Genomic DNA, 144,179 nt, shown 5'->3' with positions numbered 1-144,179 from the left:
TCGTGGATACCAAATTGGATAGCAGTGCCTGAAAGACATTGCTGACTTTCTCTTTAGAGATGTTGAAGTTCTCCATTGGACCTAGGGCTATAAATTTGTTGTTTATTACAGTTAATGAATTTAAGTAGGACACGAACTACATTAGCATATAGATACTGCTTTGAATTTCAGAGTTTTGAATAAGTTTCAGACAAGAGGGAAAGATACAATATAGTTCTGATATCTAAAACACCATTCTCTCTGAGATGTGGGTGGATATTCTGTGGTGGGAATCTTAGTTATCACAGCACAAAAATGCTGTGGGCCTGAAAGGGTATGTTAATATTAGACACATCATTCAAACCCTCAGGTGGAGTTGGCTTTGGAAGAGTTAGAAGAGTTGTAAAATAATAATTCCTACCATCTTTATTTCTCATGTACTTCTTACTACACACTTCTTAGGTATGAACTGTAAGTGCCTGTCCCAGAGAAAATCAAACTAAAGACCAGTGCAGATGACCCACAGGCTTTCTCTAAGAGGCTACCAAATTGATTTCATTTTTGTGTGTTTCACCATCAAACAACCAGTAGCATCACAGCAAAAAACTTTGTTGCCAAAAGATTTGGTTGGGTGTGGGAAAGATCACTTTCACCAATGTCATTACAGTCGTCAATCTCCAGCAACACCTGGAGACTTCATCTAAAAATTGTTGTCCTTGTGCTTGATGTGGAAATCACGAAAAGTTAGTTAATTGCTTGGACTGGTTTAGTCAGCCTCTACACTTGCTTGAAAATTAACTATGTTGAGGACTAGAGTCCTTCCAACAAATCTGGTTTTACCATCAGATCAAGATGCATAGAAAGGAGAAAGATTGTGGTAACAGTAGATGTGGATAGTGAACTCTTGCCTACCTGTGCTCCCTCACAAATGACAATACCAGGACAGGAGAGCCATCAGAATTTCTTTCTTAGAAATTCTCAGTGTAAACAAGAGCTGACTGTGGATTTAGAATGCTAAACCTATTATTTGACAACTTAGATCCCAACAGGATTATTTTTGTTACTACTAAGCTGGAATCTGATGTAGAATGAGGGTTGGATATTTTTTTCCCTTGGTATTTTTAACTGCTCTTGAAAACATTTTGTTGAATAGTAGGAGTGGTTGGTACATTTCCAATTTGGAACTGCTTAGCTCATGAGTTCATAAAATAGCTGCTACAACTGAAAAGTACTGCAGCAGCACAGAAAAAAAAAGATAGAGAAAACTCTGCAGACTTATAAACACATTATTTTTTCTTCTCAATTGAGGTCCAGATGTTGAAAAGAAAACTTGTGGATATAAAAGAAATTTGGTTACTTTTAAACAAAACTAAACTATTTTAGTTCTTTTACTCGAAGGGTGTTATAGAATTTCTAATTGCTTTTACAGTTGTGTTATGTGGTGCACACTATGAGTTAGTGCTGTGTTACAAAATCACTAGTACGAAATAAGATGCATTTAGTTTCATCATCTCAACTATTTTCCCATAAGAATAAAATCTTTGTGGTAAGGGAAGAATTTGTGTACTGTGTATTCAGTGCTCTGCTTCCTTATGATAATCAACTCAAAACAGAGATGCCTAATCTTTCAGGTAGTGCTAGACACAGTCTGGGATGGGACCATGTCAATGTCTCATGCTGTAACTTCTCCCCAGCAATTTGTCATACCCTTGCCTCATGATCTGGTGTACACATGTGCATTACAGAAACATCATGAGTAGATACACAACACCTTCCCTCTCATTGTATTTTCCAAATCTATAAATGCTTGAATTATTGCATGACCAGCTGTGTGTATACTCACCACTCCCAGTGTCATTACCAGATGTTTGAGCTTATTGCAGAGGAGAACTCTGAAAACCACGTACAACAGCAACAAGCACCAGCTTATCCAAAAAAGCTGGGCTGCTCCTACTTCAAGATGTCTATTTCTATCCTAAGAAACCTGTTCAGTGCACAAATATTTTGGGATGGCATCATGTTCTGGCTGTCACATCAGTTTAAGCAGATGTATTAGTTTCCATTTATAGAACAAATGGACTTTGCTGATAAAAGATACAGCTACTTGATTTCAAAATCAATTCTTTTGTGTGATGAACAGGTGAATATTGGTCCACTCATTCATTAACTACTGCATGGGAATGAGATGGTTTGTCCAGCAGAGATATCAAACTGTGGTGAAGAAGTTGCTGCAGTTTTAGTGATGAACTTAATTGGCATCCAGTGACAATAAAATAGCAGAGGGCACTGCGGGGTCAAACTTCCACTCTATCAGCAGAGCCCAGTGGGGAATCTTCCAGAGTACCTGCTGCACTATTGTTCTCTCTATTCAGTACTGTCAGCACCTCCCTTTCTGATGAACACTAGGTATTTTCTTTTAAACCAAAAGGCTCACAAGTGGTTCTATGTGCCAGGATGGTGTAATAAATTATTTGCATAAGAAAGAGTGATTAGTCTCAAAATACCTCCTTGAAAAGCAAGGAGTTGAATTTTCATCTTTAATGATAAAGAAAAGTCTCATGTTACACTCTGTATCTCATTCTGAGTCTCCTATAAAATCATTTGATTAGAAAAGCAGAGGATAATTGGCATGACAAAAACAAGGACACAAGAAGTGAGGTATTATGTGCTGTTTCCACAAATATTGCTGCTAATTGTGTCAATTAAATTATCTAATCAGTCTACAGTAAATCACTTGAACGCACACTAGCACAAATTCAAAGCATATGTTTCTGTAGAGAAACTAATAGCCCCTAAAGGGTCAGAGTTTAAGAAAAGCAATCACACATGGCATAAGCAAAGCATATCTCTGATTTTAATTTTGGTAATAATCAAACATACCTAAGTATTTTACAGGTGATTCTGCTGCCTGGGAAGTGATTTGAAAATAAGCTTTACACATGGAATGACAAAAATTGTCCTGGACATATCCTGAACATTCTAGGAAACAACCCAAAGCCATGGCTGTACCATGGCAGGCCTGGGCTCACATTACAAAGCTTTTGTGAAAGGCAGGCCATATGTGCTGGGATGTGCTCCCCAAGTTTGGAGCAGGGCATGCTGACCTGTAACTACTGCATAGGCAGAGGAGTAGAAGTGAAACCTGAACTAGTCCATCAAATGTTCCCAGGACCACCATCTCATCCACAGGGACCAGCTGTTGGGGAACAGCCCATGCCCAAACCATTGAAACCTCTTGCAGCTCCCAAGTCAGATGACTGCTGGGAACAGTTGCTGGCCCATGCTCACTCCCAAATATGCCCAGGAGTAGTTTAGGTGAGTGGTAGTCCACACAGGCCAAAACTACCCAGGGCTGTTCTATTGCTTGGACTGGTGAGGCAGTCCTCAGGTCCTCCAGCACTTTTACTTTCCCTGTGCACAAGCAGTCAATGGCATCTATTTTACTCTATGCATGATGCACTCTCAGACGGTCACCATCATTTAATAGAGGGGTCATAAGTAGATTGCAGACCTTGGAATCAGAAGTTTGACTAAGGAACGAGTCCTTCTGCAGTCTGAATCCTTTATCTGTATAAGATCTTTATCTGTAGCTATAAAAAGGAGCCTTTAGCTGTGGCCCCTCTCCTGCTGCCCTACACACGTGTTGCCCAAACTGGTAGGCCAATAATCACTTTCATTATCAAGATGTCACCTTAATCTTTGGCAACATCCCAAGTAGGGTGTGTTGCCATGTGTGGAGAATGAGAATCACTTTAGAAGACTAAGGACAATGAAAAACTTGCATTCTGTTTTTTGATACATCCTGGAGGCTGTTGTTTCCAATCATAAGTACAACATATCATACACTCTCCATAAACAAGGAATGTTCAAAGACTAGTTAGATACAGATTTTCTTGGGAAATCAGTTTGGAGAAAGCTTCTGGAGGAGGCTGTCATTTTTCATTTGTCACCATTTGTTGTTATTGCTCATTGATGTTTTGTTTGTCACATTTCATATGTTTAATAAGAAATTAAATTCTTATTTAGTTGTGGTGTGAAAAAACTGCCTGAAAAACACAAGCGCACATATATTTTGAAGCTGACCAAATTAACCCTTTTATCTGTCAAGGTGTCTGGGTATGATATGCTCTACTGTTTTTAAATATAGCTAATTTTAAATATAAGCATGTCTTACGACAAACTTGGAAGCTGAATCTCTATAGAACATTATTTCAATTGTATCAAATGATAATTGAGATGAATTTTTAAATGAAAAAGTTGAATATGAGCACCAAAATAATTTAGTTTCATTAATTATAAATTAAATTTTTAATCAAATTTTGGAGTTGCAGAAATGCCCTCAGTAGTTTTAAGACCAAGTGTGAAAGGAAACTGTTAAAACTGGTGAATTCTTAGAGCCTTTTTCAGCACTGAAAAGAGTTTTGTATAAGAACTTTTGTCCTCCCTTCAATAACTGAACACTCCCCACCAAAAATGGTTACATACCCACAAGTCAGAGAATTTTTTACTTTCTTTATAACTAAAACTATTTCCTCATTTATTGTCTGCAGTGGAGGTCCTAAAGTTTTTGAATCAAATTTAATCACTAGATAGGGATATTTACCGTACTTAGAGATCTGTAGCAATTTTGTGAATTGTATAATTTTTCCAGAAAGCTGTAATATCTGTGTGTGCCTCTGCTCCTAAGTGCAGGAAGCTACTTCACAAAAATATCAGGGTCTAAACTAAGTGCTTGTCTAACTCCTTGTTATATAAATATCATACATTTATATAAACTTGAGAGTGTTCATGTTTTAGCTCATGTTACTTTTTTTTTTAACTGAAGATATTTCATAATGGCACAGTTGTTCAGGAACAAAGGTTTATTGAAACAGTATTTGTAGATGTGCTTCCAAGGATTGGGTGGGTCTTGTAGAGAGAAAGAACAAATCTTGAGTATCTGTATTACCAGGGAAACACCCTACACCTTCAGCACGGTGTGTTCTCTCTGAATAGTAACAGTGATGCTTTGTTTCTTTCTGTTATGGCATTATTGTAAAGCTTAATTTTTCATTTGTTATTTTTTACAGAATTGTTTTCAGAATCTGTACTTGAAGCAAAGCAAAAGTGAAGTGTTTGATTGTCCAGAAAAATTATGGAAGTAGATGTTTAAGTGTGAAAGCATCAGTTTTAGAAAGTGAGCCAAAATTTTATTAACTTAATAATCTTATCTGCCTGCTGACCTGTCAGAAATAGGGATAGCCTTGGTACAGTGCTTGTAACCACAGCCTGGCAAATATTTGTTTTCTATTACATCCCCCTCTACTTAGCACAGTTAAACTGTATCTGGAAGACTGGTCAAGTTTTTGGTACCCTGGTAAAGGAAAGACATTGGTAAACTAAAGCAAGGTTTACCAAGATGGTCAAGGATGGACCATCCAGCTGTCGAGGAGGGGCTGAGGCACCAGAGGTGGTTCAGTCTGGGGCAGAGACAGTTTAAGAAGGACCTTACAGCAACCTTCAGCTACTGGGAGGGGCTTGGGAGAGAGGTTCGGCAAGAAGGCAGTATTGAGCACTTTACAGTGGGGCTTGGTTGGAAGGTAAGAGACAACAGACGGGAGTTGAAAAAGCAGGCTTGGCTGGATGTCAGAAAACTCTTTTTTCACCATGACAGCAGTCTAGCAGTGGAACAGATTTTGTATTCCCCACCATCAGGGGTGTTCAAAATCTAACTGGATGAAATCCTGAGCTACCTGAGCAGCTGACCCTGTTTTGAGTGGGAGAAAGAAATAGACATTGCTCAAAGTCACTTCCAGCTTGAATGTTTCTGTGATCTTGGGATTCTATAACTTCAAATAAAAGAGATTTACAAATACTTATCCACAAAAAATTGAGCTGGAGAGCACTTTAATTTCAAAACTATCAGCTGGCTCTTCATTCCTAACAGCTTAGCAGTTTTGCCCAATATTGGGTCATAGAATCATTTAGATTAGAAACGACCTCTAAGATCATGGAGCTCAACTCTTAGCACTGCCAAGTCCACCACTAAACCATATCCCTAATGTATTCCAGTATGGACTACTGTTCATAATAACTACCTCTTGAAAAACGTCCCAAAAGACAACACTGAACAATACTAAGGCAATGTAATCACAAACAAAAGTCTATACATATTATACTGTGATATCTTGGAAGAACATATGTTACAAGTGAAACCAAGATACTTTATGCCTTGATGTAGTTGACTAACTTTGATGCTACAATTAATTTGGGCAGGGACAGTTGCCTTAGAATTAAAAATAAGTTTTTTCTTTGCCAGACCTCAGATTTTACATTTTTGGAAACATTCTTCTTGTGCCAGTATATGTAAGTAGTGTTTTAGGTTAACTTTCCACTGAATGTTAGGAAGACATTTCCTTCTCTACTTGTTCCCCAAATGCATAGATTAATTTGATTTCACTGTGCACTGACCTATTTCAACAAGGATTGTATTTGTCCTGCACTGTGAGAAATTGGTGTCATGCTTCCAAAGCAGGGTGATCCAAGCAAAAGAGTAAATGAGGCCATACCTGGGGTTTGGGACTACTCTACCTGTCTCCGCTCAATAGCGCTCCCTCCCTTCTCACAAGCAGCAGCTGCCAAACACACTGGTTTCTGCACCCCCAACAGGAAACTCTGGTGGGTAGAAGGTAGTATTTTGTTGCTCCTGCAATATCTGATGGTCCAAAGGTTGTTCTCTTTTCCTACTTAAATGAAAAGAAATGTGCTGTATTAATCTGGCAGATGATTGGATCACACTACTTTCCACTTGTGAAAAAATCCTCTTGTACAAAAGAAGAACAAGTATTTGGACAAAAATTAAACAGGCTCATATTGCCTTCTTCTTTCCATCTCAATTCTTCTTCCTCATACTAACTTGGTTTAGAGACTCTTGTTTTGAGGACAAAGTAGAATTATTGAAAACAAATAAACCTCAGTATCACAAGCAAGTGCATGGGTGTCTTCTAGAGACAGAAAAATGGCATCTACAAATCTTGCATAGTCATAATGCTGTGCAGAAACCTCCTTGAACACAGCAAACTACATGTAACATAACAAAAAATAACATCAAGGTGAGTAAAAACAGAGAAAGGAAGCCATGGTATAGAAGAAGAAACATCTTGATTTTTCTTCTGAGACTGACTTTCTTCTCTTATTCTATGGTTTTAAAATATTGAACGTTGCTAACACATGACCTTTATCCAGTCCATCATGAATTCATTTTGCCTTTCTATTTTATTTAAAGATAGATGTCATTGATTTTATTGACTACTCTTCTTCACAGACAGTGCAGGTGTTCTAATGAAACTTAGCACAAGTGTTACAGCCTCTTAAAATCTGATTTCTTTTCTAACTTCTGGCCTGCATAATCCAGAAAGAATTAGGCATTCACGTAAAGAAATTTCACAAAACAAGTTCAAATATAGTCATAAATATACATACAGGAATTTTTTCCCTTTTGAAAGGAAACATAGTCTTACAGTGACTGATTTAATTTATTCTTAGCAATTATCAGAAATTGGAATATGATGACAAAATTTTCCAAATGCAACATGTTGCAAGGATTGTACTATTTTTAAAATGAAATTGAAATATTTTTAAACAAAATAGTGTTTTAATAGCAAATAAGAACTGCTTGCTAAAAAAAATACTGCTTTTGATGAAGACCAGGAAAGGACATTTGTACACTATAAGCCTCAGAAATGTGTCCATTTTCTGAGATGAAAAGGCTTTGTTTGTTGAGAACACTTGTTCAATATGGATCAAGGGATTATGTTGTCTTTACTTGCTGATTAGCATAATGGTTGCAAATTCGTATGAATGGCTAATGTTTCACTCTTTCATGTGCTGAAATTTCTCCTTTATAGGTAGAAGATACCCTGATGATGAAGAAAACAAATATTTCAGAAATTGTCTGAAAAGATATTAGAAAAGTTTGGAACTCTATACCGCACAAAATTATTCTGGACAAAAGTTGTCCTCCTAAACAACATGTATTACTGGATTTCCTTAGGGAAGATCCATCTAAAGGGCCTCTTTCTAGAGCAATGGTAAGAATCCATTGGTCAAAAGAGGTGAAAAAGCAGCTGGTTGCATCTACATGTGTTTTCTTATGGGTGTATGTGTGCTGCATTTCATAGTTTGCTTTGCCATCATTCAGGGCTATCCCCATCTTTCACCAGATTCTGCAGAAGTGTTGGAAGGTCCTGGCAGTTTCTTCCTAGATGCATGCTCTAATTAAGCTATGCCTTTATGTGAATGTCTTTTAGTGCTTCTGACCTCAGAAACCAATGGTTTGGAAGATGACTGGAATGGTTGTAGTAAGACAAGAACTATTTGACATTACTTATTACTTACAGCATACATGTGCTAGATGTAGCTGAAAGGAATAAAAATAGAATTTCTTCCTCAAAGAGCCCGTAGTCAAAGTATAGGAGAAAAATAAGAAAAGAGGTAAGAATGAAAAAAAAAGGAAGATGATTACTCTTAGATGGAACTCATATTGTGGGGCTTTATGTTCACTTTCTTCCTTAGTAATAGCTAAACATTTAATAGATAAGCAAGAAGTAGAGTACCACTATTGCCTACTCAAGTCTAGGAGAAAAAAGAAGTTGCTAAGATCTTTTCAATTCTGTATTCAATAAAGCTTTCTTTCTAAAGATGGATTATTATAAGGTTGTGTGACACATGAAGAAATGAGAGGGAAAACATTTAAGTAACAAGTACAGAGAATGATGAAATTATTAAGAGGAAAAAGAGATTTGTGGGATAGGTAGGGGGAGAACACATGTATAAATGGGTGGGAATGAACCACCTTTTGTGCCTGGAGTTCACTGAACTATGTCCCCCTTCAATCCTATTAGCTAAGAATTATTTCTGGAGCAGGATTTACAATGTTATCTAGTATGTGAGAATTCCAGCTCTTAAACCTTGTATCTTCCTGTATCAGAGAGCTTGCAATAATGTAATGGCTACATCAGGATCTCTGTGACAAAATAATATATTGAACACCTATAATAATTACACCAATACTGAATACAATGAGGATATGTCATTTCTCCTGACCATATTGCAGGTTTGTGTGCACGCTTGTTTTCAAGGCCTATTGCATTCTACTCAGGTAACTTCTACCTACAGCACATTTAGCCCACAGTGAAAAGCTGCATGTTGGAAAGCAAATACAATGCGTGTCATTGTTGGTAGAAGACACAGCTGTAGCTTCCCACTTATTAGGCTGGAAATGTATCCTGTACTGTATTGCTTTGGGCTTTGTCAGCACACACAGTGTGCATTTTTGATACAACACAGGCTGATCTAACCAGACACAATGTGACTCATGTAACAAATGGCACAGGAAAGAGATTTGCTTCTTTAATGGACAAAAACAGGCAACTCCTTAACAACAACATTTGCAGCTGCCCTTTCATATTTGAGATAACTATGGTTATTAATAAGTACTTGACTCTGCATCCATATTGAATTTCTGCTTGTTTGTTCATTCAGAAACCAGGCACATCACCAACATGATGTTTCAGAAACATTTGCAAGCTTCATAGAGCACCACATGCAGATCATACTCTGCCTTCTGGGACCCACTGAAACATCAGGGCATCTTTCAGACACGCGGTTCTGTCTTATCCATTCTGTTCTCAGTAGCAGCAGCATACTGTAGACATGCACAACCATTAAATCAGGTTGCTTCCTGCATACTGGAAATAATGTTTTTGTAGCTCTTTTCATACAAAGGGAAAGAATGTCCTGACCTAGTCAATACATTTCTCTGGCATGAACTGTTCTAGTTACAGACCTGGCATTACAGAATGGAGTGCTGAACTGTGCTTATTGGACGACTGCTGCCAATCCAACCACTGACAGAGTCAGCGTTTCTCCTTTCTGCAGAGTAAGTATCATCACGCTACTGGAAATGAGAAAGATTTACTCTCCTAGATATTCCCAATTTAACTAGTTGGGAAAATATTCTGCAGCAGTTCAGAAATGAATGAATATATTTGACAAAACCTCATATAAAGAAAGTTACTTTTAGATTTGCTTAGTTACATACAAAACTCTCAGTGCCTGCAAGAGTCAACAGAAACAGGGGGCTAAAGTCTCCATGAGCCATCTGTGAGCCATGCAGCCATTGCTGTCAGGCAGAGCCAAGAGCTTAAGGAATGCTTATTATGCATAGAAGTACAGTAGGAGACAGCAAGATTAAAAAAGGAGAAAAAAAAATGACAGTTGACTTATGCACTGTTCCAGCCCCCAGGAGTTTGCTGTTGGCACAATGCACCCAGCTGAAGGTACACCAAGTACAGCTTGCACTTTGCAGTTAGCATCCTGCCCCACTTCCCTGGGAGACAGATGTTTGCTTGCTTAGCCTACAGGCTGCATTTCACAGATATTGTCCAGAGCCTTAAATCAAGGACTGTTTTCTAACCTGATAGATTACACTGGACACAGAAGATAGAAACAACTAACTTTTGTTCTTTTCCAGGAGAAACTGTTGTATGTTTGCTTTTGGCCTTCTGTCTTGCAAATTAGGGAAAATTCTGAATTTATCAGGATCTTTGATGTCAGATTCTGAAAGATTGCCATACTATATGGAAAATTTCAAAAGATTGCCCTGCTGTGTGAAAAATTTCAAAAATTGAGAATCAAGTACAGTCATGGGTGACTTATATTTTCATTTTGTGGAAAATTATCATCCATATAAAAGGGCTGAATAAGTAAACACAGTCCTTACACAAAGGGTTTGTAGTTAAACACACATTTCCAAAATCCACACCAGCCAAGCAGGCAGTGAAGTACAAACAACATTTCCCTGTGAGTTTCAGTGCTTCTTTCTGCATTTCTTACTGTGTTAGCTCTGTGCGAAGCCATAAGCATTCTTCCAGTTACTCAAATACTACAGACGTAACCATTTATTGATACATTCACTGTTATAATTAGTCTTATTATTTGTAATTGTTTCTTACTGATATTAGAACAAGAAAGATTATCCATTGTAGTGGAAGTACAAAGTGGTGATGTACCTATAAACAACTGTTAAGATGAAAATGCTCTGTTTGAGGAGAATAAAGCCTCAGATTTGTGTATTGAGTCCTGTATGACTGTAAAGCTTCTTGAAACAGTCATAGTACCTTTAGTTACTGAGCCACAGTTTGAAATCTTTCCAGTTAAAGGAGGAAAGAACCATTGTTTTGGATAGCACATGGGCTGCTTCCGTACACTTTGTCCCTGAGGACGAAGTCATGCATTAACTGTATTATGAAACTCCAAAAGAACATTGAAAGGTCATATTTAATGGACTGAAAAATCCTCAAGGAATGTAAATGACCAGGACTAGAGAGAAAGGATTAAAAGCTGCAGACGCCTGTAAATAGCCTTGTGGAGCTGTGCAGGCATGAGGAAGAACTGCATGTTGAGACTTGGGTAATGTTTAGCCCTTCTGAACTTGGCCAGCATCACAGGAATTGAGTAAGTGATGGAGAACATATAAGCAAAGGAAACATTCATGCAGAGAAAATAGCTGTGTTTCCAAATGTTTTCTATAGCTTATGTTTTTCAACCCTCAGTACTTGCCATGAACCAGAACATTTCTTATCACAGAACATTTCTTATCACAGAACTTCTAATTGAGAAGTGCTCCGAGGCAACAACATTTTGTTGCCCAGTAGCAAACCACATTACCGAGTCCACAAAGTTCAGAGTTGGGAAGTCACTTAGTTATGATCATTTATCTGTTTCCTACTGTCTGGTAACAGAACTTTTGAGGCCTTTAAAATCTTTTTGTTGTGTTTCCAGTTAAAAAGCTTCCACTCTAGTTTATGCTTCCCAGTTTTATGTGTTTCTTCATTAAAATAATGAGTTTGGTTGCATTCTCACCAAAGAGAATGTATATAAACCTGCATTTGGGGCAAAGTGAAAGTCAAAAAGTGTACCTATTTGGTAGCACAGGCCACAGTATGTTCCTGTTTCCTTAAAATACTCTGTATGAACCAATGTTCTGTAACAGATCCATCTATTCAAAATGTGCAGCCACAGGTTATGCTTCTGGTTTGAAGATGCATGTGCACAAATTATACAGCTATTTCAGACACAACAAAATCATTGAGCACAATAAACTACAGAAGAGTTGCAATAACAGGAGAATGCAGTTACTTCACTGAAGTTTAGCATATGCTTTTAGCCAACATTTGTGTTTACATTACACTTTCTTGATGAGGTTAAAGAATATAGCTGTTGTCTACTTACCCAGCTTTTTAGAGAAAATTCATTTGGTATTAGACCAGAAAAGACTGAACTGTGAAATGATGTAAATGTAACACGGATCAGGATTTAAAAAGAAAAATTAAAACATGTGAGAAACCACCCTGACTTTAGACATTCATGCTTTTGCACACACGCTTCTACAGAAGAATGAGTGTAGTGCTCAGGCTAGTTTTCCCTCTCTCAGATGTTTGTATCACAGCAATCACAGTATCTAGGTGCCAGTTTTGACAAAATTTCACTTGGAAAGAAACAGTTATTATAGGTTTCATTGTGAAATAACTGGTTATGTGTCAGCAGCTGCTGTACAGAACTGCAAATACATCAGTGACTGTACAGAACGAGTGTTAGAGAGATTTAGATACACATCACTGAGTCCTGGAGAGACAGCAGACACTGTAGAAGACTGTATTACATTCCTATTCTCCAAAAGGCTTTCCCAAGGAAACACCTATAGAGACCAAAAGGGCAAAGTTCAATCTAAAGAAAGCAGATTCCTAAAAACCAGAATCCCAGTAAACATTTATGTTCTTTAGAATACATGTCAATTAAATATACCTCTTTCAATTACTTTTGATGGATCTTAAGGGTATTATAATTGACCCTCTAATTCTAAGAAAGACTGAAATAGAGATGCTAATATTGTATTGGCAGAGGCAACTAGTGCTAGTAATAGCCTGATGAAGCAATTAGCATTTTAATAGATTTGTATACAACACTAGTGGCATTATACTGCAGCTACCATTAGTGAAATATTGGATACTTGTAGTCATTTGCTAAAGTAGGTAGTTATCTGATACTTGTTTTGGGTCTTATGAAAATGGATCATTAAATCAATTTCCAGGAAGTAATACCACAATACTTTCAAGTACAATCTATCTATACCAGTGTGTTTATTTTCAGTCAGACCTTTGTATTTTAATTCATCCCTGACAATTCAGGCTTCTACAATTTCACTACTTATAAATATATTAGGAAAGTAAGATCTATGTTTCTCCTCCTTGTGATATACAGAGAATATTATCCACTGTCATTCCAAATTATGCAGCTATGTGTGTCTTTCATATCCAGGCCTCTTTCTAATGATTGACTCATTTAAAAATGGTTTGCTTTTCCATATATTCTTAAAAATTAGGATTTAACTCTTCTATTAAAACATACATATGTGTTGACATGAAGTGTTTACAAAAGAAGGGAAATGTTTGTATTATTTGAGTCATCACCTGCATAGGCAAAATGCCATTGTCTCTGTGGCCATTATCCTCAAAGGTGTTTTAAGTCACTATTTTCTGTTATGGACTGGTTTTCTGAGTGAAAAAAAAATCATAACCCAATAAAGTTTGAAGCAAAACTTTCTCAGAGAATTTGAAAAATCTGAGGAACAGCAGCAAAGATGTCCACAGTCTAGATTGTCCCAGCATCCAGAGCATGTATCAAGATGTTGGTAATCAAGAAGTCTGACTGCTGAAGCCTTGGCTGTATTCAACTATTACTGGGAAAACTATTTGACTATTACTTATGAGCACTTTGGTGCTGCTTATCAACTCTTATGTGTAGCTCTTCGTCCTCTTGATTATTTAGAGCTCTTAAACAGAAATGGCTGGATTACAATAAGGAGTGTCTTTGGGATTTTGTCTTTGTATGTATTAAGTGTGATTTTGAATGAAATGTTTTATTCAAGAACAGAAAACATTCTTTATCTACAATTAATCTTTCTATGGTTTTGTATACTTATACTTTCCATAATCATACTCATAGAAGCAGATTTAGAAAAGTTTGGGCTTTCCAGTTCATAAATACCAAAGGGGAAAAAAAGGAAAGAAGAAAGGAAAGAAAGAGAAAAAAGTATAAAAACAGCGTAGAGGAAAAGTTAACTTTAGCTATAATTTTTCTCTTCTAGTCTCTTCATATGTAGTTTCATTTGAAGTTTTGGGCACATGTTGGGGTCATTTCTTCCTTTATCAAAACAGTTTTCCCATCTTAATTAAAATCAGTGGACTATGCAATTCTGTTAGATTGGAGGAAAAAAGAGTTTTTTAATTTACATTTAAATAAAACTGATTTTCTGAACTTCTGATATAGTTGCATTTTTTAATATCTTGTGCTTCTTATAAGTGGTACCACTGGAATTATAGGGAGTCTTGGCTCACATTTCTTACTGCTATCCTTCAGTAGTAACAGTGTGGTTGTAGCTGTGGTAGTCTAAGAGCAGGCACATAAAAAGTGGAGGTAATTTTCTATTATTTATTAAATCTACTGGTATAACTAGAAGAAGAGGCAATTTGAAGAAGTTTTCTCAAAACATTGTACATTTTTTCCATTCCTTTTAGTTTAATTAAAAGCACTATTCATTATGGCTGAGAATACAATAATTTTGTTGTGGTATCTTGAGTGGTAACTTTGCTGCTTTGGTATTTAATGATCAGTGTTTGAAGCTTAACTTTCTAGTGACTGAGGGATTCCAAAGCTTTCAAAAACTAAAGAGACCAGGGTGCTTTTTTTCCAAATTTTTTTTAGTCTTTCTTTTGCCTTTTCCCTCCTCCTTATCTTTTCTTTTTCTTTCCTACTTGTTTCTAGTCTTACCTCTAGACTTCTAGTTTTCATTGAAGTCTTCAATGCTTCCTCTCAAATAGACAGGGAGTTCAAATGGATGTAGTCAGAGACTCTAGAGTACAAATGAAGCACTAAAGTACTTCAATTAACACTTGAACTGAGTGTAATTAACAGGAATTCTCTGCAGCGCAAGAAGATGTAAGATTTACTTCCCACACTGGTACACTATGCATGAAGTATGTAGAGATGTACAAGAAAATGTTCTTTTAGTATTCAAGTAGGAATGGCTGGGGGAAGAAACTTCCTTAATGATTTTCTATTTAATGATTCTTTTTACATGGAAACCTGAAGAGGGTTTCTCAATTTCATTTTTCTCTGTGATATGTCAAAAAAATCGTCATCCTTATTGTCCTCTTGGACTTGGCACAGTTTCATATTGTATTGTAGTTAGATTGCAGCTAATAATGTATATTTATGCTTTTACCATTTACAGGGACTGGAAATGCTGATCTGAAAGTAATGTAGTATTTTTCTGAGAATGCTTTTAGTTTCTATTCAGTGGCTGTCACTGAAAATAGAATTGCAAGGACACAACTTTTCACCCAGCAAAAGGAGAAGGGAATTGGAACATTTTCTAACTGAGGTGTAACAGAAAGTAAAAAAGATTTTTTTGGTTAGAATTTAAATAATTCTGAAACATTTTATTTCCTACCATGTTTTATGAATGTTTATACCACAGTTTTCATGCAAAAATTGTTTCAAAAAATGGAAAATCATAATTCCTTTTTAAAACTGTCAAATGAAACTTTCTGACAATTTTAAAAATATGTGAATAATAGGAATTAATGCAAAATGACTTCTCTTTAGGTCTATCAGCCACTTTACCTGATGTCCTGGGATATTTAACCAACAAGAAAGAATGTAAGCATTTTTTGGTTCTCAAAGAAATCCAAGTCAACTGTAAATTTCAGTAATTTTGTTACAGAAGGAGCCTACCGAACTTGCTGTTGAATTTCTTGAGACTAATTCTCTGGATGGATACATGGGAATTTTTGCTTTCACAGTGAAAAAGTCTTCATTTTGTCAAATTACTATTTCCAATTTGTGCCAACCTGTATTAGGTTTGTTGATGCTCCTGGAAGTGCCTTTACTTTCCATTCACATCCTCTGAAGAAATTAATCAATCTAGGGGAGTTGGTTACTTGATTTTTTTCATTGTTTGCAGTCAGTGTGATTCTGAAGTCAGGTAGTAAAAAAAGAGACAATGAGTGCTTCATTTCACGCTATCAACATCAATTATACATGAGCTCCATTTACCTAGGAAAGCTGAATGCTCAGACTTGATCTTAAACTCTGGTCCCAGGAGAGCAGGCAGTTATCCTGCTGGGGATAATGATGCTCTAAATAAAGCAACAAAGTTTTATCTGTATTTTCTAGTGCTATATTGTACAAATTTAAATATCACTCAGGTTCAGGGAGGTTTTTCCACCATATGGAAACACTTGAAGCTGTGCTTAGATACATAGAGTCTCAATATTGTGCCTTAGATTTAATTGGCAATTCCCACTAGCTTAGTGGCAGTTCTGCATCTAAATCTTGCTGTATCATGACCAAGAAATGTCTCATGAAAGATTATATGTATTTAAAAAGAAAAGAAAAACAAAGAACCAAAAAAAAAGTGAAGGGGAAAAAAGCCTTACATTTGAACTCTCTCTACAATTAAAAAAAATTAAACCTATTTATTTTGATGCAAAAATAGGAATGGCTCTGTTCTAAATATTTAAAGAGAGACATCTAGACCTTAGGGTCTTTTTTGAAGGTAGTTAACCATTACAGATGCAGCCATCCATACCTAAGATAAACTTGGTGATAGCTTTTTAGGCTATGAGTTGTGTCCTTGAGAAAAGTTTTCTCTTTTTCTCCAAATAGCTTGTAGTCAATTTACATTTTCTCAGCTTGAAACTTACCAGAACATTGTGTCATGCCCATATACTTATTGATTTAATTATGCTCTGCAACAGAACTTGCCAATAAAACAAGGTGTGAGGTACTGTTACTGCAATAAACTCAGGAAATTCACAGAGAAATACAAGGTACTTTAAGTTCCTAGTGCCCACACACTCGTTGCCTATTAATATTGGATGTAATTCTAAGCAAATGTATTGTTTTGAGGAGTTTATTTCCATAGGAGTAATATTGGGCAGTGTCTGATACAAAGTTAATCTATCAATGCACACAATACAAAGATTTTTGCTCCTTTAAATAGGATACTTGCAAATATTGTAAATTTTTTTTCAGCTAGACTTTTTTCACCTTTCTTCATGAAATGTTGAGTATTTTGGAGCTTAACTAAATATTTTCAATTTCTCACTCTGTAAGGGAATAAATTTTGGGCAGGGTTAGTAAATTCTGAGTGTTCCTGAGCTTATATTTCAAACCTCAGTACAGAGCATGGTAGGGCAGCAACAGTAGGAGCAGAAAAAGGTGAAGCAAAACAAAGAGAAACATTTGAAGTTTATTTATCATTGTAAATGGGAAATAAATGAAGAAGGTTGAAAATAGATAAATTATCTTCCAAGCTGCACAGCAAAGTATTGACAGTGCAGTATAGATGCTTTATGTCAAGTATACTTCATTTTCCTCTGTCAGATCTAATCAATCATTTGTCAGTGTCTCTGATGCTGCATGTCAGAAATTCACATTGAATATAGATAAATTTACTTTACACAAGAATACCACATATCAAAAATGCACCTACCTAACAAGTTTAGCAACATCATTGAAGAAGTGTCCTTCAACTGGAATGAAAGTGACAAATATTAAAAATGCACGAAGAGAGAAATAAAAATACCTGAACTTGAACTAACAAAACATTATCAAAAAAATGTCCTGTGTCATCAGGAGAACAATTTCACTCATTTAATGAAGGTGTGAGTCCTGATCTTGCAGAGCCCTGAGTACATCCTCAGAGAAGTCCCACTGGGTGGTCAGGTAGGACTGACTGTAGTTGAATAAATATTTTTATTAGAAATAAATGAATAAATATTATTTATTAAAAATAAACATTTTAATAAACATTTATTTACTAGAAACTAATAAACAATAAATAAATAAAGTGTTATAAGAACACTTTATCCATCACTGGTTTTTGACATAGCTAGTCTGTACAACTGTGGTCTGCTCAAGGATAAAGGTATCCAACTTGAGAGAGGACCCAAGACCCTGGTGAAGAATTATATAACTCCTTTAAAAAAGTACAAGAGAAATTATATACCTAAAATCTGGAATAAGAAGATCAGGTTGCTGAGCAGGGGCAAGTTTGAGCTTTCCTAGATGAAACAGCTCTAAGAAAAAATGTCTGAACTTTCATCCTTCAGTTCCTGGACCAACAGTTCCTTTCTAAGATTAGCCCAGTTCTTTGGGTTAAAGCTTATCAGAAACATAAGGGAAAATGGAAGTTTTCCACTTCAGGATGAAAAGCCAAGTCAGGGTTTTTTCTGTTACATAAATTAAGTGAAAAACAGCAGATATGCCAGACAGGGCAGGTTTCCCTTCCCATTGACTCCTGCTGGTGCTGGCATTTGGCAGATTAAAGCAGCCTGGGGTGATTCCCAAGACACCAGAGGCTGACCCTTCATAGGGCAGTCTCTCTCTGTCGTGTGCCAGACCTTCTCTTCTACAGGGGCAGTCACTTTCCCACCCCCCCCAGTCCCTCTGAGAGGCAGAAGAATGACCCAGCCTACTTTTAGAGTTTGGTGGAAGGCAAAGCAAGAGAGATACTGTGATCATTTTGTTGCTGTAACAGTTGGTAATTAATTAAACAATGGCTTTTTACTGTATTGCTAGGACCCATGCAAAAAATACATATCAGACTAGGTATTTCTGTCTGTGATGGAAAAGAAAATTTTTAATATTGCTTCAAGTGTTCTACTACTGGGTAACAGAAAAGTTATTTGATGGTAAAAAAGCCGCCGCCTTTCACTACAGACTTGACAAACAATTAAAAAATGAAGGGATTTTTTTTGGCTTTAATGTTCTGACCAAATAAGAAATTTCAGGACATCTGTAGATATTTTGGTTACTTCTTGTTAGTAAATTTAGCAATGAAAATAATTATGTTGATATGATGTGTTTTCTCTTCTTTCTTTTCTTTCTTACTACCTTTTTCCCCCCAAACTTAGGTGATTATTAAATTTACTTTCAATTACATTATCACAAGATGTGCTCCTTTTATAAAGATGAGAGAACATAGCAGAATTTTAAATGGTAAAGTTAAAATCAACACACTTTCTTTTTTACAAGTGGTCCTTGTCACTGTTTCGAAAAAATGCACTGAGTTTTCTGAAATGTTTTTTAAATTCTTTGTAGTAGAAAATACTCATGACTGCCTACTGGCTCAGGAAAATAATTTAAAATACATAATAATTGAAATTTTAAATTTCAAAAATTTGGTGTAAATATACTGTCAAAAATGGATAAAATTAATAATTGAAAAACACTTTTTTTTTTCTCCAAAAGAAAGAAGTGCATTGGAAGGGCATTGTAAGAGAAATATTTGCATTAAATTGTAATACTTATTTGTTGAAAGAAACAGAAAAATACCAAATATTCATGGTTACCTATCATATTGAGAACAAAGATTTTCTTCTCAACTAGCACTTTTTATTTTCCAAATAAATGTTTTTATTTATTAAATCTTAAATTTATAAACAGAAAAATGCTCAGGAAAATTCTTCCACACCAGGAAATGCATAATTCCATTTTTTAATGTCATTTGAATGTAAGAGATACACCATAATTCAAAATCTTACATGTTTTTCTTGTATCTCCTATGTTTTCTTCTTGAAATTGAATTTGTAGCAATTTATCACAAATACTGCAATAACATGGCATTTTTTAAAATTGCAAGTTTAATTAATTCTTACAGGAAAAATTATCAACTGAAAGTCTGGAACAGTAGTGTAAGTTGTTTTCCTGTTTTATTTTTTTTTCAGAAGCATATTTTAAGCTGATTTACATAAATTCAGGGAAGATGCACTGTTCTAAACATAGGTCTGCATTTCAGTATTGTAACACATGATGTTTTGCTTTGGATTTCATGATGACTGTTATAATGCCCATCAGCTCTGTTTCAGCTAAAGTATGATTTTTATTCCCAGTAAAGAAAACAGGAAGGTTAAAATAGGTAAATAGATCAAGATGAATAGATTGTATAACAAAGTGCCAAGAGAAAGGAAGGGATTACAGTTCTTTGTGCTTTTGAAACTTACTAGATTATAGGGACTGGCAAACAGAATGATTGTTTGCATAGGTATCTGCCTTATGATTATGCCTCAGATGATTTATGTAAGGCCTTGACAGGCTACAGTGATGAGCATGCTAGAAATACGATAGGTGGATGAATGGAAGGTACTCAGTGAGGGGAATGTGAATTGGAAAGTCAATATCAATTTGAAAATCAATCAGCAAGAATGAGACTGCTCAGTTTGTGTGCACAAAATATTCGGCTAAGGGCTGTCTGCAAAAGCTAGCTGGAATTTGTGAATCCTACAGAAAATATTTCTCCAGAAATATTCAAATGTCTGCACTAAAACATGTGAGATTCAATTGTTTATAGCTCAGAAAATCAAATCTTTTTTATGCCAGAACCTTCTCTTCCACTGCCAGGAGCCTGCCCTGTCTATCTAGGATTTAGAGGAGACTCATTTCCCTTTCAGCAACATGATCAGGGCAGAGCGGCTGTAACACCCTGACCTCTGGCTGAGAACCCCACTGTAAGCCAATCCTTTAGAAAGCTGTTTTTCTGGAGACACTTGGCTGCCCTTAACTCTATGCCACTTTGAAAGCCTTAGCACATGGAAAAAGAAAAAAAACCAAAACATTGTTCTTATTAAAAAACCCTAAAAATGTAAAGCACTCTCAAAAAACTGCACCTATTTATACAGAAAATATCTTAAGGACAGTCATTGTCTCAGTGTTTTTGTGCAGCCTGGTAGGACTACAGTAGGACTACACTGACTAAAGCATTTAGGATTACTTTTGCTAGAATGCATCCAAAAATACGTTAGAGAAGACAGGGGTTAAAAGCCAAGAAGTCTAAACTTAGGAAATGTCAGAATTAATGCTGATAATAATGCAGGGCATATATCATTTGTTCATTAAACACTGTACTATTTCTGACTGTCTCAGAATTTTTATTGCTTGGGAAAGCTCATGCTTTGGGAAACAGCATATGAGAAACAGCTCAGGGTCTCATTCCCCTCCCTTTGTTCAGGGCTCAGCGCCAGGCTTTATTTACTGCACATGATTTAATTGAGTCTCTGAATACAGAATTATTAATATTCTGATGAGTTTTTCGGTGACACTGCTACAGTGTTTGAATGTATCAAAGGAATAATTTATTAATCTTCTTGGTATTTTTGCGACATGAAATATAGTTATTCACTTTTCATAGACAAGGAGGTAAGATCCATGTATTTTTTTTTTAAAGATTGTTGTTATTTTGAATTCCCTAACTGAAGATGGCCTGATTTGTTTCACAACCTATTGCATCACAGCATTATTTACCCAAAGCCAAATTGTGTGCAATTGAATAACAGATGTAGGGACATGGTGTTTCTGAAAAACAGATATGAATTTTTTGTGGAGACTAAAAATAATACAATCATTTGCAAGCTCTAGCTGACTTATCTAACACTATATTAGGACATTCTCATGTAGATGGGGATAAATTAATTTCCTGTAGGCAGTTTTAGGTGTCTAAAGCATAAATCATACTTTCTTTTCCTAGAATTCTTGTTTTCTGTTTACACAATAAGTAGTGTAAAGGGAAGAATTACTATGTCAAAGTCTTGCTCATAGCAATTCTGTAATATCAGAGGGAACAGAGTTAGAACAGTTAGGCTGAGGAGAATATGAGAACAATTGAAAAGTACAAATATTCGGAGTTCAAGAGGAGCTTCATGAACTCCAGAATGCAGAAAATAGAAAAGTAAAAAGGGAAATTATAAGCTTAGAAGGTCCATTATGTGTGTTGTCATAAAATGATAAGTAGCCAGAACTGGATTGAGAAACATGCAGAAAGAAGCTGCCTTCACAGACACTCATAAAAGCAGAACCTTCTTTCCCTTACTGCAAAAAAAAATGAGGAATGCATTCTTCACATTTTTGGTATGGAAAACCTGCCTCTTACCTCTCTGTATCTCCTGAACATCCATCTAGTAGTGTTTTTATATGAAAATGGAATCTCCTTCCCAGGAACTTTTTAGTATTAAACAACTTTATTGCTACAAGTATCATTATGTTGCTGACATTCTTTGCATGTTAAAGAGCAGATACACACAGGTCTGTAGCAACTATTGATTGCAGTGTTGAAAATGTACAAAGAGAAACTAGGTGCTCTGTGGATCACAACCTTATTTTCCTTCTATTCAGAAAGCCAGATACAGCCCCAATCTGAGCAAGAAAAAGTAAGCAGCTGACCACGCAGCTCAATTTATATCATTGACCATGAAGCTAACATGGTATCAACAGGGAGGTACTGTTCAGGGTTCCTTACCTCCTTGGTAGGGAAAAAATCTCATCTGGTGTCTCAATTTTAAGATGCATTTTCCATCTTTAATTCATCTTCTGTTTGTATTTCAGATTTTTTCTTACATCAAAATATTCCCAAAGCATAAAGGTTTCCAAATGGAAATACCATACGTCTCTAAATGTCATCTTATTTTCATTTATCCTCCCAGATGCCAAGAGTATGATTTTACTTATATCAGTATTATACAATTTGGAATGCATGTCTATAACTGTTTCACTAAAGACAGTGCAATTTCTCCTGAGGCAATACATTGAATGAGGTCACCAAAGTCACCTATGTCTTAAATAATTTTAGATCAAGTTGCCAAGGTTTACAGTTTCCCAAGCTTAAATTTTTTGACTGTAGGTGCTAAAAATACAAAAGTGATCTCTTAAAGGCTGTAAAGAGTCTTGATGCAGTTGGGCTGTGCTAAACCTGTAAGCACAGGTAACCAGTTCATATGCCAAAAGAGGATCTTGCCTGTCTTAGTGTGTCTCACTTTCTCTTAAAAGTTCTAAAAGACATAACACTACTACAATGCTGGACATTCTTCAAAGGTGCCTGTGGGGCGCCAAACTTTATGGAAGTTGGGTTACAGAATCCTTGGATATATCTGGAAAACCCAAACCATGTTTTTTACCTCTATAGTGTTCAAACATTTATTATTGAAGTAAGGCATTAAGGTCCTGCTCTCCTGAATTTGTAAAGCATCTAACTCAAGCAGTCATTCTCACTAGCTGAAAGTACTAAAATTCCCATGTGAAATAATAGATAAAACCCAGAATGTGGTCCAAATATCAGCTTCCTGCCTCTAGTTTATATTTCCCAGACCATCAAAAGGCAGTCTTTAAAATGCAGCCCCTGAAAGACATTTTAACAGCTATAATGAAAAAGCTGCTTTCTTTAACTAATACCAATGCATAATCTCAAAAAATGGCTTAGTTGTTGCTTTCATTAGTCTAATTTTTTCTGGTCATAGTGAACACTGCCTATGTGATTTCCCAATTAAAATTACAATTCTGTGACTGTAATTGAAGCTTTATCTACTGATCTATCAATTCAGTACGGAAAATTATCTGAATGTAACAACTTGATTACATTTTCCTAAATAGCCATAAAGGTTATACACTCTATTCTAAATATATTTGCACAAACCGATGTAAAATGGATTTCTTTATTACTTAAAGAAAACGTAAACAAATTACTCAACAGCACAATACTTCTCAAAAGCTAAACTCATTTCCATCGTTGAAATCAGCCTCTCAAAGAGAGGACATTCCATGTAAATATTTTTCTCAGGTGGCAATACATTGATAAAAAGGATAAAACTGCTTAGTTTTCCAAACCCATATATTTTAATATTAAATCCAGCTAGTGCCACTTTTTACTATTTTCCATGTTATTTACCTTCTCCAATTTGCTAAAACTTGGAAGAATTCAAGAATTTAGGTTTTTTTGCAAAACTGGAGTTGTTGACCCCTTGCACTTATGCCTTTATCATTTGATGCACTATGTAACAGAGAAGCCAGAGTGCAAATACTTCATCAGAGCCTACCTGGTGTCATAAAGCAGAAATAGTCTTTGGATTGTGGTTCCCAGTCCAAAATAACTATTTATTTGTTTGTTTATTTATTTATTATTTTACACACAAATGTACAAAACCAGGAAAGCATCTTTCCCTCAAACTAGGTTTTGGGGGTTTCCATCAGAAATAACACTTGAAGTGCTCTTGGGAACTGCACTCCAGAGGAAAGAAGATAGTTTGTATTATTAGTAGTACTAGTGTTTTGATATGATCACCTTTCAGCAGTCAAGATCTTCTGTCAGACACTATAAATAGATTTTTTTAAAAAGACTATGAGAAGTATGATAGGAATTGTCTGTGAGGAAGCAAAGGTGATAGACTGAGAGAAATATGGATTAATATAGGGAGTTTTTGAAAAGGATGAGTTAGCACACAAAAAAGTATGGTTCCATAATCATGAAGAACAATGTTTTGTAAAAGATCATTAGCAAAACAAGGCAAGACAGGAGACAGAAATAGAATATATCTGTATCTATCTATCTATCTATATAATATTTCACAGACCTAAGATAGTAGATAGTACATAAATATGATTTTATCTATACATATATTTATTATACAGATGAGAAACATAGACGAGAACAGAAAATAGCCAGCAAAATAATAATTAGAAAGGATGAAATTTTGAAAACTACTAAGGAAATGTAAGGATCCCAGAATAATTCTTTGACTGAGATAACCATCTTAAAGCAATATTCATTGCAAGCTAGGTATGACAAAATCCTTACTAGGAGTTGTTCAATAAATGAAAAAGAGAGCGTATTTGTTATAAGTATTCCTGCTTAGTATAGCAACCAAGAAAATGAAACACAAAAAATGAAGGATAAACTAGCTCTGCAGTGATAGCAAAATGTGAGGGACTGTCTATTATCAATTCACAAAGAGCTTAGTGAGGAAAGGGGTGAGGTTATGGTTCCAAACTCAGGAAAATGGTAATACTGAACAAGATACTGCTAAAAACCTGAGACTTCTTGTTGTTTCCAGAGATCCTTTCACAGTAACTTAAAACTGCTGTCCTAGTCCAGTCAAGTTAAATTCTCATCTTTGTGGCAGCAACAGAGCCTGGTTCCTGCTGTGAGGACCTGATGCCTTTATGTTGTCTCCCTGTGAGGTAGTGACTTCATTTCTCAGAAAAAAAAATGAGAGCATATTTTACATTTTAGGATATAAAAGTGATGGAAAATCACAGCACTTCATGCTGCTAAACTTCAAGCATCATCTACCATGAATAAATATATTCAATTAAGATAATATTCAAGAGTCCTTAAAAATTGGCTGAGGAAATGTCTGCTTCTCTGATGTTCATTTTAATAAATCTCCAAACAAGAAAATTCCAGCAGCTTGAAGAATTGTTAATCTGCCATAGTCAGTAGCTGGTAAGCCTTATATCAGTCCTAAGCAATAGTGGAAATGCTGGTATAAAATTCACTGATAAGAAATTCAGTGATAGGAATACAGTTAATGCTAGCCAAAATAATTTTATATAACTTAGATCTAGTCAAATAAACCTGATTCTAGTGTTTGATGAATAAAAAAAATTGTCTAGGAAAAGTAAAAGTGCAGATATTTTATATTTTGGCCATGATAGGCACAGGATAGAGTGTGACCCAGAACTCTGATTAACACTACACAGTATCAACAGATCACATTGGAAAATCCAATGGATGGATCTCAAAAGAGTATGTGTCAATGGGGAGTAGACACTACATTTTCCAGTGGAGCTCCACAAATATTAGGTTATTTAACATCCAACCCTTATGCAGCATACCTAGAAATGGTTCAGAAAAAAAACCAGAAATCATGGATAAAACTGATGGATGTTGAACAGATTGGAGCAATTAGTAATAAAGATGAAGATGCAGAAATAGAGCCGATGAATGATTTCTGAGTAAAAAGGGACCATTTACGCACAGCCAGATTCAACAGAATCAAATAAGAAGTCAAATGTCTTGTAGTAAGTGATGCAGGAAATTTATACAGAAGACAGAGCTGTCTAGTAAAAGTCAAGATTCCAGAGAGGAAATAAGAGCCACAGTGGACAAACGACTTAATGTCTCTTGTCAGTGAGATGCTGTGGCAAAAAGACTAATGGGAAGAGCAGAAGCAAGACACTGAAATTTTTCTTGTAAGATTTAGAGAGGTTTTAATATTGGAATGCCATTCACAATTCCTGTGTTCCCACTTCTTGAAATAATGCTGCAATACGGAACCATTGCAAAGAACTCAGCAAAGTGCCACAAAAACCCCCCTGTGAATGGTGATATTCTTCATGCTTTTGCAAAGTGGGCTTCAGTGCTTGTAATAAGAAGATGGAGATGTCAGCTGATTACAGTGTAGTTGTATTTCAGTGGGAAAAACCATTGGTGATTATCAGGTTCCTTAACAGGTGAAGGCATTTGCTTTTCTTATATCCAGAGTCAGTACCTAGAAGCTGAAACCAGCCATTCAAATAAGAAACAAACAAAATATTTAATAGCTATTGTTGGAATCATAGTTATTCTAAATAGGAATTGTCTTGCTATGGTAACTTGGCTCAGTTCCATCTATTTTCTCTGTCATTAATATCTCTGGGGAGATATTGAGGTTGTTCCTTATTTAAGTAATAGAAACCAAAGTTAACTAAAAAGCCAAATATAAATAATCTTTAAGATAAACTTCTGTTACTCATGTAAATGCTGGAGTTGATGGTGACAAACTTAAAATTAACAAGCACTTTTAAACATATTTGAAGACTTCAACATGTGAATTCTCAACAGAATTATTTGAGCAGATGAATACTTGCTGGAGGTTATGGTATAGTAAGTAGGTGAAAATATCAGTTTTTTATTCATTTCTGTTGAAAAGGTAGGAAAAAACTGCATTTCTATACTACTATGAATTGCTTTAAACTCCTTGAGGAAATTCCCAAAATTTCCTTTTTAAGAAATAGCAATTGCACAGATGGATCATTCTCATATCCTGTGAATATTTAATTTCAGGATACAAATCCATACTGAAATATTGACTGTGACTTCATACAATAGCTCAATAGAAATGACTTCTCAAAAAGCAGCATCGTATGCCTTAGCACAGCAATTTTTGTCAATCAGATAGGCAGTCCTTATTCATGTGTTTGCTAGTAAAAATACAGAAATCTGTCCCAGTTTTGGAGACATTATCATAGAGTTTTCTGAGTTGAAAGGGACCCATTAGGATCATTGAGTCCAACTCCTGGCCCTGCACAGGACATCCAACAGTCACACCACGTGCCCAAGACATTGTCCAAACACTCCTTGAACTCTTACAGGCTTGGAACCTGATCACTTCCCTGGGGAGCCTGTTCCAGGGCCCAACCACCCTCTCCATGAAGAACCTTTTCCTAATATCCAACCTAAACCTCCTCTGACTCAGCTTCATGCTGTTGCCTTGAGTCCTATCACTGGTCACAAGAGTGAAGAGATCAATGTCTGCCCCACCTTTTTTCCTCAGAAGGAAGCTGTAGACTGCCACGAGGTTTCCCCTAAGTCTCCTCAAATCAAGTGACCTCAGCTACTCCTCATATGGCTTCCTCTCAGGGCCATTCACCATCTCCTGGGCCCTCCTTCGGACACTCTTTAATAGTTTAATGTCTTTTTTTAATATTGTGGTGCCCAAAATTGCCCCTAGCACTCGAGGTGAGCCCGCCCCAGCTCGGAGCAGTGGGACAATCACCTCCCTTGCCCAACTGGCTATGCTGTGCCTGATGACCCCCAGGACACACTTAGCCCTCCTGGCTGCCAGGGCATGACGATCCAGATTCAACACAATATGCCCACACCGAATCTTTGTATCAGTCTTCCAGTTTCAGTCTTTAGTGGGAGACATTATCTTACATACCATATATTATTTCTGCTCATATTGAGTCTCTCATCTCAAAAATTTTGTGTGAGAGGAATTAGAGTTTTGGGAAACTGAAGATGTAGAACTCAGATTCTCATTTAATTTATGAATAGAAGCTGCTGTCGCTCGCTAAGAAGCCCGGGCGGCGCTCCACAGAGCACGAGACAGCTGAATGGTCGCGAGCGGCCGCAGTCTGTCCTAGCCAGGAAGCAGCAAGCTGCTGATGGCAGAGCTGCTCCCCAGCCACCTGGAGCCCCTTGGCGATATAGCTCAAGGAGGCGCTCCAGTAGAGCAGGGTGCGGATGCTTGGCAGCGGCAAGGCGAGATGAGTGGAGTCGTTAAAGAAAGGCGAGAATCAGCCAGTTGTCCGTGGGAGGAACAAGGGTTTATTGAGGGCAGGAACGATACAGAAGGGATGGGAGCCACGAACAACTGACCAATGATCCTCCCCCTGGTCAGGCCTTATAAAGCCGACCCCAGGGGGAGGGTAAAACAAACATAACCAATCAATAGACATTACATAAGTACAGGAGACAAATCAACAAAGAACAGAGGAGTGGCCTTCCCCCCTAGCCCAATCACCACCCGAACCCCGAAGAACTTTCTGGACTTTGGGAGTGGGGCGGGGGTGATGGACAGGGGGGTTGCCCGGACAACAAAGGGGGGGGAACATTGATGGACAGGGGAATTAACATAAAATAAGGAGGACCCGGCTGATTGACAGATAACCGACACCTTGGGAGGGGGAGGGAGCCCTGGAAATCCCCTTGCTCAAGTCGCCATCTTTAACTAATAAAACTTAATGGGAATAAAATATAAAACTTACAGAACTCAACTTTAGAACCTTAAAACAGCGAAAACAACACGCACCCCAACAAGAAGCCACTTGTGTTTCTTTCCTATGTATTATTAAACAATAGAAACTATTCTCTGTTCCAGTATGCCTTATCTGTGTGGCTTTGGTTTGGGCTTTTTTTATGACTGTAACATGTATGATTTTGGAGAACTTCAGAATAGGACTCACCTTGAAACCATCAGAATTAACATATCTTCCTGTGTTATTTTCATTAAAAATTTCATTTGAAAACCATTGTCAAAATTTGCAGAACAAAAAATTATCACTATAAGCCTATAACAAATTATTTGTCTGCAAGGATGGTGTTTTATGCCTTTTCTTTTTTCACTGTGCATGCTGCTGAATCCATTCTTCCTAGAAAATATATGCTGGCTCTTTCCCATTTGGTGTCTTATCCTTCATTTTTTGGCCTGTGTTTGACATGACAAGCAGCAATTGAATGAGGCATAATTATAAAGGATTCTATGCCTGTTGTTTAAAATTGAATTATTTGCATGACAATATATCCTGGAGAAGTAGAAACCAAGAACTAGGGCAAGCCTGAGTTAAACAGGCTGATGCTTGGTGTCTGCTTTAGGATGACCTGAATCACTCTTTATGTTCTGACACACCTAAAGATCAGAAGCACCATTCAATTGACAACAACATTTGACGTGGGGACGAGGGTAATAACACAGGATTTAAGAAAGTTTCATAGCTCTCTGGCTGTGGGATTTGGATGCTTATTGGGAAAACAGGGACTGCTTCTATTGCACTAGATGACAATGCCTAAGCAACTGAGCTGAGCCCTAGATTGCTGTTAATTCTATTAACTGAAGGTCAACCACTTACTGCACATACGTATCCTCACTAAAAGATGCCTACATTTAGGATTCTTAATTTGGAAATTAATACCAATTCAAATCACTATTGCCCTACCAGTCTGTTTTAAATGTGTAAAGGTGAAATGTTTTTGATACATAATAATTTCTTCATTGAGTCCCAAAATATTTTCTATATGCAGTCAGATTTTGGGAAGTAAACAGAAGATTGACTGGCTGAACTTTATCTGTAGGTAAAGTCTTATCCAGGTCTTGCAGCTCTGAGACTGAGCTCCTGATGAAAAAGGAGTAAGGCTGTCTACTTGTGTCAAGCCCTAGTGAGCATTCACATGTGAATATTTTGGAAAGAAAATCCCTCTCTCTTTGGAGAGAGTCAGACCTCATGCAGAATGCTTGGTTATAGCATTCCAGCATTCCCCCCAGACAAATAGTAAGTCTTTGCTTCTCTATTTGTACCAGAATATTTTAGTGAAATTCTTGCACAAAAGAAACCAAAACAAAACCAAAAACCCAGAAGCCCCCAACCCACCCCAAAAAAACCCAAAAATCATTCACTCCGATTTGTTCTGAGAAATAACATTCCTTTTTTTAAATCTGGAAGAAATCAATGCAATCCAAGTTTACGGGAAAACTTCTTGTGGTCCAAAATTAATACTTTTAGTTTGGCAAAACAGCAAGCAAAAACAGTTTTACAGTGACAGGCTTTACAGAGAAATGACTCTATAGTTCTCAGCACAATATATGTACTTCACAAAAAGAGTGAAATAAATCAAAAGCTATTGGGAAATTGGATGGAAAAGGGAATTTTATTTTTATAAATCTGTTTCAGTTGAAAGGTACTATAGAAAGAGAAACAGAATCAATTGTGCCTCACAATCCTTTATTTCATGTTTCTTCCTGAAATATCAACTCCTGGAGTTGTGAATTTCTGAAAATTGCTACTAACTTTAACTCACCATCACACCCATTACAGAAACAGAAGAGTGGTCAGAGCTGCCCACTAACTAAGCTGTTATTATTGAAGAGAATGTTTTGGAAAGCCTTCTAGTAGTAATGCTGCAATTGCTAAAAAATAAGACTATAAAATATACTGTGATTGCTCAAGACTCAGACCTAAAATGGCAGACACATGAGGCACCCAGATATTGCAGAAATTGTGCTTGAGACTTGAAATATTGTGCTTTTAATAGTGTTTTCTGTAGACATAATAATTCTAAATTAATTAAGTAGGTGTATAACAGAGCAATTAGCAGAAATCTAGTTGAAAATCATGGATATCCTTTATAGCACTACACTGGGAAATGTACACACACATTTAAAAGTAATTTTTTAATATATTCCAGTTACTTTTTTAACGCAAATTTCAGAATAATTAGACATTGTTAATGGACATTTTTTGTGAATACTTTATGTATTAAACACTTCAGAGTGTTTAAAACCTCCTTTTTTGAAATTTGTCCTTCTAGAAGACAGCCAAGTCTCAGAGTATGAAACAGATTTTAAAGTGAGATACAAGAATGTGACACAATAAGTTTAAATAGTAGTGAAGACAGCATAACAATTTAGATAACTCTGCTCTGCTCAATATTCATTGGAAATAAATGTAAACTTTGCATTATTTGTCTCTTTTTTTAGCAAGGTCATAATGAACACAATCAAACATTTTACAGCATTAAAAATAGAAAAGGCAGAAGAAGCTTTGAGCTTTATGTTCAGAGTAGAGAGAAGAAAAGGATGCAACATATTAATTTTTCAGAAAACATATTTCTGCTGTAACTACCTAGCACAATATGCACACAAAATGACTTGGGATGTCAGATCTGTGAAAATAGCACTTCTGAGGAATCATTAGTCAGGACAGCTGTATTTTTATTAAAATATTAACTTGAATGTATCTGTGAAAACCATAAAATAAAGTTAATGTTCTGGAAGCTCTGAAAAACCCCTCACCTAATGTCTAGTTTCTAGTAAATTAAGAATACCAGCATAAGAAACAGATGGCAAAATAACTCAATATCCTTTGGAAAATCTTCTGTTACCATTAAAAGTTACACCTGCTGAAATGTGTGATCTTACTTTAAATGTAGAAAAACATTAATAGGAATGTACAGCAGTGTGGTTATATCTCTTAATTGGTATACCCTAGTGGAAACAAACATGCTAATTAAGTGATCATCCTGATTATAAGGGTCTTATAGGAATACACAGTGCTGGGAGATACTAATTTCTATTTCAGCAATGGCTTTAAAAATAATCATAGTTAAATGATTGAAATATTTATATTATGTAAGTGTAAGTGACTCACTATAGGACTCAGAATGAGCATGAAGGAAAAAGGATTGAGGTAGAGATTGTGATTGCGACACAGAACAAAGTTACAACTTCAATCCCGTGTATAGAATATTGTGGACAATACCTAATAGTCACTTTGATTTGACTAGATTTGTAATTTTTCTACTCATTAGAAATTGAAATTCATTGCATTCAATAATTGCATTCTGAACTCATTTCATTTAAGGCTTTAGTTTAATCCATGTGCCAATCTAGAAACAGATTTTAAAGGTCTTGTTCAAAGCTCCTACTGCAACATTAATCTGGAATGCTTGATTCAAATTCTTCTACTTCTCCTTTAGAGGTTTGCAATAGCATTCAATTAAATTTGCCTCCATACTCAAATAGACTCCAGTTCCACCTTCACTTTTAGCTGACTGATCCCAGTCTCAAAGCAGCTGCTGGACACAGCCCAGTGAGAGAGGCATCAGAGCTTCCAGAGCCCTGGTCATCAAGCACAGCAGATTCAGGTAACAAAATAGATGTTTGAATCCTTGGAACTTTCTGGTTTATTTTTGACTCCAAAGAAAGAGAGGTAAAAAGAAATAAAATTCAGTTGGAAGTAGGCAATAGGGATAGAAACCAAAATGTTGTCTTCTGAAAGAAAGCATTTTTTTGTGGAAATGCATGCTATTTCCTCAAATCCAACAAGGACTAAAAAGAACAAATCTTTCCCTTGACTGAAATGCATGCTTTTATTTGAACCATATGGTTCAGAAGAAACAAGATCAGCATTTATTTGATCCTTACAATGGCATGTACTAAATAGATGACAAAAGACTACAAGAAATTACAAATGTTGTCAAAGTATATCTTATGGAATAAGGACTGCAATACAGCGTTACTTCACATGTTGGGTTAGGAACTGCATTTGGAAGCATGTTTTTTCCTAGAAGAAGAAGGAAAAAGAGTCAAACAAAGCATAAAATTACAGTTAAGTTCTAAATCCAATCTATTAAATCCAGTATTTTGTAGGAAGTTGAACATATTCACTCTTAAATTTACATAGAACCTAGAGAAAGAGTAAGATTCTGCAATTTTATTAACAATAGTAATCATCCATTATATAAAAAAATTCCAGCATCTAGCACAATATAAAATTTCTGATAACAGTTTTATTTCTTATTTTATGTAGAAGAAAATAACATAGCTACTTAGCCTTTCTTCTGTTATGGGTCAACAAATAATACACTAATTGTATTTATATCCAAAATTTCACAAAACACTTAGCATTGTGGTCATGAGCAATATAACTGCTCATTAGCTGGCAAAAAATATATTTGCTCCTTTCTTTTCAAATAGAATTAATAGAATAAAGCTCAAGGAATCCTACCACTTTTCTTTGGCAGGTCCTTTCTCATCTCACTCCAGCTGATTCCTGGGCTTTAAAACTATGTGCCTGAGCCCTCACCCCAATGCATTCCTGAGCTGTAGGAAATCTGCTCAGTGCAGCCTGAGCTTTTGAAGATCTGCTGGAATCTGCTTCTTCAAGATTTCAAGAATAGTCTACTGTAAAATGAGATCTGAGTCTTTATATTTCTATCTAATTCATCAGGTATCTCTGTATAAGTTAAGAGTTGTGGAAACAGGTCAAAATAAAATAATTTTACTGTTTGCATATTAGGATTGGCACAAAATAGTTGCTGAATTGCCAGAATTAAAGAGACACAAGGAAGAAAAATGCAGAACCAAACAACCCTCCTTACTACCCTTTTTTCATAATTGTATATAATACCTGAAGAAGTCCATAGTAGCTCTAAGGTTCTTCTGAACTTCAGCTGTGGCCCTCCCTGTCAATTTTTTGCATGTTTTACTTAAAAAGTATTCAGAGCACCAAGTGATCAGATTCCCTTAGTCCTTCTTAATGTGATTTGTGAATCCTTGACCTGAGAGCATATATGGATATTAATGTGCGCATGCATTTGACTCTCTCTGAAGTATACATATACTTTATATACACGTGTGTATGTGTGTATATATTCATATGAATATCTAGTAAGTTGAAGTTCTCAGAATTTAATGAATCACACATACAATTTAGGAATACTGAACCAGACAGTGCAGGAAAGAAAAAGTCCTGCAAGTGCATCTGTGCTAATGGCTTGTGCATTTCATTGCAGTCTGTTGCAGTGTAAAATGTCTGACTCATTCAGCACAGCTAAAAGGCAGCACCACAATGAGAGCACCCCAGACTTTTGATACGTGTGTGGGTAGCAGGCCAACAGGACACTTGCTGAAATAAGGAAACCAATTGAAGGGACTCCTTGTAAAACTGAGTACAGCACTGGAATTTTCAGTGTTCAGAAGTAATTAGAAAACAGCTGTGAGGGAAAATCGATTGCTCCTGGTCATCAGTGGCTTGTTTTCCAGAACTAGAATAAAGAATGCCATATGATATCTTTGAAAAGAGAAAGCAAATGTTTCTTCTTTGTTTACTGTTTTAACATTTCTCTGCTTATTTGTGCAACTACCTTTTAGTTGCTTCAGGACCATTTTAAAATATTTTTGATTCTCCTGATTATATTGCAATACTATCGAGCTGTAAAAAAAATATTTTAGAATTCTTTAGGGTGATGACTTGTGATTTATGAGGAGTTGAAAAAATGCTTATAAATTACTCTTTGATGGTTTCATAACAGAAGACTTCCTAAATGAAAAAAGCTGAAGCCCATCAATGAAATTGAAGACTTATTAATATTAATAAATATTTGACCTATGAGAGGCCTGAAGTCTTCAGACTCTTTGTCCTGATCTTTGAAGTGCTTTTGAGATACACCTGTATTCTAATATAATAATTTTCTTTTTGTTGATATTACCATGAAAAGAGTAGGAGTTGAAGAGTATTGTGTCTGACACATAGCGCAACTAACAGACTCTGGGAAGAACCTTTGTAATCCAAGTCGTGAGATCAAATTTTAATTCTGGCAGGAAAATATGAGTTTTAAGCTATTATCATTTGTATTGTGCCAGCATTGTTAATATTGATTTAGTCTTACACAGTGACAGAAATTGAAATGCCAGGAGTGGTAGCTGTGCTGAACTGCTTTGAGCATGTAAAATGGTGCAGTATTTGATTAAATCACCCTTGATTCATTTGTTTATCTTGTGCTGCACTGTAAATTTAATCTCTCATTACACGATTTGGATCCTAATTTACACAGGATTTGAAGCAGGAAAGCAAAGCACACATATTTGCAGCAATATTTCCTGTGACCTCTTGTTAGTGTGAGGGAATGTTCCCTCAGAGTGAGAAATGCTCGTGTGAGTGTGTGTTGCAGGAACCTATACAGCCATTCAGGGGAAAAAACAGCCCTGCTCTCATTGTGTGCTTGCACAGCGCTTAGCCCAGAGAGATCCTGATCAATAATTTGAATGCTGAGGAATTACTGCCATGCAGCTGACTATTGAGACAACCATGCTAACAGCTCTTGGGTGCTGTTCAGGAGCAATTCTGTGCCTGCTGCATGGTGCCACTGCTGGAGAGGCTCCTGCTCTGGCAGGGCTGGCAGCTGCTGGTGCCCAAGCACCGGCTTCGGATGCTGACGTCCAGCTGCACGCTGTAAAATTGTGCACGCCTCTGGAGGGTAAGCCAAGGCACAGACTCCTGCAGCAAGTGGGTATTAATCACACCCTTAACCTTTCCTCCTCAGTCCTCGGGGCTGGTGTGCCTTCAGCCCCCAAGTCAGATGCCAGGGGTGCAGACCTGGGCCTACATTTTGCTGCCATTCTTAAATAAGCTTGTTCATTAAATGGTTGTAAAGAAAATTCTGCTAAACACAGACACTGTGAAGAAGATACTTAACTGCAAAGGTGTTAAAAACACCTTGCAGAATAATAATAATGAGCTTCAGCTCCCATATTTCTTCTTCAAAAAGGCAGACTTCACAACTTCCAAATGAGTCTGCCAGAAAATTTCCTATTCACAGCCTTGGGCTTGATATAGGAAATAATATGGCAACAGCATTCATTTAACTGGAGTATATTCCTTCAGAATTTTGGGATAACAAAATCTAGAGTTTAGGATCCAGACAAACCATAAAATATTTTCAGAGTATTAGTGAGGACAAATATACTGCCATTGGTAAGTTTCTACCTGGGAGCTTCAAGAGACTATCTTTCCTTGGCAGGATTCACAGAAATCAATGAAATAAATCTGGAGCACTATCTGTTAATTTACTCAGTATAGTGGTACCAACTTTAGAGAGCACATTAAACAGTGGAGTTACTTTTTGGATAAAAGTCTAAGTGTCAACTCTTCTACTTACAGCAATTTTACATTGCTGGCCATTCTGTTACTGTGATGAGGTTCCTCCTAATTTACACCAACATAGATGAAATGAAAATAAAGGTCAAATGCTTTCACAGATTGAGCAACTTATTTCCCTGTCGCAGCTTCTTTGTCTGGCCAAGAAGAGAGAGACCAAAGGTTGCATCATCTGGCAGATCAGCAACATCTCTGTAAGGTATTTCTCCCCCTGTTTCTGTTTCCTGAAAATAAGCAAGCAAATAAACAAGAATAAATAAAGTAGTGGTATCCCAACTGGCAGTCTTCATGAGGAAGTCTCTATAAAGAGGTGTAACAGTAAGGCTGAGGGCTGAAGAAACACACAGAAAAAGCTATTTTACCTTCTAGTCAGCTTCTGAAGTTGAGTATTGCTTTTAAGACAGCAGTGTAGCAGGGAAGGTGATGGAGCTGCCCACAGTTCTGCCATTATGACCAACAAAATTTTATAAACATTGAATTTGCAAGGAATTATTTTCAAACTAGTAACTGAGCAGAAAAAAAAATATAAATTATTGAAAAGAGCTATTTGAAATGCTTATATGATATTAATGAATTGTTTCGCTGATTGGAAAACTATGGACTAGTGTGAAGTTTAAAAACCCAGAAACAGCATAGTTTGTGAGGATGGTGGCTTTGGAAGTGTGAACAGGTGATGAGCAGTTACAAAAAGAGTATGTCATCTGCAGAATTTGAAAGAGAATTTATTAAGACAGTGTTTTGCAAAGAAAAGAAATCCTGTAGAATAAATTTACAAGAGAAGCTAAGAAAGACTAAACACTGCCCTAGTGGCTTGTAGTGAGAGGTGCGAAGAAGGGAAAGAGATTGAGCAGGTATGATGTGGGATGAAGCATTTAGAATTGCAAGAGCAGAAGAGGATCTAGGAAACAACAGAAAAAAATGGCTTGGATACGTTGAAGTTTGGATGGGTTAAATAAGAGGAAGGCTATTGAGCCAAACAAAGATTTTAAATGAAATACAGGATTTTTCTTGATGCATACATTCCACAGCGCTGCTTTATTTTTAACACTAGCACAGACAATGTACCTACCTAAAAAGACATGCTGCTGGTTTTTTGTCACACAATTGGTACTGCAGGGAGAGGGATGCTAATGGCTGAGCAACAAAGTTTGAAAAATAATGACATTCCAGGACAGAGATCCAGCCCCAGACTTCTCCAGATTCACCCATGCTAACTTTTCCTTCTTGCTGTGTGTTTTTGACCTCTGAGGCTTTTGCAGGTGACAGCATTAAGAATTCCAGAAGGCACAGGGGGGGCATTGAAATTCCCTGCAAGCGTTGACTCTCTCTCCATTGATCGGTGTGTCAGTCCATGATGCAGTCATGCACAGATGTTACACAACAGCAGCAGCAGGTTGCAGAGCTTTAAAAATACTTGGATTTAATTAAAAAAAATATACAAAAAGGTAAATGTTTTAAGCCCTCTATTTAATGCCCTAACTTCCTCTCTGGCATAAAACAGTGGCAGTTGCAGCTGGAAGGTGGCTTATTCTTTTTGGAGACTATGATTGATTCACACAGAATTTGAGAGGGCAAAAAAAAAGGAACAGAAAACATGGCATCTGAAAAATAGTGTAGACAGAAGAAGAAAGGGGAAAGCAGACACTTGAGAAATTTTTCAAGCATGATTCTTTGTCTTCTTGAACTCTGATTTAAAGGTTGCTTAGCAACAGTGGCAGTAACAGCTGGGACACCCTTGATCTTGTTGTGTAAACTATTAAAAATAGGTGATGGAAAGTAGCACCATGGAAACAATGACAATTCTGAAGCAGGTGTCTGCAGTGCTGCTTTTCAGCTGAATGTCAGAGGTGTAAATTACAAAATTTATTTCTCCTTTTAATCTGAATTTTTAGAAAGCAAGAAATCTTTATATTCCTAAAATTAAGCAAGACTGAAGATAACATTATCCCATTCTGTGGCACTGACACCCAATTATTACTTTGTATGTTTTCTTGCCAGAACCTTTAGAGGATCTTCATTTCCAGAGACTGAGGTAATTTCACTCCAGCGAATTACTGAAGCTGTCCTTCAGCAAGGGTCATAACTGGTATTTACAGTATTAACCTCAGCTATGAAAGGATCATAACCCTGATTTCAGTTGGACAGTTTAGCTAAAGCCTCACCCAGAATTACTGTTATTAAAATCATAATCTGAAAATGCTTACCTTATATGGGGCTAATAATCATAGCAAGGATTAATAAACGTAGACATTGGAATCAGCAACCCTCATTCTGAAAACATTTAGAGACCCAGGGTCAAGTTTTTCTTAATATGACTAGTAAATCTGTGGCATGCAAAAGAGGACCAATTCTCAGAAAGACTAATTGTTCGCCCTTTGAAACAGCCTCCTTTTAGGGCTCTTTAATTCAATATCCATGTTGAAGCAGACAAACATCCTTTAAAAACATGGGGCAATATATTTTATTAGGCTAAGGATATTGAGTGTGAATAAAACACTCTGCATTATTAGTGAGATTTTTATGCACTGTTAAGCTAAAATATTCCTAACCCATGGGATAGTTGTATTTTACATTTTCTTTATTTTTTATGCATTTGGAATGAGAGCTAAATAGAGCCTAATACTCAAAAAGGCTTAGGGGTCTACGTCATTTTGACATCTTTGTCCTTCTTCCGTTATGGGTGTTCCTGCACTCTGATTTACTAATAATCACCAATTGCACAATCAAAACAAAGAACTACATGGAAAAAAAAGCATAAAGAATGGTTCAATAAAACCAGCTATGAATCTAAATAACAACTGCTTAGGGTTATTCTGGCTGACCAAATCATCTCCATCTCATTGCTGCAATATCTTAAAAGAATTCAGCTTAATTTTTTAATGCCTCTTATGAAATCAAAAATTATTCTTTCCTTTGAGCATCTTTCCTGCTGCTGATATTGCTACTTGGCAAAAGCAGCATTTTCTACCAGTCTGCTTTTGCTCATCTTGGAAGAGAGAAGTGTACTAGAATGCATAATTTTGATATTATGCTTTAGTGCACTGTGCTATTTTTAGAAGCTATCCTACACTGAGGCGGGACAGAGCTGGCATGCAATGTCATTGCTTCCTGAGGAATTAACTTCTTTTGCAACCTGGATGTAAAGGAAATAGTGAGTAAAAACCTTAAACTTTTTGGTTTACAACAAATTTCACAGAAACCTTTACTGCTATCTTGCTTTCACAGAAACCTTTACTGCTATCTTGCTTGGATTGGCATTTCTACAGTACCAGAGAATGCATTGGTTTGGAGGGAAATTTAAAGATCATTCAGTTCCAATTCTCCTGTCATGGGCAGGGACGCCACACAACTGGATCAGGTTGCTCAGGGTATAGGGTAGCATGAAAGTTACAGACTGTTTCTTCTAATCTACTTTAGTCTTACATACTTTCATACATTGCTAGGCAGAACAATTACAGACACAGGCACATTCAAATAGTCCAACTGACACTGGGCTGTATTTGAAAGAACATAAGAGTATTAAACCTTTGTGCTCAGCACCCATTTCTTCAAAGACTCTTCTGTAGTGCACAAGAATGATGTACTATCCAAGCAGATAGACTTGTCTTCCTGACCTCCATGAATTAAACTAAGTGCCAGAACTGACTTCATGGAAGTCTGTTCTTCCCAATAGTTTCATAGGAGCTATTCTAGAATAATCTAGTAATATTGAATTATTTCTTTTGCTCAAATTATTTCATGAAATAATGTATTTGATTTCATTTGTCCTGCCCTGTATGAGAAACAGCCTGTCCTCCTCTGCAATTTAGATGAATGGGGAGTTGTACAAAAATGTAGGATTTATTTTCAGTGTTCTGTCATGTAGATCTAATTGGTAGCAGCCAATTCACAAATATACTTTAAAAAGTTTGATTGAAGAATTTAAGTAATGGGACTTATTTTAATTTGTGGCATATCCAAAGGTCGGGATGACATTCACAGTATGGAGGAGTAAAAAAATAGAATTTTAATTTTTAACCAGAGTTTTACTCTAGTCTATAAAATCATCTGAAGTCAGTGGAATCACCTAAGGAATAAAATAGCATAATTTTCTATAATACTGTTACAGATTAGGAAAACTTTTCCAGACCTTTATCTGGTACTGGGAAAGTGTAATGGAAATTGTTAAATATTCCTTTAAGTATTTTGCGGAGTATAAAACTTATGACACGTGAGTAATCTGTGTCTTCAAGCATCTATTACACCAAATTATAACTTAAATGATGCCAAAATATATGCCAGTTTAAAGGCTTTAGAGTATCAGGGTGTTACAAGTTGCCTTTACTACTTGCTAATGTCTTAAGTTTTTTGAGGTTCCTGAATTTCTATGTGCACAGAAACATTTTTTTCTAACAACAGCCAGAGCCATTAGGGTAGGATATCACAGGCAATGAACTCCATTTTACAGGATGATTATTAGTTAGTAAAATATTTCAGTACTTCACCACTAGCATACCAAGCACTAGGAATTTCGAAATATGAAGGAATAAGTCTCCAGGTTATCTGTTTTACTAAAGGAAAGTTTTCAACTGAAATTTTCTCACAAATATGTCCTCTTCTTTGGAGGAATTTGAGGGACAAATCCTATGGAGAGATAATCTTAGCTAAATGTCTCTTTAGATTCTTTTGCACTGTTTACAAATGTTGTGTTTTTCTGGGAATTCGCACTTTAGACAGATGATTTTCCATAGTTTTTTAAATGCCTCTAAAAATCTGGTTTCTTCCTTTTTCCTGGTTTGCCACTTGCATAAAAAGCCCATGTGTTTAGGAGTTAAAAATTTTCTGGTTTCAGTACAAGATTACTAATGAAACCTTCTGGGAATTTAGAGCCATCATGGATTCACTGCAGTCTCTACCAATCCCTTCTAAGCACGAGGTATACCTGACCTCTAGAAATAGATTAAAAAGTCCTACCACAACAACATACTTCATTGAACAAGGTTTTCTTTATTTGAAGAAGCTCAGGAGAACAACTAAAGCTACAGAGGTCCATCATGTTGCTCAATGTACTGCTGCAATGGTCTATGACATTCAGTATGGGAAAAATAAGAGCCGTGAAATCCAAGACTACCTGTTGGGGCTGAAACAGCCTCTAATTGATCACTTTGTCTGGCAGAAGAGCTGCCTGGAGGCTTTTCATGTGGATTCTGAGACTAGAAACTTTCGTTCAGCTATTCTTTTCTGTGTTTGTATAACACGAAGGATTATGTCTTTGATTCAACAAGGGGAACCCCCTAAAGCTGCCCTCTGAAAATGAAATAAAACCAAAATAGTCACAACATACCTGGTATCAAAAATCTTCCCATACTATTCCTCCACTTTGGCAGTGCTCATCATCTTTTTGCCTCTCTTGTACTGCTGAAATTGATCACTGAGGTGGAACTGAATGGGAATGAGGAGTCTTAGAAAGGACACCAGTCATCTTGTCATCCAGGAAATCCCACATCTTCACCTTATCCCACTGAGCAGTGTGGGAAGCAGTGGGGTAGAGGCTGCTCTGGATGCTGGAGCATTAGAGAAGGCTGCAGGGCTGATTTGTCTTTCACCTGTTGCCGCAGGTTTCTGTAGGTTTTGGAGGTCAGCCCACAATTGTGGGGCAGCCTGAGGGCCAAACCCCAGCCAGGGCTGAAGTGCCACAAGGAGAGGGTAGCTTAAGCGATCTCAGGTAGGGCTGGTCTTATACCAGGGCTCGTACCCATATCCCTGTGGGTGCACTCTAGGTCCTGATGTCTTTCTCCTGTCAGGTGAGAAATTTCCCATCTGCATTTCAGTCCCCATCCTCCACTCCCTCTCTTCCAGCCTCTCTGTCTATATTTGCTGGATTCAGCATTTTCAGGATCTTTGTGTGAGACTGTTTTCTGTACATGCTAGCAAATAAACATATGGAGCAACCCAACAAGCCCAAGCTCTTGCTGATTTCACTGCCTGCTGGGCAGTATAATGAACTACCAAATAAACTCTTTGCCAGCAATATTTTGAGATTAGTGCTTAAAAAAATTAAGTTTAAGAACAGTAATGAAAGAGTTGAAAACTGGATTAACCATATTCCATACTTCTCAGACAAGATGTATTTTATTCCTGCTATGTCTTGACAAGTATCTTCCCACCAGGACTGCAGTTTGCAAAGTAGAAATTAATCAGATGTTCAAGATAATTAAAAACACATTTCTAAGTGCTGTTGGGAAAGAGAGATGTGGAATGAAGGGACAAGTTCTTAAATGGACTTACAGACAATGATTTTACAGTTCAGTTCCCCTGAGAATCCCCATTAAAATGAATCTTAAAGTTACTTCCAGTCTCTTTGCAGATTTGCTGTATCAGCAAAACAATTATGGACACTTTTCTCAAATGGAATGCACATTAAAGGACTGGGGATCTGGGGTTTTTTTCTTTATTTCTTTTATTTTTTTCTTCCCTCAACATTTAAGACAGGGGTGAGAGAAAAAAATACTCACAAGGAAAAGAAAAGCATAGAGGAAAAGATTTTCATGAGGATGCATTGAACATCTAGAGGCAAACATGCACAGTGGAAAGTAATTTTCAAGAGGGATATTGGGACTACTAACCTAACAGTAAACCTAAGTCAAAAGGTCTCCAGAAATACACCGGTGATCTGAAGCCTGTGAGTCTGTGAAGAGTCCATCTCTACCTTTGATGAGATAGAGATGGCTACCCCTTCACATTTGCACAGGTTATGGAGATGGTGAATCTACTGTAGGATCTGCCTGAGAACATCACCCCATCCTCCCAAAAGGTAAGCGGCATTTCCGTTGCTCTCTCCCTCTCGTATGTGTTTCCCAGTGGAATGAGCTGCTGGAAATGTTAGGATTTGTTTCCAAAAACCTTCCAAAGATTTATGTGACTATTTTAGGAAAATATTCATCCCTTGGTATTTTTTCACTGAGAAGATTATGCCTTTTTAGCGCTCTGAAATCAAAATATATGCCTTTGTGTTTAGCCCAAGAAAAGAAAAAGAAGTGTGATCTTTCAAACCCAGAGAAGAAAATTATGTTTTTAGTAACGTTATACAATTTTTGCCACATGTTACATAATTATTAAAAAGATTACTTGTTTGCCTGCTTGGGTATTATTTTTATTTATTTTTTATTATTTTTATTATTATTTTTATTTTTAGAATGTCTTGCTCTTTTCAAGGCTCATTGTCCCTTCTGGCACTGTAACAACATAACACTGAATATGTGTGACACCACATCAATTTCCATATTGGAGGATTAGGCTATTACAAACATGGGATTAGGCCCACTTGAAGGATCAAAGCAAAAAGAGAAGTGAAATGTGAAGAATTTTTTTCTTTTTTTGCCAAGCAAACAAATATCCAGGATAATAGAGCAAAAAATAAAGCAACTGCCCGTTGCTGAATTTTTATAATTTAACTTGAACTCCTGATCCTGAACTAATAATATTGGATTTTATCTGATATATTTTTTACCAGTAGAAGAACTCAGAGTTGTTTGTTTTCTTTTGTTTTCCACTGCAGCAGTGTTATTCATACAGAAACCAATACAGAATCTGAAACAATATCCTGAGGCCATTTTCATACAATTTAGCATCTTGTATTCATGTGCATCATCGAACAGCTACACTTCCCATTCACGTTGCTAAGTTATTGCAGTACATTTGTGGTTGATTTTTCTATTGATGCTAGAGCAGTGTATACTTAGCAGTGAATAACTTATTCCATGAATTCAACCTCATTTTCCTGTTTCTGAAATGTTCACAAATAGATAAAAACATACCCCCTATTGCATTTCACTGTGGAATAAAGAAAAGCTTTCTGTTTTAAAATCTACACTGTATTGTGCTGCAATTATTCCATAATTTGATTTGGATATTAAACAAGTGTTTGATAATATGATTTTTTCACCTAATTTCCATAATTTTTAAATAATTTATTTCAAAAAGTGTTACAATTTCAGAACGGAAGATTAATGTGATATAAAAGTAGTATAAATTTTTTGACCATAGAACTGCTTTTGGGGGGCTGAAAAAAAGGAAACTGAAGCAACATGATATGTGTAGAGACATTCTGGACAATGCAGAAAACTATATAAGGCATAACATGCTCTGAGCCTAAAAAAACCCCTACATTATTTCTCTAAAGGAAAACGTTTATATTTACCCCTCATTTTCCTTACAAGAGGTTATGTTTTCCTTCTTAAAGGAAATGCTAGTTCAGTAATCTTTGGCTCTTGACTAAGCCAAAGAGCTCTAACTGATTCATAAAAGATGGGAAGAGAAATATGATTTTCACATTTCTTTTTCACATTACTTTCCTTTGTTAAGCTGCACCAAATACTGTCTTCTTTGTTGTCCAAGCAATCATCCATTTTGTTCCACATTTGCACATGATAAGTTAATCTACATGCAACAATGTCTTATTTCATAGAAAATTTCCATAGCAGGTCTGAAAATGTATGTATTTAAATTTAAATATATTCTTTATAATCTACCTCCATACATAAGTACTGCATCCCTTGAAGATTTTTTAAAAATGCCTGTCACACACTCAGAAAAGCAAACATAATGATTAATCCCTCTTAACTTTTTTTTAATTTTTTGTCCATCTGGAGGTGTTACCAAGAATACTTACGTACTCTGTTTAGCTGGTGGATATTAGGATGAGGGAGGCTTCTCTCATGCACAGTAGGGTGAACAACAGAAGTGTATATCCAGACTTGTATGTATGTGTCATTCTGTGATCCCGTGATTCTGCTTGCATCAGTTCCTTATATCTGACCATGCACGTGTGGGAAATTATATTTGAAAATAGTGATGATGTGATATGCAACAGGCAGCATCCATTTTAGAGTTTAGAGCACATCTTACAGTCAACAATTAGCTCAGATAAAAACAAAGTGAATGAACAGCAAATGCAATTTGCTATTTGCCTTGATTGAGCCCCACTCCCTAAAATGACCACAATATTTCTCCATTTACCCGAAAATTTGGTAAATAAAAGTTGCCTTTGAATTAACTTTGCAAATCAGACTTCCATACCGTGAGTAAATTAAAGTATATGGTGCCAATGCATGACTGACAGAACCACCAGCAAATCTAATTGCATATGGAACCTGAAGATCTCACTAGAGAGTCCTTCATTGAAAATAATTATGTGCACTTTAGTCTGTGCACTCTAGGCAGCAGGGTCTAGAGAGCTTAAAAGTTAAAAAAAAAATAAAAGAAGAAATGAAAACAAGAAAGAGTGAGAGCATTTTCTTGCCAGGCATATTTATCCAAGCTCACAGCTCAAGATTAATCCACAGGGGCATAGAGGCAGAAGATTAACGAACTAAAGACAGTCTTCATTCCTTGCTGAATTTTATTTTTGCTTTGAAGCTATTTGAAGGAATACATCCATAATATTGCATTCTGTCAAGCACAAGACATTGTTCATGAAACAGATGTCCAATACATTTGTATCATCTGTGTAGTAGCACACACATTCAACTGCACAACGGAAGTTACATTCTCAAAGAAGCTGCAGAGGAATTTATCATATGTGAGTAAGACATAAAAAAAAAATCCCATTTGCCTTGTTTTCAAGCAGCACTAGAATTAAGGCTATATTTACACTGAAGAGGGTATGGAAATTTTTATGGAACATAGCATTCACACGGGGTTATGAAGCAGCAGGATAAATTCCTCACTTAAATTTGAAAGATTCAGGAATTATACAAATAATGGGCACTCTAAGTATGCACTACAGAGTAAGAACAGAATATTTAAAATGCAGCAATTATTAAAGTTTGGTCTTAAAATATAGAATCACAGAATAGTGTTAGTTGAAGGGACCCATGAGGATCATTCAATGAAAGGCCAATACAGGAATTGAACTCAAAATCTGGAGTATTTAGCTTCAGGCTCTAACCAGCTGAGCTAATCTTTAAGAGGCACTCAGTCAGGTAGTAAGAATGTTCTCCAAAGACACCCATGCAGCCTTACACTGCATATCAAAAATTGTCTATATGTGTACACCTTAAATATAGGTGTACACATATAGACAATTAAAGGGCTCAAAGTAGAACACAATGCATCAAAAATTTTCTACAAACCAAAAATTATTTTCTTAATTCTAATAATGCACTAGTGGTTTCTCAGTTCCCTTTGGTTTTGTGTTACTGTTCTATGGCTAAAAGCACAAAAAAAAACCAAACCAAAAAGCCCACCCATATTTATTTGAAATAAAAGTAAAATTATAGCATACAGAAAACATCTCATGTGCATTACCAAAAAAAGTATGAAATAGGCACTGAAATGAACTGAGTCTTAAGAAAAGTGATGGGAGAGGAAAATTGCCATAAATAATGCAATAACTTCGACTTGCCGGAGAAAGAATAATTTTCTACTCATTCATGAAATCAAAAATACCAAAAGGAAAGCATTGATTCTGGTAATGGAAAATGCATGAGAAAGATAAGACCCAGATGACTTAAAGGACTGTATAGATTAAGGTAACTTGGACATGTTTGATCACAGAAAAAGATTTCTGGAAAATGAACATGTACAGGAACATCAGAATGTAGGTCTTCAGTCCATGCTGGACCAGACCTCTCCTCTGCACTGCTGTTCAAAATTCATCACAGCAAGACTACTGCTGTGTGCAATGTATTATTCTTCTCTTCACACAGTTATTCTGGGGCAGTTTATATTTAGTTCAACAACATCCTAGAAAATCAAGACATTTTGGAAGTGTAACAGCTTAGTACAGACCTTCTCAACATGACATATAAGTGGTCTCTTCCTTGAGTACTTTCTCATTTAAATTATGTCATGCAAAAGCAAGGAGAATTTGTGGTTTTAATCAAGAAAGGAGATTCAGGGATGACTGAAACATCTAGATATTGTGTATGCAAGCTTCCTCAATGAAACTGCAAAATTTAGCCCAGGTGCAAGACACATAGGTGAAGTTTGGATCTACTCCAAGAAGTGATAAAAGTTTTTGCTAAGTCAGTGGAAAAAGAATTTCACACTATACAGTGCCAGTCCCTCTCTGACAGAACAGTGATAAGCAGTTGCTTATGAGCACCAAATATCCAAGTATTAACTGTTGTGTAAGTAAACTGCACATAATAAATACATATATTGGATATTAGAAGAACAGCAGCATTTTTTTTAAAATACTTATGGATAATCTTTTGAGAAACACAGTACTGTATTCAAGACGTTTATTGCTTTTGAAGGAGTAAACATACGAGAAGGTTATGTTTTCTTTCTGCCTCAGATGTTGTAGAAGAGAACTAAGGAAGTCTTTGTGCTGGTTGGGCTGGGATAGAGTTAATTTTCTTCAGAGTGGCTGGTATGGAGCTCCGTTTTGGAATTGTGCTGAAAACTGTTGATATTTCAGGGATGTTTTCATTACTGCTGAGCAGAGCTTGCGCAATGCCAAGGCCTTTTCTGCTACTCACACCACTCCACCAGCAGGGTGCTGCAGGTGCACAACAAATTGAGAAGAGACACAGTCAGGATAGCCGATCTCATACTGCATGATGTCATGCTCAGCATATAAAGCTAGAGGAAGAAGAAGGAAGGGGCGATGGTGTTTTGTCCCCCCAAGCAATTTACTTGCTTCATTTTTCTCTTTGCTTTCATGCATGGCTTTTGCTTTCCCTATCTCAATTCATGACTTTTCTCACTTTTACTCTTCTGGTTCTCTCCATCCCACCAAAGGAGAGTGAGGAATGGATGTGCAGGGCTGAGTGGCAGTTAAGGTTAAACCACAACAGCACCTTAGAAAACAGCATTTATTACTATTGTCTGGAACAAAACCCATGAAAACTGTGACCTAATGCCCAATCTAAGCACTGCAAACCCTTCTAATTCAGTGGAAAATAGAAGCCAAATGATAGTGATGTATTTGGACAGATAAGTGTTGGTTTCAACATCAAATATTCTTCCCAGTCCTTGGAAGCGCACTGTCAGAACATGTTCTATATGTGACTGTCCCTGAATCAGAAGCAGGAGGACAAAAAATGATTGCCTTGGCCCTGAGGAGAATTTTAGTGTCTAAAGTAAAAATGAGAGCAGAAAATTATTTCATTGTCTCACATGAACTGGGTATGTAATACTATAAAATTACCAGTATTTTTGTTTTGTCAATATCTTTTCTTTGAACCATATACACACATAAATGACCTTTGCCATACAGAAGATTGGTATTTAGGACTTGGAATGTCTCCACAAATACATCTGGCTTCTACAGGACCATTCCATTTCATCTTCTTTACAACTTCAGCATACCATGCAATGTTTCTTAATAGCTGTAATAAAGTGACCCCATGCAGGAAAGTGACAAAAGCGCATTCTGCCAGGAAACAGAAAGAGACCTTTGCTTGTGTTGTTCTTGACATACTCTGTAGACCGACCACTTGATAATTTTCTTGGCTATAGGCTTTACAGTCTTGTGACAATTCCTGATTTTCCTGTCAGACCAGAGCAAAAAAACTACTGTAGTGGCTTAGACCTAGCATAGGAAGTACTGTAGCAAGAAAATGTTCTGAAGAACAAAGAAAGTACAAACAAAACATGGTTTTGTGAGTTAAGACATGACAGACAGATTCAATAGAAGTCAAAATTGTTCCTTACCTAAACATGTAAGATGTAAGTTCTGCATTAAGCAGTAGATATTTTTGTCTCTAATTTCAGGCTTTGCATAACCTTTAATACGTGATACGATTTTCTTTTTTTTTGTTATTTCATTTTTCTTTTAATGTCTTCTTTTTTTAAGAGTAAATGCGTGCACTGGCATTTAGCTCTAAGGTTGTGCAAATTCTACCCAGTTAACTAGAAGTAAATACTTTGGTATTTTTATAGAAGCGTGAATTATATGCAAATCCCTTGGGCACTGCAAAGACAGGAAAGGTTCTAACCCACTTCTTAAAAAATTCTGCATATATGATGGGCACAAACACAAACTGGGCAAACTTTGACGTCAAACTCCTGTAGACAACATTGCCTGCAGATCTCATACACCTGTTCTCCAAGTTACTTCCTCAATTAGAGAGTTTAGAGTTTTTTAGAAGGTTGCTCTACATGGCCCAAATCTTAGACACGTTTCAGGTATCATCACCCAGGCAAGATGTTATGTTTGTGAATTCAGTTCAAGAGCGTCTTCAAAATATTCTTCTAACCTGCTCTGTGTATCATTCTTAGGTTTCTTAAATAACTTTTAGCCTCTTCCTGCCACTCTGTCAATTCATTCACAATTTTTTAGAAGACTGCTAAACAAACTCATCCGTCAGTAATCATATTTTCACTTAACAACAACAGCAACAAATCAAGTGGGAGAGAAATAGTTCACTGTCAGACAAAAAGTATCATGGTCATAGCCAGCAGCTGCCCATGTTACCTTACAGAGAAGAAAAACTTGTGCATAACAGAAGGTTTCCTACTGATTCCGGCAGCTAGAAACTCAAACTTTTCCCCGCAAGTTAAAGCTACAAAAAGAAAATAAATTCCAGGTTTTTTTTTAGAGTGGCTATGGCAACAAAACCACTGACGTTAGGCAAATGAATTCTTAATGAAATTACAGAGGGAAACAGAGACAGGTTTCCTAGAAATTGGATTAATTCTGGGACTTCAGGACAAAATTTTAAAATTTGTCCATTTCTCCTTTGTGTTGGGGCCTTCCTAGATGTCTGATCATCTCTATGCCCAAAGGGAAATTGAACTTCACTGCCTGTACATATGCTGATTGATATGTTTTCTCTTTTGAGGTAGTGACTCTTTTGAGATTTCCCAACTTGCATTCTGTCTGGAAGCAAATGACCTTAGTTCGGAAACTGGGTAGCCACGTGGTCTTTAACGTTACAAGGTTTTAAGAGGACAAGGTTGCATTTATCTCAGGGATGCTAGCCAGGATGTGGGAAAAGTCTTGAAGGAAGCTGAACATTGTCTTACTGTCCACCAGTGATAAAATTAGTGTATTCTTACTATCTTCTTGGTATTGCACACAGACAACCTAAAGATATCTGAGGAGTTCCAGAGAAGCAAAAATACTCTTCCTGTCAGACCCCCCAAACCTAACTATAGGCTCTAATTCAGCTCAAGCTCTTGATTCCTGTCATTTCTTGAGTTGAAAGATCACATTGGGGATCCACAAAGAGAAACCTAAAGAAAGTAAATCTGAAAAGATACAAATATATTTGGTTAGTGTATGATACAACATCAATAACATAGTCGGTGTAGACCAAGATCAATAACACTGCCAAATGTGTTTCATCTCCTCAAGAACTTCACAAACAGACCATTGTAACCCCTCCAAACTGTGTGGGTCATTAGAGTGATGATTTTGACTGGCTACCTATAACAGAGGCAAGACAGAGAATAGAGTATTTATTAAAGGCCTTTAACAAATACACCTTGGGTAGTGCAGGAGCCTCACACAGGCTATACCCAAGATGGATGACCGTCATGAGTTTTTTGGGCAGATACAAGTGTAGTCTATTTGCATATCAGGGGTTAATTTTCCAATTACAGCTTCAGGTAATGAAGTCACATTCCCCCAGTTTGCTCGCCCCAATTCACTTTTGTTTATACTTTTTGGGCCTGAGGCTGTGGTGATCACCTTGGTTCTCAAGCCTGGAAGGATTGTTTTGTCTTGCCAAACTATAATGAGAGCTTACTAACACTCTATATGGAGTTCAGAGTTATACACTAATGCAGTACAGGATAGAAAAAAATGTAAAAGTTAAACTCAAGAGGATATCTGGAAAAAATAGGAGATGCTTTTCACTGCAGCAGCAGTCATGAAAAACTTCCCAATATGAATTACTGTGTCAAGTTTTCTAGACCTCTGGCTTGTCAAAGACCAATATTCTGGTTGGCATGTCCAGGTATTGAGTCCTACAGAAAAAGTGTGGATGAAGAGTGAGCTTCCCACTCTGATAACCCATTAGGCTCTTGATAAATTCCGATAAAATGGGCAATTCAACATAAAGGAAGCATACAGAAAGCATATGGAGAGAGAATTTTAAGACCCAGTAAATTTTTGCTGCAGAGCAAGGTATCAGAGGTGGTATTGAGTCAAATGATTACCCTAGATCAGCCTTTATCTTTCTAAAAAAGGAAAAGTATTAGAGACACAAAGGCTTTATCACTTATGTAAGAGTAAGATTTCTCTTTCAATGGTAGTGATAAATGGCAGTGTTGTTCTGCCCAAAACACATGTGAATTAGATGCAGGATGACAGGAAAAAACAGCAGTAAAATTAATTAAACAAACAAAAAGATAATGTACCCAGTGATGGAAAGAGGAAATTGAAAAACCAAAAGAAAACCCCAAAGAACAACTCTGCTTAGTAAAAAACGTGGACAAAAAGTACTTTATTTCCTAATTCTGTCTTGCATACAGTATTGGTTCAGAAGAAAAACTTTCCAAAGCAAGGTACTAGAAAAAAGTAGTGCATTACAGAATTTAGCAATATTTTTTTCAGGGTATTTCCTTGTGTATGTGATGACACCGTGTACATTACAAAATAGTGACAGATTTAAATTATTGCAGATACTATGTCTTGAAATCTTACTAAGGTTTTCACTAAGGTTGAATTTCAGGAAAATAAGCAATTTATAATTGCATTTTCAAACATAATTGTCATATTGTCATTACAGAAAATGATTGTCAACACACAATTATAAAAAAATCTTTGGAAATGAGAGTATCATGTATTTTTTAAAATAAAAGGTAGGTATCAGAGTCTCAGAGGGGTTTATGGATTTAATACAGCTAAAAAAATGTTTTGTAAAGAAATTTTCAAGAAGAGTCAAATAAGAGACATTATTAGTTAGAGAAAGTTGTGTTTAAAACATAAGACAATTCAGAGAACACATACATGAAAGCTAATGTCAACTAAGCCTATCATTCTTTTAAAAGCTACAGAACCCACGTAATACTGTAATTATTAAACAAAATATTTAACCTGAAAAATTAACCAGATGAATCAGCACTGATGCTTTGGAAACTCATCTGTTGAATCTTCTGCAAGTACCAGAGAATTAATTGATGATATTGAGTGCATTGTCACCAGAAGTAGGAGGTATCCCTTAATTTGAAGCGATGAAACTTCACTAACCTCATGCCTGAGCTCCCTATTCAATGAATTTGCTCTTTATTATTAACAAGTGTTTTTAATTAGGACTTTCACTTTATAAATTAGGTGACAATTCAGGGTTCTTAGAATCAGTAGTGTTCAGAATCTTCTGAACACTACCCTGAATTTTTAATGCAACTGAAGAAAAACATCAACTTTCAGTATCTCTTTCAAAACTAAAAATTCATTTTAAGCATTTAGATTTCTGTACTCATGGTCAGAAACTGGTGTACATAGTTTATACACTGTGCTTGTGCTCACTCAGCTTAGAGGAAAGCTACAGCTGAGTGGCTTGATTTCCTTCATTTAACAATAACTACTAAAGACAACTAGAGCGTAGCATACTGCAATTTCAACTTGCACCTACCTGAATAGGCACAGCATTTTCATTCACTCTCAGTGCTGTATCTGGCAACCTTTCGTATGTTCAATGTACATTCCAGTCCAGGCAATACAATAAAATCTGACAAGTGAGCAATTTTTTTTCAAGGAAAAAATATCTTCAGACAAAAATTGTGTTCAAAAAATTATCACGAGGACTTGCAGTTGCAAGTGTCTTCTCCATAAACAGTAAGAGAAGCACCCTGAATAACTGTGAATTTTTTAATAGTTGCAGTTATGTATTAGGTGTTTGAACTCTTTATAGCACTATATAGAAAAGGACTAATTGCATCTGTCAGTCTCAAAGAGTACCAAAAAAGTATGCAGTATTTCTTCCTCAAATTCTTTTAAACTGTTTTTGTATTGCAAACACTTTTAAGGATTTTCTAAGCACTACAAGAGAAAAAAACACATGTGACTGCTACTATGACAGTTTCATGACTCTAAATACAAAAATACATTAAGTACCTATCGAAAGATAGAAACATAAAAAAATCCAACCTGAAATTGATCTGTAGAGACTATTATTTTAAATTTTTAAATTTGAAATTACTATGGTAAAACTTTTTTCATAAGGCATAAACATCTTTATGTATCACTTATGTTATATTGAATACAGCAATTATTATCAATGTTTAACTAATATATTTTCTTTTATTGGCATAAGTCTTCAATATTAATCTATATAAGTAATATTGACTAGAAACTTTTCAGGAAAGTAATGAAAACTATGGAGCATAAGCAATGGAAAGCAGATATTTTTTCCCAGGAAGAAAGTAGTAATCACTGGCTATTGATCATAGGTATAGGAAAGTTGATTATCACCTAGTAATTAATGAATTCTTTTTTATAAAAGTGCACTAATAGAGAAAGAAAGCTTCTATAACAAGACAGTTGCAGAATTTAAAAAGACAATAAGAATATATAATTTTGGGAACAATCAATACAGCAGAACAATGATTTTTGGGTAATATTAAACTTCTCAATTAATTCCTTAAAATGAATTATGATGGATTAGGGATTAGAAGAAGAAGAAGATTCATAATCAATTTGAAATTAATCCATGCACAGAGAATAAGTGACATCTCTGATACCAGCAATTTTTGATAGTGCTCTGCTCAAGGATATCATTTGATCTACTAACTTGAAACACGCATTCTATGGCCAAGATACTGAGAATTAGTCCTTTAAAAGATTAAATATTTGAACTAAATTTGAAACGAGTTTAAAGCTAAATGAAAAATTGTTTCAGGTCTTTGATGCATATTCTATAGATTCAAATTTTAAAAAATTCTGTCATCTGGAGAGATGCATTCTACCAAGGCCTGTAGTAACATGACAAGGGACAATTGTTTAAAGCATAGAGGGTAGATTTAGATTAGACATAAGGGAGACATTTTTTATGGTAAGTATGGCAAGGGATTAGAGCAAATTGCCCAGAGAAATTCTGGATGCCTCATTCCAGGAAGTGTTCAAGGTCATGTTGGATGAGGCTTTGAGTAATCTGGTCCAGTAAAAGATCTTCCTGCCCAAGACAGGGTATTTGGAATAGGTGATCTTTAAATGTTCTTTTGGACCCAAACTCTTATGTAGTTCTATGACTCTACAAACTCTTTTGCTCTCACTTGTTATTTCTGTGATTTCTTCTCTAATGTGCTCCTGAAAATCTTGATAACAGCATTTAACTAAGATACACATTGTAGATCTGAACACATTAAAGGTCATGAAGAACTTTACTTTGAGGAGAGTGGGGCCATATCTGTACATTATGCATTATTTCTATTGAAACAACACTTTCTGTAAACTTTTATAGAAAGAGATCAAAGGATGCAAGCTATGTAAACAGAATTAAATTTTCTGCTTTTATGATGGTTTTAGCAGGACTATGGTACAGCCTGACCCTCTATTTGAAAAGGGCTTGGAATAAATTTGATTTAAATTAAAAACAAACAAACAAAACCAAACCAGAAAGGATGAAAGTTCAAGAGCAAGGCACAGCTATGTTTCTATCTAGAATGATTTAATAATCACTACCAGGCTTGCTGCAATAGATAGACTTTTCCAACTTTAGTCTAGGGCTTTCAACACTTGCCCATCTCCTACATTCAATTGCTTTCTATGAGATGAGGGAGGATGTCTCTGACAGCATTTCTTGATTTAATTTTGTACTGTTGGGCAACAACAGATCAGCCATAGTGCACCCCTGATGGATTTCTATGAGCTGGGGGATACAGCAATATCCTATTGGATTTTTTGCTATCATAGGCAGCATGCCAGACACAACAGGGAGGATTAATTATTAACAGCACTGCTATCTTTCCAACTTAGCTTCAAGGCACTATTTTGTTTGCTCTCACTGATGGTGATCATTTCTCAGCTGTTCCATGTATAATGAACTGCATGTGCCTCTCAGATTTCAGGCCTTAATCTAGCAGGTTATCTGCTGCAGCCACAAATCCTGTCATTCCTGCAGTATCCAGGCATTGGAGTCTGTGATTTAAACTACAGACCTCTCCAGTGTGACAGTAATCTGCACAGGATTTCAGTAAAGAGCACGTTCAGGCAGATCCATGGGACACTGGACAAATATGTGAAGGATGCCCACTGGGAGACTTTATGTTCATATATTCCAAAACGACCAGCTAAATTCTGTGCAATAACTAATGGAGAAAAGTATTAATGCATTGCATGGAGCCATTTGCAGGTGACAGCTGCCATTGCTTCAAGGTGACAATTCTCTTTCAGGCCTAAAAAGTGCCTCAAAACTTAAACTATTTTGAAGTCCAAGGTCATATCAGAATGACTTTTTTTTTTAATCTGAAAATTTCCATTTCCAGTTCCATTCCATTTCCATTTCCAGTGGAGCAGCATCTGCTTACTATAACATATAAACAATTAAAAACTCACAAATATGTATGACAGTCTTTGCGTGTTAAGGAATGCATAACAGTATCAATATTGCCCTCCTAAATCATACTACAAGTAGGCTGAAGAAAATTAATTGTGAAAATGAAGAAAAAGATAAGAAACATAATTTACAAAATGATCATAAAATCAGCAAACAAGGGTATATTTTACTAAAGAAAAAAAACCCTCAACCAATGAAAAGTGAGGTTAAAGCTATTTGTTACCTTGTGCTTATATAACATCAAAATTATTAATGTGACCAAATTGGTAAAAAAGCAGCAAGCAATTTTTAAGTGTCCAAGGTAGGGTTTTCACTGTTTCTGTTATGAGGAGTTTCTAGTTTAAGCATATGTTCAAGAACAAACTGAAAGCCGTGTAAGTAACTTCTTCTCAGGAGCAATTAAAATTTCAAAACATGAACATTTCAAAAGATGTTACCTTATAAAAAAGTTACATTAGAAAATACATTTTCATTTTAGAAATATATTCACTTTAGGAAAAATATTGTCTAGTATAAAATAACTTTTTGTTTGAGAATTTAAATAAGCTAAGTTTTCATTTTACTCTTTAAATTATTGGTTTATTTGTTTTATCTATATTTTAAATATATTTATTCAAATAATACAAAAATTTTTAAAACAAAACAATGCTAACACATGAGTTAGAACACTGTGAAACAAAATTCAACCAAAATTTGATGGAAAATCTCCCACAGATAATGACACAATGTGGCATCAATCAATTGGTATTTTTTACGGGGAAATCATTTTATGTCAAAAATGCTTCTCATCTTCTCTTGAGACTCTTATGAGACTGTCTCAAAGATGAACCTATTTCATTAGATTAATAGTAACATTCAAATGTTTTCAAAGGAAGTCTGGGGGCACATTTTCACAGGAGAAACACAAAGAGGATTTTTTTTCATGTGCCATTTCTCAATCCTTTCTTGTGTATAATAGGGTAATCAGATACATATTTGGATTCTAGATTCAAAACCTGTATTTGAAATGTGCTCTTATGGACTCTGTATTCTTATTTAAAGTTAATAGCAGAGAAGTTCAAATGTGGCACATAGTATGAACTACATTAAATTTTTAGTAATATTAAATTAAATTCTTGCCCTTGTTTATCAGGAATTTTAGTCACCATTTTTGCTTACTTATTTAGAATGCAACCAAAAATGATTCTGGACTGTTATTTATAAATTAGTACTTAAAATTAAGCTTTTATGCATTTTGGTATATAGAATGAGTGAAGTCCATAACCAAATTAGGGATTTAAAGCCACTTTGAAACATGTTATGAATTTAATGCGGTGCCACGATGGACTATATAGCCTTTTGTAATCAGAAGATAAGGTGTAAGGCTCTGGCTATTTTCAACAAACGATAACACCTAAGTTAAAATATTAAAAGAAAGAACAAGAGAAAAGTTACAACAGAGATATTTGGTTGTTAAATCACTATGCTCCTTTCATTCAAGGTATGATTTGAATTCTTGGTACCTTGTCCTTTGCATAGTTCCTGCTTCATAAAACAGAATGCTGTGGCTTGGGAAAATGTAACTTCAGCTCTCAAAAATTCAGGCTGAATGCATTGCATATATTCATCAGACAATTAAGAATGCAGCTCACACCTGAGATGAGGAAAACAAAAAGTCTAAAATTTATTTAGCTTAGGAGACTTTTCACAAGTTTTTAGCTACTCTTTTGGAGGTTGCTTTATATAAACAGCACATGAAATCATTCTTATATCTTCAGGAGGATGGAGATTCTTTCAAATTGTTTTAAATATTTTCATTCTGCCAATAGCAATATTGAAGCAATCCATGCAATGTTAGCTTGAATGTTGGTAAAATGAAGTGTAGATTTCAACTCTAGCTTGATGGCAAAATAGTCCCAGCCTCATAAAAAGTTTGACAAAAATGAACTATCCAGAGAAATGAATTATCCAGAACACCTAAATTGAAATTCTGGAAAGGATTCCAAATGTCTATTGCAATATCCGTTTTTCACCAAATGCAAGGCATAATGTATATGACATCTATGTAAATTAATTTTTCATCACGTAATTCCTTCCTTTCATCCTTGCTTTGTAACCTACTTTGAATTGCTGAGGACAAATGTTGCTATTCAGCAACATACAAACTTCTGGGAGATGTCAGATTAATTTTTTTAAATATAATTGGCATTTCTGCAAAAATGTTCTCTTTTCTCAAACAGGAACAATACATACCAAAGATATTTTGCAGCAGTACTCCAAAGACTGATGGTATTTTTAGAGCACAGTGGAGCTTTTTAAGAAAAGTGCTATCAAAAGCCCTGGTGTTTGCTGAGTAAAAGCAATGGAGTGTCTTATTTTCACTTACATGTTTGTTGAACAAGCTTTGAGCATTATCATGTGGTTTTATACTTGACTCATTTGTCTATTCATTTCTTTTCATGGAACAAGCCCCAGAGAGCAATAGAGAAAAAAAGATAAATGCATGAGCAATACTATCTGTTCTCAAATGTCCATAGAAAAAGAAATGGAAATCATAATTATTCATTGTTTTAAATAATATCCTTTTAATGTTTAACATTTATTTTCAATGTTAGAACCCAATTACATGTAATAATAAAGTCCTTCACAGTACAATATCTTTCAGCACAGGGGGCTTATGTAGCTAGTTTCCATCCATTATTTGTACATTTCAAATCTGTTTTGTACTAGAGTATAATTATGGAGAAATATACGAGAATACCAAACAGTTCGGTTTTGTCAAAAATATGTAAAAATACAGCATGATACAGGAAAGCAAAAAAGACAGTATTGAAAAAGAAAGGCCAAAGAATTTAACCAAAAAACCCAAACCTTTATCTGCAAGAGAATGCAATTGAAACAGGAGTAAAACAGCTGAGTAACTAAGTTATTTATGACCTTGTTAAAGATGATCAGAATGAGCACCTGAAATGAACATCAATATGATCCAAAATACCCCCAAGGGATGCCAGGACTAAAACAAGTGACAAGCTAGCATGTGTCTGTCCTACAAAAACTGATGTTGCAGTAGCTACTGCTAGAGATAATATCATCCAGGACACACAAGCCCTTCTCAAGAAATAAACAAACATGTGCTTTCACAGAAAAAAAGAGTGTAATCCCATTGCTTTTTAAGCTTTAAAATGGGAAAACAATCATACATGTAAGGTCACAGACAAAAGAACAAACTTATTTTATTCCTATCAGAAGGAAGGAAGGCCAAACAGGTAAAGAAGTTAGAGACTGACTGAAACACGAATCTCCATTCTATAACTGAGGGTACAAAGCAAGAACAATTACATATGGTATGGATCCAAGTAGATAGAAAGTTCTGAAAGCTGTAAGAAAATAGATTAATAATTATGAGCAAGAAGAAACTTCATTAGCTACAGACCAAGCAACAAAGAATTACAGACTTATCTCCATTTTACCCTCTATGTGCCAAATTATAAAGCATTTTGGTTATTAAAAGAAATACTGTTAGCTTTCTGACTTTCTTTTATGTGTTCCAAAAATAATACAGTTTTGTGGTTGAGTATTGCAGTGATATCTCTAACCCAAACAGGAAAAATAGTATTATCAACCCACAGAATAATATCTGATCAGTATCTTAGTTTATTATGACCAACTATCCAATAAAGTATTTCAGCCCTTATATATCTTTAGATCTACACTTCAGAACCACTACTAAACTGTCTATATTATGTGATTACAGAATATAAAATCCTCTGTTTTCAAACTTAGATTATTTTGACAAAATCCTTTCGCTCGTAAAATGTCACCTGGGAAAAAGGCTTAAATCAAACACTGCTAACCAATTAAGGTCAACCCACACTGAGAAAAGGGTTCAAAATTTTTCATTGTGTAAAATACACACACACACACACACACATATAGATGTATATATATATGTGACCCATGCCATACATATATATGTATGTGTATATATATACACACACCTATATAAATACAATATTATCTATCATTATTATCAGGATTGATGTTTGGAAGCTCAAAATATGATAAATTAATGTTTAGATGCTTGTTACCTGCAACTTAGATTTTCTGATGTTCTAGTGTTTGTGTGTAGCCCCAAAATATCAGAAAGTGAGGTCTTTTGAGATGAAGTAGTATAAAATCAGTAGAATCCTATGAATCCCTAGAGGTCTTACTGGTACTGCAATTTGCTTTGTACAGGTTTACGAACTACAAAATAATTTTGAGTTGAAACGCAAATGCTAATACTTTTTCTCTTTACTACTCTCCTGCTTTTTGATTTATTGATTAGCTTTACCAACAAGTACAATACCTGCAAATCTCTGAAGGGAAATCCATTCATCTTTAATGTTCTCCCTTTGAAAAAAAAAATTCACACAGTTTGTTGTGATTGTAAAGACAGCAAACTAGGCACGCTGCTTTTTTATTTTCCCAACACAACATGCTCAAGTGAGTGATATGTGATACAAAACGTTCTATGTTCTCCCAGACCCCTTGTGCTTGAAGTAGCTAAGTATGTTCTAAGGAATAGAAGTTTAAGAAGGTAATAGATTATTAAATAGCAGCTTAGTAATAAATATCTTTTGAATATTTCTTCTCATAATCTACTTGCCACTAATGCTCTGTTAGCAGAGGGCTTCTAAAGAAGAAAATTATTAATTTTAGTGAATTTATAGCCCTACACTCACCCACTGTTCCCCACCATCACTTTATCATCTTATCTCTTTATACCAATTACCAATGTTCTCCTGACAACAATCAAACAAAAATATTAATACAGAAAAAATAGAAAACATGAAAGATATGGTGATCTTTGTCCATACAACTTTGAGTCTACAAATCTGCACAATTACACCTGCAAGGTTTTCTCCCAGCTTGACTTATCATGGTGGTTGCTTGCTTTCTAGGCCCACTTCAGTCCCAGGAAGAATTTCTTAATTGTTTAATGGATATTTCCACATGTTGCTTCCCTTCTCTGAACTCTTGCAGAAATTCTGATGGAGGCAAGAAATTATTTATATTTAAATTATATAAAATATTTCATCTGCAAACGATTGAGAAGCCTCAAACATAGCCCTTTAAACGTTCAGTACTTGTAAGAACAATTTTGCCTTATATTCTGCTTTGTATTTACAAGTCATAAAAAAGTTGAGTTAATACATGATGCAGCAAGCAGAGGACTACATGGATATCTTAAAAAAATAATTAAAGGAGTAAGAGTACACAATCTCAGTCTAGTCCTAACATGTCACAGGTTAAGAAAAGTAGACTTTAACTTCCCTGGATAGTGAAAGCAGTTTGAGCCAGATAACGTATGATACATACATGGTCCTGCTTATACTGGACTTGAAAGCATTGAGAAGAACTTTCACCCAAGATCATGTGTTCAATGTTTATTTTCAGTACTCAATATATTTAATAAATACCACTACAAAACGGTAAATGTAAATTTTTTTGTACCCTTTAATTTGAAATATTATTCCAGCATTCAGGGGGAGGGTGCAAGGATATATAGACATACAGCATGCATATTCTTAATAACTGTTTCCATTTATTCACAAGATACATTTTGCTGATTTATACATTGTCAAACTTGGGCAAAACAGTTTTGAATAAAGGAAGAAATAAGTACAACTTTTTTTGGAAGCTTATCTGAATAACAACATTGAAATAATTTTTCCTTTCATGTGTCTCAACCCTTTCTAGATGTAAAGGAATTGCAGACTGAAATAAAGACTATACTAGTAAGTGCTAAGGAGGGCACAATTATTTACAGTATTCATTTTTATCCTGTATGACTTCCATACCTTCTCCCTTTCACCCCTGGATTTTGAATTAAGCTTGCTTAAATCTCTAAGGAACATTTTGAGCCCTTCAGGAAACCTATCATAGTTCTCCTTGAATTCTCCAAATTATACTCTTTTAACATACAATGATCTAAAGTATACAAATGAAATAATGGAAGCATTCCTCCTCACAGTCTACAGAGTCTTGCAAAGGTTGCAAACCATTCTGCACTTGTTGATGCTTTTCAATATTCAGCTCTCGTAATTGCAGTCTAAAGAACACCTCCAAAATGTTTAGATGAAAATGTGACTCTTGAAGACCTTGTCCAGAACAGCAAATCTCCGAATCCAGCCAGACTGAAAGGCAATCTTAATTCAATGGCATAGTATGTTAGTGACAGATTTTATTTTTTTTTCTCTGTGCAGTTCCAAGTTTTTGCCATCAGTTAGGTCGGTGCTCTCATTGCAAAAAAATTCATTACAAAAGTGATTTTAATAGTGACTATATATCCCTACCCTTGGTAACAAGCCCAAGAAACTGATTTTTCATAGAAATTGTAATACAGTTGCTTTGAGGACAGAGACAAAGGTAGGCAATTTTAGGATAGCAGAAAAAATCAGAATTGGATTTAGAATCAGAGCCTGTTTTCAGACTACAAACACTTGGAAGTACAAGTTTAGAGTTGTCTCAAGCATTCCAGCTACAATTTCTATTTTATTTGAAAACAAAAATGATCTTTTCTTGTTTATAATGTACACACATACATTTCTGTGCTACAAATATTTGAATCAAATAGCATGTGAGTTACAGGAATATGAGCTATTTAACACACAGGATAATTCTGGAGTTTAGGGTCAATTATTTGGGAAGACAAAATAGCACTGTAAAGCCAGCAGTCAGTAGATTATTCTGAAGTACACATCATCATATTGATATTTTAAGATAAATAATAAACACATACATGGGGAGATATATTAAATAGTTCTGGAAATGGTAGATACATGTAAACTAGCAGGCCTATGCTGATAGAGACAAAGATTCCACTAAAGAAAAATACCTTCAATGAAACACTGTGCAAGCTGTTGAATTTAAAAGCAGCATGGGAACAGAAATTTCTATTCTAGTCTAGTGTAGTAGTCTATTCTAAATATGTGTTACACAAAAAACTTAGAGGTTTAATAAACCCTGCACAGTAAAAGGCTTTAAAGAGTAAGCAGATTCTTTTTTTCCTCTGATTAAATGTGGAAGGAGACACCACAATTATAACACCTCCTATTTGAGAGATAAAGTCTTTCTAAACATAGGCATTTCCCAGCTTGCACAGGATATAAGTAACAGGTGTTTTGAGTCAAGAAAATTACTGTGGCTCAATTTACTATGGTATCTTGACAAAGAATAATGGGACTTCATTCAATTCACTAAGTATTATTTACTGTAGGAGGAACTACAGCTGAAAAGAAGGAATCAAAGACTTTAAGACAGTGATCATCTTAATCTTTCTTTAGTGAAAAGAGAACACTAATCTTATGTGAATGTGTGGGGGAAATATGCATTAAGAAGTCACTATGTAGAGAGGTTAAAGCAATTGCAAAATATCAGTTCCAGGAATTGCTCAGAATATTGTGCAAGAAATCCTCTACTCTATGCTGGTAAATCCAGTGGTGGGAGGATGACAGCTTGGGGATTATTTTTTTTTTATGGAAAGTAGGTTTTTTTGCTAGAAACTGATCTAACCACAAAGAAAAATATTCACTGTGAAAATATGAACTTGGTTCTGTTGTGTGACTAGTTTCATGACACAGACAGTTTCTCTTAAAACCCTGGCTGCTGAAATAAAGAGATTAGAGAAACACCTTGGCTTTCATTTTAAAAATGAGTATATATTGAGCTTTCCTACCAACACGGAAGCCAGAATAATATTCAAGTTCAAAAATAAGTATGGAGGCTTACCATTTACTCTTTAAAAACTCATTAATTTAAAAATCAAACTCCTGGCTTCAAGTGGTCCAAACTCAGGGTTGGGCAGTGTTAGGAACTGGTATGGAAGCTGTATGTTTACACTCATGATAAACCCATAGGCAGTCAGGAAAATGTTTCAGCATGTTAAAATGTAGGTCAGATTAGAACAGTGATACAGGGACACCTTAACTGGGAAAGGAAATATTGCTATCAACAGTGAAGAAGCTGGTAATTTCTCTCACACACACAATCTAGGAAATTACTTCTGTGTCCTATCTAATAATTCTCTTTCAAAGGGGAAGGAGCATCAGATTTCAAACACCAGGCAAGGGAAGAAATGGACAATTAAACATCATGGCAGAATTATGAAGTCAGGGTTTTATTACATCAAGAAATCCTAGAAGGAACTACCTTAGGACATGTCAACATAAACATGCAGACACAAACTCATTGCAAAGCGGCTTATTGACACAGGTGAAGTGGAGCACAAATTTATACAGCCTTCAGCTCTGATCTACGTCTGATACAGTAGTTTGAAGCAGTGTTATGTTAAACAACAAAAGTTCCTTCTGTGTGCTAAAGGGAACAGTTGATATGTGGAGAAAGAATAGCATTCTCTATCTTGGCCTTACTACAGCCTGCTTTTTAATAGAGAATGCAAGTGTGGTTGATGAACCATGTTTCATCAAAGAGAAGTTAGAATCATTAGCAAAATGTGGAGGTGTGTTGAATGTGATTCAGCAGAGGTCTTGCCTTAGTCTTGACCTATGCAATGTTCCATGAATAATCTATATGATAGAACACATGCTTCTTTATATTAAGTCAGCATGAAAATTGAAGGGATTTGATTACATACATGTATACATGTATTCATGGCAAATAAGACAAACATCTTGGAAAAGCAAAAGAAAGAAAAAAGAACAGAAATAAAAACCAGAAAAATGGGGACAAGTGCAAAGCATTTGAGAATAAAAGAAAGAAAGGTTGTTTAAGCATAGAACAAGAACATCTAGTCTGATAATAAGAGAAGAGTCAATAAATGTGCCAATTTTATAAACGTATTTGTGGCAGGAATTAAGCCTGTATGACATGTGACATAGTTTATTGTTTTCTGCAGCACTGACAGTACCCCAGCCATACACCCCAAGTAAATTGCAAACAGATTAGAACATCACACCACTGGAGAAAGTAAGATCCCTTGAAGAGCTTCCAGAGGAGAGCAGGGAGAATGATTTGAGGTCTCTAATAACTTTGTTCTAGAATGAGAGAAGACTCTGAACAGCGTAGTCTGAACAATGGAACAGAGGAGAGGAAGACACAAAACCAGGTTTTAAAAAGTAAAAGACTGATACAACAACTGATACAACAAGACTGATACAACCCACCCATGTGATTTGCGTGTCTCCACCTGAATGACATTGAGATAATTGGTCCTGCCACTGTTTATATAGCCCAAACCACTGGAGTTATGTTTCTTCAAGACAATTTTTTTCTATCTTCCAAGGTACACTCCTAGTATTGAGTTGATCTGAGGGGAAAGTGATTAAATTGGCAAGCATGCATTCAGATGGAATTTTGAAAAAAAGGAAATGAGAAAACTTTTAACATGCTAAAGACTAAAACCATAAAACTCTTCTCAATGTTTGTTGAGAATGATTAATAACTTTGATGTCCCAAAAACTCAGCTTTATGATTTTTCCCCTAAAAACTGCCTTACTAATGTTTTATAGTATATGATTCAATAGTGACTGATATAGACAATCTAATATATAATGAATAAAAATCTATGTATAGATCTTTACACAATTTTACCCCATGCCTTCTGTATCCTAAAGTGAAATAGTGGTAAGATGATTCATTTCTATCCTACTTCTCTATGTCTGAGTAATTTGAAGGAGAAATGGCATAGCAGTCATAGATATCTAAAAGTCCAGATACTTACAATCAAGTATTTTTCATCATTATATGATAAATCACTTATCAGACTATTCTGTGAGGTAGTTTTTAAATGTTCAGATACTCTAAAATGTGAATCGTATGCATTTATATAATTAAAGTAATTCATTCTTATCCAATAAAAAAATGCAGAAAATATTTTTCTTTCTACTTTATCCCCCTAGCAAATATGAAAAGTGGTCTTTGGCTCATGGTTTCTTTTTGTATTGATTTTAATTAAGGGCATTTAATGATTGAAAGCTAGAAGGAGATTAAAAACTTATCAGAAACACATTTCATTTGTTCTGCCACTGTTGTGGTTTAGGAGAGGCTAATGCTCTCACCAAAAACTTGCTGGTACCCTTCCCTTCCCTTCCCAGCCACTTTTGCCTTGGGGTGGATGGTGAGGAGAGTTGGAGGCACAAAAGGCAAAGATCATGGGTTGAGATAAGAACAATTTAATGGAACCAGTAATGAGATAAGAAAATGAAAAGTTACAGCGACAATACTAATGACAAAAATTGTTCAAAGAGAGGGTGATTTTCATGCAAAATGCTCACCAAGCCCAGGATAATAAAACAATGATGGTGGATGAATCTTCCACCCGCCATGCTTTCCCACCACTGGAAAAGAATGTCCTTGTAAGCAAGAGTGAGTCTCTTTCCCCCATTACTGGCAATGACATAAGATGGCATCAAGTAACATTAGGATTTTGAATGACTTAAAGCTCCACCCCCTCATGGCTACTGAAAAAATTAACCCCGTCCTTGGCCAAAACCAGGACAAGCATACGATATTATACCAGCCCTAATCACTTTGTCATATTCTCCAAAATAATTCAAGGAATAATTTATAAATCTAGAGACATGGCAAAAGGGAAAAAATGCTTAGTGGAGAAGAAATTATTGAGTTATGCCAAATACCGAGAGTTTCCCTTTTTTTTCCACCCTAAATGCTAAGTATACTTCATAAAAGCTTTAGTGGGCTTTTTGAATGAGCTAGACAGAGATTAGGAACTTTATGAATCCCACTGGATTTTTAGTATGTACTGTCATGCTGGCAAGTGATATCAAAAACTAGACAGTGATGGAAGAGAAATGCAGGGACTTCCTTATCCATTTCTGGCTCATAGTTACTCAGGTGGCTGAGAATTCCAAGTGCTCTGGCGGGCAAGGACAGAGTCCTCCAAATACTGCAGTGTAACCCTCTGACTCTGACCAGTGAATCTAACATAGCTGCCACAACAAGAATGTGGCAAGGATCCCATGACTGAACATGGAAAAGCAACTGGGTTTCTCTAAGCCAGCTTAAATATTTTATTGAACCTCCTTGCTTGAGTTTAAAGCTTAAGTGCCGGGGAAGGGAGTCAAATGGCCAATGCCAAGATTTTGTCATTTCTTGTATAATCAACTTGCCAGCTCAAGGTAGCTGAGATGCTTAGCTGACTCTCACAGAATGGTATAATTTCAACGCCAGGGCAAGACTTCTCAATTAATAAAATAAATCTCTGCCTTTGAAATTTGAAGGAAGTTGTCTATTTTCAGCCAGAGATATGACAGAGACTGTAATTTTAGCATATTATCATTTCAGTAATTCATATCAATTTATGGTCAGTATATGGTGCAAATATGTGAAAAATAAGGTAGTGATATTACAAGTTAGGAGACCATGGTTGGTGACTTATTTAATAAATGTAATTGGTTGTTTTGAATTTTTGTTGGGGTTTTGTGGGGGTTTTTTGGGGGTTTTTTTTGTGTTTTTTTGTTGTTGTTTTTGTTGTTTGATTTGTGTTTGTTTTTGTGGGGCTTTGTTGTTGTTATTGTTTGTTTGTTTTGTTTTTTCTGTATTTAAACACCTGTCCATTAGCACAATTAAAAAGCAGCAAATGCAGCTACTACTATCTTCATGTGTGCATTGGCAACTTGGCTAAATATACACTCAGATTAAATTTCTTTACCTTGTATTCATACTGGGATATGTCTGTGGTCTTCTTAATAGCTACAGCTGAAAATCTGTCCTCTCATTTGCAGGTTTTATTTTATGCAGTTTATTTATTCAACAGCATATTTAAAATTCATACTACTCATCTAAGATTGATTCTTAAGATTTTAATTATTGTATGTTAGTGCAATTAGGGTAATTGATTCATTGAATGTTCAGATAAGCAAAATGCCTTAACAAAAGAGGATCCATTTTAAAGGAAACAGAGTTTGAGATAGTGAATATAAAATAATATAACTCTACTATCAGGATGCTATGAAATGTATATTTTTATATGATTACATTTTGGACCTCAATAAAGAATTTTTGAAATCTATTTCCTCTTAATGAACTATCCATTAAACACTGTTTGCATTTGTCTCTCTTATACATGTGAATATATACAAAAGAATGCATAGAAATAAGAAAAACATATATATACCAAAATATTATAAGGGAAACAAGTTCTCCCTCACAGGAACTCCAGACAGCCACTGTGGTGCTTCTTGACAGAGTAAAGCAGCAGGAGACAGCTAATGAGGCAAGTCATCCGTTATCATTGCAGTGCTTAGCCTGATTTAGTTATCTGAATCAAAATGACAGATTCAGGAGGAAGGCTCCTGGGAACCTGACTGAAAATGTTGTGTTGATGTTACCATGCATTGATCAATCTAGTGGAGTGCCTCTTCGTCTCCATGCCAACAATGAATAGAAACAAAAAGCAGGGGTTAAGGGGCATGCTTTTGGAAAACTGATATTGGGGGAGATGTTTTCTTTATAAACAAGTTTTGTTAAACACTGAAATAAGCTTCATGCCTGGGACAAGTCATGGCTTTTCAAAATATGGGAGGCTTTATAATGTAATTTCAGCTTGTCAGGAGCAATTTTCCTCCTTCCTTTTAAGATTACTTAGAAGTTTAGCTTTAGAAGATACACACTATGTCAGTGGTTGCTTATTAACTTTAACATTTAAAGAAAGAAAGAGACTTTAAGCATTTCAATACCAGCAAAATGCCAGTCATTTGTTTTTTTTAAAGGGTGATCATACTTCTATAGAATATTAATTTTATTACACGGGGAAAGTTAATCTTCATAGCATTAAATATTTTTAGAAAATATGCAATTTAGAGGACAATCAGGAATTAGTATTTGTAAAATGAAGAAGAAAGTGGTGACTAATTTTGATGAGCAGTTAAAGGTAGAGCTAGAGTTTTTTGAATGAGAGCTCTGGACTAGGCTTTTTTTGCAAAATGAGTAAAAGATATTTTAAAAAGAAAACAAAGGAAAAACAGCCTTTGAAAAGAAAATCAAGTCCATAGAATCAGAGAATCATAGGATATACTGACTTGGAAGGGGTTCATCAGGACCACCATTACTGCTGGTACATACTCGTTTTCAGCTTTCTTCTTCAGCAGATCCTGGCCTAATTACCTGGCAGGGCTCTGGGTCCACCTGCTCCTCAGCTGCAGCTAATGCTTGAAATTACTGAGGGTCTTGAGACTGTAGCATCTCTGAAAACAGCCAGTCTTGCTAATTCCCCCAAATACTGCATAGCCTATTCCCTTCCTCCTGTGGTTCCCTAACCCTGGAGACACAGGTCTTCAGCCACAGGACACTTTCCGTAAAAGAACTGTTTGTTTGCACCAGCCTCATAGAGAGGCATGAGGCGATCCTGGCAACCTGTGTCCTGGAGCATTGCTGAGTGGGAAGCTGAAGTTTTAATTTGGTGGGGCAAAGGTATAGTCTTTTGTAGACTCAAAGGTATTTCTGGTCTCCAGAGGAATCCTCATTTCCTTTTTACAGCCATTCAACAGGTAGATTGTGCTGAAATCAGAACCTAGAAATTCCAGTATCACAAACAATAAGACATAACAAACCTGCCACAATGTGGCAATTTTCCTATTTTTATTTGAAATTAGAATTTTTAATAATGCCAACAATGACTATGAAACTCAAGCAACTACAGCCGAAAGGAACAGACTGTGGACTTTAAGAGACAGTAATTAATACAGTGTTGAACACTTCTAAATAAAGATACAGAGAGAAAGGAGTTTGGAGATGATAAGATGCTTGACCCAAATTTAGAATCATAAAATTGTTCACATGGAAAAGACTTTCAAAATCATCAAGTTCAACCATTGACCGAGCACTGACAAATCTAGCATGAAACCATGTCCCTAAGTGCTACAACTACCCATCTTTTAAATAACTCCAAGGTTGGTGACTCAAACACTTCCCACTGCATGAAAACTCTTCTGGTGAAGACGTTTTTACTAATAATGAATCTAAACCTCTCCTAGCCCAGCTTGAAGTCTTTTCCTGTCACTGTTTCCCTGGAAGACCCCCACCTGGCTACCGCCTCCTTTCAGGCAGTTGAAGAGCGCAACGAGGTCTCTCCTGAAGCTCCTTTTCCTCCAGACTAAACACCCCCAGCTCCCTCAGCTGCTCCCCACAGGACTTGTGCTCCAGACCCTTCCTCAGCTCTGTTGCCCTTCTCTGGACTCACCCCAGCACCTCAATGTCTTTCTTGTAGTGAGTGGCCCAGCACTGGACACAGGACCCAAGGTGTGGCCTCATCAGCGCTAAATTCAAGGGGGACAATCCCTGCCCTGGTCCTGCTGGCCACAACATTTGTGATGCAGAATGCTATAGATATGTGTAAGTTTTTTGTGTCTCCCTTCATCATCTCCTTCATAGTAGTTCTATTTGTCATACTGTCTTTGAAATCTAGACTTTAAGCTGCCTCAGCTTTTCATAGCCATCTAACATGATCAAGCTATCTAAAATACTTAATATATCTCATAGTAGAGACATGCACTGCTTTGCATGGAAGCTCATAACTATTCCCATGGGACAGCAAACTAATATAGATTAATCTTGCACCTGTATTAAAAAAAAAGAAAAAAAAAACAGCTGAAAAATATGGAAATATGTGCAGAAAGAGAAAAAGAGGTTATGCTTTCCTGCTATGTCATACTCAGTTTTTTGTTCTGTTCATAACCAACTGCAGATCCAGTGCAGAACTTTAATCAAGCTAACCTTGGTGCATTTTGAGATATTTCTTAACATTTTTTAAGATCCTGCTTCTTTTATTGTGAAAGGTTGTAAGGATATTATGATGCTTGAAAAATACAGGACTTTTACAAAAAATGTAGCAATTAGACAATATACATTTTTTTAGAAAGCTACATTTTTTAAATATTCACTATATATCCTCATCTTTCCTAGGGGCACAATGTGTATTTCCATCAGGTTTGCCGTTTGAGTGCTCTGTCACAAATATGGAGAAGCACTCTTTACTGGAGCACCTGTATGACAGAGAAAGAGCTGGATCTCTGTGAATCTGCATGCTCCTGCCAGAATGCATTATCCATAGTGCTCCAAGGGAGCTCCTTGTATAAGTAGTGTTTGCATAAACGGAAAAAACAAAGGCTAAAACTTAAGAGAAATACAAGAATTTGGATTTTAATGTTGTAACCATGTTACAAAGGTTCGAACTTGTAATCAAGGCTTATAGATTGGAAGATACTTCTTTTAATGTATGAAGGATTTTATCTTACTTGCTTGAATCCACTTGTACCCAGGAGATGAGGGTGCTGGGTTGTTTTGGGGTGCTCTTAGGCAAAATCCCTTATTGGATAAAATGAATGCATAATAGAGGGGTGCTATTTCTGGAGTGGATTTCTCTGCTTTTCTAGCACTACTTGGGTTATTGCTGGCATTAGTAATGCAGTATGCAGACACTGACACAGCTCAGTCTTGTGTGACCTGAATAAAACTAGTGTTTTAATAGTCTAACCACTGTAAATGTCATGGATGGGATGGAGACCTGTCAAATGAGCAATTTATTACCAGAAGGAATATGAGTGAAAATATATTCCATGATCTTATAGGGCTGTAGAAATTGTTATATTTTAGTTTTTTGAATTGAACAGCAAATGACTTACAGAAAGCAAATTATTTTTGTCTGTCACCATTAGACCACCATAAACTGGGCAGAGTGAATGTGAAAATGCAGCTTTACTTCCCGTCTTAAAATATTTCACAATATTTTCTACCAGTGCTGTAGTAGGTGGGAGGAACAATTGACTGGCTCAAAGCAACCAGGTAGAAAGTGTGTGTAGGGGGGCATGGAGAGATTTCTATTGAGGTGGGACAGTGTTAAACAAATACTGATGATGTCTATTCCTTATATAATGTGATGGAACAGCACCTATAACTGTGACTACGGGATTCTAAAAATATCATTGAATAAGCTCAGTAATAATGAGAGTTTTACATTAAAGAGGCTGAGTACATAAAAAGCAGAGTAGACGCATATTGCATAAAGAAAGCAAAGTTGATGTTACAGAAATTTTGATAAAATGCAAGATTCAGGATTGCTCATGTCAAAAATATGTGTGGCCTAGTTTTTATACACCTTTTTTTTTTCATTAGTTTTCTTGCCATACTAATATTTTTTCATCTGAGGCATCACTTAAATTGCTCAAGTGGAGTGACCTAAAGTTTTTCATCTGAAACTTAACTGAATCTAAAATTAATTGAATCAGAACCAACGCTTTGTTTTATAAATTCTGAAAATACATAACCACTTAGTTCTTATCTCCTTATTTGTGAAAACTAAGTTAACTCTATCCCTTCCTCATTTAAAGGTATTTCCAGATTGTCTGCTTAATTGTTATTGCATTCAACCTATTTTTGTTGCTGAATCAGGAGTTTATTGACTATTCCAGCCACCTGCCATGCAGAGTTGGATTCATGTTCCATATTCTGTTGACTTTCTTATCTCTGAGAGAAGACTGAAAATATTTCAGCTGACTTCAGCTGGCTTCAGTATATACTAGTCAAATTTGGCTTAGGAAATGTTGTTTTCATATTTGTCAGCACTGTATAATAAAAATGGCCTGAAATCAATTGGATGCTTTCCTTCCAGGAATTTCCATGTAATATGGATTGAATTTAAATATCTATACAGAGGAGCACACTGAATTAACAACAGATGAAAGGTGGAAGGTATTTCTTCTTCTAAGAGACATGCAAGTTTTGTAGGATGGGAAATTGCAGGCAGTGTTGTGTATGCATCCCACACTCTCCTTGAAACTCGTGAGGAGCCCACAGGCTCCAGAAACACTCTGTAGTGACCTTACAAATCACAAGAACATTTCTTCTCTGTGTTTCTTTGTGATTTGTTATAATTTAGGTAAGTCTATGGCAGTGGAAGGGAGGACAGACTTTCAGCTTGCACTTAATGTTGACTAGTACAAAACAGGACGGAGAGTCAGAGTCCAGAAGTAAAAAGCTTTCAGGGCCTTGTGCTAAACATTGTTAACAGCAAAAGTGTCAGACCATCGTACTTTTAACTTTGGTAGCATTTTCATTCTTATCTCCAAATAGTGCATCCAACTTCCTCTAGTGCAATTTGATTCTTTGGGACTATATGAATTGTTTTCCTTCCTGGTTTTCCTCAGAATCTTACATTCCATTTACAGAATTCACTCATTCCCTTAATGAACGATATGCGAAATCCTGGAAACAGAATGCTACATCAGGCCTTGGAATGGTCAAGCAGAAGCAGTTTAGAGAATTAGTTTTTCATTATAGAGCTCTCAAAAGGGAAGCGTCCCATATACAAGAATCACAAATTTACTTCAAGATATGTCAGGTGAAAGCTAGCTGTGTTTTTGAATGCACAGATTATTATTTATATAACTCTTTATAAATTTTTTTGAGTTCAGCCTCTTGGTGTTGCTTTAGTATGGATCCAAGTCTTTGGTTAAAGGCAGAGTTGGATATCTGACAAGCGGATAGTGGAGAAAATTTGGAGAGTCTTTGGATTATTTTATTTATTTCATTTCTATTTTAAAAAATCTGCAATGAGTTTAGTAATACTGAAGTGTATCTCTGAATGCAATGCAACTTTAGCCAGAGGTTTAACAAAGAAAGTTTTAAAATGTTATAATTTGATGCTGTGTACTTTCCATGCAACTAATTTTTTTCCTTTCTTACTCAAAACTGTCAGCATTTATTCTGTGAGAATTCTATGCCCTAAAATTATAATTTTTTATTTTAAAATGAATATAAAAATCAAAACAATGAAGAGTTTTTCTTCTAAGGATAATTTATTTTTAGATTAATGCAATTTATGTTTTTTCAAGGTTTTTTTTTTTCCGGCTCCATCAGCAAGCTGAGAAATCCATCCACTGTTTGCACAGTTAAGGCTTCATGTTCACCTGTTATCCTTGAAACCAGGTTGTTTCTTTTGTCTAGGTTAATACAGTGACAAAGATTCAACAGTGCAAAAATATTAACTGACTGCAATTTGTGTGACCTCCTAGTTTTCAAATTAAGTTGTCATTTATGCACATCTATAATTGAGAGCAATGTTTGTCCTGCAAATATTTATTACCATAATGTGAGAAAAGGCAAAAATGTGACTTGTCTCAGAATGCAGTCCACACAAGCATAAACAGCAATTAAAAAAATAAAACTTTTTGTTTGTAAACTAAAAAATTAAAGGCTGAAATAATGAGAACTTAAACCATTTTAAAGTCATTTTACACACTGTCTTTGCTATACATCTTCACTTCTTCTATTTAGCCAAAGGCAAAGAAGGGAAAGGGAATGAGTAAACAGCCTGAATCTGTTTTGTAAGAGATCATGTCAGTTGTTATTAACTGTTATATTATGTTTCATTGGGCTGGTTGAAGGCAAACAGAAGGTCAAAATATTTGTTTTTCTTATTTGGCTTTGTTATCTTGGAAAGAAGATTCACTTAAAATATTTCAGCTGACTTCAGTATTTTTTAATGTATTTTATTAGAATCACCATTTTCAGCAATAGTTTTAGAAAGTGGAAAGCTTTTGAGAGAAACATATGGATGCAATACCTTTGGGGGGGATGGGGGGAAGTGCTTATGTGGTGGTATAAAAATGTCATGCCTATGAGGACTAATATGAAGAACATGAGTTCATTCTAACTTAACCCTGTAAATAAAGGAAAATGGCTATGAATTGTATCAATAAACATTAGGAATATTCCCCATTCCTAAATGGGGGCTATTGTAAATTAGTGGACCTAAAGAACCAAGCGCTTTTTTTTTTCTCCTTTTGTTCTGCTTTTTTTTTTCAAAATGAATGGAACACAAGTTATCCAAGGTGAAGTGTAGATAATGTCAAAGCCAGTAAAAAAACCTGATTTGCCTGAAAACCAGCTGTTTCCATCAGGCAATGTCTTAAGTTTTTCTGCAATTTTATTTCAACCATACTGACAAATGCAGCTTATCCTCTGGAATATTTTTCACTTGCAATCACAGTCTTGCACACTTTTTTTCCCATGCTGAAGACCAATCTGAGATTTATATATGTTACTGCACACAATAATTCTGTAAACTGTTTCCAGTAGTTCCAGGAGTTCAGTGTATTCAACCCTCTACTAGCAAGTTCCTCGCACAGATGGACATTTTGCCCCACAGAATTTCTGCACCCAACAATGCTAATGCATTAAGTAAATGCTTCTCTTTGTCCACTCAGTGATGTATGATATTATAGGCTCTGGCAACAGACATGATTTCCTACAGCATTGATGGCACAGCCACAAAAGCTCAGCACTACATAGATTTGAAGCAGCCTTCAAGCCCTTCCCCACTGTCAAATGGCAAGATGCATGATAGCAGCTTGATGCTGTAGAATATTCAATAAAGTAGAAGCTTTCACAGCTTGGCATGATAGACAAGCAAAAGCTCCTGATAGAAGTACGGGCTCTGAAATTGCATGTTCCAACAAAAATATTTAATTTGCCAACATACGGGTGAGACCCTTTGATCCCAGCTTGCTTTGAGGAAGGAAATATCAGTGTTCTACTCATACCCATGTATGTGAAGGCTCTTCACTGCGGATTTAGTGAAGTGGTTGACTGGATGAATTCATTATTTGAAGTAATTTTTTAAAGAACCCAGAATTTGTTTGTGGACACTTTTCTCAATTTCAGTAAAAACAAAAATCATAGCAATATTTTTAACAGTATTCCTGTCAAATAAATAAAATGAAATAAATACATCCAATAAATGAAATATTACATCCAGAAAGCCATGCTCACTTGAAAGATACTATGCAGAGGTTTCCAAATCATCACTCTCCAAGTGCTCCCAATATTTAAACTGTGAAAAGAAACTTCTCAGGTAACTGCTTTCAGAAAATCATCAATTGCTTGCAGTTTCCCACACAGCATAATTTCAGATTATTATTGTGATAGATGAATAAAGTGGGGCAGTCCATTATTAAATAGTGCATGAGTCATATTTTATATACAGTAGATCATGTACTGAGAAATGAGTTATTTTTAAAAGCTATTTAACATAGGAAAATCTGTGCCATGTTTATACACATTGTAGAACTCCCCCTGGGATTCCAAGTTTCTTTCTGGAGTTTTAAAAACAGATCTTTAAGATGTCATTAATTAATCTCACAGATCTGGGAACAAAGGAACAGAAGGCCTCTAATTTTTTAAGTCCCTCTATATTTTTCAGGTATTACCTGCCATAACTGTGTGCTAGATATTTTCATCCAGTACAAACAGTCATTGGAAGCAGAAGAGGATACACAACTTAATAAATTACTTACAATTATGTAAGTTTTTCTTGAATTATCTGTAAAATTCTTATATGAATGGCCCTTCAAACAGTTGGGAGCTGAAGAGATTTCCAGCGAGTTGAAGTGAAAGCAAAGAGGTACAACACACTAGTAGTGACAACCAGATAGCAGAGACTCTAGAAAACACCATTTGAGTTGTAAGACATTTTTAATATGGTGGTAATGACACAAATCAAAGGAAAAAATATATATGAACAGATTCTCAGGAAGATAAAGAGCATAACGTGCAAAATACAAAAGCTGGTTGTGAGTATTGATTCTCTGACCATGCGGGGCCTGTTCAGTGAAGCATGGTTTGGGTCAGGAGGAATATGGAAGCTTTTATTCTGCAGGGATTTTTAAAATATTCAGATCTGTTTTCTTCCAGCTTAGAGAAAGAGACAGACATTTTAACTGAAGATAACATGCAAAAATTGTTATTTGGAATCGTGGAAGTGTGTGCATATTTGTGTGTGTTTAAGATACTTTGCACTGGATGCAAAATTTATTCATCATGCATGATGGATCGGATTGTAAAAGAGAAAGGCTTTTTTAGTATTTATTTGCTGTGGAAGATGATATTGGGATGAAGGATCAGTCAAGAAAAGGAAAAAGAAAAAGGGATGGCTCCATTTTTAAGCTGCATATCACCCTACAAAATTATCCTTATCTGATAAAGAATTTCTGCATGAATTTAAGGATCCCCTTGCGAGTCGTTAGTAACTGTGCATTTATCATATTCTGGGCTTGACCTGAGATCATGGGGTCTGGTCTGCAAAAGTGTTCAACTTTCATGGATCTCACACAAAAGTGCTTTGAACCTTTAAAATGCTCTGTAATGCATGCTGGAAAATCAGATTCTATGCCCTCAACTTGGACTCTAAAAATCCATGAGTGCACTTGACCTCTTTGTCTCCTTCTAGTACCTATAAAACAGGGAATTACACCATCTCTTCATATCACTAGAGTGCTATGAAGATTAAATAATTTTTGTGAAGCACTCTGATATTGCTATTTGGACATCATAGAGAAACCCATGAGAAAATTAATCATCCTGTCTTGACTATGCACTACATAAATCCTAAAGCTACACATTTGACAGTGAGAATAAAATTTACTGAAGAGCTAATTTTCTAGCTTCTTTGTTCTTGTTCTTTCTTCAGTCTTTCTGCTTCTTTTTTTCCCACAACCCCAAAGTTTTTCTCCTACACTTGCCAGAGATTCCTGATGATAACAGCCTTTCTCCAGCCCTCCAAAATTTACCCCTCTATTCCCTCCTTGATATGCTGTTGGATTCTCATCTTCCCTTACTGCTTGCCTAAGGCACATTCTAAAGTAAATTAAAAAAACCTCCTGAATATTTATTTATTGATATCTTATTATGCCTTCTGTGGAGAAGAAATAATAATTTTTAATGTGTGTGTAACCTGGTACAATAAGTTCTGATCCTGATCACAGCATTTTCATGATGCTATAAAATTAAAATAAAATACTATTACTGTCATGGCTGTCTCATAATTTAGTATAGAAATCTTGCACCACATGCAGCTTGGTTTGAGTGTGACCTCATCAATTTCCTGGCATATGAGAATTAAGAGAGACAAAAAAGAGTGATAACTGAGAATATTGTTGTACATTTTCCTGTTTTCCAGTAAATTTAATAAATTCAATTTTTAGCAAAAGTCTAGAAGACCAATCTGTATATTCATTTTTTAATTTACTTTTTTTTTTTAATATATAGCACAAAAAATATTTCAGGAATCATTTGCCTGTACTGTTCTTCTTTATAAATTCTCTACAACTACTTTCCTTGTCATTTTATTGAGAAACAGTTCTTCAGCCCAAAATGCATCCTGAAATATCAATCTGACACACTAGCTTTGGTTAATGACTTCTCTTAGATAGAAAACATTAGATATGTCACACTAAAATGGATTTTTAAGCTTGTAGGGTCAGAAATACAATTTATGCAGCTCCCAGAATTTAACAGAGTTGGCAAAGTACATGAAAAGAGAATCAGGTTCATAAAAGCAGCTTTAGAATAGCTTTGGTGAGTTGTTTTTATATTTCCAAAGGAAATAATTATTTTATAACACAGCCACAACTGTCTCTCTTTCAACAACATGGATTTTAGTGTTTCAGAAATCTTCAGAAAAAAATATTAATGGGAAGATAAGACAGGGAAGAAAGGCCACCAGAAGTTGAATTGATGATTTATGCACTTTTAACCTTGGCCAATTCAATTTCCCCTGATTTTAAAAGTGAAACAACTTTTTTAAGGGAAACACACTCTACCAGATTAGATGATTTATTAAAAAAAATTGATATAAATTTCCACACAAATGTTAAAAGCAAAAAAGCTTTTTGTGTCACAACTAGGTATAAGAAAATCTGTATGTATCTGTTAGGAAACTGGATTTTACTATGATAGGAATATTTAGGAGACCAGCAAATCAGACCAGTTTAAAATTTTGGGATGACACTGTTCTGGATTGACACTTGCTAACAATGAACATTGTGTTGTCAATTTTTACTTAAACAACAAGAATCATTACCACTGCATATGCAAAATACTGGGACCTTAACAATCTTAACCTAAACCAGCTATGAGTGTGCAGTACCCTGGAACTGATGTGGTTTTAGTTGGCACTGAGGTCTGTCCTTCATTTGACCAAGATCAGTCAGCCAAGGTTTTTCCCAGGGGAAGTGGGTTGAAGGGTAGACTCTCTTCTTTCCTCCCCATCTTTCTTTTCTCTTTGCTCTGTCCAATTCCCTAAAAGAAATGAGATTATCTCATCTAATTTTTACAACCTATTTTTTGGGATCCAAACTCAAGCTGACATAGCTTATTCTGCAGAATTCTTATTTTAGCGAAAACCATTTCTGCCTGTTCCCCATCCTTTGCTCTGCTCTGGCATATTTTACTGCTTGTACATGTTTTTCTTCTCCCTGCTTGTGCATTTGTACTGGAGACCTCTCTTTGCTATGGCTATTGTTTTAATATTTAAGCTTAGCTGTCTTACACAATGTTATTAGTAGTGCTACACTGGTGTAAAATGCTTGGCTGTTTTAACAGTCACATTATTTTATGTTTTCTTTTCTTTGGATTCGAAGCACACAAATGTTAATAATGTCTTCCTTAATGTCTACCTACTACAGGTCCAATTTACCTTTGCTTTGTCTTGAGGAGTGGTAAACCTGTCTTTCATCAAACCAGCTAGTCATTTTTTATATTTTGTCCGCTAACTTTATTCTTACTTCACAATTTAATGGCCAAAATGTAACATATTTAGGAAAACACCATCACATGATTTCTAGACCTTACTCCCAGCTGGATTCCCATCCATTTGGTTTCTGACTATAATAATGCCACTGGAAACATGCAACCCAGGTCCTACAGGAAACTCTTGGGCCAGAGCTCATTCCTTCACTGTGATAATGAACCAGCTGTGCTCATAAATCCACAGTATTGATCTTAAACAAAGTTAGGTTTTTGGAAGGTCCTGCAAGAAGATTGTTTGAACACCTGAGTCCTCTGAAAGCTTCTAATATTCAGACCAAACATAGTCATTGATGATCTACATAACTACGTGCTTAAGCAGTTATAACTTTGCACAGCTTTTCTACCTTTGAGTAATTTATCTTAATTTCCCAGCTCTTTTTAACTCCCTGTGCATATCCTGCAGTGGTTCTCAGGAGAGCCACGTAGTTGTCCTGCTGTACACGACCTGGTGTCAGCAGCTGTGCTTGGGAGGCTCTGGACATGGCAGAGCAGCCTCAGACCTGTTCTGCTGGTGCTGGGTCATCTCTGAACAGCGCCCCTGGCAGCCTCCAGTCCTTGTTTGAATGTCTCACCTAATGCATCTGTGACGTAGAGCTGTGACAGGAAATTGCCATTAGAGCAGTTTCTGATGAAAACACCTTCATATTGAAACCAATTTTTTTCCCCACAACAATTATATTATTTACTGTGAAGGTTATAAAAAACATTCAGCTGTTCATTTCTCAATCTGTCTTGCACAGTAATCAGGAAGCATATCTAAGGATGCCAAGAGGATTTTTCTGCCAATCCCTACATTGCATTTGTTCAGATACAAATTTCTTTTCTTTTCAGTAGTAGGTGACTACTGAAATCTCTCTTAATCCTGACATGTCTAGAAGGACTTCTAACAATAAGTGACATTCTCCTGACTATACACATTCATTGAATTCAAGCACTTTTAAGCCAAGAGGTTTGGAATGAAATTGCTACTCTTCCTGTTCCACCCTGTTGTGACCCAGCCTCCCCACCCTGGAGTGAAAATATTAAAAATGAAATCATTATCAGTGATTTCAATTATGGTTATGTGACTTTAGTTAAAATGTGAATATGCATCCAAAAATAAGTGTGCAGCTTCATAATATGACAAGTAACTGAGTCTGCCAGCTGAGTCAGAATTTCTATGGAAAAAAAAATTTAGGATGGTTCTTCTTGCTTTCACATGCATTAAAAATACTTTTAGTAAAAAACCTGTCATTACATTATATTTCCTCCATTTTGACACATGCCAGAATCTACACAGCATTTCTATTAATGAAGAAAGAAAAGGAAAAAAAAAAAGTAGGAATTCTTGCAAGCAGAATAGCTTAAATAGCTTAGTTAGGAGACAGTGATTTTAGAACAAATAAATAGGGTTTTTTGTTAATTGGTTTAGTCAGTCACAGAAGCAGATTTGAAGACTGGTGGATTTTTTTATATCTATTTTAACCTGGTGATTAAACCTTTCAGTGCTTATACCAATCCAAATGGAGTGTAAGTATTTAAAAATTCTGAAGGTAGGTTTTTTCAATTCATGACTGAAATGGAGTTCCATTCCAATAGCTAGGAAAAGTTCTATTTATTTTAACTCAATCAAATAATGTAATCTTCATAGCATTTTGCTATAAATTAGCTTAATTTCAAAAAATCATTTTCCAAACAGTATAAAGTATATATAAAAATAGAATATTAATTTCTGAAAAATGTCAAATGTGCACTTCAATAACTGTAAAACATGATGGTTTCCTTTATGCAAAATACATTTTTTTTTGGAAATGACCATTTCTTAGTTGCAGTCTCAGTTTCAACAAATCCTTCTTTCCCAATAGGAGAGGTTATATTTTGATAGAAATCCCTTGGTCTCCTATATGCTACAGTGATATTTGGAAGATAACCACTCCTCCCTGCTTCTGTGATCCTGCGTAACTGGCAACAATGAGCAGCTTATATGAAACCATCTCTTATGCACTGCTTCGATGTATTCCTGCTACTATATCGTGACCTTAGCTAGACTGTGCAAATTAATGCAAATTATCATCTGTTATTTGGTTCCTCTCTGGCGAAACTGGAGCAATTATAGCTTCTTGATGCTGTATTTTTCTGTCCACGCAGGTAGGTGTTTACTTGGGACAACACCTGGTGTTCCCTTTGTGTTTCTGCTTCTTCAGATCATAGCCAACTCTCTACTACTAAATAATATAAATTTTGGCTATCATTTCAAGGAAATAAAAAAGTGAAAAAAATATAAAATTTACCCTGATATCACAAATAAATCTTTATCAAAATAAACAGGCAGGAGTTCAATTTCACTGTCATTACTCTTTTTTATTGAAAAACATGTTAGGTATAGGGAAATGTTCTTCCTCCAAGGAGATATCATTACTTTTCTTGGCCATAAACAGGCTGCCACAGCAAACACTGCACATTTGTCTAACATTCTAAAGGATAATTTTGTCTATGGTGAAATACATCATTTTGCTCAGCAGCCTTGAGTGAAATGCATGCTTCAATTGATTGAAAATATTTTATTCTCTGGCTCTCTGAACAACATAAACAAAAAGCAGGGACATAAAGGACACTGTTCTCCATTTTAAAGATTTTTTCTTTTTTTATCTTATATAATAGACTAGGAAGTCTTAGATATGCTTATCTACACTTAGATATGCTTAATTTCCAGTGCCCTAAAAAGCAGAATAATAACTAAAGAACAGTGTCAATGACATTTTTTTCTTTCATATTCTCTGAGTTGCAGTATGAAATAAACGCAGCAGCTTTCCAGTAAAGAGTATTTTTTAGCTTTCTGTAGTGTGTAGCATGGCAAGCTGGAACATCAATATTTCTTCAAAAGCACTTAAGTGCTTGTCATCAAATGAAGGATTAATTCATTCACAGTGAACTTTTACACTATGCATGGGTTCCAATTCTCTGAAAAGCATAATGGTCCTAGAGCTCTGAAAAATGCCAAGCCTGACATTTCTGGAGACTGAAAAACTTAGCCATACTTAGCCATAAAAGATAGAAATCATAGAGGGAACTAGATCCAGCATGGTTCTTTCCTTCTATTAGGTCGCCACCCCTCCACGGCAAATACCACTTTCAAAGGCTTGCCACGGACATGGCCTCTTTATCCCTGTCTGCAGAAACCTCTGGCAGCTAATGCCTGACATGGTGACAGTGTCTGGAAAAAGACGTCTGATAAATAGTATGAATAGCTAGGATTTCCTAGCAATGTGCATTGGTTGGTTGGTTGGTTGGTTTTTAATTACCTTGATAAAGCTGTTGGAAAGATGGGTGATGAAAATAACTTTACCTACTTTGACCACTACCATTGTCCATACATCTCCAGTCAAATTTCTTGTTTCTCTCCTTGGTATATTGATGACTTCTTTTTCACAGCTGCTTTCTTCCCACAGTCCTGTTCTGACATATTGTAAATTTAACCGTCCATTGCAATTTTGCTGCAGATCTTCTTTTGCTCAGTTTCCATTTTAGAGGAAATAAATATGATGAACTGATAACAAATCTGTTGGTGTAAGCAACACAGAAAAAGGAGTGGGATAACTATTCTTGTTTACACCAGAGGAGAACAAGCTGTTGCTTTTGCTCTTTACCTCCTTTTTCAGACACAGGTCCAACCTCAGCAATCAATCTCAACCGCTTACTGAAGTGATATGCATGCTTTTACTAGTCTAAAATATGGCCATCAATTATCTAACCCTTTAGCTTTTACCTGTTTTATTTTCTTTCTCTTTTTTTTCCTGCTCTTTGAATTCACTGAAGTGACAAGTTAATTAAAATTAGGAACATGTTTATTCTGTAAAGGATCATCAGAAACCCCCCACCATTCCCTGTAGATTTCACGATATCCAGGGTTCCTTTGAAATTTCCTGTATGTAACAAATGTGGGCTGATGACAAACATCTTTTTTTGGGCAAATTCATTGTGTCTTTACCACCTGTATGTAAATGGTGTAAAATACTTTTTGTAAATTGGAAAAAAAACTTGAAAAGGATTCCTTCTCAAGACTGGGACACAACAACAAATACTTCAAATTCCACAGTCATGTCTTGTCCTGTAGGAGTGATAAATGTAATGACTTCTTTCAGCTTGTCTAGATTTAGCAGTATGATACTTGAAATATGTGTACAATCTGCACTCGATCTCTCAGGTGAAAAATCCCCCTCTAACTCATTTTAGCAAGTATTTCTAACCTTTAAGTATGAGTTTCTCCCCAGTCCTGAAGAACTGCTTGCACTGAACCTCCAACTGCCTCGTCACCATGCCAGACCACTGAGCCCTGCGTGTGGCTGATGAAGTATTTCAATCTGCTTCAGGACTAACCTGTTTTTTCTATGACACAACACCTACTGTATGTTGACTGGAAAGGGTGATTAACTAATTTTCAATTTGTTTGTGGACAGACTCCCATTTATAAAATAAACAGGCAAATCACTTCAAACAGAGAGAACACTCAAAGCTAAGTGGTATATTTCTTCAGCTGATACCAAATGACCTTTCAAGATGAAAGGATAATAGTCGACACAGAAAAGGAAGAAAAAAAGGCCTGTGTGCTGTTTGCAAGGTTTAGAGGTCACTTGGCTACAGAGAGAGAAGGATACAATGGAGGCTGCAGAAAACGCTGCAGAGGCAAACATGTACTAGGATTTACATTTTTTTCTTCTGAGCCTGACCATTCACCAGTGGCCATCTCCATTTAACAAGAGCCTCTGTTTCCCTGACTAAGGGTATGTTCTGTTTATTGTGTGGCAGAGGCTCCATTTATGTATTAGCTGCCCATCTGAACTCCTCTTTGGAGAGCAAATAATTGGCCAAACCCAAAAGCAAAATGGCATGCTTATCCCCATTCAGCCATCTGGTGATCATATGACAGGGCTGAGAGAAGATGGTGGGGATCTTATAAGACAAAGTAAGATATTATTCCCAATGAAATCTTGTAGCTAGATGCACCTCTGTCTTCATCTACAATCAAGGTCTTTGTTCTGTCACAGATCCTGGGAGTCAGCTTGCTACTCCCATTGAGAAAACTTAAAGCAATTTCCCACACTCATAGCAAGGACCTCACCAGGCCATAAAGATTGTTCTGTCCTCTGAGCACACAATGTTGAGACAGAAATAGAAAATTAAAAACAAATTCTTTTTCATTTTACTGACCTTCAGAAGCTATATTCTTAGAAGCAGATACAGCATTTACACCAACAGAACCTGAGTCTAGACTACACAGAATATGCTTTCAGAAAACCTTTTTGCTGTGTTCACTTTTGACTAAAATTTCTTTACTGCTGCTCTTGAAAGAAATCAGTGTTTGTCAGCTTAAATGTTGGAGATACCAGTCATTTCCTACATATTTCACCTCCTTGCACATTCACTCTTGCCCATACACTCTTGTCCATCCTCACACAGCTAAATTAATGACTCTTCTCCCACATTTAGGTTTGAGAAAAAGCCTGATCACTGCTTAGATATGTTAAACCTTTTTAATGGTATTCTCTATACAGATAAATGCTAAACTGATCACCATCTTCAAGGCAGGAGTCAGCATTCCAAATTCATCTTGAACACTACCATCAGAAATTATTGTTTATCCTTGGGTTATTCTCTTGGACTAATAATAATAGTAGTAGTAGTAGTAGTAGTAGTAGTACTACTACTACTACTACTACTAATAATAATAATACTAATAATAATTAGTGAAAGCAAAAAGTTCGTTAAATATAATTTAGTCTTAACATTAGTTTCTACATGGGACCCATATGTTTCCACCTTTATCATACCATTCATCTGAAATTTTAATTTTACTGTAACTTCTTTTTTTACCTTTTATTGCAGTACTTCTGAAAAAAATTACAGATTGATTATACTTCTCCTCTCTGAAAGTTGTGTCCAGGTTTGTTTTTTTTTTTCTATGAGGCTAAAGGTTTTATGTAGAGAAGTAATATTTGTACGGTAGGAAGGATAGGTTGCATATTTAGCAGGAGGTTAGAAGAGTTCTGTTTAGTTTTGTGAAACAAAGGCTGAGAAGAAAGTCTATGAATACATCAGCAGGATAAACATCAGGAGAGAAGAGAACCATTTAAGTGAAACGCCAGTGTTGTCACAGGAACAAATGGATGTGAACAGCTGGAAATAAACTTAGTGGGAAATTAAAAGAAATGTCCCAACTCTTAGAGCAGTCAGGTTCTGGAACATAGCCTTGCAATGAGAAAACATACGACCTGAAACTCCTCAAATTTGTTTTGAATGTATAGGTTGTTAGCAAATGAGTTTTCTGAAAGGTGAGTAAATAAATCAAAGAACTTCAAAGACTTTCTCCAGCCTTAGGTTGTTGGGAATTTTTTAATGGCTTTATTTATTTATTTTGATTTGCTGTAGCTGAAAAACCTGAATGGAATTTCAAAAGCAAGCTAAAGGAACTAGATCTTGAAAACAAGTTAATTAGGTCTCTAATTTCTGCCTGGTCTCCTTTGAAAGTCCCAGTGCTGAAATGGATCTCTTTAGATACGAGTAAGGATTACATTACCTTGCTCTTGAAATATTCAGTGCTCCTCTGGGAAACTGAAGCCCTCAAATGATTCAGGGAGATAGAGGCATAGTGACTAAAATGTAGTAAAGTGTTTCTAAGCAATGGTCCCTCCCCATGATCCGCTCTCAAACTCCCACAGTTAGGAATATCTACCTGCTGTAACCCACACTCCATGGGTCCAGCTTTTTTCAGACCAAGGCCCCGTTCTGTGAAACACAACTGCATGACCTTGGCTTGGTTTTACTGCAAAAGTTACTGCTGAGCTGTGGTGGAGTTCTTACACTGAAGATGCACATGATGAGAAAAGGGAAAAAAAAGATTGAGGTGAAATTTTTGAGGGGATTATTACTAGCTCAGGGAACAAAGAGAAAAATATCAGTGTAAAACAATACAAAATACTAAGAAAAGAGGGCAGATAACTGAAAGGTAGAACTCAGCAAGAACCTAGTTTAAAAGCTGATAATCCTCCCACCTGGCCAAAAGGTGTCTGGGCAACAAAGACTCATCAAGTATCTGCATGTTAATGATTGGTCTAGTAACACATTAGTCTCAGGTATAAGCTGACGTAACTATCTAATAAGCACACTAAAATACAAATAATCATTGTACACTTGTAATGTCTGCGTGAGTTGGTAAAAATCTCACATTTTACCAAAAAGTTGTTGAAATGTGATTCAGTAATGGAAGGCCTACCTGACATGATCAGGAATTCAGAATAATATTTTAGGATTCAGAGGTTCAAGACAACAACTGGCAAATTCAGTTTGGTCTTTTCAGGCACATCACCTTTTTAAAATGTTATCCTCCTGACCATTTTGGCCAAAATTCTTACTGCCTCCAAGGAGCTGACAAGCCATATGTGTCCACTGTCACCTTGACCGAGCTAGAAATATTTTGTGGATTGTGACAGAAGAGAGGATTTAAAGGATTTCTGCTTCCACCACAGGCCATGTCACGGCCTTACACCATATCTATACATGTCAAAACTGTTTCCTGTCAGATTGAATCAGGTCCTTACTTCTTAATATCATCTACATTGATGAGACAGATGAGCACATTTATATCTAACTGGTGTTAGAGCTGCACTGCAAACTTTATCTTTTTAATGGTAATGCTGTAAGGAAGCATCTGTAATAAGTAACAAGATGGTACAACACAGAGCAAATTGCTTGGAGACAGTAACTCACACAGTTGCTAAGAGAAGCCGCTAATAAATATGGTTCGAATAGAAATGCTAATGAAATAGAGCTGGATGCTTGTTATGTCGTTTAACACTACTGCATATACACCAGTTAATCTTTTTCAGGATTCTCTTCATTGTCACTGAGGTCTATGCCTGTTTATACTGCATTTATTGCAAATCAGATAAATACTGTCACATGGCAGGAAGCAGTGAACAAATGTAGTGATGTAAGGTTACATTCAGCTGGACATCATTTATCTGAATGATTAATTAAGGTGTATGCAAAAAGCTACTGAAACTCAGCACTTCTGTCAAACAGCAAAAAAAATCAATAAGAACACCACTGTCTTGGTCTGTTGTACTTTTTGTGAAAAACACAAAGACAAATCAAGGATATACTTTCAAACCTGTCAGGAAGTTGCTGCAAGATGAAAGTCTTTTATTTTTTCCCCACTGAATTTTAGCTTCTATTAATACAATGGCATCTGCAGTAAGGACAGAATCTAATATGCGACACTCTTCCCAGGCATTTCATCATCCCTGAGGTTTAAAATGTATCCTTGTGCAACCTTTAGTTAAAGATCATTGCTACTATGAAATCAATTTTTTTTTGTTCTCCTGGGTAAATGTTTAAGAAAGATTTAAGTATAGTTATGTCAGAAAAGGGGCATTTTGGCACAAGATATTTACATGTGTCATGTTCAGTTAGCGTAGTCTGTTGGGATATCCTGATGAGGGAATACTAATTTCTACAGACAATTGACCACATGTAAGTCCAGCTCCTTTATAGTTCATATCCATCCATGTGGGACTTCTTCACTGGGATGCTATTGAGGAAACATCTTTTGTCTTGAGTCTCTGAACCAAAACCAATTTACACTTCAGAACATATAGAGGAGTATCTAAATTACCTAGCCACTATGCCAAATCTATTTTCAGCAAGCACACAAAGAGACTGAGTGTTTCAAGCCAAAGAGCTCAAAAGACATTGGGGAGTAGCAAATATAGCTAGTTTCTAATCCTGAGAGTAAATTTCAACAGCTCCTGTACTGGCTTTATCAGAGAATGAAGAAACAGTATCTGTAGATTTTTTTTCTCCCAAATAAAAACTCCCAGTCCAATATGTTGTGAGATTTGTAAGATCAAATGAGTGTTCTCTGAGAACACTTGAAAATATTCAAAATGCAAGAAGCTTTCTGAGTGCCGTATGAACTCATTCTGAGGCCAATGCATTTACCAGAAAGACATAATGGATTTGATCTTTAATCCTCTATTTGAAATACTACATTCATGGAATATATGGAAACACTATGATGTCTCTTCACTGACTAGAAGTAGATGAATAAGCAAGCTTACAATCTGTGTTCCTGTTCAGCAGTTTTCAGTGTTGTTCAGAAATAAAAAAGGGTCCAATCCAGAATGACTCACTAATTCACAGACATAATGAATGCCTGAATAGTTCAATGAACTCTAATGAACGTAGTTTCCAAAGACATATTTTAGTAAAATGTGCTAAACATCAAATAAATAATATTGAGAGTAGTATGTTGGTACAAATACCAGAAGATTTTGCCTCCATAATCTGTAGTTACTTTTGAAATACGTATTTCTATGTATTCTGAACACATTCAGACATACACTGTAGCTCCTGGAAACTGCAGAGCACAAAAGCTTTATGAAGAATATTGTATGAATGCTTCTGAAGTAGAAGCAAACAATAAACAAGGAAAAAAGAAGCTTCTGCAGTGTCATGGTTTGATTCAAGAAGTAGAAATGGGATGTAAATGGTGCTGAGCGTACTTGAACAGACTATACCTGCACTGGTCTGTTGCCAGTGTCAACTGGCTGCTAATGCCTTTTCTAGAAGCCTTCACACAGATGGCTTGTCAGAGACTGAAAGAGTTCATGCCTCAAACATTGATATAAAGTTTTGCTCATTATAACAAAAAGTGTGTGAAGAAGCTACAACCAGGGAAGCCTCCCTGAGGATGCCTGACTGGGACTTTGGACTGAAAGTCAAACCACTGAGATTAGATAAAGGGAAAACCCATTCTTCAATCACCTGAAACAAACAAGTAAACAAGGAAAAGAGTGTGAGCCAGACCCAGCACCCGTACTAAGAATTATCTTTGGCTTGCTTTGATGTGGAGGAGGCCATAGCCCACAGACCCATTTGCTGGCAGAAGGTTTGCACAGATTTCTCCCCTAAACCGAGGAGGGGGGAGGAAGTTTCAGGGTTTTGTAACCTCTGCTCAGGGGCAGTGAGCCCATCCTCCCTTACACAAACTGGCTGTGGACCTCCCAACCTTGGGAAGGCCACATCCACGGGACATCCATGGGAGGGGCACCTGAGGGGGTGCCTTAATCCATCAAAGGCCCCCCCAAAGTGCCCCCCAGAGTCACTCCTGAAGCCTTGCACCACAGGACTGCAAGTAATGCAACAAACCCAGAGTCTGTTGTAAGAGACAATGGAAAACATCCCCACCTCCCAGGGAGGTGCCTGGAGTTTCCTACCTGGCCTGTGCATGTATTAACCCATGAGATTCTGTGCTTTATGGGGCTCCTTCACCATCAAGAAGACCAGAAGAGGATCAACAGAACACCATCGGGATCCACAGTCATGATACTTTCTACCCAGCCTGTCTCTGCCTCACTGTCTCCCTCTCCAGATTCCCCAAGATTCTCTTTCCCTATTTCTTTCTCTCCCCTTTTCTTTGTCTCATATTTGCTACTAAATAAAATCCCTACTATTGTCACTGGCGCATGGTTTTGTTTGCACCTTAATTTGGGCTGAGGAATTCCTCAATAATTTTAATAACTGGACCTTAACACGGCCACAGGGCAGAATTAAAAAGTAATGAGAGGTATACAGTGACTTCTCTGTATGAAATTCTCAATCTCCTTGTCAGATTGTTGACATTTTGGAGTAATATGAAGTTCATGTAAGTTCATAGGATTTGTCTAATAAGATTAGATAACTTTGCTAAGCTGATATACTCAGTAACAAGAAAATAGCCTTAATTGCAAGTGGAAAGAGATGGCAATCTCCAAGGAGTTATATATCATCTCCTAAAATAATTCATAGGTGGAATAAATCGCTATCTGGAGATACCCACTTCTCTCTATCACTCAGACTCAGCTAAGGTAATGATTCTGGGAGATCTCTTCCACATCTCCTATGTTTAATTATGTGCATAAGACTTCTAAGGTGAAGACAGCAGAATATTGTATTACAGTGATGCCATTGCTACATATCACTGTAGGTTTATAAAACCTGTTTTGCTTTCATTTTTTGAAGAACACTGAAGATGACTGGCAGATAAGGTTGAAATACTGGGTCAGTAGTACATAATCAAGTAATTAATAACTTTAATGACCTTTATGAACATTCAGGAAAATTGCTATGGTTTTTGATTTAAGATAAGAAGGTAACAACCTACATTAAGGCCTATCATTGCTGACAAAAAAGCAAGAGGAAACTTAAGAAAAAACACAGAATTTTGGTATTTTTTTTTATTATGGAAACTTGTATTTTTACCTAGAGATGAAAAGAATGGAAAAGACTTTTTGTTAGTCAAATTCTTGATCAAAGAAGAACACTGTATTTTTCACTAAGAAGAACCTTTTTTGAAACACCTATGTTAGCAGAATATTTGCTTACCAAGTCATAGTGATCAGATCACAGGTTCTTAGAGTTGCTGAGTTTGAAATGGCCCATCAGCTATTTTTACACACTGATGAAATCTCTCTGAAAGTTTTCTTCTCCAGGCTGAACAATCACAACTCTCTCAGCCTCTCCTTGTATGAGAGGTTCTCCAAGCCGTTGATGATCTTTTTGGGTCTTCAGAGGACTTGTTCCAATATGTCCAACTTACTCTGAAACCTAGGCTCAGAACTCCAGGTGTGTCGTACATGGGCTGAGCAGAGGAAAAGCATCACCTTTCTTGTCATTATTTATCCTGACAATGAAAATGTTTCATAAATATATGTATATATGAATGAAAATAAATATATATATTTTGCAGGAAGTTACTGTTTTCAACAGTATTTTGGATAGTGTGAGAAAATGGATGCTCTGAAGCTTTCAGGTGTGCTATTTGGAGAGTAAAAAAATGTTCATAGCTAATTTGAAAAATATTTCACATATAGAAAACTTATTCACAGGAAAATAATTGTAAATAAAAAGAGAAAAAATTTTAAAAATATATTGGTTTACCTTGACAGCATATTCTGGATAATTTGTTTTATATTCTTCTTTAATGCATGAGATTTATTTGGAATTCTGTAAATTATAATAGGACAAAAAAAAATTTCCTGAGAGTAAATATACAATACCTATTTACCATATATAAAAAAGATACTTAGCAACTATTCTCTGCCAGCTTTGATTATATAACAGAAACCAGCTGGCTAGTCAGAAACCATTCATTGTGTCTTTACAATCATCAGACCAAATGCTAGTACCAGTAGGAGCCATTTCCAGGGGACCTCCCCTACTCTTGCAAAGCCACAAAAGTTCATGATTTTTCTGTAGCTAAAGGAAATGAACTAAGTACAATTATTTTGAACTTAACTTTCCACCCAGCTTCATTTATGATCAAGTTGTTTGCTGGAGATTGTTTATTGACATAATACTGAAGGCTTAAAGGTTAAAAGGTTATAATGGAAAAAAAAATAACCCAAGCGGTAATGATTCTTTGCTGCTGTGGTAAGCCATAAAAATGTTACTGCAAAGTTCTGGCATTGTGGTATAGTAAAGGGAGAAGATTTTGTCTTTTAATATAGCCACTGTATTTCCTTGCATTGGATAACAATTGAATTGATTTACTCTTTTACAGATTGTTCATTAGTTCTGAAGTCAACACATTGAAAATGCTGTCAGCAACATGATTTACTTAAACAACTTGCATTGATGCTAGAGTTCTCTCAAGTGGTCTGTATTCCAGAAAGCCATCATATATTCACAAAAATTTCACAATTATTTTCCCCTTTACTCATTCCCTTTGTACTTCATCAAAATTGGTTTTATTATGACATGCTTTAGGGTGGTCAGATCTTTCATGGCAAAGCTGTCCTTTTTTTTTTACCCTCCTAGAGTGTTTACAGCAATGACTGAACAGAAACTTACATTTTAGGTGATACTTTTTTCAACTTTCTTTTGACTGTTTTGGCTTTGTCTAGTAAACGCTTGCTTATAAACACTTCTGGCATAAACCGAAATCAGTGAGAGACCTTTTCTTACCAGAGTAGAATATGGGGCAGTCATGGTTGAAACACAGGTGACCTCACAGTTGGGAAGGATATGAGGTTTTGTACAAGTAATCTTGTATTAAGAACTGAAGTCTTTTTGAAGGTCTGTTGGTAGTCCTAAGAGTAAAACTAATTTATTTTTCCTGTTATTATACCTCTAACTGCCAGGTCATTTTTTAAATAAGAATACTTAATAGATGTCAGTGCTGATTTAAAATTCATTCCAAGATTTATAAATCTCACTAACAGAGTGTAGGATGGTCACAAAAGCCAAAATGACAGACATCCCCACCCCCATTCAGGGAAGAAACAAAATCTGACAGAGAGCATGTCAGCTTCCTTTTTAACCCAACTACCACAGAAAAGTTACAGATGTTAATAGAATACATATATCTCATGTTTCATTTGCCTGTGCTGTTGAAATTACAGTTTAAGCTTGGGTGGCTTTTTTTTGTAGTTTGAGTAACATTAGAAAAGGCATGATTTTTTCTCACTGTATTGGTTTTGGACTCTAAATATCATAACCAATCTTTTTTATTTTTTCCCCTGGTGTATTAATATCATGGATATCTTAAGAATAGGAAAGTGAAATATGAAGTGGTGGATTTTTTTTTTTTTTGTACATAGAACAAGCATTATATTTGGGATAGGAAAAACATCTCCTATAATTTATTTCAACATGATTAAATGAGTACAGCAATCACTTAAACAGCACTCAAGGAGATTTGAAAATGTTCACTCTCTTAAGAAAAGGAGAATTTTCTTCATATGACTGGCTCTTCATATGACTGAGACTTCTGCTGAAGTGTGTGTTATTGCAAGGTAAGATGCAAACAATGAAAAAGGAAACAAAAGATGAAGCCATCACCTGTGGCCTCACTGAAACAGAACTCTTAAAGAAAAAGGCTCTTTCTGTCTCAGCTTTAATTTAAATCAGGATTCTGATTTAAATTAAGGCAAACATATTGAGCAAGCAGATATTTTTTTCCTTTTCAATTTAAAGCTGTGCATAACAGGCAAATGACTTTCCTATGTTGGAATAGGTGTTCCCAAACTTTGATTTTATGAGTATTTGAGGAAGGAATGGAGAAGGCACTCAAGAGGGCCACAAGGCAGGGATCTGCTGGGCAAAACCTGTCCCATCACCCCCAGGGTGCAGGACAGGCTGGGGGGCAGCTGAGAAACGCCTAAATCTTACGTACCATAGATAAAGAACCAACTTTATTTGGGGAGCACTTGAACTGAACTACCTTAAGGAATGCCTTACCCAAGGATTTGGCCATTGTTTCTCCTCTTGTGTACTTAGTTGATATCTAGGGGGATTTTATAGTTGTTGCCTTTTTCAAATAGATAGTAGCATATTTAAAATAGAATATAAATTAACAATGGCAATTGTTAAATAATATAGACAAAGAAAAGACAGAAGTGAAAGGAAAAAATATAGAATGCTTTGTTCTTACACGGTTCAATAAATTGAAAATAATTTTGATTGATATAGAGTTAAAAGGTGTCTCTGTATAGAATGTATGGCTAGAAAAATGACAGTAACTTATTTTTAATAGCTGACTTTCACTCCAGTTGTAGCCAGTATTTCATCTTAATTCAGGATTTTTCATTTATCTCCAGGGCCCGAGGCTACCTCTATTCAAAGGTAATGTATTGGTAAAGACCGTACTTTCTCTTCCCTTTTTCCATGAGTTCTGTCTTTGGCTATGATCATCATATTGAACTCACCATCAGTATCAGTCTACTGTCGTTGGGACAGACAGCCCTCCACAGGAAATTTTGAGAGACCAAAAAGTGGCTGGGAGCAGATGGACTAGAGACAGAGAAGAAAGATGAACTGGCAAGACATTATTCTGAGGAGGTAAAAATCCTGTAGCAACTCAACTCCCAGGGCACCTAAGATGGAACATTTTTACTCATTTATTTTGATTTCTGACAGGAACAATCATACATGTTCTAAAATAGTGGGTAAAGATTGAAGTACCCAAGTTGTTGGACTAAGGCTGACAAAGACAAGCAAGGCTGCTTTCACGTTTACTGACTGGAGCCTTGAGCCAGTGATCATTCCTAGCTAGCAGAATGTCTTGCTCATCTGTTAAATCTGAAGAGAAGCAGCAAGCTGACTGGAACAGAGCTTTATACAGTTCACGCAGCAAACCTTTGCCAACAAAAATCCCAACTAGGGCTGCCTAATCAGCATGAACTGGGCCCTACTCCAGTCTATTAGGCCTGAGCGAGACTCTGCAGTCCTACTAAAATCTGAATGAGACCCAGTTCCTGAAAAAGTGGCTCCCAGGAGAAGGTCATGTAAAGCAGAAAGACTTTTCAGCAGTCCTCTTACCTAGGCTTTTCACTTCCACATGACTCCAACCTGATTGCTGCTTATACAAAGAACTTCTAAGTCATCAAGCCCCAAACTTTTCTGGAAATTGTCTTGAAATACTTTACATTTATAGCAGTAAACAACAACAAAAAAGCCAACAAAGCCAAAAGCAAAGCAAAAAAACCCAAACACCCCTAAATCAAATTTTCAGGCTGTAATTATACCAAGAACTCAATAAAAATAACACTGACTGTGCCACTGAACAAATCACCTCTGAACTGGTGCAGAGATCTTTGACAAGTACCAGATGCTGGAGCAATGCCTGATTAATTCCTCCTTTTTTACAAGGTTTAAATTTTAATTGATAATTTCCTGAGAGGACTATGCCTTTTTCCACTTTCAGAGAAGTCAAAAGTAGTGTTGTTAATGCTAATTTCTTTGAAAAAATAGGGAAAAATATTAAAACTACTATTAGAAGCTTAGGGTTTTACATTCTGGCTAAGACACCTGCCTAACATTTTATATCACCTCAGCTGTATACAGGAGGCACATAAGTTTAGCATCTCATGGGAATGGAATCACAGCAATTTTCTTTAAGAGTTATCTATCAATGATACAATATTAACTATGTAAATATGCTTTTGAATATTATTCTTATCCACACAGTCTCACATCTAACTATGTATTTTTCCTTATTTGCTTATCTTTATTTCATATGGAATATTAATCATTATTTTAAAGTTCATTTTCCATGAATGGATTTCACTCACTTTTCCCCAAATAGATCCTAATGTGACATGGAGGAAAATAATTTGAAAAGAACTTTACCCACACAATATTATTCTGTTTCATTACAAAGATTAACATATTGTCATTACAGTTTAATAGAATACAAGCTTTTCCATCTATGGATGTTTTCAGGTTAAGAAAAAAATCTCCCTCAAACTTAATAAAACCCAAGACTTTGCCCTAACTAGCAAAAAGCCTTGTCCATTGCACAAAACCACAATGATCTGTGAGAGTTAGATTCAGTAAGGATCCCACTATAATTATTATTCACACATAGAAAAACTTCAAATGAAAAATATTCATAACTGTTTGCTTCTCCACAGACAAACCAGGGCCAAGTGTTCAGGAGTACAGTGTGGATTTCCAGACAGAATTAGAGACTTGAATTTTGCCTTTCCTTAACATAAACAAGCGCACAGACCCATAGACTTTAATCAAATCTGGGCTTAGTTTCTCCTTCAGTTTAGTGAGAAATTTAATTAGTTCTGAAGTTGCTTTATCTCCTAAAAGTTTTCAGTTTAAGTAGAATTTTGGATAAAAAAAGTTAAAATACATTGGAGACACTTCAGCTTTAAGCTTTCATTTTCATGACAATTTGCAAATGTACATGTATCAAATATATCAAAAAGTAGTTAAAATACCTAAGCTTAAGATTTCTGAATCTGACTTTCTGCAAAGAGGAAATATCCACAGATTTCCTCCAAGATGTTTCAAATTAGTGTTCCAAATATAACCAGCTGAAGAAGGGTAGTTTGCATAAACTTATCCAAACAATTTATTGAATCAGAAATCTGGGCTTTTAAATTTTGCTTTTTATTTCCTAGAAGCAAAGTGTATTTTAGGATTAAAGAGGGAAAAGGAAACAAAGTTTACATTGAACATATATACACATTCAAATAAATTATTTACAAACAATCTGGATACAGTAAAGAACTCCAAGATTTCTAGCAGACTTAATTAATAAAACTATTGCAAAAATGAGTCAATTTACCCCCTCAAGCATAGCATAATGCTCCCAAGTAACTTAATCAGAGCCATAAAAAGCTTATGGAGAAGATCAGACAATTTTAATGATCTTCTTCATTACCTCTGAACAGCTAATCTAAATAAGACAGATATCTGTATAGATCAAATGACACCACCAGTACCCAAATTTACTCTCTTATGGTGACTGAGATCCTGGAATGATTATTTTCATTCCACTAAAAATATTGAATTTTAAAGCATAAATTCATTTGTGATTTGAAATCTAGACCAAGCTCAATTATCTCACAAATAGAAAGTGGGAATAAAAAACGGTCGCAAGGCTTCCACAATAAATTAACTCTGTATAGCATTCAGAATCATGGTCATAACTTTTTATGCTACTTACAAGTATACGCTCAATTATTTTTTAATGTTGTTTACACTTTAAAGAGAATATAGCTGAGACCAATAGAGTTGATTAAACCCTTTTATTTCTTTCTTGTGTACTGTTTAGGAAACTGAGCTGAATTATAGAACAAAGTAACTAATGATTAAGTACCTCTACTTCGGGTGACTAACTTGAAACCTCTTTTATAGCCATGATTTCCAAAGTCAGAAAAACAACATTTTTGTCAAGGACATTTGCCTTCAAGAAAAATAAGATGATGACCAAAATATTGAGATACTGAATAATTCCTAATCATAAGTTTTTATTTTCCTGTTTTGTAGAAGACAATTTGTTTGCTAGATTTTGGCAAATAATAACTGAACAAGAATATCTAAAGCAATGATTTTGAAAAGGTGACCTGAGATCAAGATCTGGAATGGCAGAGATTTGCAGATATAAGTGAGGATCTAATGTATGGATACACATGTCAAATAAACTCATGAAATAGTTAAGCTTGGTGAGGCACTGGTGATAAATAACCAATATAACTGTATACTTAGAGATCAATTCATGCACTGAAGCACAGTTGCTTGAAACAAAATAGAAGAAGCATGAGAAAAAGTGCAGTCCAGATAACAGTATATTAAAGGTCAGACAGGATGTTTATAACAGAGCTGTGGAGTAAATCACCTAATTTTGCTCTTTGGGAGAGAAGATATCTTTCCATGTCCCCAGCCCCAGAAGGGGTACCAGCATGGTACCAGGGCGCTTGATCCACTGCTTCATTGATTTCCTTCTAGCCAGGGAAACCAGCACCACTAAAAGAGGTTCTAAAGGAGGTTTGACCTCTGTGGTATTGTCAGAATAGAGGGGTTTAGTGTCCTGATTAGATTGCAATAATCAAGCTGGAGGCTGCTCACATGTACCCTTAAAGCACTGATCGCTGATTACTCATTATTTACCCCTCCTCCTGTTTCCTGACCTATCCCTCAACTGTCTTGTCTTCACCTAAGCCTACTCCTAAATAAAAAAAACTTTCTTTCTTCCAAGTGATCCCCCTTTTGCTGCATCTGTTGTTGTTTCTGGTACCTAAGTGTTTGTTTACCTAAGTGATCTCAGCCTGGGTGCTGTCACCCTCACAAGATTCTTTTCCCAAAAGCCAGCTCTTTGAGTAACTTTGAAGTTTCTCTGTCATTTTTTGCGTCCTGTCTACTGGTTTCACATGTCACATCCACATCCTGCTCAGTTAGCTTTACTGTGAGCCAGGGCTTTCAGGGATCCAGTCATTCACCCACAGCTGTAATATCAGCTCAGTTTCCCTCTTCCATTTATTTGTACTCATGATGATGGACAGAAAAGGAGAGACCTCCATTCAATTCTGAGTCCAGCCTGATCTCTGTCAGCTGATTACACCTCTAACCTCACAGAGGTACAGTGAGCACAGAAACTTACCCTTTAAATTTTGTGTTTCCTTTTCAGAGTTCAACTACCAAGGCAAAAATCTGCCTTTAAAATTATCCTTTTGCCTGTTATTGCTATTAAATAGGGCAAAAATATCTAAAAGTGAATACAACTTAAGATGAACCACCTAAACCAATTGTTTGTCCGGACTTTACAATACAGAAATTTTTAATTACCTCACAGGTTTGGTTATAAAAGAATAGGATTTGGAAGGGAAGAAAAAAGAGGCAGTAAAATAGCAGAAACAGATTCCAAAGCCTTTAATATAATGGAGGAAAAAAAAAAGCAAAATAAAACAATGGAAGGAGGTGCTTATTTTACTAAGAGGTTTATAGGGAAATGTAAAAGAGGTATCAGAGAGAAGGACAAGAGCTAAATGGCATAAGATGGATTGCTGAGATTGCTTTTTTACCAACTGGATGTCTGGACTTACCAACCCAGAGTCCCTTTTGGTTTTGTGTTCCTAAGCTGCATAAGCAGAAAGTGGTAAGATACAAACCAAAAATGTGTGATAAAAAGATTACAGCAGCACTTTGTCCTCAACTGTACAGAAGATTCTCATAGGACAGCAACTATGAACTAACCTTGCATTTCCCCAATAGGATAAAGAGGGAAGGAAGGAAGGAAGGAAGGAAGGAAGGAAGGAAGGAAGGAAGGAAGGAAGGAAGGAAGGAAGGAAGGAAGGAAGGAAGGAAGGAAGGAAGGAAGGAAGGAAGGAAGAAGGAAGGAAGGAAGGAAGGAAGGAAGGAAGGAAGGAAGGAAGGAAGGAAGGAAGGAAGGAAGGAAGGAAGGAAGGAAGGAAGGTGCGGTCGCTCTCGAGTGAGGCCGGCTGCTCCACAGAGCAGAGACTCTGAGGCAGAGTGACTGAGTGGCCACAGTCTGTCCTGACCAGGGGAAGGTAGGCTGCGGCAAGGCAGAACCTATCCCCCAGCCACCTGGGTTCCCCGGGCGGTTTAGCCTCGGGATGCAACTCAGCAAGGTGAGACGAACACCTCAGCAGCGGCAACAGCTAAAGCAGTGGAGCGTCGAAGGAAAAGGCGAGCCGGTCAATCTCCCGTGGAGGAACGAGGTTTATTGGAGCGGAAAGGAAGGACACAAGGCAGGGGTCACAGGAGACTGACCAAGATTCTCCCCCTGGTCTGGCCTTTTATGACCGACCCCAGGGGGAGGGAAAACAGAACATAACCAATCACAATACATTACATAAACATAGAGAGCAAATCAAGATAAGGCAAAGGTGTGGCTTTCCCCCCTCGCCCAATCACCACCCAAACCCCGGGGAACTTTCTGGACTTGGGGAGTGGGTTGGGGGTGATGGACAAGGGGGTCGCCCGGGCAACAGAGGAGGGGGAACACTGAGTGACAACCGAATTAACATAAAACAAGGAGGACCCGGCACGATTGACAAGTAACGATCATTGGAGGAGGGGACGGACCCTGGAAATCCCCTTGCCCTGGTCGCCATCTTAACTCAATATAATTCAATGGAGGATAAAATATAAAACTTGTAAAACTTAACTTCTGAACAGTAAAACAGTACAAAACTATGTAAACAAACGCACCCCAACATCTCCCCCTTTTTTAAACTAAACGAAAACAAAGGAAACTCGGGGAAGGTGTAGGGCTTAACTCGGAACAGAACGGGAGAAGTCTCTGAAAACATTGAAGTCCTTTTAAAAGTCCAACTTAACAGCCTAACTTAAGGTTTTGGACCCTCTGGGGCCGCCTCGACACTCTCGAAGCTGCCGCTGATGTTCTCGGCAGCCTCTGGCTCCGCGTCGTCTCCCTCGCCGCTGGGCACTCGTGGGGCCATGTCGATGTAAACTGATGTATCTTGTGCGGAGACCGGCGGAAGAGGAGCCAGGACAGCGTTGGCCGAGGGTGTCGAGGTCAGGCGCTTTATAAGTTGTTTGAGGAGAGTCCAGAGGGCCAGTGAACTAAGGAGAACAATAACAATGGTGAAAGCGACAAAACCAAGGTCTTTAAGAAGGGAAACTGCCCAGCCTGAAAGTCCGGAATCTGGCAGTAGATGGTAAAGCCAGTCCGATGTTTCCGCCACATTCTGTTGGAGTTGGTGGATGTCTGCCTGGATGTCCGGTGCCCGTGTTTTCAGGTCAAAACAACACAGGCCCTGAAACTTGATTAGCATTGGAAGAAGCGATTGCAGCTACCATCTCTTGCCTCGTTGTCTCAGAGACATTCTCAAACTTCGCAGCGGCTTGGAGCCGCATTACGAAGTCGTCGAATGCCTCTTCTGGGCCTTGTTGTAATAGAAAGACTGGGACCTGGGGTACACCTACGATAACTTTAAAAACTCCTGGGCTCCCGCCTGCGTAGATTTTTCAAGAGCCTCTGAGGGGATCAGCTCCGCCGCTTGTTGTCCCTTCTCCCAATCTCCCAACCCACACAGGTGTTCCACAGTTAGGAGATTCCCATTTGCGTCCCGGGAGATATTAGGCTGAGCTAATATCTCCGGGAGCAGGTCAGTCACCGCCTGCTTCCATCCCTCCTCCCACCGGGAGAACTGAGACTCGTTCAACAAGCAGGAAAAAATCTGCCTGACATCGCAGGGAACGAGCTCGTTCTCCCGGAGGGTGGCGTTCAGGATGCCCTTAAAATACTCGCTGGAAGACCCAAATTCCTTTTGGGTCTTACACAGCTCGCGGATGACTGACCTGGAAATGGGCGTCCATCGGATGTCCCACCTTCCTCCCTGCCGCCGGTGGAATGTCACCGGGGCCACCATGATGGGGTCTGGCGTGCCAGGTCCGGAATTTCCCACGCTCCCCCCCTCCGCTCCCAACGCCGGCCAAGATGGCGGATCGTGGGAAACGGAAGCGGGGGCGTGGGAACCGGAACCTGGTGGGAGGAGCTGGGAGGTCACGTTGGACGGGGGAGGCGCCGGATGGTAGGGCGGAGCAGCGGGCGGAGCTGCAGGCGGAGCCGAAGGAGGAGGAACGGAGGGGGTGGGCCAAGGGGAGGAGGTATAGGTGGGAGGGTCTTCTGGGAGGAAGGGGTTGGGAAGCGGGAGGAAGGGGTTGGGCGATGGAAGGCCCGAGGGAAACTGGATAGGAGAGTCCCGCCACGGTGCCTTGTGGCCCCCGCCATCTTGTGCTCCATAGGAGCCATCTTGTGGGGGGACCATGAAGCGAACTTTTGAATTTAGCTTTGGGGATTTCAGAACTTGGTATCGAGGGTTTGGGGAAGGCGAGGGACAGGGAGAGGCCGCCAGCGATCCGGCCGTTGATCGCCGGCAGTGGGGGGATTGGGAAGCCTGAGACGGGCCCTCCGATGGAGCTGGTAACAAACGCACCCCAACAGGAAGGAAGGAAGGAAGGAAGGAAGGAAGGAAGGAAGGAAGGAAGGAAGGAAGGAAGGAAGGAAGGAAGGAAGGAAGGAAGGAAGGAAGGAAGGAAGGAAGGAAGGAAGGAAGGAAGGAAGGAAGGAAGGAAGGAAGGAAAAATCTCCAGAGGAAAATAGTAAAATAAAAGTTTACAAATATTGTCAACTGGAGAGAAAATTTGGTTTCTTTCAAAATGATACTTCCTTGTTTCTGCCATATAATCCCTGGATTTCTCTGGTTTTGCAGGCCTGTAGACTAAGAAAGAGAGGAGAAAAAAATATAAATCTTTACATTTTGCCTGATCACTTCCTCTGGAAGACAAATATGCAAAAGAATAAAATTTAATGACATTTGCTGGTATGATGGATGGAACTGAGGAACTAGCATGATGATATGCTATTTGCATGTCCAAAGCAGGGAGATAATTTTTACCATTAATAATGCACTTGCATATGCAATTACAGACTTGAAGGGCTGTGTAGGTGCAGGACATAGCAATCATAGGGCTGAAGCTTTTGTATATGACAAAATCATTGGAATAACATTACAACACAAATTCAATGTGCAGTAGGTTAAACATCATACAGCAAATCTTCAATATTCTTAGGCATTACAACAGCACCTAGGTATTATGGTGATTTGCATTTTGCGTGTCCAAAACAGATTAAATACTCTGTTCAATGTGTCAAGTCAGTTTGCAATGCAAAACAGATGTATATTTGCTTTGGCTTCTGCAACCAATATTTAAAATAGAAACTGGGAAGCTGATGCAGAGAAATACAATTTTAACATTCAATTTCATTTTACTGCTTTGTCCCTACTTAAGCCTTCATTTCAGCAGTAATGAATGCACACAGTTGTTGGTTTTTAGTATCTCTTTTCTTTAGCATAAAATTAAAATGTGCTCCTGTTGGAGCAGAACAAATATAAATTAAAAAATTAGGAAACAAAGACTGCTTTTGCATCTCACATCTCTAAATCCATAACACTCTATTAGAAGCCTCATTTACTTTAATACGAGGTGTTCTGTAGAATTTAGATATTTCACTGTAAGAAATCACATGGATCTTGAGAAAAGCAGTTATAATACATAATGAGTAAATGCTAGATCACAGTTTTGTGTCAAGATTTGTAAAACAAATTAAGATGAACAGGTGTTTTAGATCAATTCTCAAATCACTTCAAATTGACCACTACTGTCCCTTGGTGTTTCAAATCCAATTTTATCATATGCAAATGCTGTTGAGTTTAAAAAATGGGCAAATTAAAAAAAAAAAAAAAAAAAAACAAAACTCCACAAAACTTTTCATCGTCAAGGCACATTTTTGATCTCCTGTGTTCTCCAGCTTGATTTTGATGCCAGTCCTGTTTCTACTAAATTTAACAACATAAATTATTTTTCTTAATTTAGTTTTCTAAAATGTCATATTTATAAATGTTGCCCAGAAATTTTCTGTGAAAGACAAGAAATTACAGTAGTTGTAGTTCCTTCCAATCATAGTATATTAAGAATCCCAGGAAGTTATTTCCTTGAGGGTTTTTTCCCCTACTTGTACTGAAACCAATATCTGCAGGGTCACTTCTGACTACAGTATTAAACAAGAACATAAAGATATTAAACCCACAAATTTTGGCCAAGAACTTATATTTACAGATGCTCTGAAGTCTCTGAGATTTTTTTTCAAATATTCCATGTTAAACATTTAGACATCAAATTTTTTTGGTCTTCATTCAGTCAGTTCTTTCCAAGAAGGATTCTGGCAGAAAATTGGTATCTTCCTTCTCATTCAAGAAAATTTGTTCTTTACACCTAACCAAAAGTAAAAAATTCCTTCTTCCCATCAAAACAAACGGGATGTAAATTAGAAGAAAAAATAAATGCACTAGTCTATCTAGATAGAATATAGTAATAATTTACTAAACTAGCAAACTCTGCAAGATAAGATTTTTGGAGTACAAGAAGCTGAAAATTTGCTGATGGAATATAATCATTCTATGGGTTTCTTTTTCTGTTTAGCTAGCATATAGTTATATAATACTATATGCAAGAACATAATCTGTGTTTTGAATATTATTTTGAATAGTATATTGTTCTAGTGATGGTTCTTTCTGCCTCTGGAGAGCACAGTTTAGAATCTGTCAAAAATAAAGATATACTTTTCCAAATTTATTTCTGACTATTCATCCTCATATCTCAAAGTTACATGTTTTCATGTGATTTATGAATGATCACAAATGATAATGGTATTTAATGCCAAGTTTTATCATCTGGTGTTCTGTTGGTTGCAAGATGTAAGCTTAATATTTTCTCATGTGGTCTTAGGAATGTCAGCATGAACTTTAATAGCCACTCTACCCATGTGTCTTGACCAGCATTTTCAGTGTCTTAGACCTGTAGCAGTCACATACAATTGTCTGTGTAACAGAATTTCTCCACAGGATTTTTTAGTTATCAGAAGGAGCAAGGTACTCTTCCGGTGGAATTTTGTTTGTTTGTTTGTGGTTTGTTTGTTTGTTTTGCTTTACTGTTTGTTTTATTTTTAAAGATTTGTTTGTTTGCTTGTTTTATCCTAGACTGTAAAATGAAGTTTATAAACCACCTTCTACTGCTGTACATCCTTCTTCAATACAGACTTACAATGTAAAGCAACACAGCTCAAATATCTCTTGGCTACTTTAGAAAAGATGGTGTACATAAGTGAACTCCAACAGCTACCAGTAAGCTTTGAAAAAGCTACAGGGCAATGGGAACTGCAGGTTTCCAGGTCTATCCAAAACTTCAGGAATGAACATAAAGCAGCATTGAATCCAAAGCAAGCAGTGTGAATCAACAGGCTGGAGCTGCTCTGGTACCTGCAGGTGATGTTGGCATCCTATGGTAACAACCAAGCAGGGAAAACCAGACTGCAAAGGACAGAAGAAAGTTCTTGAAAGACAAGGAAGAAGAATATGCAAAGGATTACAAATTTAATGACATTTGCAGGTATGCTGAACAAAACTGAGCAATGGGCAAGAAATGGAAGTCAATGGCTGGTTCAGGATATGGCCAAACTGACACAATTATTATTACCACTTTATAATCTATGTAAAAAGGAATTAATGATTTCTGCATTAAGCTTCATTTCTAGTGTAGCCAAGGTGATGCTGTATTAGAAAGGAAGGTGTTATGTGAAACTGTGGATTCATATCTCTGTGTGACTAGGATGAAAGAACATTCACTGAGGAGCACTTACGACTGAAAATTAAGAGCTTTTCAGAGCTCTGGGAGTACAATGCACATTTTCCACTAAATGTTAATGGGATTTTGGAACCTAAATACATTAGTGACCTCTGAAAATGCCTATCAAAGTGACTGAATCACAAACAAAAAATAGAGTTTCTCATTAATCTCCACTATTGTGCAAATAAACTGGAGGGTAGCCAGTACTGTAGCCATCTTAAATGATGTGTTAGGGGTGAATCTAAAAATTATAGATCAGTGAACATGACTTTAGTATTAGGTAAATTAACTGAAAACACATTTAAAGAGACTTGTAAAACACACAAATGGGCATAATACAATAGAAATTAGCAAAGCTTCTGTAAATGGGAATCATTACTCTTAAGCCTCATTTTAGTCAAAAGAATTGAAACACTAATGGAAAAGAAGTTCTTAAATGTAATTTAGTTGTATTTCTGAAATGCCTTCTGGGAAAGATCTGGTCCAAAGGTGTTAGTAGGAGGAGCAAGAGGTCTTAGGGAACAGCATAACATTAATGTAATGTGTAGTAAGCGTGCTGATATGAAAGGAAATTTTTGAAAAACACAATGTCTATTAAAATTAAATATTTTCAAATTTAATGAGAGTAATAGAAATCAATAATGGAAACAATATTATTCTCCTACATAGGGAGGTGATGAGTCCCTATCTTATGGTTGGTTTTGGTCAACCAGCTTTAAAATTGAATAAAGGTCTAAAATACAGAAAAATGCAAACAGAATAACAGGCCTCATGATTGTCACTATTTTTATCATGCTGCAACATAAATTTTAGAAGGCAATTACTTTAAAACTGAAAGAAAGTAAATAATTATTGGTAGTAAAAGAGTAATTACACTGTATTTTTGGCTAATTTTGCTGATTTTGGTGCTAGCAAATTGCTTGAGAATATTCATTGTCACAGGCCAGTATCTGCCAAGCACCTGATAAACTTTCAGACTCAAAAGAAAAACCCTCAAAAACTTTTCTATTGAATATTCTCTGTTAAAAAAAATTGTTTCAGAGTTCTGGTTTTATAGACCACAAAACTTCCAAGGACTTTTCTAAAATTTGATAGTGTAGATAGCCAAGTTTCAGTTCTGAGAAATGTCCTTTAACACTTCTTAGCTGACTAATATGGAAATCACCATTATGCCTAGGTTCCAGGTTCATTATTAGGAAAAAAATATCAAAATTAATAGATAAATATATAAGTAAAATCAACCAGAATTAATTATTTGATTTTTCTACTTCCCTTTGTAATTTTTTAATACTTCAAACAAAAATCAGACTGTTAAAATATTGCTACCAAGTCAAAACAAAACACCAAGCTTGTATTTTCCTAGAACTGCTGTAAATTAGTACAAAATACCTTCATTCATGACAAGGCAAGATTTACACATACAGTAAAAATTCCAGTTCCCTCAATGCCGGTCAGAAAGCAACTGTAAGTCTACCAGCCACATCTCATGAAATACAGTGTCTCGTTCCTTACATGTATTTAGAAACAAGCTTGCCCTTTACAAATAACCCCCAAACTGCAGCTCTTTCTAGTTGTGCTGATTCAGAAATGGCACAGGCACTTGAAAATTCAATTTGCCTAGGCCTAATTCTGAGTCCAGGCTGGCTCCTTCAAAGTACAATGTCAACATGCTTTTGGAAATCCATGTTTAGCTGAAGTGCATGGAGTTTACTAGTTTTGTAATGAAGCACAGTTCTGAAACAGAACTTCCAGTTAAAATAAACCATAATTCTTTTCCTTTAGGGAGACAGAATAACTGTTATGCAACTTGAGTACACCCACATCTGGATCTGACAGTCTGCAGCTAAATCTCTAGGATTATTATAGTTGTCATTATACAGGACTAATTCTCAGTCCCTGGAATGGCTGTAGAGACACAGAACTCCATTTAGTTGTCTAAAGATTGATTACCAAAGGCCTTATTGTGACTAAGACGTTTCACAGGGGAAGCAGATAGGACAGTGAAGTGAGCAGAGACCTGCAGTCTTCAGAAGCAAGGAGCATACTCCATTAAATTTCATCGGGCACTAGATGGAATAAACAAGACTGTGTCTACTCTTTTGAATGGAGTCCTAGAGAGCAGCACATAAGCAGCAGGACTGTGACTACAATCACTTTAAGTACACTTTCTCAGCAGATTAAATGCACTTAAGCAAATGATATTAAAGGCTTTTGTGAATTGGACCCTGCGTTTTCAAAACTAAGCAGTTTTTTCCATTTACAGAACCCATTCATTTAATGTCAAGAGATAAAGACATACATGACATTTCATAATTTAGCATCTTTATTTTCTTGAGTGAATTACTGGAAAAAAAAATAATTTCACATTCTATTTTGCCCACAAATTTTCTGAGCACAGTATGCCATACAAAGCTAAGTTCCTTTTGTCATTGAAAAAACGTTATCATATTGAATGCTAAAATCTTTCTAATCATATCTTCCTTCCAACAGAATAACTTTTAATTGACTTAGATATAATGATACATCACCTTACAGATGTAAAATATCCCATCTGTCAGCTTCTTTCTTTCCTTCCCCTAATATTGAAACCTGTGAGGTCAGAAACCCACACAATCCTGGCTAGCAAATTGTTTAAGTGTCAACAGAGTGATTTCTGTGAAGGTGCTATTCTATTCTTGTACTTCAAATCCCACATCTGTAACATTTTATTGTTCTTCTCTCTTAATTTCTGATTTTCGATGCATTTGATGAGTACATCTTGTAATTAGACCAGAAAAAATCAGTCCTATTATTTTTAGATTGTATGTCACCACAATCTGCAGTCCTACAGCATTTCTGTTCTTCAAAACACAAAACATTCCCACCGGTTGTCATGAGAATATCTTCAGCTCCCTGATCCTTTTGTGCTGAGCAACTTGTAATTTGTGTTAGCTACATTACTGCTAGTACATGTGGAGATATCAGCACATGAAAGACATAGTATTAACACCCCTATTAATTTATGATTTATCAATAAACATTCAGATAGTCCCATACCTTTCCAAAAAACTTCTTATTGCATGTGCAGACTTTCATGACACTTGTACTTGCAATGTTTATTTGCACGCTCTTATGAGAAAATTCTTCTTCAAGTACTGTAGACCACTTGGATAGTGCTTCAGGGGATTTTGAAATAGTTTTTAAGTTGAGTGTATAAGGATTTTGGGCTCTTTCAGCATAGAATTCAGGTTTGCATTTCAGCAGTATAAAGTTTAGGGGAGGTGGACTCAAAGGGAAAATTTATACATTTTAACTTCCAGTCAGTAATATTTGAAGTGTTTGTAAGGAAGACAGAGGTACTTGTTCTGTCTTACATAACCAGAAATTACATTGCAATACAATAACTAAATTTTGAGGGCTGATGATTCTGTTGAACTTTAACCCCTTATCTGTGTTAACTGCTTGACAGCTCACTGTTACTTATTTGTGCTCAGGTACACAGCAGTTAGAGATAAATTAGAGACCCACTTCCTAGTAAGTCTGGAACTTTTCCGCATAAGCTTAGTATTTTGTCTAGTAAAAGATTTAAATCAGATTTATGTCCTTCCTGACACCCAATTCCATTATTCCTTGTGCCTCACAGCTTCTTAATTATGAAGTTTTCCCTGGTCATTCACCATTTCTACTTTGCTATTTTTCTAAGTTTTCCCAAATAGTTATTTTTGTTCTTGGAAGCTGGAGGACAGATGAAGTTACTGTAAGTTATAGCACTAGTAAAACCAGGTAAGATTCAGCTGGGATGTGTGTGATTGATTGAACGATTTGGTTTAGACATGTGCTAGTGAGATATATTATTGCAGTGGGCCCCTTAAATAGATTTACTGTATCTTCACTGAAGACATTGAAGTCAGATGAATCCCAGGCAAAGTGTATGCATTGTGCCACATCAGCATATTTCTCATCAATATATGGGCAGCAGTACCTTACAGTACATCAAACACTGGTTTGTGTGTGGCATAATCTACTGAGTCTATAATCCTTTATAAAATATATTCTTTGTGCTTGTTAAAAATACTATGGGTTTTTTCACAGGAGAAGGTATTTTATTCCTAATTTGCTTTCTATATAAAGTAAGTATAATTCACATTTTTCCTCCTGGGCCATTGGAAGTTCTGTGCAAGAAGATTCTTCCTTTTCTTTATAACAAAACTACAGTAAAAGAAAATAAAAAATAAATGCACGTTCCATTACATTTCTGAACTTTCACTTAAACTGTCCCTCCAAATCTAATGTCATTCATGGAGATAATCCAGTGTAAATTTCATGCCATTGCTGTACCAGTATTGTTTCTCTTCTAGGGAGTTACTGACATCTGGAAGTTGCAATGGGATTTTCTTCTCAAACTGGATAAGTACATATGATGGAGAAAACATTAAAGAGCTAACACACTTAACTTCTAGCAGAGGCTATCTCCTCAGAATGAAAAAGTAAATTATTTAAATCCATAGTGTCAAATGATTGGAAGCAAAATACGCTCAGAACTTTCTGTTTGTATTTGGTCTGACATTTTGGGAATTAAAGCCATCCCTAAAGCATCATCAAAATGGATATATACAAGCTTAATGATTGCTAAAAGGATGATATTCAGGAGCTGGAAAAATATAAAAGATTTATCTGTGGTAAGAGTTTTGGCAGACCTTGTAAGAACAAGCTCATATGAAAAAGGTTACTTGGTGGCTAGAAGACAAACTCAATTTTTAGAGTGTGGAAAGAGTCTATGAAATTTCTACCGTGGTTTTGCGAAGGTGACAACAATAGATGTACCAGTATAAAATCAAATTAGCAAAATTAATAAAAATACAAGGGAATAAGAAAAAAGGCTATTTTTTCTTTTCCATAGATAAAATTTTGTCGGCAGCTATTAGTGTGCTATAGCTCAACAGAAAGTGCATACTCGAAATAAATTCATAAAACCGAAATACATTGTTTGAGATGTTATGCTTTATCTCAGTTATCAATAGAACTTTAAAGAGAGAAGTGAAAAAATATTCTTCAACAGCAGCATAAAAATGTGTCTATTTAGTTCGCCAATACATCTAATGGGAGGAAAAAAATTGTACATTTTGTGGAAGATCCAACATGCATTTCCTAGAAAACAACTTAACAACCTGGAGAATATATCTGCATGAAATAGAAATTTACTTTGTTTCAGTTTGGAGTTGAAAATTCTTGAACATAATCTGCTCAAGTTTATGGCTGCCATATGTTTTTTCTATGATAAATTGCTACAATATGTAAATAAATAAGAATACACAAATCATAGAAATTAAGTCATACATTTCCTAGTAGAATATTTTAGAGCTAAACTACTGTTGGCAGATCAATGGTCAAGCACATTTAATTTTCAAACTAGTGGAGGATATTTATGTGGATCATTCTGATAGTTAATCAATTTACAATATGTTTAGTAAGCAACCTTCCTAGCATTAGAATGAGTTACTCTGAGAGCAATCCTTTTCCACATCTATTCAGTAATTCTCTTTTGTGCAAACTGGATGCTTTGAAAGCTACTAGAGATGGAATATAATTTTTTCACCAACAGACAAAGGGCTCAAGTGGTTACAAATCTTGCTGATTTTTTTAAGTGGATGGGGGGTAGAGGAAACACATCCACACTTCTGGAAATCCCTCTGTCAGTGACCCACGGCAAGGATTTAAATTTCCTTATCTATGCCTACATCCTCCAATTCCTTTGCTGTGAAGGACATAAGTGAGGATAAAAGTGAGATTGAGACCAGATCTGGCATTGAGTAAGAATGAGGAAACATGGACAGATCTTCAAAAATATCATACAGCTCCTACAAGCACAGGCATGACCAGGAGTTAATCACAGCAATCTCTAGGTGCAGTGATGAATGATAAATAATCAGACTCATCCTGTGCTAGTCATTTGATATAGTAGTTTGGAGAATAGTGCCTAGAAAGATTATAAACTGCAGTGTGTTGAGGAGGAACACAGCAGTGGGAATGACACATTTTTTTCCCCTAAATATACTTGATTGATCCACAATGTGTGGCTCTTGTGGGAAACAGCAGAAAGGGAAAACAGCAAATAATATCGTTCATTTTGTATAATTATGCAGCTTTTCTGGTAACTCTTAGAAATAGCTGGATCCCTGTTTCTGGTACACTTTTTAAATAGTTCCTGTCAAGATGACTCAGATGTTACTGAAAATAACATTAGGGTAAGAATCATGTTGTCAATATAAAAGAAATTACATTTTTAAGTGAAACCTTGTGCCTGTTCCTTGAAGAATGAACATGAAAATTGGAGAGTATGTCAGATGATAATCAGAGAAGTTCCTTTATTTCTGTAAATGTTGACTTAAATTTCCACCTAATAATTTGATTTATGACATTCTTTTTCAGGCTATTTACTACACTCCAAAATTCATGTAAAATCAAATATTCCTATGTAACAAGAAGATTATAACTGCAATAACAAAGTGTTAAAGATTTAAAGAAGTCTCCAGGTTTACTGACCTGCATAGGTTTAATTGAGTGTATTTAAATTGCAAAATTATTTTTAATAGCATGACAATGTGTTAATTTGTTCCTGTGAAAGACTTGCAACACAGTAGTGAAATCTCAAAGTGATGTGAAAAGTGTTGTTATTTTCCTGTCCTTTTCATTTTGTAATTTATTTAATGCTCAATAGGAAAACAAAAGTCTTCTTCCAAATGAAAATTAGAACATTTCAAAGTGTCTATTTATTTTCAACTACAATTAAGTCCAAAGATTTAACATTAGAATAAAAGGTAGAGTTAGCATTCTTAAACAGAAGCAATTATCTATGTATCTGCAGAATTTATTTAATAGTGGTCAGTCTAGCACATGTCAATACAGATAAGTCTTTACTCAATAATGAACATAAGTCATGATTTATATTAGGCTAGGCAAAATCAATATAATTTGATGAAAAAATCAAAGTCAAAATGAAAAGTTTCAATAGGATCAAAACCAAGAACACCAGCAAAGGAGTCCAGATAGGCACCTGTTTAATAGGAAATAAACCCTCTCTCCAGTACCTTTACTGCTTCTGCTGCAACCATCCAAATATCCATCAAATCCATAACTATTCGCTTTCTCAATGATCTTTCACCGGTATCTCAAAGTGAATTACCTGCATGCCTATGCTTATCTATGTACTTTTTGTTTTCAGTTATTTCAAGTGCCTATTCATTACTTGGGGCACATTACAGCAATATCTTCCACTGCCTCTCTTGTGTTTGTATTTTACTTTTATCACAACATAGTAATTGGTTATGTGAAGCTGAAGGCTTTTAAAACACCAATATTAAACTTCTATGAATGAAATGCACATTATAAACATTGGTATAAATATAATAAAAAGGAAAGTATAAAACCCAGAATAAAATAAAAATATAGGTCACTGTTTCTGACATAACAGCTTGAAAGTGCTTGAAATGTGCAGAGACACAACCTAGAATACATCTGATTAGAAAAAGAGCAATAGATCAACAACTGTGTTTCCCTGTCTAAACTCTCATATGATATGTCCTCTCACTGGGCTAGAGACAATCAAAGAATATTTAAAAACTATTAATTTCTGTTAGTCTATATTATCCCTGTACTCTAAAGACAACAGAAATGCTACCCTGTGTTAAAGGCACACTCCTTTAACAGTGGCAGTAATTAACCTGAGGAGCAGTTAAGGATGAGTATAACTCAATTTTCACATTTTCTTCTTCAGGAGTTGCCTTAGATATGCAAAGGTGTCCATCTATGCAGTATTTTCTATAGAAAAAATGTTTTCCATCTCACTTTTGGTATTCCTCCTATCTTTCACTTGTGAACAGCTTTTCACCATTCCCATGCTGCGGTTTGCTGTCACCTCCTATATAAACAGCTGCCGGATCACATTCTTCACTAAAGAATCTGTAAAATTATGCAGGTTTGAAAAGTGAGGACAAATACCAATATCCCTATTTCCTGCCTGATCCCTGCCAGCAGTTGTGTGGGCCCTACGGAGGGAGAAATGATCTTCAGCATGAGAATGGGAGAGATTGGCCAAGGTCAACAAGAAATGGATAGTGGGAGTCTATCTTTCTCAACATGCATACTGGAGACAAACACAAGTTATTGGCAACTGCATCAGCTGTGAGATGAGAAGAAAAGATGTAGTACACAGATTTTAAGGCCTATCAATCTATGAGAGCATTTTGGGAACAGAGAGTTTGACTGGCAGTGCAAGCAGAGAAGGAGTTTGTCACCCACTTGGCAAATCTCAAAGAATTAAATATTATTAACTGCATTGCAGCATGCTCCATTAGAATTAAAACTAATATTTTATCTTTGACCAAGAAAACGTATTGACCCGATATTGAATATTCAGGTCACTGCTGTTATATATTTCTCTTTCCAGTAAAACATCCATCACCAGTATCATTTACCCTCAAAAGAGAAATCTGAGTTCGTTTTCTCATGAATATTATACTCCCCAAGCAGATATCAAATATACAGGCTTTCAGAGTTAAACACGTAAAACCAAAGAATTTTCTTTGTTAATTATTAAACCTGGCAGTTACTCAAGGGAGGTGAGTCAAATAAACACAGAGATATTGCATCTTGCTGCTTTCAAATGCTGTATAGGCCCTCCTGTCTTCATTGAGGGCTGTATACAAACTGGATGTTATCTATTTATAGCATTCAGCACATACTGAATCAGTACCTCCTGTGAGTTTCCACTGGAAGAATTACGCATCTGTGTAGGTGCAGTTTGACACCACTAAAGCTGATGTAATTCCAATGTACTTAAATCAGTTGTATCAGTCTAAGCATTTTTATAGTAATACCTCTGTGGTTATGTAAAGGGAGATTAGGGACTGTTTTAATTTTACCAGCCCACTGTAAATACAGCAGGATAAATTTGATTGGAATGCAACAAACTGCTGATATCTTGTGCCATAAAAGCCAAATTTTGCTAAAGAAACTATTCAAAGATGAAAAATGTGGCAGATTTTCAAAACAATTTTTAAACAATAACATTCTTAAAGATGCCTGCTAATTGAGAAATTTAAATAGCTGATGAAGCCTTAGAGCCCAGGTCTGAAGAGGCAATAACATGATAAGACCTCATCTTCTCTCATCTTGGAAAAATCCATGCTCAGAGGTGCCTTCTTTCTGTTTTAGACATTTGCCACAGGTGAAGCAGATGTCCATTCCACAGCAGCCTTGGCTCTTGACTGAGCAGGGCCCCTCAGAGAGACAGCCATCTCCCATTTAGGGGCCAGGACATGCATGCTCTGCTACCTAAGCTGTCAGGAGGCATCATCAGTGGGGCCAGTCAGCTCATCTGAAGCTGTAGTTTTCATCTAATTTTAAAATAGTGGGTTTCACTGGTGAAGGAGAAGTAAAGGACAGGGTCTTTTTACAAGGTGATAGAACAAGGGACAATGGCTTTAAACTGAAAGACAGTACGTTTAGAGGTTGGAGAGGCAGTGGAACAGGTTGGCCAAAGAAGCTCTAAGAAGCTGTAACATGCCTCATCCCTGAAATGCTTGAAGCCAGGTGGGATGGAGCTCTGAGCAACCTGATCTAGAAGGTGGCATCCCTGCTCATTGCAAGGGGTTTGAGCTAAATGATCCCCTTAAAGGGATCTTTATTACCCAGACCATTCTATGGTTCTATGAATTAACTTCTACAGCCATCAAACAAGCAGAAGCATGTGCACAGACCTCCAAACTACAGGTAAGTCACACCAAGGTGAGGGTGAACCCAAGTCACAGCTGTAGTGGTGGGAGGTGAGGAAGGCACTCAAACTTTTGTGTCTGTAGTACTGGCATCACCTTACCCCCAGCAGGTGATGGCCCACCATCAGCACCTTCATTCAGGGAGAGAGAGAACCATCCAGTTTCTGTAGGGAGAGCACTTGCTTTTCCAGCTCAAATTGTACCTTCTCCTCAAAAACATAGTGCACTCCTGTAACATGGGGGAAATTGGTTTGTGCTCTCCATGGCTGAGCAAGTCTTATAAAATAGGTCTCCTGCATCATGGGAGATTGTTGTAATGTCTGAACAATCACCTGATTGCCCCTAATCCCTAAAGGAAGTGCCAAGGGTGCTGCTCTGGGTGGATTTTTAACCAGTGTCCATCCTGTGGATGTCTAGGCTAGGTCTGAAATCAGATTTGCAGCTCCTTTCATTTCACCCTGAGGCACCTGACTCTTCCTATAGAGCTGAGAAATTTTACAGACTGTTCTGCAGTCCTCAGATGAGGGCAGGTCTCTGCAGATTTTAGGATTATAAAACCTTTACTGACTCAGCCCTACCTAATTCTAGACAACAGAATTATCTGCAAATATGGCAGCCATAAAATATTCTTCAATGAGAAGTGGTCCATTTATGATTTTGTTCACATCTTTTAAATTCATGCCTTTGAGCAGGACTTCCAGCTTTCTGAGATAATAACGAGGTAATGAAAAATTGCTGGTTTTGATGTCTGTTTGGCTAGCAGCCACTAGCAGTGGTTAGGATCAAGAGAACGACAGATGTCCTTTATAATATATCAGTTGCTGATGGGAAGATCCCAGATCTGAAGCACAAAAAGTCCCTTCAAGAGAAAGATATAAGGTTGGAAAATATCACAGAGGTAGAATTAGATTATACAAAATATATATTTCACATGAGTACCTTAGGCATCTCTTTGATTTCTTGGGTCAATCAGTGCTAAGTTTAGTTATAAAGGATGAAATCAAGCAGTCAGACTGCTGGAAAAGATTGAAATAGAATAAGTAGTCTGTTAGGGACAATAAGAAAAGGATGTTTATCAGTTTACAGCACGCGTCTAGATGCAGAAATGCTTTGCTAGAAACAGTGTTGGTATGCTTCCCAGAGATGTTTCTCTCTTTTGCCTTTTCTGTGTGATACAGACGCTTGCAGATGTCAGATATTAAACTAGAAACAGCTGTATCCTCTCCACAAAATATTTTATTACTGACAACCCATATGTCTGTTGCCTGTCCTTCTTAAACAGACAACGGCATGCCACACAGCATGCAGAGAATTGGGGCATATAATAAAGGCCAGAAAAAAAAAAGGAAAATCTCTCTGTCAAGACTGGTGTGGATTATGTTGTTGTTGTTTCACCCTGTACCATAACTAGTTGTTTACAAAGACAGACACAGAAACAGAAGACAGATATAATTTAATTTTGTTAAGGTAGGGTGTTCCCCACATAATGTATGCTTGTGCCCTGCCCACACTGCAGCTTGGACCTCCAGAAGAGACTGTGCCTTTTCCTTCCTGTCCACTGTCATAGACCCGGATTTTCCTCTCTTCTCAGGCATTTTCCATAAGCCATTGCTTTCTAATTCTCAAGAGTTTAAATTTGCAACCGATTTCATATTGCTTTTTCCAAAGGTCAATTAAGGCTGTCCTCTTTTGGCAGCCAGAGCATGCCCACAACTCAGAATTTTTCAAGATGATGAAAAATGTAGGGTTTTTTCCAGCAATAGACTGGCTGTAGAAATTATTCAAATGACAAAATGGGCAAGATATAAATGCAACTTCTGATTTACCAAAACAGACACACTCACAATTTGAATTTGTACTTAAACTGAAATTACATTCAACAAGTTGATGACAATTTTTCTTTTGAAACATCTCAACCTCACTACAGAGAACATCAAAGACCATTCAACACTGTAAGAGATACCTGTGGGAACTGGTCTACCTCTCCACATGGAACAAGAGTCTGGAGTATCATTTGAAATTCCTAGCTGGGGTCCTGAAGATCATACAGATACATTTGCCTCTTTTCAATGGTATGCTATTCTTTCGGCAAGACTAGCACTCTGAACTTAAATGGCAAATTTTATCTTCAGTGTAATGGCCAACTTCAGTATAATGGCCATCAGCAATTTAACCCACAGTAAAGTTACCCATTAATCTTGTAATATTGTCCAAAATTCAGAGACAATACAGTTTATACATACATATGTACAGGTTTTATATCTATATATGTATACACATGCAAAATCTGACCAATCAGTGGGTTCAAATCTGAGTAGAAAAGTACAGCACACCTCCACTGTGCTGGAAATACTTCTTTGGAACACCATCAGATGTCATTTCCTGGCTTATGTAGTATATGACTGGGCATGGAGAATTTCTTTCATGCAGATTTCTGTTGCTGCAAACAGCAGTGATTGGAAGACACACTCAATTCAAATCCTTTTTAAGTTCAGAGAAGTTAATGGCTCAACCCTTCATGTTTCTTTTTTGTCATTTCTGTAAAGACTAAATTTAGCATTCTTTATCAGTCTGATCAATTTACTGGAGGGAGAGATTTTGCCATTCTATCCCACAGTGGCCCACAGGGAGACTGCAAATTGAACACATTTTACCTCCTAAGTTCCAAACAATTCCCACTCCAACCAATTATGGATGCAGTTCATCATACCTAATTTTCAGTTGTCCAAAAGTTAGATGTCTTAGTATTAGCCATCTGACACAGCTTTTATATTCTGTGTGCAGAAATGTGTGAATTTCAGGAGAATGATTAATCTCATCCTAAAATAGGTATAAAAAATTGAAGAAGTGATTCAGTTGAAAAGGTTCCTGTTCCTTTCCATTAACTCTGATGATTAGCTGAGATTCAAACATTTAAGAACTTTTGAACATTTGAGTTCACCCAGATGAATTCCAGCTATGGTGTTCATTGTGTTTTGTTATTTTTTCCCTCTATGTCTAGTCCTGAAACATAAGCATGAGGTTTTCAGCATGAGAAATTACATCAGAATTTAGATATATCACTTGGACTACCCAGAAATAGAAATATTGAAAAATAAGGTGTGACATGTATGATTTCACAGAAAAAAAGAGAACACTGAAAATTGTCAATAGAGACTTCTGAATTGAAATTTCAAAAGTATTTTGTTCTTTGCTGTTCAAAAGAGGTGCAAGTTTGTCCTATTTTTCACATAAATATCTGCCTTTCATTAATCTGCAAAAGTGTGTTTTAGTCTTCTTCATTATTCATAAGTAAAAGTTCAGGTCTTACAGAGAAAAATACATTAGACATATGGTTTAACAGCAATTGCATTTGTACAAAGTATTGTATTATTTTTCTCACAACTGAAAAAGTTGAAAATGGAGAATGACTTTTGTCAAATATGCTTATTACAGAAATGCTGACAAAGAAACCTATGGATTTTGGTAGCACTGTACTTGAGAATTTAGATAAGCACAGAAGAAAAATAAGTTGCTCACATTTCTACTGTATTATAAAAACAAACGTATTAGAAACACTCATCAAAAAGTTTCTTCCATTATATTATAACATTTAATAAAAACATATTTGCCAAAATTATCAAAACTCAAATGCAAATATGCATGGAACATCCGAATGTATAGTTCTTCAGTTTGCCATCCCTTTCAACACTTTTTCAAAAATAATGACCTCCATGTTTTTTCCTGTCCTTCTCACTAAACCAATTTTTTGGACAGAATTCTGGACTGACTGACAGAGCCCAAAGAAAAAACTCTCCTTCACGATATCACTTTAGCCTCCTGTTATATACCACAGGACAAGGTGATACCCTACTTAAGAAAAAAATATAAAAGATCTTTATGTAATTATAATGTGAGAAATAAAGTTAAACATACAATATCGCTACATGACAAAATGGGACATTGATGAATTCCCACGCTGCAGTGATGGGGTTGAAGCAATACAGATATCTCTTTTGTCTTGTCTTTATACTTTGCCTACTAATTCAGAGAAGGGAAAAGGAAATCACTCGTGGCAAATAAAAATGACTGCTCAGCAAAAAGAAAAAAATATTGCTTTATGGCAATACTAAGGAGTTCAGTTTGGTTTTAAGTTTTTTTCTACTACCTCCACATATTTGCAATAATCGAGGGTATCAAGATCAGAAATACTGATTTAGAAATTTGCTTCCCATTCTCATGATCTAAGTCTTCCTGTCATAGCTAGCTTGAGGCACTGCTGCAGTCAGGGAATTTCATTTATACAAGTTCAATTAACTCCTTTTCAAAATATAGCAAGAACCAAGACAGTAGTTTAAATGACTGAAAATTGTCTGAAAATGGAAAGCAAGAGCACTTAGAGCTCTTTCTCTTGGAAATGCTGGAAATACATTTTTCCTTCTTTTTCTTTTTTTTTTTTTCAGTTTTTTTTTTTCATTCCTGCATGGGAATTGGAGCTAAATGTCATGGATGGTTTCCCAGTAACACTGGGAGCTAATTCTTCTTGGAACTGATTTTCAGTATTGTTTTCATACTCTACCTGACTTACCTTAACAGAAATTTTAAAAAATTGCATTAAAACAGTAAAGAGGTCCCAGTCATAGGCAGAAACAAAGGCAAAACAATGCAAAACAAATTCCTGTTCCCTGTCCATATCACAATAATTTGTTTGTATATCATTCTATCTTTCAGGTTTTGGTTCATTCTCCTGTTGTTACTGTGAGTATGACATCTGCACCATTATTTCATTATCATATTTTAAAAGAACTCTCTGTAGCTATTATTTTAATGAAAAACTTTTTGAACCATGCCACAGAAAGGAATAGTTGTCCCTATGAAGTTGCATTAATGTAGCTATACCCAGGAAAGATATTTTAAGGACCTCCATGAAAAAAATCCCTTGGTCTGTTTTATAGTATTTACTTTTAAGTAAATACTTACATTTGTCTGTCACTCTGGTTTTTTAAGATTTTTAAAGCTTTTTGATGTTAACATTCTTGTAGTGAACTTTCTCACACACTTTCTGTAAATAACTCATTGTTTTGCATTCCTTTATAGAGGAAGACAGAGTTGATATACTGTTGGTTTGACCAGTGTCATTGGAGAGGTGTCACGGTCACCCTCCAATCCGCTGTCACTTTTGGAAAACTATAAATGTTAGAGTCAGAAAATAAACTTCCCTTTTTTCCTTCACCTTGAGAACAGTAGTGTGCTTGTGTTCTTTCGTGTCCTATAATGACATTTGTCTTAAAGTAAAAAAGAACTACTTTTAACCAAATGAAGGGTATCTTTGCAATGCTTTATATGTAAATGAAAAAAACCCATCATTTATAAATGAGTAAAAATTTATATGTTTCTGTTTTGTACGCAAAGACCAGGATCCCATGCTTTAGAACACGAGTCTTCTCAGTAGATACCAGATTTCGCACACACAACTGTAGAGAAAATAGAGACTAAAAGGTTAAAAACTGTAAGGCCCACCCTAAACTTGAGTAAATCTGGAAAGGAGGAGTTACTGTAACTGACTAACAAAAAGATGCTCTGAATGGACCTCCTCTCTAATCTTTAAAACTATGCAAAGGTTAGCAGGCACTGGAAATAAATGGACAAGCTGTGCCACTCAGTGAATTTTATCTTTAATTTCTATTTTTGTATAGTCCTCCTGGAGAAATGCTTGCTCTTTTGAAGCTGTCATGATTTTCAAGGGACAATTAGTAAAGTTGTTATGCAGCCCTCACCCTTCTCTGGAGAATAAAACAGCTCATCCAGTTTCACAGATGCGCCACCCTGTTCCTGGACTGAATTGTCAGAGATATAGAGACAGTGTGTCCTGTGGTTTGAGGCACACACTAGTTTAAATTTAGACCAAGTCAACAGGAAAAGCTTCCTGCCACAGGACACTTAGTTAGTAGAAGGGAAATTATAGAAGACCCATTGTTGGACAAAGACTTCAGCCTTAAAACTTTTGAGAAGTGTACATGTATCAACAGAAAAAAAACCCCAAACACTTGTAGTTAATAAACGCCCTCTGTTTTCTGAAGACCTTTTCCGAAGATTTTGATTTAAGAATTGATTCAAGACAGATTACAGGAAATATTCAAAACCAGACCTTTTGGCAACCTGTAGTTAAGACACTACAGTCCTTCAGATGGAAATCCCAACGGAAATTTAATTTAACCCAATGTTGGATTTTTAAAAATATTTGGTTTGCACAATACTAGAATTTAGTCAAAATCCTTTTTTTTTTTGAGATTGCAATAAGGCAAAGATAAATTATTATCCTACTCTTCCACTATGAGGACAAGCAATCAAATTACAGAAGATAGTTTTCACATAGGTTGGAAAGAAGCACTGAAGGATCATTCATTCTGTCTTACAAATTTTTACTTTTACTCAACTCTTTCACTATGAGGGTAGTGAGGCACTGCAACAGGCTGCCCAGAGCTGTAAATGCCACACCCATGGAATGCTCAAGTCCAGGCTGGATTGGGCTCTCAGCAGTCTGGTCTAGCAGGATTTGTCCCTGCCCATGGCAGAAGGAGTTGGAAATAGATGATATTTAAAGTTCCTTTCAACCCAAACCATTCCATGATTCTAGCATTTAAGTAAATAAGTATACAGGATACCATGTTTTATTAAGGACCAGAAATGTTCTTATCTTTCTACCAGAAAGGTCTCTATGAGGAGAGACCTTTGAATGTGAGCCTCCCTGTTTTATCCATTTCTATTAAATTACACTTGAGTGAAGAGAAGACTATTCCTTCTCCTAAATGACTAAGTTATGGTCCATTTAAAGAAGTCCAAGCATGAAAATCATGCTAGATAGCAAGTAAAATTGTAAAGAAGCTGACTTTTAAGAAGAAGTAGCGTGCAAACTAAATTGTTTTCCAGTAGGATGTAATATTTTTAGTGCTCCCTCACCCTTATTTAGTGCCCCAAATAAGTCTTCACTCAGGTCCTGGGAAAAGAAGAGGGTTTCTATTAATGTGAATATAACTGGATTTTTGCTTGTGTGAAATATTACTGTCATAGCAAAACTATAGATAATATTTGTAGCTTTCCATAAACTTTTATTCCCTAGCAACCAAATTCATGCTTTAAAATTGACTTTATTTTAAAACAGAGATAAATGACAAGCAAGAAGTTGAAACATAAAACTGATTATTTCAACAAGAAAACTCCTTATTTGAACTATCAGGATCTTGAATTAGTATGTCTTTTTATGACAGAAAAAATTACTCCTGTTACACAACATTTTTAAATCAAATAAAAAAAGAGAATCCTAAAATGAACTTTTTTAAGGGGGTGTATTATGTAGGAAATCTCTACTAAAAATATCAAAAAATAGAAAGAGGCCATCAAAGGTAGCATAATTTTGTATCATAAGACCCATGGACTGTCACAGCAGATTATTGCTTTTCTCCACACAGACCCATTCCTCAGCACTTTTGGTGCCTCCTCACCAGCATTCCAATCTGCAGGCCTGTGGCAGCAGCCACGCACACAGGCACACGCTCTGGAGTGGAGGAGCTGATTGTATAGCCTCAAGTGCATGAATAAAGGCTTATTACAAAGCAAATGCATAAGGGTCTCCTACCGTGGCACTCCCCTCAAGCAAGCAAGGCGGGAAATTGATCATGATTCTGAAAAGTAATTAAGTTTGAAAGGAAAAGTAAATCCTATTTATCTAAAGCAAGCTCTGGTTTAACTAAAGGGAGCATCTCAAGCACTAAAAATGCCTTCCTGAAGAAAAATTACAAAATAAAGCAGTTATGAGGAGTGAGACAAAATAGACATGAATAGGAGGCATGTAAGTTCATGTTATGCAAAGAAGGCTTTAAGCTAAATACACCAGACATCCTCACATTCATACAATCAGAACATGTGAAGTCTACAGCACTGACAGAAATATTTTATGACACGTATTTGATGACTGTGAAAGATCAGTAGCTCACTTACCATAGTGAAATCTGGGAACACGCCAGTAATCTTTAAAAAACACAATCAAAATACATTAGTTAGTTGGTTTATAACTTAAAAGGATAGCATGCTCTGAATATTGGACTTCTCAAGCGTAAATGCTCTAGTGATAGAAACTCAGAACATTTAACTTCTCTTCTTGTGAATACCCGTTTTGCCTTTTTTTCTCTTCTTAAAAAGTACTGCATAAAAAGTATCAAATAGGGTAAATATTTTCTAGGGGAAGGATTAATTCCACTTATCCTGGAATGTCTAAAACTTTGCATTAATTTAATATAATACAGCTGGAATTTGATCTCCGCCTAATTCAATGGCTGATTTTTATTTGTAGTCTGGCTCAGTTTGAGTCATCTCACAACTAGGTCTTACAAAACCTTTTGTACAGCTCACAGTTTTCAAACATTAACATCTAAGCTTATCAAGAGCTTAGATGTGAGATACAAAGCTCCAAGACGCTTTTAGAAGTCACTCAAAAGAGAAATCAAGAAACCTACGCCTATGAGAAGTTATCTCTTTATGAGGTCATACAGTACGTCAAAAGACAAGAAAAAGAGACCATTTTGCCATATTGAAATCCATTCAGTAGGTTTGCTGCTCTGTCTAGAGGACAGCAACACCTGAAGTAGCCAATACCAACTGCTGGAGAAAGGAGAAGTGAGAGCAGCCCTGAAGAGGGCATCCAGCCAATGTCATGGTGTGCAGCTCTCCCACCTTGCAGTGATTGTCTTGCAGTGTGACTCACCCAGCTCCAAAGTAATCTAATAAAGACATGATTCAGGGCAGTGTGATAGGAATCTTGATTGATTTTGCATGCACAGGTTTCTGACAAGTACAAATGGAGAGGACTATTTTGTAGATAATGATTTGATGCCTGTAGAAAGCCAAAGACATAATTCATAACAAAAGCCACTTTTCTTGTAGGAGACTATTTTATGTTATGTAAAAGCTGTGTGGAAAACAATAATTAGTTTGCAATAAACTTTAATTAAATAAAATGTTAATTCTGGACTAGAGAAATAATGAATGTATAAATGTTGTCTGTAAGTTGTTCTCAAAACTATGGGATGAATTATTTTCAGCTGTAATTTTTCTGACTATTCAGTTGCTTGGATTTAATTCGCAGTTGTACCAAGAAAAACATTATCCCCTTATGACTTGAAATATTCCAGCATTGAATTATCAGGTAGTTTTTCTGAGTTCCAGCAACCTATTTGTAAATGTCCATCAAATCACAGCAAAAAAATTATATCACTTTACTTTATGGAATGTGTGAAAATTAAGTAGCACAATTCTACTGCCGCAAAAAAATCCAAAACAAAAATAAAGATATTAATTTTTTTGTTTGTTTCTTCTTTAAAAACCCTCTCTTTAGAAATTACCAATGTGCTTAAGGAGGTAATGAACTTTTGATGGGCAATTTGCAATGATAAAAATCAATGGATATATTTGACGGACATTACAATGCATGTTCACCACACCACAGAACATAGCAAAATAGAACTTTCTTTTATTCTATGTTTGTGAATTAACATTCTAATCAGCAGTCAATACCACAAATCAGGAAGATTTTTCATATGGAATCTCTTCCCTTCTTCCCAATCTTCCTCTACTCTATCCTACCTAGACAATCTTAACAAATCACTAGAAAACTTCAGAAGAAAAAGTTTTCAAAAATGTTGTTGAACTATTGTCAAATTTATTAAACCACTTCAAGAACAATTGACATAACTGAACACTTAAAATTTTTTGTCAGACACTTTATTATATAGTACTTTGAAAGCCACTTAAATTTTAATTAGGTTTTGTATCAGTTTTTATGCAACCTAAAATTCAATTTCATTGTTTTTTATTAATCAGTAAGTACCACATTATTATATATACCATAGTATTACATATAATTTATATATACATTTATGTATGTATGCATACAAATTATAAAAACATAAATATTTCACTGTTTGTTTTCATCTTTTTTTTTGAGTAGAATAAACAAAGGAGCCCTAAACAGAGTTTTTTCTCAGCACTATATTCAGTGTGACCGTCTCCACCCAAATCCTTTTGCCCTCTGGGCGCGTGTACATCTCTAACTACAACAATCAGTGCTGGAAACTGTTCCAAATTATTCCTGAAGAATTTCTGGCTGTCTCTTCTTTCACCCAGTAGCTTCATTTTTGTCTGAATAGCTAATGCCAGTCAATCAGCATGAGGAGAATAGCAAGATTAAATTCAGTGAAGGGGGGAAAAATGGTGTGGTAAGGATAAATTTTACAGATCTCAGAAGTCACACAAGCCCCAGCATAAAATCTGCAGAATGTGAAATCATGGCTTAGTTACTGCACACAGCCACTTTTCTAGCTTTTGTTCCAAGCTGTCAGTATCCATTACAGCTTTAATTCATTTATTACCATACCTATCTTTCTTTCTGCCTGTAATCATTTATAAAGAAAAGCAAACTTCTATTGCATTTACTGCTGCTGCTGAGACTTGAATGAAACTGTTTTTCATAGATATTAGGAAAGCTTATTCCCTTTCCATGTAGAGTTATATTGTGGACCACATCTGCATTTAGGCCACTGCCCATCAGGTATGCTCAATATATCTTCATCTAAATTAATTAAATTCTTGTAAAACTACATAGACTAGCTATGTTCTCATAAACTTTAACCCAATTCTATATTTATTCCTCTCTAAAAGTGTAATGTCAGATTAAGTTAAATCACCTTACATTTTAAGTAAAGGTTTTGTAACCTACAGGATAGTTTAAGAAATTGTGTTCCACACTATTCATTTCCATTAATCTGTTCAACTACCCTACCTAAGTGATTTTATTTCAAAGATTTCTCTTTAAATCTAATTTCATTTTGTGATTTCCAGAGGTGCTTTCTTGCTTGCTATCTCTCTCTTTCTCTCTCTCCCCTCAGAAAATCCCGTTGTTTTTTGTTGGTTTGCCACTGACTAAATTGTAGGCCCTATTCGCATCTGTCTTTATCAGTAACATCCCTGTCTATAGTATTGGCAGCTGTACACGTGCAGAATTTTGCAATGCCCAACAGGAGGAAATTGTCCCCTCCAATAACTTGAGGTTTCTTGATGAGAGAGTGGAGACATTCAGGAATGCATTGCTGTCTGTGCCTGCAATTGCCCGTGCCAATGGCTCTTAACTATACCAAGGAAAGAATTGCCTTCAACCAGACTTGATGAAGCGAAACCCGCAGACTGCACCAACTTCTGTATCTAAAACACTCTACAGTGAAAGGAGTATAAGGACTGTTATATATCATATGCATCATTTTATCTGTCAGCTTTCTCAGAAGGTTTGGGAAAACAGAAGAGCTGATATTACCTCTCAAGAGTGTCAGATTGTAGTCAAGTTACTGACATAGCTACCAGCTCAAAGGAAGGCAACACAAAGTCTGAAGAGAGGAAGAGTTATGCAATACAGTGAAAACATACCAGATTCTGCTCTGCCTGTAACCATTGATTCTTCACTTTCTGGCCACTATTTATTTTTTTTTTTTATTATTATCCTCTTCCTTGAATATCCATGTATTTTAAAGGAGCGTTGGGAATGAAGACAGGTTCCCAGGGGAAATTGCACGGGCCAGGATAATCCACGGTTTTGAATTTCTTTATGCACATTGTGTTAGTGAGGATTTTAATTAAACTCAGTGGCAGATAGTCTGAAGCAGCTGAGGCCCATAGCTATTGTGTATGAAGGAAAAGCATTGAAGGAGTAGATAGATAATTATATTGAAATCAGGACTCATTTCAGGCTCCCATGTAATTACTGAGGTCATCAATACAGTTCCTCAAAAACAAGAAATCTTTGTAATTCAGACACATTTAGATGGTTTTTTTTAAGCTATAATATCGAGTTGGAACAATATTATATGTACATAGTATAATTTTAAACCACATATTTATCCCACAAACCAATTCTTAAAATACAAAATAGCCTCATCCTTCTCTAAATCCAGAAGTATCTCAAAGCCTAACCTACCTCACATCTGTACAAGATGTCCTGTTTTTCTAAAGCCAATACTTTAGTTTCTGGAGAATGAAGCAGAGAGGAAAGGTGAGAAGACAAATAACACAAATAAGTGCACAAATAACTTCTCACTGCTGTCAAAAAAAGGAAATACTAGTACAAGGTCATTTGTCATCATTTGTCTCATAAAAATCTAAGACAAGAGTAAAGAACAAACTGTGACACTGGATAGGTGTTATTGAAATCTGTAAATATATATGTTAAAGAAACTGGCATTCTCTTCAATAATTCCAAATACTCTTTGCTTTGGGAGTATTCTGCTTACACTAGGTGCAATGCAGTAGCTTCAGAGCTTCAATTAGTACTGAATCCTAAAAAGAAAACCCTTCTCTCATGTTCAGATCAGAATTTCTGTAAAGTATGATAATTACTATGTCATCACCTATAACTTCTTGCTTTAAAAATAAAAATTGAAAAATCAATGAAAGTCTTTAAAAATATTTGACTTTTCCCCTTTATTACACAAAAGAACCTTTCAGCTAACAAAAATGCTTACTTGTAGTTACTAGATCACTTTAAGGTGAGGCTGAAGTAGACAAGTATAATAGATATTTTACACCAGTCATCACTTGAGGGGTGACCATGGTGGTGATCACCACACTCATCTTTGGTGCCTGATTATATTCCTGCTTGTCCCTCTGCAAAGCATCCATACACTATTGCCACCCTGTGAAACTACTGCTAGTGCATCCACACTGTATCCATGCAGCTGGTGTCAAAGGCTGTAGCTTTTTACAGTACAGTGTCATTAGCTTTTCCTCTAGAAAGCTGGATCCTAGTGCCCTGAATACAGTACGGCACTTTCACAAAACAGCTGCCTGAAAAGAGGCTGGAGAAGGCAGTGTTGCACACATCCAACCTCACTACTCTGCTCTGTTAGGCAATGTCTGCTGGCCCCTGGGATGCCATCAGGAAACAGTGAAATTTCTTGTTCAGTGCCTGCACTCACACTTCCCTCTGTCTTTACATTTTTTTATCCTTTGAATCTCACACTCCCTTCTCTTTTCCATTCCTTGGCACATGCAGTCATGTGATTCCTCCCTTCTCCTTTCCCCCATCTCTTCTTGGAAAGAGATTGAAGATTTTGTTGGACTTTTGTCTTAGTTGAATCCAATAAGGACTGTAGCTGATAGCTATAAGAGAAACAGTTTAAAGGAAGCACATTAACCTGGCTACTCCCTGCGATACAGTTTGTACCTACTCCCCCATCCTCCACAATCCTTGCAACAAGCATGCTAGAGGGTACAGCCCTACATCTCATTTCAATTGTATTTTCACGGACCTGCTGTCCAAAAATTTATCTACTTCCTCTTTGTAAGCGTCTATATCATCTACAATCACAACTGCTTCTGGCAAAGGATTCCAGAAACTTCCTATCAGCATGAAGAAATATGCTCCTTTATCTGTTTTAAATTAAACTCCTACAGTTTTCTTGAACTGCCATCCAGTTTTATTACTGCAGGATCATGTGCCATGGTGTAAGTCTGCCATCTTTATTTTGTAAACTTATTTCGTACCTCATTCCTAGGTGGAGCATCACTGTTATTTTATTTTCTTCTCATAAGCCAACTGTTCCATCTCCTCCATAATTTTAATTATTCTTAGCCTTCTCCACTTTGTTCTTCTTGAGATGCAGAGACAAGAATGACCTACCCTGCTGAGATGCAGGCTCATCAAAATCATGTGCGGCAAAAAAATGTTTGTCCTGCTCCCAGTGGCCTTCAAAATGATGTTAAGCTTTACATTTTTCTTTAATTTTTAATTTTTAATTTTTTTGGCTACAACCACATACCAAGAAAGTTATTTCAGCCAAATGTCAGTCCAAAATCTATTACTTAAGTGCTATTTCCAAGTTCAGTACTGGAAAAAGTAACATATAATAGAAAGTTAAATGACTTCTCTGTCACACTAGTTGGACCAGAATCATATTTCAAAGTGTTTCTCTTCTTGATTTCTGTTGCAATCCTTGAATGACTCTAGCTTTGTGTGTTAAAGATCAGCTCTTCCTTTTCTCTCCAACTTATCCTGTAATTTGTTTAGTGACTTATCTCTCGATATATTGTAAAGTATGGCTTCATGGTCTTCCTCAGAAACTTGGTCTACCAAGGCACAGCTGAGGCTCTGGCTTAGAATCAGCTGTGGTAGTGGTTTGTAGTTGCAAAGGCCAACACATGACAAATCTAAACCAAATAGATAATGCAGTATCACACATAGTATGCACAAATATGTATTTGGAGAAAGACATATGACATCTCAAATATCCCTTGAGATCCCACAGCTAATACAGCAAATTTTGGAACACTGTTTACACACATGCTTTTTCAGAAAACTCTGCTAAACATGCTGTAAATTAAAGGTTTTTTAAGCTCTCATCCACATCTAAAGCTGAGAAAAACATTTAAATGCCTGAGTTTTCTCCTTGCCTCACAAAAACTGTCCCCTCTGACTAAGCTCTTCTGGCATCACAACGAAGCCTTTCCTCTCTGGGCCTATTCTGTAGCATTTTTATACTTTCTTGCTATGCACATTATGTTGGCTAGGTAACTCCCTATCTGGTTTGTGTTCTCATTCAAAGCAACAGCCTACCAGTAAATAAAAATGTTCAATTACCAAATAAGAACTGAAACTGCAGTCCTATCACTTCATTTCAGACACAATTTAAAAAGGAAAAAAAAAAAAAAAACCAAACCCAAACAACCCAAAAGATTAATGGTAAAACAGGAAATAGCACTGATTTGGGATTGGTTTTTGAGTGGCATTCACTCATTAACTATTCCAAACACATTAGCAGCCTGAGGGGATCTTCCATGTCTCAGTGGAGGAGAGGCAGTTAGTAAAAACTTTTTACTTATAACAGTCACAAGAGTATTCAAACCAGGAGCTCCATGCCTGCAAGCAAGGGAATTATGTAGTACCTGAAGTCACACTTCTGTCTCATGTTTTACAATAGTATTCTTCATGACATAAACATTAAAATAAGTTCTTGAAAAAGGAAAAAAAAAAAACAAGCTGAAAAATTTAATTTATTTTCCTTTATAATGGACCAAGCTCCCTATAGGTTTTCCTATATACATTAACAAAGTTCCCAAGACTTGGTTTCTTGGTTTCCCTCAAGTGTTCAAGTTAAGGTGTTCTTTATTAAATGTAGCATAATAATCTCAAAGGTAAAAAAGGGAAGTACAGTTGTCTAACATATATGCTTTCATGTTTTGAATGCTTCGTTCAGTGTTCCTTCTTCGGCATTTCTGTTCTGCATTTCATTATCTTCTTCTTTTCCCATCCCACTAGCCTGCATATAAATGCAGTGGTCGAAACACTTCCTGCCTGTTCAGCTAAAATTTGTTCCTTCTAATTCTTGCATAATTGAGCACCTAGACTTTAACTTCTGCATTACTCTTCCAGAACCTTTTCATTTTTCTATTTCATATTCTCAATATTGCCCCAAGTTTTCCTCTATTGTCTCTAGAATCTGAGTTCTGAACACCTGTAAGTTAGTAAACTATGAATGGCCAGGAAAGTTATTTCAAATAATTGAAACTCCAAGTTCAGCATCTTTTTATGTTTTGTTTCAAATGATTTTGAAATGATAAGAAAATGATATAGCCAGAAAATGTGTTGTGATTTTCCTTCTACAGTAGCTGAAGCTGAAGTTACTTTGATATGCAGGTTGTGTTTGGAGACTGCCATCAGACATCCAATTTTAATTCATCCTTTCTTAAACTGTCAGTCACACAGTTAAGATCATGTCTACTAAATACACTCAATAGTTTTAATACTTGAGTAATTTTACCCACTAATTTTGGAATAAATTTTTATTCAAAAGTAGGTGAGGAAACTTGAGCTGTACTCTGCCTCAGCTAATTGGCACTCAGCTCAGTTAGGCACTAGCACACCTGCAAGCCAAAACAAAATCATAAGTATTGACAGGCAACAGTCTGAAAAAAAACAGAAAATCTATACAAAATGTAGCGGTCAAACTCTTTGTCTGCCTTCTTTTTAAAAAGTAAAGATATAAGAATTCTTTTTCAACTAGAAAAATGTCAGCTCACATGCTGCTTCTCTCTGTATCTTTGTGGCAGCTAACCCAGAGTTTGGACTTCTATGTTTAAAGACAGGTTATTACATACTTCCAGCAAGACAGGAGAGAAAACAAAAATTGTTTATCTTCCAGCTCACTCATTTAGTCAGGACTTTTCAGACTCGTTTTCTTTGGGTTTGGTTTTAGATTATTTTTTAGATTTTTTTTAAGTACTTCAACTTCCATGATTTTTTCAAGTACTCCAGTTTCTATACCAAAAATGGTATGAACTTTAAGCAGCAACTATGTAGCTACAGCTTTATACCACCATGGCTATTAAATCTTGTTTTGGTAAGGGAATAATTCAGAACCAAGTTTGGTGAAACACTTGCCTTCATGGTGCTCGGGTGTCCTTGCTGTGTTCTGAGGTAAACATCCCTTAGTTTTTGTTCCAGGCTCTCTGGACTCTCCTCTGCATTCATTTCCCCTATATTTCCCAGATCTGAGAATAATTAGCAATGCTCACTGGTGATAGCATGCTGCAGCAACCCAACAGTGATATCTTGCCAACACCAGCTGTGCTTCAGTATTTATTTATTAAGATCACACTATTTACACAGGACAAAGTTGCTGAGACTGCAAAGAGATGAATACAGTTACAGCAGCTGAATTTCAGCTTGACTTTTCAAAGGAAATAACACCCATACTGGGTAACATTTATCTCTAAGAAGAGGAGATACAAGCCTTTAATTCCAATTTCGAATTTTATGTTTTGCTGGCTCTTGAGTTTAGTCTACAGGGGATAGAAGGGGAGCCTTGTACTGCAGGGTGTAGTGGATGATTCTTCTTTTTGCACTGCATTAAAACAGCTGAGTGCAGAGACATTGGTTATGCAGGAAAAGGATGCATCTGTGAGGCAGGCATCCCCTTTGCATTGCTAAAGCCAAGTCAGAGGCTGGCTTTGTAAATCATGATACACTTGAATTTTAACATCTGCTTGTCAGGACTGTTGAGCAACACAAAAACTGATGTCAGCAAGTCTGCTGCTTTCTAGTTCATCTAGGTAGAAAAAAAAAAAAACATTAGGCAGCCATATGATCTTATGATTTAGTGTGTCTGTTCTTTACAGCAGAGTGAATGCCAGAAATTTAAAAGGCTAGACTCTTTTAAATTAAAGATTTAATTTAAAATTTGTAAAAAGAGCTGCTGAAGGGCTACAGAAGTTCACACTAGAAGACAATGTATGTTTGGAAGATTACTGGCTGCTTTCCCCTTTTTATTTAGAAAACTTGTACATTTTCTGTTCCTCTACCTCCTTTTGATTATTACTGCATATGAAGCAGTAGTGATTTCCAACCTCCTAGAAATAAAGATGTCACTGAAATGTGAACCTAGAATGACTGTTTAAGTATTCAGAAAATGCTTTGCTAAATCCCTCATGATATACATGGTTCTAGGTACTTTAGTGATTTCAAAAGTAATATCTTACAAGGAAAAAGGTGAAGCGAGGAAAAAATATTATTGTCTGCTTACTAAGGGAGGGGCAACTGAGGGTGACCCCAACTAGATTGTGACCTTAGCAGTGGGGCACCAACCCACAAGATCTGAGCATGGCAGGCAGAATCAGGTGCTGGGATCGGAGTCCATCAACTGCAACCCATGAACCAGGGCCAGGGAACCTGGTGAGGAGAAGCAGGAGACAGGTCTGGAGACATGACCACATCATACATTCCAGACCCATCCAGGAGATGGAGCAAGAGCTGGAGGCCCTTTCAACACAGCTCAGGCAGGAATTGCAGGTTCTGGGCTGAGCTGAAATGGGCCTCCTGGGCCCGTGAGAAATTTGGTGGGGCTGGTCAGGGCCATTCAGATCTATTGGTTCTCTCAGGACTCCAACACAGAGCCATCCTGAAATATGTCATTCAGTTGAAAAACAGACACGGAAAGGAGCATTTAAAAAGTTGTTCGTGATGATGATGATGACAATCTACAAAAGGATGATGAGCATTTACAAAACAGTGTCCCACACCAGAATTGCGGTCTTCTCATCAGCTCACTGAAATAAAGTGTATGAAGGCAAAATTTACTTTAAAAAAATAATGCATTAAGAGATAATAAATGCCTGAATGAACGCATAATTTGAATCTTTTGCTTTGACCTTTTCTAATTTTTTGGTGCTGAGTCATACAACCTGAAAGATTTATTTGAAAAAAATATGATTTGTATGACTGACATGGCAAGAAGTCAAAACTGTGCGGACAGTGCTATTTGTGTCACCTACAGTTATCAATGGTTCATCTTTGTGCAAGTATATTGCATGCATATTTAAAGCTTCTCAGGATATATAATTTTTCCAAAGTGGGCATCTTCTCTGATTTTAATCAGAGTTGAGTGATTAGCATTCTTGAAGATATGTGTGAGAAACATTCTTAAGTATGGTTCACCTGACCTCTCCAGCTATGTTAAGGATGATGTTATTTTTTATGAGCCGTGAATACAGAATCATTGACTGCTTGTAGGTAGCTATAAAATCTGGAGTACATGATCAAAAGTAGTTATCTTTAGTAGCTGTTTTCTGGTCCGTATAAAATAAATTGACCTTGTAGCCCTTTTTCATTAGAGAGCATCAATACCACAATAAACATTGCTAGAGAACGTCAGGCACTATTCAGTCTGATGGCAGCCTCAATATTGAGGCCAAATGATGGCATGAAATGCTGCCCCATCTCCTGCCCCACAGGCAGCAAATATTCTGATTCAAGGGTCAGATGGAATGCAAATGCTTTCTGTTGTGAGAGTGTTCACGTACCCATTTTTTTGACTAAGCTTTTTTATGAACAGTTATAAAAATGCTAATTTTAAAAGAAAACCTGGAGCCTCTCAAGCCTCTCAATTCACCCCTTGCTGACTGGACACCTATGCAAGGCAACACTCCCAACTTTTGTCACTTAAAATTGTCTTGATTTCAAGGTGGTTTACTGAGATTGCTCCCTATCTTGGGATTAAAAAATTTTGAGTAATCTATTTCTTAATATGTATATAGGTATAATGTAGCTATCAATTCTAAAATATAAAATATATCATAATATATAATATAAAATGTATAATATAAAATATAAAATATAAAATTCAGAATACAAAATATGAAATATGAAATATAAAACATAAAATATAAGATATAGAATATAGAATATAGAATATTTATTTGGTGTTTTCCACATATCAATATTCTGTTGCTGTATGGACATCTAATCCAGTGTCCTAACCAAGGCTACATTATTAAAAACAACTTACCATGCAGCAGTACTTTGAGGCTTACATAAAAGAATTTATAACATTTATCTAATGCTTTTCCTTATTGGGTCTTGGTTTTATAAATGTCTAATCTCAGAAATAAAGGACTTGTTCAAAACACCGAGCAGGTAATTTTCCAGTTTGGGAAAAGAGCAGGACCTCCTTATTCCTGCTCAGGATCCAGCACCATTTGAAGCACTCCTGGAGTGCCTATGCAGAGCTAGAGCGCACAACAGGGTCTGTGGGAGGATCCCCACCTTCTGAAGCAGCAGGTGGAGGCTTCATGGCCTAACCTAGGGCTTCTAAAGACCCTGGACCCTATTCTTAGGTAGCTGAAGTAAGGCTTAGTTCAAGATCAGCACATCTCAGTGTAGCTGTCTCCACGAAAGGGAGGCAGTCCTGGCTGTTCATGTAGTTTGTGATTGACTGGCTCGCTGTGGGATCTGAGCTGATCAGCTCTCCCTTGACCCTAAGAAGAATTAAAACAGTCTTGCACAGACAGACATCTACCTTACATGCATTCATAGAAGACAGGCAGTCATTCACCTTTTGTGTGAACCCCTTTGGCCAGATCTGAATCCCAATTTAGGTATCATAATGTCTGTGATTCCCCCTTTACATGAACAGGAGCAAACCATCTTGATGCAACCACTGCCTAAAGAATTTGGAAGAAAGGAGATTTAAAAGTAAAATAAGTAACAGAATGTTTGTTAGAATAGATTATAAAACTTTAAAGTAACTAATACATCTTATTTTTTCTGTTTCCATATGTATATTATTCAGTGTTGAATGAACAATGTGCATCTCTTTAAATTATCATAAAGCAGCTTTTAAACTATTTATAACAAATACATAAATTTAAAAAATTAATACTGTCTCTGAATGTATATAGTATCCTCTTGTATACATATATATAAATAATTTTATTTAAATTATATATTTTTTTCTGACATAAGCATAAAAGCACACTCTTTTACAAAATTATCTTGAGGAAATGTTGTGTGAGGAATAATGCATGAGTATGTGACTGAGAAAAAATTCTTAACTTTAATTGCAAAGGAACATATATAGATGTCCACAAATTTATTTCAGAAAAATAAAAGAATTCTTTGGCTATTATGAGCTAATAAAATATGGAGTGAAAGTCATTATGTGACCCTATCTTTATTGTATTTTCGTGCCTTCCATGATTGTGTATACATTACCTTAGTAGAGAACGATACATGAGATTTTTAAATTTAATAAAAATAAGTGAATATAAACCTAAACATGAAATTGTTCCTACTTTTAGCAAGAATCCAGTGATGAATAGCTTCAATGTCATAAAGGCTGCAGGATGTTAATTAACCCTCAGGCAGAATTTTCTTTTTTGACATTGAGGAGGTCATAAAATCACTCAAATATTTTCTTAATTAAAAGTCATATGCAAAACATCTGTCTTGGTACATGTTTACTTCTGCAATATCGTGCTCATGTTGGATGATGCTCTTGAAGACCTTGTAAAGCCTAATAAGGACAAAACAGAGGGACAGAGCTGTTAAAGAAACAGAGACTTATTTAGAAACAGCATTGAAAGTTGACATAATTTAAAGATAGAAGACATTTACAGAACACCTTACAGAAAATCTAAAAAAAAAAAGATTCCCAGAATGTTGGAGGAATTTTTTTTTAATTAAGAAAATATTTTTAGTGCAGTTATTCAAACTGTTATTTGATAATATTTGCACTGTGTTTCTGAGGACATTGGCATTGGAGACATCAGATGCAGATTTTTTTTAAAGAGCAAAAATGTACCACAACTAAAGCTACAATGACAGCTACAAACACTCAGTGACATAATTTCCAAGAGATTATATTTTTGTTCTGCTGTCACATAGTGAAACATTATTAGCAGAGTAGGACTAAACCTACTGTATTTCAAACTGGCGAATCAATTTTCATAGCATTTTAACCAATGGGGTTTCAAATGAACAGCAATTAATAGTGAAATAAATGAATGCTGGCTGAAAGAAGGTTTCCTGTTTCATTGAAAGCTATATATATGGAATTGACTTCAAAATCAGAAGTGGAGATTTAGGGACTAAATCATATAAACTGTAGGGGTTTTCCCTGTTTTCTTTCCTACTTCTTATGAATGATAAATAGTTTTTGTTCCACCGATGCTTGTATTCATGCAAAAGTGAAAATAAAAAACAATCTTTGGCATTTTTAACAACTCAACAGGAAGTATTATTCTTTAAACAATCAATAGAGATGATCTCCTGTCAGTGTTGGAAATTACATTAGATGAAGGGAAAAAAGAAAATAAAACACATCAAACATGGTGAGAATTAAGAGCAAAGGTGACTCTATGTAATAGAGCAATTATTTTCAGTCATATAAAAAGTAAGCCTCAAACCTTGTGAGCATAGCAGATTTTCCCTTTGACTCAGCAAGTGTGGAACCACTTTGACAGCACAGTACTTTTGTTGTACTTTGACTATGTTAAATTAATCTAGTTTGTTTATGTTCTTCACGTACAAACACTGTGATTACAGGACAGGCAAACACAATTTCACTTAACCATTAAATAAAATTTATTTCAGAAGAATATACTAATTAGATAACATGGAAAAAAATCAATAACTTTTAATCTAATCATACATTGCACTTCTGCAGGTGATTTAAGCTTATTTAAAAAATAACAGTATGATATGCGTCAATTGACAAATCACTTTGTGTGTTTCTGTAAGTGTATACAAAATTAGAAAAGTTGACAAAAAAGGCATTAAAATTAAACAACTAACTAATATACCTTTATGATATTGAAAAAGAAAATCCAACAAGCACTTAGCAGACATTAGGGGGAATACTGACTGAAAATTAATTCAGGATTTTTCGTGGTCTCTAGTATGGTCAAGGCAAATAATTGTTCAGCAAACTGTTGTAATATTAATATTTTAAAATATGGCTAACAATAAGCTGAAATGCCATTATTTCCAGCAGTGTATCTTGATAAACTCTGAAATAATAAGCATTATAATGCCTTTAAAAGCTTATTTTATATAAGATAACAAGTAATTTTACAGATGCAAAACCAAGCAAAGCTTACTTTACAATCAAAATTCCGACAGTGTGCCATCTACAAATTTTTACACACTTCTACAGTAGTGTGGGATTAAGACTCATCAGTATTAGGAAACAGTCACTCTCCACACTATGTCTCGATATCAAATGCCTTTACTTATCTATTTGCTTGTATATACAGTGTATTTAAAGATTAAAATCAGCAGTAGGGAATTCTTCTATAAAGAGCTATTTTTCATTATTGCTCTAGGGCTGAATGCAGGCAATTCTTTCATCAGAGTGTAAGAATAAATATGAAAAGTAAAAATAAATATGCTTTTTCACTGTGGGATGTCTATCATTTTACAGGTAAAAATCAATCTTGGTAGACCAAATTTTTGATCTATTTTATGTGTGTCTGACCCATATCCATACTTTATGTTTGCTTACCAAGTCAAATATAAAAATCTACTAGAATCAGTCAAGTCTGAGGCTAAATAACCAGGCCTAAGTGACCTTAAATAAGGTACACTAATTTAAGTGCTGCATCAGCACTTAAATGTTGCCTTAGCTACTGATGCACTCAAGCGTGGAGTGGGCTGTGGGTTTCAGTCCGTTTAGATTTTGAGGAGTGCTCCAGCCACACATCATTACTGTTACTGCCAGCTCTTCCACCTCCAAGTTATCCTTTTGATGGCTACCCTCTGAAAAGAGCAGCCGCCACAAGATACAAGGGTTCTGCCTACTGGTGCTATTGCTATATTCTAAGTGGTTTTGGAAAAAACAGGTTTTCCCTCTAGCCATTGACCTCCTATCAAAGAGGAATCTGCCACCTGTGCATCTGACACCCTTGTTTCTCATGTTTTAAAGGATTATTTTATCTATCAGAACTTAAAATTGAGAAAGGCATTTCCATAGAATGTGCAAGGAAGCAGATACAAATATCCCATCAACAGACCAATAATTGTCAACAGACACTGAGAGAAAGAGGAGAAGGAAGTGGGAAGTCTCAAATGAAAACTGAGAGGGGTTACTTTTAGTGGTTACTGAATAAAATATGCAGTTTTACTGATTGATTACAGCTAAAAATAATTACAGATGCATAAAAGTTTGCCTAGTGTTGAGCAGAAGTGAGAGAAAACATAAGCAGTGTTAACCCAGTGCACATACTTCATAAATTAAGTACTGAAAACATTCCAACTTTGACAATACAAATATCTTATATATGTGCTGGTATTTGTTACCCAATTACATAAGTCACAACATATTCCCTTTAGAGTTTGGATAAAGGAACAGAAATATTTTGCGTCTTAAATACTTGAAATTACTATAAAAATGTGTTTACATCTGTCTTATACTCTTCTAATATTCATTGTAGCTTTTCATTCATTAAATTTTGACACCTTCTATCACCTTAACAATATTTTTAGCCTCTTTACTTGAAGTTAATGCTCCTCAGAGCATAATAAGTTATTCTATAAATATCTGATAATAGGAAAATATGGGCAACATACAAACAGAAACATAAACTTCAATAGAAAAACTCAATGAAATCTCTACCAACAGCAAGATATTAAAGACTTAAATATTTAGTATTTATTTTTTTACAAATGTTGTCTGTAACATTTTACTTTTTTGTTATGTGAAAACTTCATTGGCTAAAAGGCAATGGATATTCACAGCAAAAAAGAATAATTTTCTATTAACCATAGTTCTTCATCTTATTCTTCCATCTCCAAGAAAAAAGAAATCTAATTTACAGAAATCTTAAAGCTAGACAGGGTAAGATAAAATAAAAGAAAAATGCAGAAATCAGTGCTTTTCAACTCATAAGTGTAAAGACATTACAAGTATTATTTAATAGTTTCGCCACTGGTAATAGATAAAAATATAACAGTTCATGGAACACACAAAGAGAAAGTTGGGATTGAGCCCTACTGAGCTGAAAGGTTAGATTCAGTTAACATAAACCAAATTTATTTCATTTAAAACAGCCTATTAGGATTCATCAGATCTTTGCCTTCCTAGGAGCTGCCTCTTAGGCAGGGGTTGATCAGCCCCAAGATACATCTTCATGGCTAATAGCTGCTTCAGAGTTGTGAGGTGGAAGTTAAAATCTTCTTGTGAATTTCATTGTAAATCCAAGTATTGAGCAAAACAGGGACAGCCCATGGCATGGGTCAAGCAGTGTGGAGTCTCATCTGTCTGTGGGTGTCCACAGGGTGAGAGGGCAAGCCTTTGTTTCAGCACAGAAAAATCAAATCTGTTTTATGAAATAAAAATGAACTAGACAATACTGACACAAGGTTTTATTTGGTAACTAAACAGAAAGAACTGAAGACAGAGGAAGGATGGGTTTGTGAGGGATGAGAAAGCCCTGAAAAGCTGATTCTTTTATCTCCTTTAGATTTCCCCCGATGATGGCAAATAAACAACGAACACTGGTTTTTTTTTCCCCAGGTGTACTCTAGTCATGCACATCTTGCTTTGCCAAGTCCCAGTTTGAAAAATAATGTCTGCCAATAGATAGTCTGTCTCCTGATAGACTGTATAGATATTGCTCTTAGATTTGGCTATCTACATTTCCTTTGAAATCAATTACAAGAAAAATTCTCACAGATTTGTCTGAACAAGAGACATATCTTTAAAATGAAATGGAAGAATTGGCTGAACCAACTCCCTTTTCATTAAATAAGAAAAACACTAGCCCCATTCAGAGGAGTGCTGCAAAGACATTGGGTGAGTCATAAAGTGTATACGTGCATTAAATATTTCACCAGGGATTTTTTCAAACGTTCAAAAAACAAACCCCCACATTTTCACCCTCTGTTTTATCTGGGAAAACTTGGCCTTTGATGAGAGTAAACACATACCCAGGACAGCTGCAAGGTCAGGGATCCAGCCAGGCCTGCAGCAGCTCGGACCATCTTTACCATCAGGCAACACTGGAAGTTTTTAGAGAAGATGCCAGATCAGAGTTTGCAGAGAAACTAATTCAAGCAAGTGCGTTCCTAGTTTTACTTTGAACATTTTAAACATTTACTTTGAACATCTAGGGGAAAACTGTCCTCCAAACTCTTTAAACCATCCTTCTCCAAACTGTCCAAACCTGAGACTGCTATTTTAAAAAAAAATTTAAAGTTAACTTATCCCCTCTCTCATCTTCAGACTTCACAGAGATAAGATGCACTACAAAGAATTTTGCAAATTCTTTTTGCAGTAATTACTTCTACAAACCATAGTATAAATAAATGCAGCTTGAATGGCAGCTTAATTTATATATGAAGCCAGATTTCAAATTTTGATTCACTCCTGAAGTCTTCTCTCCCTCAGCTTTTGATCTTCCTATAATCTCAATAGTCTCTGTCAGAGCAGCATGAACTTTAGCTGTTGCTAAAAATAAAATATATAAAAAACTCTTTCAGCTGGCAATACTCAAGATTCCCTGTATTCCTAGAACAAAGTGTATGAGCGCACTGGGGACCACTTAAAGGTCATTTTTTCAGTATCAGATAATGTTAGAACTAAGAAAATAAACTGAATGTTCTTGGCTGAAACAAGTCAGACCATTTCAAGACAACAGTATAAGGCATTAAAATTTAGTTCTGGCACATGATCATTCAAAAGAGTAATGACTTTCACCAAAAGTTAGATGATTTAATTGCCTAAGCTACATAATAACATTGTAAGCCTCAGTGCACTTTTCCCTTTAAAGTACTTGATCCTTTGTGTTGAATTCTACTATATTTTCAGCTGTATCACAATGGTTTAGGCAACAGGGCTTCACTAACCTGACTAAGAGTGAAATCTAACCTAATTTTGTGCTCTGATATAATAGGCTTAGAGGCTGATCCTGAAAAGACTAATGCCTGTCTTAACTTTCTGTGCTGCAACCAGCTCCATTGGCATCAATGAAACACCTTGGAGAGTACAATGAGTGTACACATCCATTAATCTTTGCAGAACTAGAGGCTTGGACTCTGTGTGAATGAAACAGGATTGTGCTGTGGGCTATAAAGCAATGGGCTATAAAGGAGAACACTATGAAATGGCAAGTACAGGTGTATAATTCTTCTGAATATTTATCTGAATTTTTTGAAGTTGAGTTTTAATTATTTTGAGCGGCAGAATGTATCTGCAAAATCTTTGTTTTTTCTCACATAAGGTCACAAAAAAATTTTGAATATTTTTGCTCTAAAATCCAATCCTCTTTCTTTTAAGAATGTAATGCAAGATTAGAGTAAATTAAAATATTCCTCCAGCATTATTTGCATTTTTCACTGAAGTACGAATACTTCATACATAAATAAAGTATATTCTGGAATACAGCTACATTTCTCTAGCTAGAAGTTTTTTGGATAGTTTTAATTGTCTGCTATTTCCAACTCAGGCTATATGCAAATCAAGATGAAGTAGTCATCCTGAGAAGTTCCTGTACTTCTCTTAGGTTTGAAATCAACAAATATGTTAGCACCTGAGCTTGACCCTAAATTCTAAGAAAGTGGATATTGAACAAGCCTTAAGGATTTTTTTCCACCAAGAAATCTTGTCACATATGAGGATTTCGGAGTGGTGAATTTGTCACTTACATGGAATGCATTTTTCTCTGGGTAACAACATCACAGAATTTCATTTCAGAAAGTGACAAACATAGTTGGTTCCACTCTGTTCCAGACTGAGACTAAGAAATGTTATCTGCCTTCAAATGGTGTTCCAAGACCTATTCTTTGTGCACAACTGTCCTACACAATCCCTTTTCCTGAAGATTCCATTCAAGCAGCTTTTCCAGTGATGACTTGTATTATCTGAGAGATTGTCTTCCTAGTTCTTGAAACAATAGAGCATGTATGGATTATCACAGAAAGAAAACTTAATTATATCAGATTAGTACAAAGCAAAGGCTATTTTGAAGACATTCAGTTACTGGGGAGATGCCAAGCGGGTCATCTTGATCTTTGGTTAATATATATAAACATAGAACATGTGATTTCAAACTACCAAAGCTTTAAATAAGGAAGAACAATTGAAGGGTGAAATGATGAATTTAACATAACTGACAAACATTTACTGCTAAACCCCGCTATGCTTTTATTTGACTTTTTGGTTTGAGCTTCCATGAAGCTGATGAAGTTTGTAGAGCTCAGCACAGTTCATATTTATCTTATGGACACAGCATAACAGAACATATCATCTCCCACCTGGCTGAAAATACACACCAAAGAAGCAAAATTACACATCAGTTTCTAAAACTAATAAGAGAACAGCATGAGGTATGTGAACTGTACTGAAAGAAAGAAGCTTACAAGGCAAAAAATTGCATTTATGTGTTATTTTCTTAAAGAATTGCTTTTATAGGACTAAGTTCAACAGAAGTCTGAGAAAGAAAACTGTTATGAACAGCTCTGACTTAATAGGACAATTGAGTGCTGGGCTTATGCTCTAACCAAGCGGTCATTTCAAAATTCTCTTCTGTCTTTTCTCTTCCCAAGCAAAGGACACACCAGCACAGCAACATTCAGTTACTGAAGAAAATGCAGGATTCTTTATGCAGGATTCTCAATAGCATCCTTTGCTTTGAATAGTCTGCACTGTAAGGAAAAGAAGAACTGCCATTATTATGTGATTTGGAGTGCTGATGCATATTTTCATCTTGTTTCAGTACATTCTTACCCACATCAAATGGAATTCTAACAGTAAAGTTCATAACACCACACATATAGAAAGTAAATTAGAGGAATAATATAACTGCACTTTAATATTTGTTTAAAAACTTATCCTTGCCTTTCACACTCTAGAATGCTAGGGCAGAGCGGAAAAGGGATTTTAGTAGGAACTAAGGAGTCCAGCTGAATATGCTGCACTCAGATTATGTTAAATGTTAGAATTCTGACATTAAACACATAACATGAGATAGATATTGGTGTTCTTGTATTTTTTTATTTTCCTCAGCTGTCATTGTTCACACTGCGTTTACATTTTGCTTATATTAAAAAGTAAGTGAAATGCTTTCTTTCCCTCTCACAATGTTATTAGCCTTAATGTTTATAAAGATATTAAAAAGTATTTTGCATGAATATTTCTTATGAGTGGGTAAATGATAGCTCATTCAATTGCCTATCTAATAAAACAGTTCTATTCTAAAAGCTGTGAAATCCTAGGAGAGGGTGCCTGGACAGTCTTGATGCTCAAACTTTTCAGACTGCTGTTCAAATACCAAACATTTTTTTAGCTGTCCTCCTTTAAAGAAATCTTGTAACCACTCCACAAATGCCACTTTTAATGACTCTGCTAAAATTTCAAGTAAGTCCTCCATCATAGCCAAGGTTCCTGTAATACACAACCTTTCTGATAACCATGACATATAAATTGCCTGCAGAAGGAAATCAGAAGAGTATATCTTGAATTCAGCTCATCTGTCAAAAGCTTAAAGATGATTTCTGACCACAGTGTTATATGAATGGGTTTGGACTGTTGGTAAACGACAGCTATTAGAGAGATAAAAGCACCAGCTTGGAAAATGAGAACTTTAAATTTCATCTAATGGAGCCTATTTCTGAGTAGTTACACACCATGAAGTTTTGATTTTGCTATTTAAAAACCTTAAGATGAAAAGGACAGAAGGAGAAGTGTTAGTATTGAAACAGCAAGATTATCTTTCGAGGTAATACAGAAACATGACAGAAACAGGAACCCTATAGATTATTTGCAAAGGATTTCCATTAAATGGTGAACATAGTGGTACCCTCAATAAAAATATTCTGAAGGCAGGCTACAGAACACTGAAAAATTTAATAAATTTTTAAATATTTAAAAGACTGAATTGCCTACCAGAAGTGGAAAGCAGCTCTATGGAGCCCCACACAACAGGTTGCACAAGTTACCATACACATACTCACTAATAATATTGCAAATGGAAGAGGAAAAAGCATAAAGCAAAGACTTTGGAGACAATCAAGATTCCTTTAAGAGCTGAAAAAAGACTGTTGAAGTTATATATTAAAACTTTCTAATTTCTTCCTTATAAAGATATTTCCTGAATTAACTTCTCTTTTAAATTGAACTACAGCCCATATATTTTTTTAAAAAAGTTAATATTCTTCTCAGCTTTCATATAAATATTTTCAGTGATGGGAATAATCTGTCTCAGGCCATGACGAGTTTTTTAATGGTTAATTATTTTTACTTCAGAAAATATTTTCCTTGCTTCTTGGTACTGAACACACCTAGCTTCTGCTTCCAGTACCCGGGATCTTGTTACACCATTGTTTTTCCTTATAGGTATATCTAAACTACTATCATTACTTTTTATTTTGCTAAAATTATTCTTTGGCATTTTTTCTTCATAAAATAAATACTTTTTTTTCACCAAAAGATTTTCTGGCCTTCTGCATAAGTATATTGCATGGTGCTTT

Source organism: Camarhynchus parvulus, chromosome 3, assembly GCF_901933205.1.
Source record: "Camarhynchus parvulus chromosome 3, STF_HiC, whole genome shotgun sequence".
Lineage (NCBI taxonomy): Eukaryota > Metazoa > Chordata > Aves > Passeriformes > Thraupidae > Camarhynchus > Camarhynchus parvulus.
Note: the sequence above shows the minus strand (reverse complement) of the source record.